At 36.6% G+C, this 144,179-nt stretch overlaps 1 protein-coding gene across 14 annotated transcripts; it reads left to right on the top strand.

Moving 5' to 3' along the window:
- The first annotated feature begins 23,394 nt into the window (after positions 1 to 23,394).
- ZNF532 (zinc finger protein 532) lies at positions 23,395 to 141,575 on the top strand. 14 transcript variants are annotated; one of them, XM_072605936.1, is made up of 11 exons: positions 29,910 to 30,268; positions 31,577 to 31,685; positions 32,177 to 32,213; positions 78,064 to 80,429; positions 91,643 to 91,824; positions 97,329 to 97,505; positions 110,300 to 110,462; positions 113,844 to 114,125; positions 132,362 to 132,474; positions 135,288 to 135,435; positions 139,575 to 141,575. In XM_072605936.1, exons 4-11 carry the CDS (start codon positions 78,084 to 78,086, stop codon positions 140,067 to 140,069), a joined length of 3,906 nt encoding a protein of 1,301 aa, XP_072462037.1. In that variant the 5' UTR covers positions 29,910 to 30,268; positions 31,577 to 31,685; positions 32,177 to 32,213; positions 78,064 to 78,083; the 3' UTR covers positions 140,070 to 141,575. The 14 variants fall into 14 exon arrangements, with proteins under 14 accessions (XP_072462039.1, XP_072462038.1, XP_072462035.1 ...); XM_072605934.1 differs by lacking the exons at positions 29,910 to 30,268; positions 32,177 to 32,213 and adding an exon at positions 29,316 to 29,713; XM_072605932.1 differs by lacking the exons at positions 29,910 to 30,268; positions 32,177 to 32,213 and adding an exon at positions 29,316 to 29,757.
- The last annotated feature ends 2,604 nt before the right edge of the window (positions 141,576 to 144,179 follow it).

Here is a 144,179-nt window from a genome sequence, read left to right as displayed (position 1 = left end):
GGAAAAAGGAGAAAGAAAGGTTGAGGGAAGAAGAATATGTGAGAAAGACAATTTTAGAAAAGAGATGAAGAGAGTAATAGAGAAAAGGAAGAAAAAAGATGTGTGTATATGTGTGTGCATGTGTGTATGTGTGCATGTATGTGTGTATGTGTGTGTGTGTATGTGGTCAAGATATTAAGAGACCCCCTGTTTTCCAGAGCTGAGACCCAGAAAACAAGCTGTGCCCTGAGTTTGGCATAACAACAGTCCTTTACATTTGCCTTCCGGAACTGATGGTCCTTTAGCTTGGGCAAGCACCAGTGGGCCCAGACATGAAGACCTGCTATGAACGGACTTTTTTTCACTGGATAACCTTGCCTTATTGATGCTGTTTTGTCTCACCATTATTGCCATAGTACAATGTTTGACTCTTTTTGTAGCCACAAACACATAAGTCAATGTTCAGTCACACTAAAACGCTCCCTTGCCATTAGGGCTGCAGTTCTGGCAGATGTATCTAATCTGCCTTCTAGCTTGTAAGTCATTTCCCTCACTTTGAAATTAAACTTCTGTTTGATTCTTGACTCTCCTGTCTAGCCTGCTCTAACCCACAGGTTAGATGCCAGTTCCATTCAGCTGACATTCAGTTGTGGGATGGTGTCAGAAGTGGGATAAGACATAGGCAATTGGACTCTCTGGTACTAGTGGGAATGGACTAGGAGCTACTAGATATTTATTTCTCCACAGTCAAACCCCACCTTGTCTGATGAGCCCTCTTCTCTTCTCCCTGCTCCAATCCTGAGCTCCCACTTTGGTTGAGCTCACCATTCTTTGTGAGGAAAACTCCAGGGTTCCTTTGTTTGTCTGGTTTGTCTCAGATTGCTCTGGTAAGAATACCCTTTCTTTAAAATGCACACTCCTGTTAATTGGCTTCTCTGCATGCCTCTGCTGTTTTGTTTTTTTTTAACTGCAAGCCTCTGTAAATTTTTAACTGTGTACCTCTTGCCCCTCTGTGTGGTTCTGTTGTTTTTGAAACTATACACCTCTGTAAAGTTGAAATTGCATGCCTCTGTAACTGTATGCCTTCGTATGGACTGTGACTGTGCACTTGGTTCTCTTTGTATCTGTCTTGTCATTTTGTCTATGTTTGTGTCTTTATAAAATGTAAAACATCTGTATCGTGTAAAATATCTCTGCAGATTCTGTTACCTTTAAAGATAAAATGCAGCCAGCCAGAAAAGCTTCTAAGGGCTGTAACCAGTGTTTAAAACACTAGAAAAGATGAATGAACTTTCATACTTGAAGCAAGTGTCCCAGGAAGTGAGACTAACTCTCACTTTAGACTTTCTGTGGGAGATTAGGTAATAAGAAAAAAAGGATATAATCAAAGTTTATAGAACTACTAAAAACAACTTAGCATATTTTGAAGGTTTGAAGATTAATCATTTTGAGATTGTAGAGGAGAACTCTTGAGATTTGGGGTAATTTCAGGAACTCATTCTCTTCTGAAATAGCTTAGTAAGTTTTGGGGTACCACTCTGTAGAATTGTTTTAAGGAAAAGTATGGATTCAATTTTAGAAAAAATTTTAAAATAAATGGCAAGATTAATAACTTCGTTGTTCTAGGGCAGAGGTTCCCAAAATTATTTGTCCTACTTCCCCCTTTTCAAAAAAAAATTACTCAGTGCTTCCTGGAAATCTACATTCTTTAACCCTTTGAAATTTGTAGCATTTCAAATATATATATATTTAATGATGCAGCTTAAATTTAATAATTTATTGTCATTTGTGGGAGGTTTTCCTGCATTAAAATTTAGTAACACAATATTGCATCATGTAACCATATAGTATCATATTGCAAACAAGTCATTACACACACACATTCCTGCCAATGCACTCTGGACTTCCCAGTGACAAGCTTGTCTGCTAACGCTTGCTAAGATCTGAAAGTGCACTTGACCACTGATCAGTTATAACTTGCATTTTGTGTGTTTATTTGGAAAGTAATATAATCACTATGATTATAACTCTGTTACACAACAGATGAAACGTGTGAATGGTTTTTCAAAATTTTCTCCTCTTCTTTCCTATGCTTTCCTAAGTTTCTATTTTTATTCAACCTCTCCCCATCACACCCAAAGCTACTACTGCCATCCTGACTCATCCCAGTGCCCCTCCAGTGGGTGGTCTCACCCATTTTGAGAACCTCTATTCTAGGGCAATGATGGAAGGCAGCTAGTTTGAAAATAATTCCAGAGTGAAGAAAGAAAAAAATAGGGAAGCAGTTTGCACCTTATAGCAACCTCTTGTTAATGCTTCCTTGAAATTTTCCCCTTCCTTGAATGATTACTTAAACCAGAAATCCCCTGTGACTCCCTCAGTTCAGAAACTCTCTCCCTGTTCCCAAATACAAGTGATTAAAAAAATGCTAGAAAAATGTAGGGAAATCTGAATTACCTTCCAGTTACAGAAATTCATTAGCTGTATAATCTTAGGCAAATTGTCTTATCTCTGTTTATCCCAGTTTCCTGATCTGTAAAGAAAAGAAATAATAAAGGTACCTACCTCTTAGTGTTATTTGTGAGATCAAAATAATATAATGATTGTAAAGTTCTTAACACAGTGACTGCCATATGTTAAGAACTACACTGTTATTTCTTTCATATAATGTAATTGTTCCATATCTGATAACTCTAAAGTGGTTTTAAAATGGCAAAAAAAGGTAATAAGACCAATGATTCTTATATATGACAATTTGGAAATGCAATTGATGTCATCTGAAGGTTTGCTTCATGTTTTAAATATGTGATACAGTTTATGTCAATTTTTGTATTTCTAAATTCTCTTATATTGTGAAATTTGAGAGGCCATTGTAACAGAAATGCTGTTAGACAAAACAACTTTTTAATTGGGGTGCCGTTACACATGAAGTGGGGTCTTAAAAGGATGTAATAAAATAGGTATTTGAAAACTTAAATACTTAGTGAGATATATTTTATTATAAAACAGATGATAACATGTAATAATTTTTTAATTTGAAAATCTTGGCTCTTATGAAAGTGTATAGGGTGGTTTAAAGATGTAGCCTCAACATATTAATGATGACTTAACTATCAGGTATTTCCTATATGTCTAAAGCCCTAGAATATGGGTAGTTTTAATTTATAAGTAAAGGATAAATGAAATGTTAACTGTTAGGGAAATCTTAGGAAAGATATTCAGGTCATAAGTTGTGCTTAGTGAAATTTTGCTATTTAAGGTAAAAATTCTTGGGCCTGTAATTTACTATTGTTTTGAGTTTTGATTACAGGGATAGTGGTCTGAAATATTATAAAGTCAATAGTAGAAAATGGCATGTGTTGCAGTCTAGGAATGGCTAAAGGTGAATGTCTATGCCTGGGAAAAGTTTTGGGGATGACTTTGGCATGACCTATATAGAATCCTCCTGACTCTATTTCCTAATTGTGCTGTTTCCTTTCTGAAAAGGAAATTTCCCCACCTGATTAATCCTGAGCCTTGCTATCCCACTATGAGTACGTGATTGGCTAGCAGATATGACTCATGCCTGGAATCAAATAGAGCTAGGGAGTTTCCCCTCAAACACCCTATCCCATTACATTGTTATAACTATGTCCCACCTTTTCCTTTTATAGCAAATTTCTATAATCAAAAAGTTTTATAGGTACGATGCTAAAACTATTAAATAATAGATTGATATTGGAACATCTCTGATTTACTATAATAGGATGAAAGTATGAACATCTTATAATTTTTAACCTTTATTTGGGGTTAAATTATAATATAAGGATGTTATCCTCCTGAGGGGGAAACAATTAGACATAGCAATAACACAGAGAGGTAATATAAAAGTTTTCTAAATAAATGGAACAGGAAAATTTGAGAAAGCAACAGGATTATATGATTAGCTTCCAAATTCATCTATCATGGAAATTCAGGTTTTGTGTATGTTTTAGTAATAGGTTCTCAAAATTGGATTAAGATTTTACACATAAATTGTATGGATAATGGTAAAGAAAGTGAAATTTTTACCCATTATTAAAGTATCTGTCTGGTAATTTTAAAAGGAAGAAGAGCTCATTTTATGGTTGGACCTTAATAAATTTTAAAAGGTTCTTATATCAGGTACAGGATTTAGGTAAGGATGGAAATAGCAAATGGTATATAAACTAAAATTCTCTGAAATTTCAAGATTGAAGAACCATATTTAAGTGATTGTACTAAATTACATTAAGTCAGATTATTTAGGAACCTCTAGATTTGGAACCAGAGAAGCAGAGCCCTCGTTAGAGTTGTCCTGAGAAAAAAACCCATTGTCCAAGAAAAGATATCTAGGGACCCAATAAATGCATGAGATATCTGGGACTCAAAATGTGCTGGTTAAATGGACATTGAGAATGGGTTACTAGGATACAGGAAGACTTGATGTTAGTTAACATGGGTGATAACTATTTTTATTGCTTTGCATGGTTTATGTTTAAATTTTCCTGGTTATCTTGGTAACATGTAAATCTCCCTTCTGAAAACTACTCTACTGTGAATCCTCTAAGTAGTTTGATCTGTAATGTGACATTAATGTGACCTGACTTAGTGTAATTATACAATGATGGGAACTGTGGTTGCATTTTTGAAATTAACCCTGCATGACTGGGAAACCAGACCATCTGTATGTTCTCTTTAGAGTCCTTTAACCAAGGATGCTGACCAGAAACTCAGATCCAAAGACTGATGCAAGTTTTCTCACAATTGTACATCTCAAGCTAAGGGGTCCTACTAGGTCCTGCTGACTACTTCCACAGCTGCCAAACTTGTGGGCACAGACTGCATCATCTGAAGGAAGGAAGGAAACCCCCACTTCTGAGTAGATGGAAGAATCCTCCAAGGACCTCAGGGTTTATCTAGTATGGACCTAGAAGCAACCAACATCCAGATGAGATAGCTGTCCCAAGAATCCAGATGAGGGCTGAGTATATGGTCCTAGTTTTTTTTTCCTCTTCCCTTTTGTTATGTGCCCAGCCACCAAGGCCCTGATTCAAGTGTCTGTTAGCATTTTATCCATCTACATACTTGGCCTCCCTCTTTTTTCTGCTTGTAAGCAAACAATGGCTGGATAAGATTTATTCAACTCAACATCTGATTCTGGCCCAACAGGCCTCAGGTGGCATCTGCCTCTCCTTTATTGGTCAGGGGGTAGGGATTCTTTTGGCCAAAAGGGGGAAATGTGAAGATGTTAGGAAATATCCTATTTTCCACAGCTAAAGGCCCAACAAGTAAGCTGTGCCCTGAGCTTGGCATAACAGCAATCCTTTACATGTCTTCTGGGTGAACTGATGGTCCCTGAGATCAGGGAAGCACCAACAGGCCCAGACATGAAGCCCTGCTATGAATGACTTTTTGTCACTAGACAACCTTGCTTCCCTGTTGCTGTTATGTCTCACCACTGTTGCTACACTACACTGTTTGACTTTTTGTCTAGCCACAAACATAAATGAAGGTTCAGACACACTAAAGTGGGTCTCCCCTTCTAGGATGGAGCTTTGACACATGTGTCTAATTTGCCTCCTTCCTTGCAAGCCATTTCCCTCACTTTGAAATTAAACTTGTGTTTGATTCCTGCCTCTCCTGCCTCTAGCCTCCTGTTTGGCTTCAGCCAGTTGACTGACTGACTCTCTCTCTCTCTCTCTCTCTCTGTCTGTCTCTGTCTCCATATGGAGGAAGAAAGGGAGGGAGGGAGAGAGAGACAGGCAGAGAAGTGGATAGGGTCATAAATTTAGTTTTGATAATGAAACTAACTTTAGGTATATCACATGTGATCATTTGCAATCATATGAATACATTTTTTACAGATTTTATTTTCTTGCTTAAAAGAGATGTAAGAAAGTACAGAGATATAAAAATATAGACACAGAAGAGAATACGTTCAACAGTTCTCAGGTTACAGTGCTCCAAAGTCTTTCTGATAGTATATTATAGTCTACTTCCAGATCCCTGTATGTAGAAGTAGAAAATATGTCTCAAATCATAATACACACACACCTCTTCCAAACTTAAAGATCAAACAAATGACCCCTTGTTTGATCAATAGCCAGAATTGTTTCCAGAAATCCTTTGATTCTCAGAGTATCTTGGAATGCCTCACCCTATCTCCCTCCCCAAGAAAAAGCACCAAATCATGGTTGCATAATGGATACAAGTAGACTTGGAGTCAAGACGATCTTGGTTAAAATTCTGGCTCTCACCTTAACTCAGTAACCATGGAAAAGTCAACTAATCTCTCAAACACCGATAACTCTCTAATTCTATCCACTAAATTATGGTGGGGAGGGGGAATAGTCTTCATCACTGATACAGAAATCAAAGGTTGCAGATGTACTGCTATACGGGTCAAGCTGGAGAGGTAGCACAGTGGAGTGGGAAAGGCTCTGACCTTGCATTTGGAGTATCTTCGAATCCTGACTTCCAGTTGTGTGAACTACACAAGTCCCTTCAAGATTCTCAGCTTTAGTTTCCTTCTTCATAAAAGAGGGAATTGGACCATGTGGTCTAGATTGCTGTTTCCTTTCCAGCAGTGTTATTCTATGATGCTAGGCTGCTCCCTGTTCCCTGAACACATCTGCTTCTTTCCCACTTCGGCATATTTGCTGATGCTATTTCCCACTCTAGCATTCCCTCCCCCACCCTTGTCTCTTCCTGTTGAAATGCCATACATTTTTCAAGTTCTGGATCAAATCCCATTTCCTTTTCTGACCACCCCAACCCAGAGTAGTGAATGTCTCCCTCCTCTGAACTTGTACACCACTGATTATCTGTTCCACTCATTTGACCTATAATTACATGCTGTTTTATGTTCTTGATTTCTTCATTTGTATCAGTCTTTTCTTCCTTCCTAGCAGTAAGGTCCTTGAAGACTGTCTTATTTCTCATACATGTAACTAATAGGCTTTTTTTAGACTATAAGAAATGGGGAGAAAGTTGATAGTGGGGAAGGGAACTACTAGCTTGAAGGGATAATAGAGTCTAGGGAAGATTTTTTGTTTTGTTTTAAGAATGGGGAGTGTGTGTGTGTGTGTGTGTGTGTGTGTGTGTGTGTGTCTAGGAGGAATACTGTGTTTTCCTGTGTCTAGGAGGAATACTGTGTTTTCCTATCTCACCCAAACTGTTACTGATTGACACACAGGTTTTTATCTGTTTTGTCTTTCTAATTTGAATGAATTTGACACTCCTTAGGCAATCTAGTGGCCCTACAGTTTTGAGAGTTCATCATATTGCTGCCAGGCTTACTGTGAACAACAGATCAGCATTAGACTTACTGCAGCTCATCACCTCCCTCATCCTATCTACCAGTTTCAGCCTATTCAGGAGAAAGGATTACTGCAGCTCAAGCTGAATACAGGAAGGGAAGGGGGGAGGGAAGGGGGAGAGAGGGAGAGATGGAAGATAAATGAAGAAGAGATCAAGACAGGTCATCAGAGACAAAGAGACAAGGATAAAGACAAAGAAAGAATGAGTAAGGGGGCTGTGGAATAAAATTGGACCAAAGACATATGAAGAGTGGGTTGTCATTGAGAAGCAGGAGAAGGGCCACCTCATTATTAGAGGCTGGAGGAAAGGAGGAGACACTAGGGGGCGGGTTATAAGCTGAAGAACAGGGTGGAAGAAGGAGCTCTCATAGAATAGTCTCTATTTTTTCAGCAAAGTAAGGGACAAAGTCCCCAGCAGATAGGGTATGCCATGATGGAAATTTTCTGTGGCAGCAATGATCAACCTTTATTACCATGAAGGTACAGAGTTGGAAATATTCCTTGAACCAGAGAGCCCACATTTCTAGTCTCTGCTCTATTTGACATTTATTTGACATAACGTAACTTTTATGGAATATACCTTGATTTTCACCAGACATTTTTTTTAAAAAAGCTTATTATAATACTATTATTATTTAAGGCATTTTGTAACCCACCCGATCATCTCAGGTTCTATTTCTGCCTGCTCTTCCCTTCTTGGTTCTGATTTTTGGGGCTTCAAAATGTTTTTAGCAGATTCTTGGGGGGAGGATATGCCAGTTTGTCTCCCCTGTCTAGTTCATGTGGCTCAAGTTTGAGGGCTCTCCATGCTTCAGGACCCTTGAGGATTCAATATGTAGAGTTTCTGTGTGTCTGGCTTTTTAAATCAAGTCCATTTTTGTAGCAGTGGTTGAGAGAAAAAAAAATGTTATTAAAACTGATTTAGTAACTTAGTAATTGCTTCAGGGTACTAAGTTGAGAATTGTTATCTTAAGTGATCCTTCCCTCCTTTGAACTCTTGGAGCACTTTGTACACTTATGCACTTTCATATTCCATTTTGTATCATATATATTTTCGGTGGGTAGGATGGGAAGGGAAAGGAAGGGAAGGCATGTGAAGGCAAGGGAAGGCAAGGCAAGGGAATAGACTTTATATAGCAATTGCTATATGTTAAGCACTGTGCTATTTATACAAATAGTATCTCATTGGATTCTCACAACACTATGAGGTATGTACTATTATTATCCTCATTTTACAGCTGAGAAAATTACAAAATTACAAAAAAAACCAGAAGTCACATGATATTCCCAGGATCACATTTATTATGTGGCTAAGGGTGAATTTAAACTCAAGTTTTCATGATTCCTGGCCCAGCATCCTAACCACTGAGCCACCAGTTGGTGGGATTGGTCTAAATATACTTTTTTGTTATTTTTAAAAATATATTTTATTTTTCCCCACTTACATATTAAAATGATTTAAAAACATTTTTTTTAAAGTTTCAAGTTCCAAATTCAATTCCTCCTTCCCTACCCCTTCCCCTCCCTCAGATGGTAAGCAATTAGATATAGATTATACATATGTAATCATGTAAAACATAGTCTAAACATTTTGGAGCACAATATAGCAGTGAACACTAGTGTTTATAAAAATGTTTAAGCCCTTTGATCCAGCAATTCCATTGAGGGTAATATTCTATAGGAATTACGAAAAGAAAACAAATTGTGATACATGAATGATGGAACATTACTATACTTTAAGAAATGTAACATAGAAAGAATTCAGAGAAGCACAGAAAGACATTTATGAACTGATTCTTAGTGAACTAAGCAGAATCAAGAAAACAATATAGTCAAGGGCTGTGACAAAATAAACTAAAAGAACAAAAAATGGAACAGAATATTGTGTAATCATAATGACCAAACTTGGCCCTAGGGAAGGACTGAGAAAATGAACTTCCTTCCTTTTATTTAGAGTTAGGGGACATGGGAGTAAAATATTCTAAATACTAACAGATATATCTGGTGTCATGGTTTTTTAATGAATTATTTTGTCCCTCTTTATTTTAAAAATTTTTTGTTACAAAGAGCGGCTCAGTGAGTGGATGGGGAGATGTAATTGAATATTCTTATGGCATAAAAGTAAAAAAAAATTAATTTAATTAATTTGTTTTAAATTTTCAACAATCACTTCCATAAGTCTTGGATTTTCTCCCCCTCCATTTCCCCTCCCTCCCCAAGAAGGCATGCAATCTTATATGGGTTCTATACATGCATTCTTATTAAATACAATTTTACATTAGTCATGTTAAAAAAAACATTTTTAAAGAAAAAATCATTTTTAAAAGGATCTACCTGCATAATAAGATTATAGCTACTTAATATTTTGGTAGAAAACTGGAAGCAACCTACATAATCAGTTCTTGGAGAATGGCTGAAAAACTATGATATATTAAAGTAGTAGACTATTATTAAGCTGGAAAATGATATTTCTGGCTTCTTTGCAGGCACAACTGAAATACCACTTTTTGCAGACAACTTTCAAGGTCCCCCCAACCACCTATGCTTTGCCCTCTTCATTTATCTCCTTTCTGCCTTGTGTATCATTTATTTATAGTGCATGGGATAGAGCTATTCTCCCAACTTCCACTGGCAGTGACAGGCTTGGAAGCCCTGAGGATGGCTCTTATATTTCTTATATTTCCTGAAAGCTCTAGGGTTAATGATGGGAGACTGGGATCGTGACTACTAATGCTATGGCTCATGAACCTCTATCAGTGTGTTTAACACTTAATAATCAATTCATATAAATCAGTCAGCAAGACAATTAGCTTTTCATAAAATGGGTATTTTCTGCATCAGTATAGTTAATACAAACTCTCATCCTTGCTCCAAAGTCTATGACACCATCCTACAAATACATACAGTTTCTGGAGAAATATGGGATCAGTCACAGGGAATACAGGCAAAAGGAATAACTCACAAATCCTAGTTGCTGAAGATCTTTGTCTATCCTTTGTAGAATTTTCATTAAGTTCCCCCTGGGTTTGGTGTAACTTTTCTACTGTGCTTCTTGTAGAGCCTTGAATCTGGTTTTCCTTTTCTCACCCAGTCTGTCTTTGCCCTATGATGCAAACAATGCTGTCAGCTGTTTGAAGGTGCCACCATGCCAAGGTCCTTCAAGATTTGAAAGTTTCTTCTCTAGTAAGGGGAGTGGAGGGCTATACTAGGCCCTGAGGTCTTCTTTTATTAAGGGATTTATTCTCAGGAGCTTGTCTAGAAGGTATCTACCACTTAAAATGCCAAATACCAACTTCCCAATTCACAACTAGCTTCTGGGTTTCATTCAGGCCCCATAGATTGTGACTATGTCTCCAAACCAATTTAACACTCTTTCTATGCAATGTCATTCCATTTCATCCAGTGGTTTTCAAGGACTTAAGGAATGTTTAGTGTAAAGTCTTTGATTGATTGATCCAATAGAACAAGGGTGGGGAACCTGTGACCTTAAGGTCACATGTGGCTCTCTAGGTCCTCAAGTATGGCCCTTTGACTGAATCCAAACTTCACAGAATAAATCCCCTTAATAAAAGTATCTATTCTATAGAACTTGCACTCAGTCAAAAAGCTGTACCAAAGGACCTAGAAGACCCCAATGCCTCAGTTTCCCCTCCCCTGCAATAGAAGTATTCCTACTTTGATAAGGTAACTCAGTATAGCATCTTCTTAGTTTCATTAAGTAGGGTGGGGTTATTTGAGTCAATTAATCTTCACTCTTGCACACATAGCTATTTATGTACCTGTCGTCTCCTCCACTGGAATGAAAACTCCTTGAAGTCAGGGACTATTTTTGTGTTTTTGCCTTTCTTAGTATAATGGAGGTGATGTGCATGCTTACGTCTTATTGGGTTGGTTGGCTAATACAACCTTTCCACATGGAGGATGGTAGGGAGTTAGCTTTTGGGAGAATTATGATGATATATAAGAGAGATTTCTTGGAGAGACCATGGCTCACATGTAGACATTCCATAACTGCTTCTAGTCAGGTAGCCAAATGATTAGGACTCTTTTTTGGGAAGCTGTGTAGTCTGAACTTTTGACATCTTCAAAAAGACCCGCTCAGCTTCAACTCTCCCTACACTTCATTAGGCGACTCAGTCACCTGGTGAGAGATCATGCTACAAGGATAGAGTAGGCTTAGGGCCCTCTGTCTTCTAAGGCCATGGGACCCTGAGATACAGACCTCAGTCTTTGACCTCTTTTGTTCTTTTCCACATCCAGGTGAAGACTGTAGATTCTCTAATCTTAAACATTTCAAAGGTTTGGAGAGCTAGCTTCAGTAATTTGTGAGTTAGAATATAGAGCAGATTTTGTATCTAGCACAGCATCGATGTCCCAAGGCACAAGAAACCATATTAGGAAATTATCTTTAAAACTTCAGCCCAGCAGAAAGATTCATCTGGCTGCTACACATGGATATGAACTTTGTGGGATCGATGCTAAGTAAGAAGAAGAAAATGTTTGAATATTTGTTCTTACTATAACTTTGAAATAAATATCTTTTTGTTAAAAACTACTGAAAGTTAAGTAGTTACATGAAACTGGGAAGTCACTGGCCCTCTAAAAAAGGCAGAGGACAAAGTCAGTGGTAATAGAAAAGAGACAGAACCCCACAGTACCCTTAGAATACTCTGGAAACCTGTGATTACTGTGTACATCTGAGAGGCTACAGCCCAGTCCTCAGAGACAGTACCCAACAACTCAAACTTGTATACCTGGGGCTTAAGGGAATGCTTGGCACACAGAAAGCACCTGATGGATGTGTGTTTTTTGACCAACTGATTGACTAAAGTGATACCAAATCAGAACAACAAAACCAGAACAGTATATACTTTGATACTTCAGTGGTTCTATGATCTCACTGGTCTGTATATGTATTCTCTCCATTAGTGAAGACTTCAACAGGTCCAGTTTTCTTATGCTTCTTAATTCTTGTCCATATTCCCACTCCCCGGATTTTCTACTACTGTGCAGAGGGCACGTCTTCTCCTACATCTTCTTACATATTGTGACTTATCAATGCAGCATGTCAGCTTTCCATTTCTTATCCCTCACTCTAGCCACATAACTGACTCCATTCTCTTTCTGATCATATACTTCCTCCTTAATAATACTCAAAACATTTTCCCCACATAGATTATGATTAGAATATACTGCGGCTGACTTATACACTCACTATGCAGTTGGATGGCTAGTCCATCGACTGTGTGAATATATCGAGGTTAGACACTGTGGATTGGCAATGAATTATTTCCAGAACTGAATAGAAAGAAGAATGTGACTTAAATTGCATATGGGAAATTATGCATTTACTATTAATGACCCCAAGATACTCCTTAGCACAAAGCCCCACCTTTGAAAAATAAATGTTCTCCCAGTGATGCTGTATTGTGTTGAATACTGAGATACCAAAATCTCTGAGGAATCAGGATTTTGGAAGGATGATGAAGAGATTACAAATATGTGTGTGCTAAAATAGGAAGAATTAAATGAAAATGCTTAGTATGTTAAAAAGTTGATGACAAATGCATTTGATAATTCTTTTGGTTCTACTTTTAAAATGCTAATCATTTTCTTTTGCTATCTTCCTTATTTGTTTATTTGATTATCTTTATCAATAGTTATTGCTCATAACAAATTTTAAAATTAAAAAGATTTTATTTTGTAGCTAGGTTGGGAGATATAATTTTCCTACTCTCCTAGACCATAAGCTCTTTGAGGGTATGAACCTTTTCTTTTTCATATTGATTCCCCTAATACCTAGCATAGTGTCTTGTTTATAGTATAATAATAGTATACAATACTATGAATATTCATTGAGTTGAATCAAATTGATCTGAAGAAACTGATGATCCTTCAGTGCAGGAAAAACTGGAGTTTCCAGCCTTTTTATACTTGATCAGAATCCATTTGCAGGGATATCATTATGATTAAATAACAGGGAATGCAGCTAGAATTCCAAATTAGATGATTTCCAATCCTACCTTCCCACCTGCCAGGAATGCCCTTAAGATTCAAGGAGGAAGGATTACCATTAGCTTCTAGCTATATCCTCTCCTCTGCACAGTAACATTTCTGGATACACATCCAAACGTGTTACAGGAAGTGAAGCAAGGAACTAGAACCTGCTGGCACAGGACTGATGAGACTGAGGTTCAAGATAAGCTAGTTGCTTGTGTTCAGTCTGTAGAAAAAGGATCCTTGAAATAAAACCTTTACCAGAAAAATGTGTGGAGTTAGAGTTATAGATATTAACAAGAGATTGTCCCTGCCCTCAGAAGGAGTGGGAGAAAGAGAAATGGAGAGAGGAAGAAAGAGAGAGAGAGACAGAGACAGAGATAGAGACAGAGACAGAGAAATCCTAGGTGGTCTCTTACCACTGTCTTTCTTTTTCTTTGTGGTACCGATTCTTGGATTGCTGGAATTTGGCAATCCATGTCCTCAAAAAACAAGATACTATAAAGTTAATTCAGTTCAGCAAACATTTAAACATGTTTAATTTTACTGATTTTTTTACATCCATCATCTTCATTTTCAAATATGTTCCTCCCACTCCCCTACCCAAAAAAGTCTTCTCTTGGAACAAATTTTAAAAAAGGAAAGGAAAAAGCAGTTCAACAAAACTAAACAATATATCAGCTAAGTCTGATAGCACATGCCCCTAGTCTTGCACTTGTACAAAAAAGAAAGAGAAGTACATTTTCTCATCTCTTTTTGGAACCATCATTGATCATTATAATTACACAGCTTTCAGTTGTGTGGTGTGCATGTTTGTGTGTGTGTTGTTTTTTCCTTTTACATTTCAGTAAATACTTGTTAAGTGATGACTGTGGGTAGAGCAAAGCCCTGTGCACTGGGGGAGATATAAAATTCAGATAAGAAATGGTCTTTGTCCTCATGGAGTTTACAGTCTTGTTTGGTGGCTATGATAGATAAACAATTATATTACATGATAACTGCATATGAGAAGTGCAAGTAAACTGCTTTGTGAGATCCCATTGTGATCCAAGGAAGATGGAAAGATGAGAGAAGCCTTTGTGAAGGGGAGGGGGCACATTTTATTTTACTTTTAAAATAAATTTTATTGATTTTTTAAATTTTTAAATCACTAGTTTTTCCCAATATCTCTCCCTCTTCTCCCTCTAAGAAAGTCATCCAATGTAACAAAAGATTTTTAAGAAGAAAAGAAGAGAAGAAAGAAGAGAGAAAACCTAGCAGAACTGATAGATCCATTAAAAAAATTTGAAAATACATGTAATGTACCTCACCTGTGAAATGCTGACTTCACCACAGGGATGGGCTGCTTGCACCTTCACATATTTCCTCTCTAGAGTCCTGTTCTTTGTAATTTTGCAAAATTTATTTTTGAATGTTTTGTGGATATAATAGTTCTCCATAAATGTGAATATAGAGGCTCCTGAAGGCTACTGAAATGAGTAACCCAAGCAGCTCTGTGCATAAGATGAGTCTGGCAATGTTGTGAAGACTAGAATGGAATGGGGAGGAAGCAAATAAAGAAAGACTTGTTAGAAGGCTATTGTGATAGTCCAAGCCAGGTGGAATATAGGTCCTATACTAAGATGACGGCAGCAGGAATAAGTAGAGTATGGATATATAGGGTGTTCTAAAAGTTTTAGTGAAGTTTAAACCTTTAATAGATTAAAACTGTTTGTTTTTGTCTAAAACTATAAAGAGTAGGACTCGATGACCTGCTAGGTATAAGAAAGAAAAAAAAGATTCAAAGATTGCACTGAGGTTTTGAACATGGAAGCTTGGCTAGATGGCAGTGGCACTGACAGAAACAGCACTCAGTATCAGATGCTTTTTTCCTGATTGTTACTTAGTGTCACAAGATTGTTACTTTGTGTCAATAAGGGGTGGTCCTTTCCCTCTTCCCCAAATACTGTCATGTAAAAACAAGTTACCTCAGCAATATGTATTTTTTCAAAGGAATAATGGAAACAGGAGTAATCTTTTTGTTGGAGAAGATAAGCTCAGTTTTTTATATATTGATTTGGAGTTGCTATTGGGACATTCAGCTCGAGATGACCTATTTGGCAACAAGCCTATTCACTGAATGGGTGTTACCTCACCCTAAGTGAGCACCTGAATAGACCTTGGCCTAGAGGGGCCAAGGTCTCCCAGTGTATCCTGGACCATCTCCACATCTGGTCCCTGGATTCAGATGGCTCTGGAGAAGAAGTGAGGCTGGTGACCTGCACAGCCCTCCCTCACTCAAAACAAAGTCAAGTGCAAGCCATGTCATCATTTCTCTGATGGCATGGTCTGATTGGAAAACTAAGGACAAACACAACAAAAACAGCCTACTTGGCAAGTGTAGATATGAGTGTACAAGTTGAGATAGAGGTCGGGGCAGAAAATAAGGAAATTATTTGCTCAGAAGTGATCATCGAAGCCTAGGAAATGAATGAGATTAGCAAGGAAGAATGTGAAATTCAAGAGCACTTACTAAGCACCTATTAGGCAATGTGCCAAGCACTGGGAATAGAAACACCAAAAAAAGTAAGGAAGGAAGGAAGGGAGGAAGAAGAAAAGAAAGAAAAGAAAAAAGAAAAGAAAGAACATGCAAAACAAAACCTTGGGGGGACCATTTACTTTTTTTAATTTTATTTTTAATTTATGAAATAAGACAAGCATTTCCATAACACAGTAGAATAAAACAAAGATGATTGTACATTTACAATAAATAAAGAAATGGGTAAAGAGTCAGCAAAAAAGGCTAAGAATTGTTAGAGTAAAGGAAAACCAGGAAAGCATGCGATTCGGTGTAACCTCTGCCTCACTATGACTGGAGATGGTGGCAGATGAACCTCAGACAGCTCTACCCAGATCCTTCACTTAAGGAAAGGGCCAGTCCAAGGTAAGATTACCCATCAAGCTACATCTTGTCCCTGAGCCAGGTAACCTTCTTCCCAATTCCCTTTAAAAGTTTCTTTTTATATGATGTCTTACCTTTTTAGATTGTGAGTTCTTTGAGGATAAAGACTTTCTCTTGCCTCCCCCCTTTTATCCCCACCCCCTCTCCAGTGTTTAGCACAATGTCTGTCATATAGCAGACACTTAATAAATGTTTTTTGACTAACTGACTTGTCCAGTCCACTCCCAGGATTCTGGGTTCACAAAAACAAGGATCCTGGCCTGCAGGATTGTCTCCCCACCTTAATTTTTTTTCCCCTCTAACTCATATTCCATTCCAGAGTTTGAGTCTCCAGAATATAGTTTAGGTGGAGCCTGTGTCTAGGTTTTGCCAAAAGTGAGTAACAAAGACCCCAACTGACACTCAATAAACAATAAACACACTGGATATTGGGCAGAATTTATTTCTCCCACCATAGAAGATGCATAAAATGCAAAGGTGTCATCAGAGCTGCCTTGAAGTCAGGAAAACGTGTTCTTGTCCACGTTTTGTCTTTTATGCAAACTAGATTTATAACCTTGGTAAAAATCACTTAATTCTAAGTGTCCCCATGAAACTCTCTAAAACTGTAAATTACAAAGCAGGTGCTTAACTAGCTTTAATAGAGGGAGTTTCTTTAACAAGAGTTCCCTCTATCAATGAAATCACTGGCTTGATCTAAAAATGAAATAAATTCTAGGTGAACACATTTAAGGGGAGAAGAAAAAGCATATTTTTAATAGTACATTAATACAAAGCTATTTTTTTCAGTGTTTTGCCTCTTGCAGACAAATGATGGACATCGAGAGTCAGAAGTGATGTAAAGATATAAAACTGAAACCAACCAACAAGGTTAAGTAACTGCTCAAAATTCAACAGCTAGTTAGTTAGTGACAGTGAGGATCAGAACCTAGGTTTCTAGGCTTCCAATCAAGGGGCTCGTTCTACACTACATTCTTCCCTTCAATAAAAACTCTTTCCAAGTACAGGTCACTATAGTAAAGAAGCAATTTTCTCTCTTTTCAGAAGAAAGAAGCCTGCTGAAAGAGGTGAGCATTTTGGGCTCCAGACTGCATTCTTTCTGGAAGCCTGCCATCTGAGAAAAGTCACTGAAAAATAGAATGCTATGGGTCACAAGAATTACTCAGCTGAGTAAATATATATGAGTGATCAAAGAGAGAATTTTTAAAAAATCCACCTTTAGGTGCTGATTCAGACCTAACCAAAATAATTTAGTCTTTAGGATAATATGACAAGATCAAAGTGAAATTAATTAAAATTAAGGCTGGCCTTTTGGGTCAAGGCTGGGAAAATGTTTTAGAGAGTACTTTCTGTGAAGGCGGAGAGGTCTTCCTATATTGATCAATCTTTAATTGATGCCTGGTTGTTTTCTAATATGCTAAGGAAGATAATCCAAGCAAGAGATTACAGATTAGTACTGCAGTAATGAGGAGAGGGGATGGGAATGGTAGCTGCATGGTGCAGGCACACTGGGAAAAAAGCAATGTGTAAGACATTGGTAAAACAAGGATTTAATCTTTTAGTGCCATTCTGGCTCCAGTCCAGTTTGGATTTTTAGGAATTGTGAACTATTTTTTCATGATAGAGGTCTGGCAGTTTACAAAATATGCTGGTGGTCTTCATCCAGTATCCAGGCCAGAAAGCAAGTATATTTTTACCAACCGAATCTCCATGACAACTGACAGTTCTTGGATGAGCTGAAGGAGAGCAAGATATGAATAGAAGTGAAACATAGATTAGCCTTCTGACACTAGAAATGAGATTGATACTGTAACATTTTGCTATTGTTGACTATTGTTATTTAGTTTGTAAATATGTTCATCCTCTGAAGTAGAGGGAGAATCATTTAGTATCTTCCTACAGTACTAGGACAGTATGCTTTATGAACAGATGATGCTAAATGGTGACAACTCTTCAGATGGTTCTATACGCTTAGTTATTCTGCACAGGGCACTTGCTTAGGGATGGCCAAGTGGTAGGAATTAGAAAAAGTCAGTGGAGCAGATGGAAAGGTGGCATGATACTAAAAATGATAATACCTGATATGATCCCTAAAGGAAGAAAAAAGGATTCTACTTATGTTATTGTGTCAAATGAGACTGTAAAGTGTTTTCCTCAGGGCTAGGCACATAACAGGTACTTAATAAGTGCTCCTTTTTCCTTTATGTAGAGTTTGATTTTTAGGTGCTAGAGGGTCCATGAGAAACAGTGTGCCATATTAGATAAAGGCTGGGCCTGATAATCAGGAAGACTACCTGGTTTCAAGTGCTGACCTCTGGTCCAAGTTGACTCCGATGATCAAATCATTTAACATCTCAATACGCCAGGTAACTCTCCACATTACAGAACAGATATGATCTGCATGGGGAAGGGACCTTCCTCCCCAGAATTTCCCACTCAAATGCTCTCTTGGACTTCATCATGGTCTGTAGATATATATCACCCTGAAAGATGACATCAATTTTGAACTCCCATCTCCTCAGTACTCCCCTCCCACCCTGGGTCACCCTGGGACCCTTCTGATTGAAGAGGATGGAGGGTAGACTTTGTAGATCTCTTCCCAAATTGTCCATTTCAGGGGAGTCCCTAGGGCATCCATCTCAGCATTTCCCCTCTGGCTCCCCTCCTTCTCTTCCCCATCACTACCAGGTCAGAATCTTTTTGTGGTTTGTCTTATCCCACTAGACTGTGAGCAGGATCTGTCTTTTGCTTTTCTGCCCAGCAGATAGCACAGTGCCTAAAACATAATAGGTACTTAATAAATGTGTATTGACTATGTGAATGAAATCAGATTTCTGTTAAAAGAAGTATGGGAGGGAGTATATCATTCCTTAGCTAATACAGCAATAAAGAAGCAGAGGTTGTTATCTGGAAATTAAATGCAGACCCTTCCCCCTTTCCCAGTATAGGCAATGCAAATACTCAAAACAAAAAAAAAAAACCAAACACCACCACACCTTGACTTCCCCCTCCCACCAATGGAAATACTGTACTTTTTTCCTACATTGTATTATCCCTCAGATTTCATCAATGAAGTCTTTGCTGGATGATTGTCTTGGACTAGAAATGTATAGAGAGTTGATATTTCTATAGCTCTATTTTCTTTTCCATTTCAAATAAATGCACTAAATTCCATAGGCTCCCAGAGATAGAACTGGGAGATATTTCCTCTTTCTCTCTATTGCATCCTACTGACCTGCTTGAGACCTTGATCTCAAATCATGAAGTCCCTTTTTCTATTTTATTGACTCCTAGTTGTTCTCTATGCTCTAATTCTTAGGTTGTATTTGCTGTAAAATGCCATGTCCTGTAAAAATGAGGTCAATTGTGGGTCTGCTCCTATATTAGGGGCAGAGGAGAGGAGACGCAAAGTATTTTGAAATACAGAATGATGGTCAGTTGGAATTGCCTTAAATATGAGGATATGTATCATAAATTCTGAAACAGAGCTACTGAAATGGGACAGCTATTCTGTTACAGAAGAAAGAGTGCTAAATAAAACTTAATTTTAATAATAGTTGTTGCCAATTTCAGCATTCCAACTCTCATTTGTTTGTATTTGCATGGGCTTGTCCTTAGTTCTTGGAATGCCTTCTATCCTTTCCTCAGGCTCTCAGATCCTTAGTCGTCCTTAGAGACTTCACTTTGCCACACCTCCAGTAAGACAGAGTTAATAGTGCTCACATTTTCTTCAAATTTTCCCCAAATTCAACAAACAGAAAGTGCCAATATGTACAAAGCACTGTGCTAGATGCTAGGCATGCAAGGACAGAATCAGAATAGATTCTACCTTCTAGGAGTTTATATTCTCCAGGGCTGCTACTGCTGGTGGTTTGTAAGCAAGTGCAAGATGATTTGAGTAGATAAAGACTGTTAGCTGTGGGAGGTCATGAAGGGGCCTGAACCCAGAAGGAAGATAAGGATTCTAAGAGGCGCAATGCATTCCTGACAAGTCAGGATATGCTCATGCTAAGACCCAGAGACTTCTCAGTGGGAATGTTAGTTTTGGGAGATAGGTTGGAATCAAAAATGCATGAAAGATGGTAATATGAAATAAATCTGGAAAGACAGAATGAATCTAGATTGTGGATAACTTTAAAATACTAGGTCTGAGGAGGTTGCATTTTATCCTAGAGACAAACAGGAAGCCACAAAAGATTTCTGATAGGAAGAATCTGAGATCCTGATGTGATTCCAGGTAGAGATGTACAGTAGGCCCTTGGTGATAGAGTTGGGGAAGAGATTAAGACTGAAATTCACTTTTCTGTTTCTATGTTCTATCTTATTTGGAAACAAGTGCCTCCTCCCTAGCCCAATATGCCATTAGCTCCTAGCCAGGCTATTTCATTTTTGTCTTTGTATTCTCACCCCTCCTCTACTTGATAAATGCTTAATAAATGTGTGTTGAATGGAATTGACTATAGTGGAGGGGGACATGTTTTGTGAAAACTGCTTTCTAATTCTTGAATTCAGAAAAAAAAGGTGGGGTCATTCTTAGAACTCTGGAAGGAGAGTCAAGATTAAGGAAAGAAGGAAAGGAAACCAAGGACTTCCAAAAATGGCTCATCTGGAGTATAGTCATGAATGGCAGGGTCTACTACTTTATCCTAAGATAGGGAAACAAGATTTGGGGCACTAGAGAATATCTAGTTTACTTAAATATAGAATCAGTTGATCAGTAAACATTTATTAAGTATCTGTTACGTGTCAGGCACTGTGCTAAAGGTTGGGGATACAAAGAGAGGCAAAACACAACCCCTGTTAGGGAAAGACAGACTCTAGGGACTTGGGACTCTTGAAGGATACAGAAGCTAGCATTCTTACAGCCTGAAAGGTGGGACACTAGCTAAATTGCTAAAGGAGGAAGGCTCCAAGTCGTCACAGTGGAAAGCTGGGTATGTAACTAGGGTCCAAACAAGAACTTTGCTACTCTCTTGAGACAGGCCCCTTCTTCCTGACTTCCAACAAAAGGACGAAGAGTGGAAAGCAGACATAGGGCCAGCTGCCAGAACAACCTGAATACTGAAGGGAAATGACAGCGGTTTGTGTTTCGAAGAGATAGTTTAATGCTTCAAACTCAGTGAATAATACTGTGTATTTTTATTATAGCCACAAGTGAGATTTTTTTTATTAATTTAACATTTTTCTAAATTCAAGCATTTCTAGTGTGGACAGAGAAATGTTCTAACTGCTGTAATTCCGTCTCTCCCCTCCCCCATTTTGATGTATAGACACTGAAAAGTTTACTCCAAGACAATTTGAGTTTACATAGCAACAGAACCCCAAAAAGATCACAATATGTTAAAATATAGTTTTGGATCCCATATTCAAGAATAATAGTGACTTAATTTACTAAAACTAACCACTCTTTTCAAAGATTCAAAGAGCTTCCTCCCATTGGAAAAGAGCACAATCTTTAAGTGGATCATAGAGTGAATTGCTTCAGGGCCTGGGGTGGCCACATCTTAATTAGAATATAAATACTTTTTGTCATCAATTTGCTTTCTACCCTTATCCATTTCCCTAAAATTTAGAGATTTTTTTTCTTCGCCATCTACATACTTTCCTAAGGGGTAAAAGTCTGAAAGTCTGGAAAGGGTTTTAGGCTAGAGAAATATTTATTTATTAATATTTTTAGTTCTATGCTTCAATAGCTTAACTATGTATAGTTTGTACCCTGAAATTTCCACACAGTATAATAAAGTTTAGTTGGCCATTTATGCTGATGACATGCACTAGATTGCCGGAGAAAAAAAGGGAGAAATGGGTATTGTCAGAGAAAGTAGTGTGAGAAAATGACATGATGTAGGTGCTCAGTTTGGGGTATATAAGAAATCTGTCCTGTCCTTTAAATCTTCAGTGATGTCAATGAATAATTAACCTAGTTTCTATCTTGTTAAATTCAATATACATTAAAAAAAAAAAACAAAACAAAGCCAACCTTCTGTTACAGAAGCTCCTGGGGTCTCTTACAATCTTCTTTTTAATTTTGTGTATATTTAAATGTGTTTGTGTTTATTGATGAATGTTAAATTCACAATATAAAAGGAAAATTTAAAAGTAACCTAGAACTATCTATTTGATGGCAGGAGTTAATATATTTTATAGAACCACAGAATTAAACAGAGTGAAAAGGGATCTCAGAGACCACATAGTTCAACCTATACTTGAACAGGAATCCCCATACCACAATATCCCGAACAAGTCTTCTAGCTTTCACTTTTGGGGTGTCCTCCAATCTACTAAGTGGGTCCATTTTATTTTTGGACAGCTATAATTTTAGGAAAGTTTTTTCCTGGCATTGAGGCAAAATCTTCTCTCAAACATTCAATTATTGCTACTAGTTCTACCCTCTGAGGCCCAGAAAAACAAGGACATGATAGCCTTTTAAATAATTTAAGATACTTATACCCTAGCTATCCTTTTCTTCTCTGAATTAAACATCATCAATTTCTGTAACCAATCACTGATTCTCCAGATCTCTCATTATGTTGGTCATGCTTGTAGGAAGTCCCTCGGATTTTTTAATGCCTTCCTAAATTGTGGTTCCAAGAACTGAACATGGTATTCCAGATGTGGTCTGCTATAGATGTGTCTGCTACAACAGGAGTATCACTTCCCTTGTTCTGGACATTGTGCCTCTGTTGATATAGACAAAGATTTTGTTAGCTTTCTCCTTCCTTCCTTCCCTCCCTCCTTCCTTCCTTCCTTCCTTCCGCACTGCCATGGCACACTGACTCATGTTGAGTTGTTGCCCAGAATTTTTTTCTCACATGAACTACTATCTAGCCATGCTTTCTCCATTTTTGTACCTGTATGATTGATTTAAAAAAAAATTAAACGTCTTTAGTTAGTTCTTTTCTTTTTTTTAAATAGACTTTTATTGATATATTTTGTGTTTATATCACTAGATCACTTTGTATCTCTTCCCTCTCTCAATGAACCATCCTTTGTCAAATATATATATGCATATATAATATACACATTTTTTTTAAATGAGAAGGAAAAAGAAAATCAGCAAAACTAATTGCTATGTTGAAAAAAATGATGTAATATACAATGTTCCACAATTATCTTCTCCTCCACCTCTGCAAAAGCAAGAGGTGGGAGAGGTATCTCTTTTCTTATTTTTTCTTTGAGACCAAGTTTCTTCTTAATCATTTGGAAACATTGATTTCCAAATGTGTTTGTTGTTTTTTGTATTAACATTGTTCATTTTGCAGCCATCTCTGAGATCTTAAGTAAAACCTTAAAATCAGGGGCTCTTTTTCTGGGGTCTCTGGATTTTTTTTTTAATGTTCTGATTACACTCTCCATATTTATACATACATACGCATACAAACGTATATATATATATTTTTTTCACACGTGAATATATATATATACATATGTACATACATTTCCTTTTGTAATCCTATTATGTACTTAAAAACTTTATTCTGAGAAGGAGCCCACAGGTTTCACCAGATTGGCAGAGGGGACCATTAAACACACAAGCGTAAGGACTCCCATAACCCCATGAGAGATAATAGGATCGAAGACCTAGGACCAGAAGGGGCCTTAGGCATAATCACCTCTACTCTCCCCCCCTCCATTTTGCAGATGAAGATACTTGCAGAAGAAGAGAGGGTGAGTTGCCAATGGTCACACAGGTAGTAAATGCTGGAGTCTGAATTTAACCCACATCTTATGATTCATCTTCCTGAGTTCAAATTTAGCCTTAGCCACTTGCTAACTGGGTGACCCTGGAAAAGTCACTTAACTCTGTTTTGGTTCCTCATCTATAAATTTACAGTTATTTCTATTGGGCTTTATTTGATTAGATCTATTCTGCTGTTCTAGACAAACTTTTTGAATCCTGGATATGTTGTCTAACCTATTTCTCCTAACTTTCTGTTAACTGCACCTTTGCTAAAAATGCCCATCAAGGGCATCATTCAAGTCATTGACAAAAATCATTTGTTGCTCCAATCCGTCAAGTTGCAATTTTTTCCTTTTAGTTTGGTGTTAGCTTAGTCTGACCAGATGGTATCCCGACCTAGAATCTCAGTGGATGTGTACTGTAGATTGTTTTTCTGAAATAATTACAGTTCATTATGCTCTAACCCAATATATGTCTTCCCCCAAAGCACCATGCTTTTCTCACAACAAAAGCCACACTGCTTATGGGGACAATAGAGGTAGGTTTCCTACACTCAGGAACTTTATCAGTGACATTTTTTTTAAAAGACATAGGTGCTTACTAAAAGTGGCACCACAATTTTATACATGTTAAATGGTTAAGAAATACATAAATACTACAATAATTAGTGGCTGTTCCTTGGTCTACCCTTGGGGTGGGAAAATTCTCAGTGGGGGAGGGTAGCCCACTCCCCCCAGCTTCTATTGTATCAGAAGATACACAATAAATATGGCACTTTTTCTTGACAAAGATCTGAAGTTTGATTGTGGAAGTGAGTGTCCAGTGGCATAAAGAGGAGTGCAGTTTATGAGTTACTGTGAAGTGGTGTAGCTTTTTGCCCTCTTGCTCATAGAAGAAATTAAGCAACAGCAAAGTCAAAATTCATGTAATGCTCAAAATGTTCCATACTATATCAATCCTGTTGGAATAAACTCTAGTTTTCAAAATAAGAGTTATAGCAGAATTGACTATTTTATTTTCAAATTAAGATTTACCTTCTCTCCCTCCTACCATTTCTCTCCATGGGAAAGAGACAACACACACACACACACACACACACACACACACACACATTGTTGCAAACAAAACAAATTTTGCAATGGCCATGTCCAAAAAAGTACTTCTTGGTTTATTTCCTAAATCCATTACCTCTTTATCAAGATGTGGGCAGCATTGTTTCAGCACTAGTACTCTGAAATTGTGATTGGTTATTATATTGATCAGTGTTTCCAAACCTTTCAAAGTTGTTACAATGTTGTTATTTCTTGATATTTTTTCTCTTGCTTCTGCTCACTTCACTCTGTATCAGTTCATAGAAATCTTCCTGAGGTTTCTCTGAAACTTTCTCTGAAACCCTTCATTTCTTATAGTCCAATAGTATTCCATTACATTTATTTATTCCTTGCACTGCAAAAAAAGGTGCTATAATTTTATACATATGGATCTTTTTGCTTCCTCTTTTTGATCTCTTTGTGATATAGATCTAGTACTACTATCACTGGGTTAAAATATATGCAATTTAATAGCCTTTGGGACATAGTTCCAAACTGCTTTCTGTCTTTCCAGGAGTGGGAATGGGTTTATACTTTGACATCTTCTCTGGTTCCTATTCCCAGCCCCCCACTCCCATGCTCAGTAAGATGGGTTTTGAGGATGGTTTTTTGAGATCATGGGTGCAGCTTGACTTTTCTCTGCTAGATTTAGTGACCTATAATGGATTAGACTCATGGATTTGGTTTCCTTGGGACACATTCTAACAGGCTAAGGAAATTATCTCATAAAAGCCCAGAGATTCATTTTTCTAATGCTTTAGCTTGAATGTCAAACTTAAAAGATTCATCCAAACTAGTTTTTCAGTTTTAGAAGAATCAAATTTTTATATCCTTCACCTATAGATATTGAGTGCCCAAGCAGTGTCTATATTACATGTGTCTCCTTGCCATGGGAGATGTTTTATTATGCAGTTTATATAGTTAATGAAAGGCAAAGGGATTTTCTTTGTTAGCTCATTTAGGATCACCAGAATTGAAATGTACATCATTACATCTATCCTCTCTATCTTTCTAGTGGACTCATCATATTTATTTAGTTATAAATCTCCTCAATTTTACATATTAGCCAAGCCAGATAATCATAGCAATTTTTTTATCATCACTAAAAACAAAATAAAATCTGGTAGGTATTTTCGATGAGCACTGGGATACAAAAATCTAAAACTGCATGATTAAAGGATAAAGTAAGCAATACTTTTTAAAAAATCAATGATAAATTTAGACTGTATCTTTTCAGAGTGCATAGATCTTTCAGTTTGAAGAGTTGCATACAGCAATTACACCTAAGAAAGTATATTTGTCACCTCTTACATACTCTGTCTATAGTATGTTTGCCTATTTCCACTGAGGATTGTGGAGGACAGAAGGATATGTGGAGGCTATCTCTATGCCTACAAATGAGGTCTAGATCTTAAAAAAACAGAGCTGGCATTTTGAGGTCCACTGATGGGTGTCTATTGAAAAATCAGATCCCTTTTGATTTATACAGCAAAACCAAAAGAAAATAAACAAACGCACGCATACACCCCAAAACAACAAAATCCCCAAGGAACCAAAATTCTTGTAGTTTCTACGTGGCATTAATATCACATGGTTTCTTTGTGTTGACCTTTATGCATGACACTGAGAAACAATAATTTATTTCAATCTTGCATAGGCAGGTGACTACCTCTGCTGTTATAGTTGTACAAAACAGTAGGATACATTGTATCCTTCCACAGGGTTTTTTTTTTTTTTTGTATTTTTTATTTTTGGTGAGCATAAAGGTTTTTTTATTTTATACTGTGGATTAAAAAAAATTCCTTCCAACACAGGAATTTTATAATTCTGTGAAATGCAGCATTTTGGATCTTATGCTTTTGGTTGTCTATTTCTTCTGTAAGTAACAAAGTTGGCAAAATGGTTCATCCAAATCCCTGTAGAAATAAACGGTTTTGATGATATGTAGGAAAACTGAATCTTCTATCACCAGTTTGATAAATTTATATGTTTTGAAGACTATCATAATGGATCTATTATCTGTGAATCCAGGCACATTTGCAAACCAATTTTCTCTATGACTCCTGCTATTATGGGAAAGTCTTGATTTGAAATGTTTTTGAAAAATGACCTGTTCAAAAACAATCTTTGCCATTTCGAGACCATCAGGAAATTCTGAAGACGAAGACACTCCATGTAAAACATTCTACTTACAATATTGGAACCCTTCGAATCCCTTTAGCTGCTCTGTCACATGAATGACAATGTAAAGAGATGAGGAAATGCCATCAAATTGGTTACAGGGTGCAATCTATTCAATGCTATAGTATTTATTAAATATCATGGCATGCTTGTCATATACTTCCATAGAATATATAACAATACCATGAGTACATACCAGTAGTCCATTGCAGATTATATATTGTAGCTTATAGGGCCATGGGCTCAATCACGATGTGGAGAAGAAAAAAATCGAAGTTCAAGTGAAATTGAAAATACAATTCATACAGGAATGGAAGTGATTATTTTCAGGTCCTTTATGATCTTCCATTTTATCATATGGTACTTGTAAATGTGAGGTATGTTGGTGAAAATTTTGCCATTTGCACAAACCTTTCTAAAACTGTAAATATAATCAAATTTATATGTAACTACAAGTAATTTGTTATTTTAGACTAAAGAATAATGACATCTCAGATTACATTTCAGTTCATTCATATGAAGTTTTTTTTTTTAGATAGAAAAACTTATGTTCATTTCTAACTGTGTAACAAGAACAATGGAAGTTAATGTAAGGTACACATCTTTCAAGTGCTTTTCATCTTTCAAATGCTCTGCAGACATTAACTAATTAATCTAATTTAAAACCAACAAAAGAAAACACCCAGAAATATTTCATGCAGTAAAGAGTCAGTTGTAAATATTCTTTGCTACAGGAGTTTAGTCAAATAGTATAGCAGGTTTTTAAAAAGGTGGAGACTAGTCTGTGCAGTATTTGCAGGGGCAGAGCCAACTGAAGCCTTAGCAGACTTGGAGAGAAAGGCATTTTTTCTTTCCTTTTTCATTACCAGATTTTCCCATTTTGATCTATTCCCAGTGGTTGCTCAATTGGCATTATGTGTTTTAAATTGGTTTTCAGTTTTGTGAGATGTTTCCTAAAAAAATGCAGATTGTGGACATTTCAAAAACCATGACACACAAATGGATAAAACAAGAGGCTCAATCTACAGTAGAAAACCATGTAATCTCACCTTTAAGCCATGAAAAGGTGAGACATTTTAATACTATACAAGTGTCTGACTATTGTATACTCTTTAAAAATACCATATATGTTCTATTTACAAAAAAACCCTCAAAAACACCTTGCTTCTAGAATTTGAAAACTTGGGCTTTTTGCATCTTGTTTTCCTTTCCCTCTGACTTTCTTAATACCATTTTCGTCACTTTTAAAAAACTACGGTAGAAACGAAAATGGCAGTTTAACCAAGTCCCAATTCCTTTTTATTCTTGGATAAGCAAAATGCGTGCCTTTTTAAACTCATTCTCCCCACTGGGGTGTCTTCACTCCTTTTGTGGCACGGTTTAAAGAGAAAAGGGCTTCAAGCTGGACCTATAAATAAAAGGCCCCTTCTTTATTCTCATGGGAGAAGCTGGAAATTAATTTCTCTTAGGATTTCCCCCTCCCCCTTTTTTATTTGCCACCATTATAAGGCTAACAGAGCCACCACTCCTCCTTCTTTTCCTTAGGATCTCCCCCCTCCACCCTCAGCCTCTCGATATTTTCCAGCCATCTTTAGCAAGGCCTTGCTCTCCAGTAGCTGCGGCTTGCGGCCGTTTAAAGGACTGAGTCAGATCCTAAAATGTCTGATTGAAATACACGTTGGACAAAAAAAAAAAACCTCCTCTCTCCATCCTTCTCACCACCACCACCATCACCAGGGCGGGAGTTAAAATCCAGCAGCCCCATATGGGTGAGACTTGGCAGGTCTGTCAGACTTATTTTAAAATTCGTAATAATCTAAGCTAGTTATAAGAATAATAGCATATTGCATGCCTTTCTCTCTAACCAACACCCCCCCCTCCCCAATCTTCCCTTCCCCCAGCCGCAGCCCCCCCTGCCCCTCCCCCTTCTCCCTTTCCTCTCTTTTGTTCGCTCGGCTCTCCGGCCGTGCCTGGGCGAGCTGGGGCCACGGCGGCACCCTCCCCTCCCTCCCTAGGCCGCAGCTTCTGCTCAGCCCCGGGCTGGCGGCGCCGCGCGCGGCCTACTCCGCCGAGCCGCCCTGGGTCGTCGCGCGCGGCTCCCCGGGAGAGAGGCACAGGGCCGCGCGCGGCGGGGACCCGAGCGCCGGCGCCCGCCTGCCCGGCCGGCCCGGGGCTGCAGCCTCTTCCAGGCCCCGGGGTCTCTTTCGGTGGGGCTGGGCCCCGGCGCCCCTGCTGCTGTGCTGGCTCCTGTTGCAGCTGCCCAGGGAGCTGAAGCTGCGGCGCAGCCAGTGGTAGTAGTAGTAGCAGCAGCAGCAGCAGCAGCCACAGCAGCAGCAGCAGCAGCCACAGCGGCGGCGGCGAGGCCGCCCCAACACACACACACACAGACCCAGGCAGCGGGAATGCAGATGACACGCCCGTAACATGGAAGCAGCCGCCGCCGCTGCCGCCGCCGCAGCAGCAGCCGCCGCCGCCGCCACGACAGCTAGAGCAGCAGCAGCCGGCGGCGCCGAGCTAAACAAAGGTCATCCGGGCTTGACCGCTGCAAAGGCCAACACCGGGAAGGGGGTGGGTGTGCGCCTCTGTGTGTGTGTGTGAGTGCGGGGTGTGGGTGGCTACAAAGGTGAGGGTCGGAGGGCAGGAAGGAGCCAGCCGAGGGGGGCCTGCAAGGCGTGGGGGGGCAGCTAGGGCGCGTGTGCATCTGCCCCTAGCAGCTGCCACCACTGCAGGGGTGGGTGGGGCGACCACGGGCGCCTCGTGGCCCCCTTGGCCTGCCAGCCCCGGCCCCTCCGACCTCTTCTCTGGGAGAGCTGCGCTTCCCTTGGCTGCCACTTTCCTGGGGGGCTGGAGAAGGGCGCCGCTGGAGCTAGGCCCCACGGCTTCTGAGAGGGGGCCACGTGAGCAGTGGGGCACTCCTTCTCCTCCTCCCCTCCCCCAGCACTGTCTCCACACTGTTTATTTTAAAGGGGCCTCTGTCCCCCCACTCCTCCCCGTCTTCCCCTTCATCCTTCCTTCTCCCCATGGACATCCCCAGCTTTCTGCCCTGGGGTGAAGGGATCTGGACTTGTTTTCTCCCCAGGTACTCGAGAGAAGAGGAGAAGGTTGGAGAAAGAGGAGGGGGTGGTGGCTGACTGGGTGGGCGGGCGGGTGTGGGGCATGTGGTGGTGATGGTGGTGGTGGTGGTGACAGTATTGGGAGAGAGGGGAGGGCAGGGAGGTGGGGTGGAGGAGAGTCGGGGTGTCCACAAGCCCGCAGCTCTGTGCTTGGGGTTGAAGGCCGTCGTGTGCAGCAAACGCATCCTGAGTGAGGACACAGCTCTAGATTTTTCTTTCTTGGGGGGCTCTTTGTTAGCTCCCAACACAGACACCCATACACACATAGAAACACACACACACACACAGATCTGAGCCAGGTTGTGGGAGGTAAGTGGGGAAAGGAAGGAGGGGGAAATGGATGTGCTGGGAGCTTCGGGTAGAAGGGAGGGGGGGAATGGGGCCCTGAGAGGCTTCAGGGGCGCTGGAGAGGTGAGCATTGCCAGGGGCTGTGCATGTGTGCTGGGGTGGGGGCATACACGAGGACTTCCCCCTCCTCACCAGGACCAAAAAGGAAAAAAGCAACCCCTAGCGAGATCCCCCCTGCGCTGTGGATTTTCAGGGACTTGTTGGCAACTCAGCGAGGGTTGCCATAGCTTTTTTATGTAGGGTGACCAGAACCGGCTGAAACTGGTTTGAGGCAGATCAGCTCCTGAACACAATGCAGTCACTGAGCTACTTACTACACTGGGATAGCTGCTTCCTCCCTTCATGGCAGCCAAAAGCAGAGGAGCTTGCAGGAAGGTATCATCCCAACACACTATGTGAATGCACACTTTAGACACCACACAGCACTGGTATGTGTCTAATGTAGTCCTGAAAGATTCTGTATAGGGCAGAGGAGGAAAAAAAATGGACAGGTTTGCAGGATCTGAGGTTACTTGGGCTTTTCCTGCCTTTTTCTTTTGCTTAAGGGATGGACAAGGAGCTGAGATTTATGACCCTTATTAAAGAAAAAACGTGCTTTGCTAGGGTGGGGACACTTGGTTTTTGCAGTCTCTTTCTCTCTCTCTTTTAACAAAACCAAACCAAAATGAAGTGATGGCTTTGTAATTGTGGTTTTATTTGTGACTTGGAGAATGCTGCTTTTTGCATGCTGTTTTCTTTTGCAGGATATGTGCTGTCTTGTGCTTTTCCTCTTAGATGCTATTAATGGGTGTGTGTGTGCGTGTGTGTGTTTATGTGTGGGGGGTACATCTGACGGTTGTGAAGGCCAAAAGGTAACAACATTGTTCTGGAAATGAGCATTTCAGTGATGCTTGTAAGGCATACATACTGTCTTTTTTTTCTTGTAGGCCTATTGACTGGGGCTGCTTTTAACCATTTCATATTTGCAGAGGTAATGCATCTGTGTGACAGTAACTGAGCATTGATCAGTCTTTCCAAAAGGTCAAGGTTCACAAGGTGAGATAACGATATTTTGAGCATGAATGTAATGATTTGAAGATACATGCATACTGACCACCAGTTGGTTCACTGGTGAAGATATTGTGGTTTGACTCCACAAGAAATACCATATTTTATCCAAGTTTGATGGGATTAGCATGACTTTATGATGACATTGTTACCAGAGCTAACTTAGGATGGCTTCATTTTAAATGGCATGTGCATAGGCATCTTGCTGGCTACTCAGTTTCAAGAAATAGGCCTTGGTAAGTGCCGAGTGCAAATGCTGGTAGGAAACCTTGGGCCTTGTAGGGAGAATACATTGTTTTGCATTGCACCACAGTCCTACCCATGTAGCATTTTCACATGTAGCATTTTCCGTATGGTTACATAAAAGGTAACAGCCTCCTGAAATGGAGGCCACCTGGTTATCATTTTAGCGTTCAAAGGCTTTGGAGTTAGACATACATTTTCTTCATTCAACTGACCAGCTTTATTTTACTTTGCAGCATTGTCTCATCCTGAAAGGGATTCATTTGGAACCAAGTGAGGAATGTTTTAATGATTTTGGTGCTGGTGGTAGTAGTGGTGATGGCTGTGTTGAGGGGGGATTGAATGTTCTAGTGGATTTTTTGTGGGATACATTTTAATGTGGAATAGTAATGAAAAATCAAAAGAACACTGGATGGGCTGGCATCTTCTGCCAAAGGATGCCTATTTCCAACATATAACGTCATGATCATGGGTAATGGAAAAGTCTCTAATGTCTTAAAAATATATTCTTAGATTAGAGTTGGCTTTAAATTTATCATGGAAAAGTAAAGGCTTTGGAGGAAGAGAAGAGAGAAGAAAGCAGTCATGATTGTAGCAAAGTGAAGAACAAAGGCTGTTAAAGCTTACCCAGGAACACTGAACATTTTTGCCTTAGGGATCCTTGTGAAAGGACTGTAGCTCCCCTAAACAGGAAATCAGCAACTCCAGAATGTTATCCAAAATGATGTTAACAGATATAACCAGTCCTGCCTGTTGGAGCTTAGTAAAGCTATAATCATAGGGTGAGCATGGAGAGAATGATTGAAAATGAATTTTTGTGACTAGGGAGAAGTGGTTATTTTGCTTTTCTGTCTGTTCAGAAGAGCAGACAATCTCAGAAGCATTGAGAATTTTAAAATTAAGTTAAGTAGTGGTAGTTCTGGGCAGGATAGCTGAATTAAAGGGTGTCAGGTATGTAAGGGTGTGGTTTTTTATTTATTTAAAATTTAGTGTTACTTCAGACCTTAAGATTTATTTCAATGAAGTAATAACAAAAGAAAAGATTGTATTGTAGGTAAAAAAGAAATACTTTGTACAGGGTTTTGTGTAGATATTCTTTTCAGATTTGTTAAACTTGTAGAAAAATGGAGCAAGATTTTTTTAAAATGCTGCTAAAATTGTTTTTTAAATTCAGTATCATTTCTGAATGCCAGAGGGTTCTGTATTTTGCTATGGAATTATGCTTGCAAAGCGGACTCGAATCCACATTTCATATTTGTTGCATTTTCTGTTCTGCCAACCAAAATTCATATGACTAAACATAATCAGTCTTAATTTTAAAACAATAAGCTGATTTAAAATTGTGGTCACCGAAATCATTCCCCTTAAAGTCAGTGTTTCTTTTTTATTTAAATTTGGAAGACAAACCTCTGACTTGTGGCAGCTTTTTGTTTTTTTGCTAAGATGTTAAAAATGCCTTTTGGGAATTGCACACATAGAATATGCTTAAAGAGCATTTTGGTTTGAAGTCCTGTTGGTGGTTTTAGCTTTATGTTTTCATAAATCTTCTGGAAAATAGCATTTGGTTTTTGTATGTAGGCCAGTATTTCCAGCTGAAAATGCTGTTTAACGTTGGAGGGCTGCTTCTCTGCATCAGTAATCATGAGCTCATCTTGGATTGAGGTTTGTCTCCAGTATTTGAATTTAGACAGAAGCACAACAATTTAGCAAGTTTTAGGTCCCATTTCAGAGGTAGCTGAAGTTGGAAATGTGAATACAAACTGGTCGATTATGCATTAGCATGTTGAGTCTTGGGAAAGGGGTGAAATGTTGACATAGACATTTCAGGGCCCTTGCTTTGATGGTAGCTGGTTGCGCACGCAGGCAGGCCCTACCCTACCTCAAATAGAAAGCTCATTGAGATTGCCTGCAGCTGTACTGAAGCATTTCTGAGCATGAATTATAATCCAGTTTGAAGAAAGAACGTGTTAGTTTTGCTACAGAAGGTAAACTGGGAAGTGTAACTGGAGTCTTAACTCCATAGTTCTGATCTTCTTTTCAGAGAATTGTTTTTTTCCCACGTACATTAAATTAATGGCATTTTAAAAAACATGAATGAAATCTGATTTGTTGAGAAAGATGGACTTTTTTCTCCTCAGATTTTTTTTCCTGTTCTACTTTTGGGGGGATATCTTTTCAGAAGGATACTAGAGGAGGAGGAGATGGTCATCAACATTTAACAGATTATTTTTTTCTTTTATTGCTAGATTAATTGAGTTGCATATGTTAAAATTTTTGAGCCTGGATTTTTTGTTGTTGTTGTTCCCTTGAAATCCTTCTTTCAGCTTTACCCTGGGGTATAGGATGTCGTTAGTTAGTTTCAAATAACCTTCCTATATCCTTGGAATGGTATTTGGTAGAACTCCATGTAGTTATTCAGAGTTTGATGGCTAGGTTGCTGAGATGTAGAATGTCCAAAAGTGGCCAATAAAAGGAAAACAGGGTATTTCAAATAATTTTGGGTTACTATTTTCTATTCCCCTTAGCTATATATAACTCCCCTAATGAATTTTCTTCTTTGTGTTAATATTTTATATAATCATGTTTCTCATGAATTAAGAAATAACAACCTTTAAGTAATAAAAGAAACATCTACCCTTATCACCAGAAAAAAGATCAACCTTATGAATTGCATTTTAGACTTCTGAAGTCTTATTACATAATAGAAGTTTTGTGAATGGATATCAGAATGTGAGATGAAGTGATAATAGAAAATTATCTAATGAGATGACATGCTTCGCAACCCAAAACTAACCTGAATTTGCTAAAACTGGAAACAAGAAAAATCTAAGTACTGAAGTATTATCCTTTACAGCTATATTTACAGAAGTTTAATTTTTATAGCTGTCTTAAGGTTCATTCAAACATTTAATAATAATAGGTTCAACTAAGAGCTAGTCCCAAGTTCTAGGTTTATATACATACCAGTTGGATTCTGAATTTAGAGAAGACACACCTCATGCACATCAGCGCATAAGGCAGCTTAACCTAGTTATAATTTATTGATCTCAAAATACTGGCCTATGACATACCCATCAGGGTCCCTCATGTCATGATTCAGGTATGTGTCATACCTCATATGTGTTCTACTCAGGAGATCTCTTCCAAGACTATAGACTGGATATGAATTAGCCCCCACATATTGAGGCTTACCCTCAGAAGTAAACAGAGAGTTGGAGCATTTTACAAAAACATCAATTGAGGGTACCCCAAGGACTTCTGACTGTATCAGACCGAATTAAGTAAGAAAAAGATGTCTGTAGACTTTGCTACAATTCCTTTGGTGCTTAGGGGTTACACCTATGGATTAGTCAGTTGTTCTATTTTTCTGTCAACCCATCGTCACCCCACCCTTCCTCTTGGGGAAGGAGCCAAGTCTGACCAGATTTTCTCATGACACAGAGAGACAGAGGGTGAGAAGAATAGACATAAGTAGAAAGAACAAGTTGTTGGGCCTGGCCTGTAGACTGTAGCTAGTGGCTTGTAATTGGCAACTGAAATGAGAAAAATACATTATTATTAACATTAATAATAATGATCATAATACCTGATGTGTCTCTATGTAGTACTTGAAGAGGTACAAATCGGGATATCCATTAACAATGTAGATGCCTAAGGTGACCATGACAGATATGGAATCTGTTTCATCTAGTAAGACACATACAATTTTGTTTAGTTGAGTAAAATTGACTATTTTAGTACCAAATATTCCTGGCATCCTTAGAGGTTTATTTGATTGAGAGTACAAAAATTTTAATAGTATTTTTCAAAATCAAGCCTTAATAGAGATTGTAACAAAGGTATTAGGTAAAGCATCATATATTCTCCATGAAATATATTTACATACTACATTCTAGGAATTCCTACTATCTTTTCAAGAAAGACAAGCCAATTGGTCTAGTGACAAATGTGGCTAATGACTGTCTTCAAGTTTCTGTGTAGCACTGGAGCAGTTTAAGAGTGTGAACAAAAATCTATATTCTAGAAGTGTTGATTGGACACATTTTTATGTGTGTTCATTTGAAACCTACCTCTCATCATTGATTTCATTGTAATATAATTAAAACCCACATTCCTTATACTCTTGTTCACTTTTATATTCCTTAATGAACTATGCATTAGAATAACTGAAAAATCAAAATAAAACATCATGTGTTTTACACATCTATACACATCCTTTCTGCTGTTCAGCAAATATAAAGATTTTATATACTGAAGAATGAAATGTGTGGTTATGTCTAGTTTTAAGAATTAGCTCTCTGGTACTATAGTTATATATGGATAGTTGAGATACTGAGAAGAGGATTCAATATTCATCTCTTTTCAGTTTGCCTTTAAATAGAGTAGTTTATTATTAACCTTTTCTCTAGAACATCCAGAATTTGATTCATAAATCCTTCCACTTCCTTTGTACTTTTGAAAGTGCCGAACTATGCTTGTCACTTCATAGAGACAAGAGGTATTAAATAAATCTTCATTTACTGTAGTCCCCGTGAAAGATGGTAATCACTCACTGCTCAAACTTTTAAGAGTAGAATTGCTTCCCTGCTTTTCATAGATTGTGGAGGGATCTACCTTTCCTTCCCTGTTTTCAAGACTTTTTTAGAGGGGAAGGGGAGATATGTAGGCATGAACTCATAATGTGTCTTACTAGTATTAACTGAATACTAAGTATTTTATCTTTGGAGGGCTTTAGTTACAGTGACTCTGTATATGCCCCAAAGTGAGTGAAACTTGGGATTAGAGAGGGTATATTTATTTCTTTTTTGGCCTTACCTTGCAGACAGAGAGTTAAGACTATTTGGTTACTTGAACTTGGATTCAAGAAAAATTTAAACCTGCTGGTGATTCATGTTGTCTGACTGATCATCCTTGGTATAATTTGTATTGACTTAAGGCATTAAAGAAGAGTTTTTTTGCCTCAACTGATCTACCAGAAATATTACATTTCTAGATATAAGCCAATAAGAGGGAGTGTGTGGATAGAAACCCTGCCTTGGAATCAGGAAGACCTGGGTTCAAGTTCCATCTGTCACACATGTTGGCTGTTCAATTAGGAGACTATTCTGGGGAACTCTCAAAGGTTATTAAGTTGCAAATAGTTGCTGAACTGCATTGGTAGAGGAAATTTCACCACTGGCGCACCTTAAATTGATAAAATCATGGGTCTTGAAAAAAGGGGTAGGGGTCTGTGTACAAATAAACATGTTTCTAATTTTCTTCTCTTCATGTTTTGGATGTTACAATTCTTACTGGTTTGGGGAGATAAAATATTGGAGGATAGGAGATTGTTTTCTATATAATTGCCAAGCCTTTTCTCACCCGTTTTCCACAGAATATGGACTCAGAGTACCAGGGAATGACCAGAGATGATTTTTCTTCCCAAAGCAGGATGCATTGGGATTGAAATTCCACACAGAATTCCTCTACTTTTCTATCTTCCTGATGGGGTGGGAGAAGGAAGGTTTTTTCTCCTCTTTCTTCCTCTACTTCCTCCTCTATTGTTTTCTTCTTCTTTTACAGAAGGTAGAGGAAGGTGAACAGCAACCAGCCAATAAGACCAGATTGGGGGGTTTAGATGGGGATGACTCTCTAAAAGAGATTATACTAAATTGTACTGTTTCAGTGAAGATGTGCCATGTGAGACCAGAGAATGGGACATGGGGGGCTAGTCCTCATCGGAGAAGCTCATCCAGGGATTTAACACAGGTTCGTAGAATTAAATCTGTAAGGGACTTTAGAGGTCATTGAGTCTAACCGAATTTTACGGATGAGGAAACAGGTCTAGAAAGATTAAGTGGCTTGCTCAAAATCACACAGCTAGTAACTGTCTGAGATGGAGTTTGAACCTGGGTCTCTCTGACTTTCTAACTCCAGCATGTTCTTCAGTACACCACGCTGCCTGTCAGCTGGCAACAGGAAACAGTGTGGCCTCATAGAATGATGACAAAAATCCCATGGGATTTGGTAATCTTATTTTACTGGATTATTCTGTTCTGTTGGGCAATACCACTGGGGACTGCTGATCCAGTCAGTTTTGGAAAAATGCATAGCTGTGAAAATGTCTCACATGTACCAGTATCTGCTGCTTCTTCCAACCCATGTACTAAGTATTTCATATGAATTATTTCCTGCTAAAGGATCTAAAGTTGGTCCCTGACACACTCCAGATCGAAACTGGAATCTTACCTAGTATGAGATAAAACTGCTATTGTTTATTCTCTAGATTCCTAGATTGGGCTCTCACTCCTTTCCTTCATGCTCCTTCTGATTCCAGTCTTCTAAGCCCCGGTTGTCTAGTTTCCTTTCCTGGGATCTTAGACTAGATTCTCTTCCTGGATTCCAGACCTGTTGCCTCTTCTGACCTATTACAACCTGCCAAATTAAAATTAAGATTTGTTAAGCAATTACTGCTTGTAGTGTAATACACTGGGTACCTGGGGAACATATAAAAGGTGGCATAAGTTGTAGTTCTGCCATGAGGAACTTAAAAATGTAGCAGTGGGGTAAGACAATTATTGATAAGAGTAATACACGGTAATACCTGATAACCACCTTAAAGGGGGATAAAATACATCCATCATGTGAAGTCTTTTAAGCCTTTCTGAATGTCTTCCTCCACTCTACCCACTGATCTCTCTAGCTTTCTTTAAGTCCAAACTAAAATCCCTTCATTTACTGGAAGACTTCCCCAACCTCTCTTAATTCTAGTATCTTTCCTTGGCTGATTACTTACTACTTATCTTGTTTGTAGCGTGCTCTGTAGAAATTTGTTTGCGTATTGGCTCCTCAATTAGATTGTAAACTCCTTGAGAGCAGGTAGTCTTTTGCCTCTTTTTGTACCCCCAGAGTTTGGCATAATACCTGGCACATAGTAGGTGCTTGATAAATGTTTATTGATTGATTGATCAGCTGCCTTGCTCTGAGCTTTGGTGCTGACACATCTTCTCAACCTGATTTTAGAGGCCTATTTCTGGCTTGACTGCTTTTGTGGCCATTCTCTAGGTCATCTCTGCTTCCTGTACCCCTATCCTTATCCTGGCTCTCCAAGTCCTGACTCTTTGCCCTGAATCTTCAACCAATTGCTACCTGAAATCCTGGTGTTGACAGGATAAAAAGGTAAATTCAACACAGAGATTAGATCTGAGGATGTTTGGGCTGGAGCCACCTGTTGTAATTTTAGTGGTTGTCATAGGGACTGTCATGTCTTGAGTCAACATGCAAAGGGCTGTTTTTACTTGACTAGTGCTCAGAATGAACCACCCCATCATCAGATGCCAGGTAGGTCCATTCTTAACTATGGCATAGTTTAATAAAATCAGCAGTAAATTAGGGAGTGAGTCCAGATTTATTGGATTATAGGATCCTAGACTTTGAGCTAGAAGAGACATTTGAATCAATCTAAGTTCAAATACCCTATATTATTGAGGAGAAAACTGAAGTCCAGAGTTTTATGTAATTTGCTTGGATCCTATAGCCATTAAGTGTCAGAGAAACTGAGATTGGGAGAGTTGTTTTTATGGTGGGTAGATCTGGACCTAGGACAGGTGGTCCAGGAAGAAGTATAGATTAGGGACAGATTCAGGAAACAATAGCAGAACAAGACTGTGGGGCAGAACTGGGTGGCAAATTAAAGTCAGGATGTCCATAAATAACTGGGAATAGATTTAGAAACTAGAGAGATCAAGGGGACACAGAAGGACAAAATAAAGTTGTGCAACTCAAAAGGATATAGTAAAAGACTAAGACAGACGTGAATATTAAAGGTCAAAGCAATATGGAAATCCCAAAGCATAGGAAGCAAGAGATTTGTAGGAGCTGAAAGGTCAGAGCAGGTCAATGGGAAACAAATTCAAACCTGTAGCAAAAACAAGAGCTCTAGCCACAGACTGCTTTGGACCCACAGCTTTTATATGACTCAAACTCAGGAAGGAAGTAGTCCCAGCCCAGCTCCTCATTGTGGGGACAAGGCATTGGGAGTACCTGTCTAAGGTGAAAAAAGTGTAGGCTGGGGGAAGTAGCAACGTCTTGCAGGTAAAAGGGAAAGACATTTATTAAAACACAGACATACAACAAAATTCCAGTAGACATGAGTGAGACCCTATGCTCAAGGAGATTACATCTAGTAAGGGAAATAGTATCACTACAATAAGGACTGTACAAGTACATGGCAGATACAAAAGAGCGCAGGCTGACTAATTTCATTGGCTGAGCAGGATAATTGCCTGCTTTGACATTTCTAGGGATTGCTTTGTAAAGGTCTGTGGTGGCAGTCCTTAATATGTGATTTTTGTTGAGACACCGGTAGAATTCCTCAAATGAATGGGTCAAGGAAGAAAGTGAGGTATTGGCCTTTATTTTATGGCAGCATTGAAGGACCCAGTTGTTAAAAAAAGACATGAAAACTAAGGATTGCTTATTAAGATGGCATATAAATAATAGTTTATTTTTAAAGCACAATTTACAACTAAAGTGATTTCACATCTGTTACCTCATTTAATCCCAGTTTACAGATAGGGCAACAGGTTTTGAGAGTTTAACTAATTTGCATAAATGAGATGACTAGTCAATGGAAGGTCCAGGATATAAACACATGATACTGTTGATCAGCTATCACTTTTTCCAGTAATAACTCTGGGCCTAAAGCTGGGAACTACATCCTTTACTGCAATTTTTTTTGGGGGGGGCAGGGGAGGGGAATGGTGGGGAATTTTGGTGCTAATAGGTTAAAGACATGTTTTTCATTGAATCACATCCCTTCATCAGTTTGTTTCATCATCAAGGACATCTATTTTGTAGTGATTATCTTGATGCATTGGATAGATTTTTGGAATCAGGAAGACCCAAGTTCAAATTTTGCCTCAGATACTCAGATATCTATCTGTGTGATACTGAGCCAACCACTTAACCTCATTTTAGTCATTTAACCTCAGTTTCCTTATCTATAAAACAATGTCACCCTTGTCACAGGGACAGGGCTATTGTGAGACTCAAAAGAGAACTTATATGAAGTGGTTTACAACCTTAAATTGCTAAATAAATATTAGCTATCATTATCTTCCTAAATTAGTTAAAGGTACAGTCTAGTAGCAAGGTATCAATCTTTCCTTGATGGTATGGAGATTAAATTGGTTTCCTTAATCTCTTTGTCACCATTTTCAGACCAGATAAGCTAAATTCTGCTTTAGTGGACTTGGTATCAGGAAATTTAGATTTATAAATTTTGGCAATTAGCAACTTTATAACCTTGGTCAAGTCATTTAACTCCTCTGATACTCAGTTTCCTTATCCATAAAATGGGGATAAAAAATCTGTTACCTACTTCACCAGGGATATTGGAAATAAGCAGTTTGTGAAGCTTTAAGACCTTTACACAAACATTAGCTTCCATGTACATGTATGTTTGCATTACTGGCTAACATCCAGATAGCAGTTAATGTATACTTGGGTCTGATTGATGTTAACTTGTGAAAAGTAGAGCTTAGAGCAGTATTAACTAAATATTTGAAGGGTCAGTGATTTTCTTTGTGATGTTACCTTGTGGATAATTTAATAAAATATTATAACATAGTTGGGGTTAATACAGTTTGGATTTTAGCTTTTTTTAAACTTTAGTCAAAAAGCCATTCATTCTATAGCTGAAGACAGTAAAAACTTGTTGCTTCTGATACTGTTAATTGATTTTCACAAGATCTTAAGCTAGGCTACTTTGATAAAAACATAATGAAAAGAAAGGTGGATTTAGAGTCAGAGAATCTGGGTTTAAAGCTGACTCTCCCACTGAATATTTGTGTGACCTTGGTTAAGTCACTTAACTTTTCTAGGTCTCAGTTTGCTCAATAGGAAAATGAAGGGTAGGAGTAGATGAGCTGCCTCTGTGATCATTTTCAAGGGGCAAGATTTATTGTCCTTTAATTTCATAAGATAACCTGCTAATAAGATAACCGATAACCTGTTCATGACTTTGCTGCTTCTGCCCCTTGCTTGTTTCTCTTTCAGTAGAGCATTTTTCATGTTTGTAGCTTCATTGCTTTAAAATCATGGAATCTCTGAGTTACCTTAGGATTACGTTACTGTCTTATTTGCTTGTTAAATGTTGCATGTAAGTGTTGATTCTGCAATAGATCCTGAAAGGCTATGTGTTAAGTATCTCATAGAATCATAGACTTAGACTTTGCAGAGAGCTGATAATCCAGCAACCTAAGTAAAGGACTACTGTAATCATCCATCATCTGTTACTTCTGTTGCAGCCGATTTCCCATGCAGGAATCTTATCTACACCATAGCCAACACATGGTTGTTCATCCAGCCTCTGCTTGAAGACCTCATTCTTATCATTCGGTTGTTTTTTCAGTTGTGTCCAACTCTTTGTAACCTCATTTGGGGTTTTCTTGGCAAAGATGCTGGAGTGGTTTGCCATTTCCTCTTCCAGCTCATTTTACAGATGAGGAAACAGGCGAACAGGGTTAGCTGACTTGCCCAGGGTCACATAACTAGTGGGAGTTTGAGGCCAAATTTGAACTCATGAAGATTAATCTTTTTGTTTCCAAGCCCAATGCTCTATCCACTTGGAGACATAGCTTCCCCTTGAAGGCCTCTACTGATGATAAATTTGTGACTGTCTAATGTATCCCATTCAATTTTCAGGAAGCTTTCAAAGTTAAGGTTTTGCTTAAAGTGAAAACAAAATCTTTGTTGCTATGATTTTCATTCATTGGTCTGAGTTCCCCCCCATTTGACAGAATAATTATAATCTCTTTCCCATGAACCTGTTCAGTTTCAATGTTATATTGCCAATAAGTGAGCGGTGATTTCTTCAAGATTCATGACATGCTTAGATACTGGTTTTTCACCCATGATGTCAAACCCAAATAGAAATGGAACCCTGTGGGCTACATATTGACTTAGAAATATACAAGTGAACATTATGTTGTATTTTATTTTTTTTTATTTTGATAAAAATTTCCCAATTATATTTCAGTCTGGTTCAGGCAGTTGAAGTAGAGAGTTTTACACCATTCTCTACTGTTAAGAGCCTGGCTTTTGAAAATAGCTCATTGATAGCATTAAATGAAACTGATCATCTCCTTCACCTCCATTCTCTACATACCCTTAGACTTCTTGGTGTATCCATCTCACAAAACAAGAAATTGTTTTTAACCTAAGTATGTTAAAATCAGTGATTACTCTTACTCCAGACTCAGTGCTCCTAGAATTTATATTCCCAAGGACTTTACTGTCCTCTTTGTGTATATATACTTTGTATAAAGGCCAATTCACTCTTTTCTCTTGCCCCTTCTGCTGTGAAGTCCCATTTGGAAAGTTGTAAAGAATGTTTAGAGGCCCAACCAAAAGTTACCAGGGAAACAATATTTTCTGGTTAGAAAAATAGTAAGAGATCACCACCTCCCTCACGTTATGTGTCTTAACAGCACTGTATAAATGCTATTATATTGTTATTAGTATTCAAAATGCCAGTCTAGGTCGTCAGGTACATGTAGTTTTGGATTCCCTTTGGGCTATAGAAAGCACCCTTGATATTTGAAAAAAATGTGGAGGAGAGGTATCTAAGGAGAGGGGACAAGAAAATGCCCCAATTTTTAAAAAGTAAAATTAGTGATCTGATGATTGACTTCCAAAATTCCTGATGATATTCTGGATTTTTATATTATAAATTGGATGCAGAAAATAAAGTAGTGAACACTGAGTCATATAACTTTATGGAGACTAGGTCATGCCAGATGAATTTCGTTTCTTTTTGACTGGATTACCAATCAGTGAATTAAGGGAATGCCCGTCAAATATTGACAGAATCTCTTGTGATCTTCTTGTAGACGAGGTGAGGAGATACAGGCTAGATAATGGCACCATCAGGTGGATTTGGAATTGGTTCAGTAGCCCAAAGAGTGATTAACAAATCAGCATAAGCCAGGAGCAAAGTTTCTAGTGAAGTAGCTTGTGCTGTTTAACGTTTTTATGAATAACTTGGATGAAAGCATAGATAGCATGTTTGTTGAATTTGTAGATGAAGAAAAATGGAAAATTATAACATTAGTTAAGAGTAGCAATACAAAAATTTTATCAGTCAAAAATGATAGTCTGAATCTGTTAAGATAAAGTTTATTAAGAATAAATATAAAGTTTTAATTTGGGTTACAAATATTTACAAATACAGAATGGGTGAGATATGGCTAGGTAACAGCAACTGTGGAAAAGTTCTGGAATTTTTTAGTTGGATCAGTATAACTGCAGCGTAACAGAAAAGCTAATACAATCTTAGGCTACATTAACCAGGTATTAACAATTCTCTCCCAGTATGAGGGGGATGATGTACTTCCAGTATACTCTGCTAGAGCAGAGTACTTCTGGAGTATTGTGTTGTTCCAGCAACCACATTTTAGGACTAACACTGAGGAGTATAGAAATGGTTTGGAATGGCCCTTGTGGGTAATATGATAGGGAATGCACTGAAGATCAGGAGGACTGCTGAGCAGTTTGAGGATCTAGCTGAAGTTAGCTAACCTGACTTTGTAATGCAGAAGACAATGCTGGTCAGCAAGGCAAGGAAAGTGGAAGAAGTAGATGGTTTAGCTAGTTTGGAATTAGGCATGGCATATAGAGGGTTATGTAAACCCAATTCTTCTGTCTCCATTGGTTTATCCTACTTTTAAATTAACTCTTCCTTATAGCAAGGGACCATAATAGTTTAGTAAACCAAGAGCTTTTGGTTCTACTTTTAATCAGATGTGGTGATGATCCCACAACCTGTGCCACACTGGTTTAGTGTTTGTTGAAGGGGGAGGTTTTGTGAAAGCTTTCTGTCTCCTGTAGCTTTGTGGCATCAGGAGTTTCAAAGTTCTTTGTATGATAGATCCAAAAGAAAGACTCCATTAATGTAAATAAGGAAGCACTGTCCTTCTGTATTTTTTTAACAAAGCCCCACAAAATTTAAAATACAAATGACAAAAGGCATCAATAAAAAATGTTTTAAAAATGCTGATAAAAATAGTCAGTGATAGTATGCAAATCCACCAGAATTCACTTCTGTAGTTTTCAAGTTAGTATTCTTATATATAGATGTCTCAAAACAGTTTTTGGTTTGCTTTTTAAAAAAGTACAAAATCAGTATCTATGAAAGTGAAAGATAATAAATAAAGCCACTAGACTGAATGGAGTACTTCAAGGACCAAAGCTTTAGAAACAGTCCTGTGGAACTGTATCATTGCCATACTTGCAAAGAAACACCCTTCCAAGTTCAGTTTGAAGGTAGACTACAGACTTTCCAAATTAGGGAGTGACATTATATGCAAATAAAAAGATCATCCAATTCTGTTTTCTCTGTCAGCAGAATCAGTTCATTAAATTATAGCTTGCAAATGAGTTCTAAAGACTGTATAAAATTTTCATTGTACCATGAAACTTTGAATTGTATTTGTAAATGGAAAATCACTGATTAGCCAAGCAATGTCTCATTTATACTGTACTTTAAGGTTTGCAATGATATGCATTATCTCAGTATATCTACATTTACATATGTTAAACAATACAGGAATAAGTAAGTAACTGCTTAGTTTTGAGTTCATATATGTGTCAGGGTGCAAAAAAAATTTTGACAGGATGGAGGATTAAGATAAGTCTAATGAAAGTAAGAAATATAATAGAAGTAAATGCAGTCTTAACATTGAGTTGAAAGAAATCAGCCTAATACATTAGAGATGGTAGGAAAATGGTTGGACAGCAGTTTTCTGAAAAAGATTTTGGGGCTTTTAGTGGATTATAATGCAGCAAAAGTCAGCAGTGTCATGTGATACCCCTCCCACCCTCATCCCACAAAGAAACAAACAAAAACGAATGCAGGCTTGCTTTGCAGAAACAGAGGTTTAGCTTCTGGGTATATAAGGAACTGATAGTTCTACTGTACTCTGGTCATTTAACAACTGAAGTATTATGTTCAGTTCTGGATACCACAGTTTAGGAAGGGAATTGATAAACTACAGTGTGAGGAGGAAGGACAGTGAAAAGCCTTGAGTACATGTCATGAGGATTGGTTAGAAATGGAATGTTTAGCCTCAAGAAAAGTCTCTGGGAGGAGCCTAATACTCAGTATGTGGAGGGCTTTCAAAGAGAAAAAGGATTAAATTTGTATTGTTTAGACCCAGAAGAAAGAACAAGAAGTAATGGGTAGAAATTGCCAAGAGGGAAATTTATGATTGGTGTCACAATAAAGCACAACCCGTCCTCACAATTAGAGCTATCCAGTAGTGGAATGGGGTAACGGGTTCTTTCTCAGAAATCTTCAGGCAGACACTTGATGAGAACTGAGCAGTTCTTTCAAGGGGAGATTCTTTTTGGGCGGGGGTATAGTTTGGCCATTCCCAATGGTCACTGAGGGACCTTCCAACTCTAAAATTTCAGGATTCTAATTTCTTTGAAAACAATAAGAAAAAAATTGTTCAATCCCTAACAGTCCAGGAATTTAAGGATTTCTTCCAATCTCCCTTGGAAAGAGTTTGAGTGATCAAATCACTGAAAGCAGAATCTGGAATGGTGAGCTTTCAGAGAGATAGACTTGCTTTACAGAAACTTTGAATGCTTCTGGACATTCATCCATCCTTTTTTGAATAAAACCAGTGAGTAAACTGCCAGCACAAGTCTTTGTATCTAAATCAGAAGACCTGCATAGAAAAAAAAAATTCATTCAATTAAATAATCATATATCATGTTTTAATACTATAATAAGAAATTGTGTTAATCACTGCAAGAGGTCTTAAAAGATCATCTAGTTCAGGGTTTTTATTTAGCAAATGGGGAAACTCATGCCTAAAATTATCATGTGACTTGTTTAAGGTCACACAGCTAGAGGCAGAGCTAGGTTCCACTACTCTTTCCATTTCAAACTTCCCTGATAATAGATATCCTGTGGAGGTCCTTTAACTGTATGCTACAGTTAATTTTATATGTGTGTGTGTATGCTTTCTATAGGGACTCTACAGATACAAATATTAAAATTTGTGAGTAGATGATAGGGTATAGATAATTTGACCAATAAGCATATATTAATCAATGACTTTGCCCCATGCCAGCTCTGTGCTACATCCTTAATGCACAAAAACATAAAACAGACAGTTTCAGCCCTCATGGACTTTCATATTAACCATGTGCTTAGATAAGAACCCTCTCAGGACCTAGAGCCCCTGGGTTCAAATTTCAGACTCTGACACTGCTGTGTGACCTTGGGCAGGGGACTTGACCTCCCTGGGCTTGAGTTTCCTCATCTATAAAATTAGGGGTTTGGACTAGCTAGCTTCTAGGGTGCCTTCTGGCTTTATATCCTATAATTCCTCAAAATAAAAACAACAAGGGTGGGAAAGGGGAAGGAGGTACTTGGTAGGTGGGGAAGATCAAGAAAGATGCATAGAAGATGACAAGCAAAGTTTAAGGAAACAAGGGTGTCAGAGAGGAAGAGGTGAGGTAGAAGGGAATTCTGGACATGACAGAGGGAAATAAAGTCATAGAAATGGAATGTAATACATTGATTCCTGGGAAAGGAAGGACCATGTAGAAGGTTTTGTTCCTTCTTCTGGTTTTTAAATTTGATTTTGAACAGCTTCTTTGGAACAGTCCTGCTGTTGGATTGGAATTGGCTATGCTTGTATTCTCCAGAATTGAAGATTTTGATTATTATGCAGAGGCAGTATTCAGTAGTAGAAGATTTGAGATGTGGAGTCCAAAGAACTCAGAACTCCAAATTTGTTCATATCCTAACTCAGACACTTAATGGATGTGTGGAATCACTCAACCTTTCTTATCTGTGAAATGAGAAAAAATAAAACTTCTGCTAACCACCCACCCCACAGGATGGTTGTGAAGAAGAGCCTTTGTAATCCTTTAAATGCTGTATATAATTGTGAATTATGTACCTAATAATGACATCTGGGCAAGCTAAGTCTTGCACAACAGACTGGGCTGTGGACTCCCTTTCCTAGGTGGCACTTTGGAGAGGAGTTTTCACCTAGGTAACCTAGGTAAATTAATCTTGTTCCTGGAAATAGCCATGGGGATGGAATTGAGAACACCCCTAAGGAGGAACACAGCCAAATGAATGAGCTAAGGTTTCTGGGTGGGAGGACTGTCTACAGCAGCATTCACCACTTGCCAGTTGTCAGGGCCTCCAAGGGCAGTTCTGCTTGGAGAGCGTTTTCATGTCAGCAAACATAAAAACTTTTTCTTTTGTATCTGAATTTTGGCAATAAAATTAAAAAAAATTTTTAATGAGGTCAGTTTTGTCTTTTAAATTTTCATTTGGTGGTACAAAGAAAAGCAGTAGACGGTAAGTATTTTTGGAAGCTTGATATATTCAGTAAATTGATACACCAGCATTAAAATACCTTTAGGGCAACAGCTAAGTAAACAGATGGCTATTTTTGTCTCTTTAATAAGAAGAATAAAAGACCCCTTAGATCAGCTTGTATTGCATTATTTGCTTTCTGTTTGATGCAAATTTAATTACACAGTGAGAAATCAGTTTTCTATCAAAAATATTGAGAAGGGGAACCTTCCTCAGTGGTGGAGTTGACATTAAAGTAGAAGAATGAGCAAGTAACCTACTTGCAGTTTAGCAGCTATATATGTTTGTGAGGAATGTTGTTTTGTTTTTTTTTAAATTTTCCACCTGGGTTTGAGAAAAAAAATTGAACTGTGAACTAAAAGGAGCTTCTGTGTCATGCAGGAATAACCAGTATTGCTAGTTGTGGTTATCGTGGCCTCTTCCAAATCATAGTACCTTACTGAATGTTTGAAACCACATTGAGTCACAGTTCAGGCTGTGGTTGGAATCACTTCCTGACAAAGCTTCTATTGGAAACGAAAGTAGTGATGCTTTTTGAAGACTCATTTATTGAACAGATTCTACTCTGATGATGAGTGTGATACGAGGATTGATTTTTCTATCTAGCAGAGAGTGTAGAAGGTAAAGGAGCCATCTAAAAGAATAGGCGCTAATCCGTTGAGCATTTTGATACAACTGCTTTTTCTGAAATGGCTGCTTCCCATCCCATTTATGGTTGTGATCATCCTGTGTTTTGAGGTAAGGCAGGGACTTTAAAACTAAGTGGAAGACTTGCAGAATTTCTAGAAAGGATTGTTCAGGGTATTGTTCTAATAGGAATTAAAGGAATCTGAAAAGGGATATTGGAAAGAAATCTATTCTTTTCTAATACAATATTCTTACAGATTCATTGTTTTTAATGTAGGCAGAATCAGCCTATGGGAAAATGCCTAAATCTTCACTTAATAGAGGAAAATTGAAAATTTTAAATGTCAAATGAAAGAATTCTGAAACATACATACCTTAGTGTAGTCTTTTTTCACAAACCAATACCATTGGCCTTTTACATTCAAAAAATGTCAAAATATTGTTTGCTTTTGTATTTTTTTCCCAGAAATAGTGCTAACATAGTGAGGTGAACTGTGTTTTTTTCTGTTCTCTTGTGGAACATTGTATGTATGCAGACATTATTTTAGACATCAATGTTACGTATAGTTAATTATTTGTAGAAATAATAGGTAGTAGTTTTAGAGAAAATCTCATATGGTCATGGGAAATTTATGCCATTAAAGTAGGTTAAAGGAAATAAGACACAGTCCTCTGGAGGTTAATGAACTCTTCTTTGGTACTGTGCCTATATTTTAGCTGACACTAGCTGAATGGCAGCGGCTATTAGCACATAGGCCCAGTTGGTAGAATTTTTCAGATTCAGATAGTTGAGAAAAGCATATAATGCACTATACAAGCATGTAATGAATTATACAAAAAAACCCCAAAATTTAAGAAAGTGGGACATATACTTTTGAATGACATATGCAGAGTTCTAAGTACAAATTAAGTATTTTTATTATTACTTAGCTCATATAAACGTTATTTATTTAAATACTGATTTTCATTGATACTTAGAAGAAGGCTCCACACCTGTCTTTTCCTTGCTTTTATTTATAGAACAGCTGTTAATTATCTTAACACCTCTCTGTTACTTTAGGAGTGCTAACTGAACTCCTTTTCTCTTCCTGTGTTGAATTATGCATCTCAGAAAAGCTGCCTTCTACAAAATGGCTCTTTCTCTGGCTCAGGCCTTTTTAGTTTTGGACTTTCTTTAACCATTGAACTAAGCAAAACATATTTTAAAGAAAGATAGGCAAAATTCTTAATAGACTAAAAAGCAGGCACTATGGTTTTATAGTTTTTATATCCAGATGTTTCTAATAGTTAGAGTTTTAACTTAAACTATTAAAGTCTTATTGAACCTCTGACTCAGGAGGTGGAAAAGTATAGGGTCCTTCTGACTCTTGCTTAGAACCATTTATTTAATTCAGTGAAGTCCATCACACTTAATGCCTACCACGTGGTGGACTGAGCAGGGTACTGTAGAGACAAGGACAGAAATGAAACAGCCCCTTCAATTAAAGATCTTAAGTTATATTGGAGGGTACAAAATGTACATAGAACATGAATAAACAAATGATAAATAAGCAAACTATTTAGGAACTAAACAGGCAAAGGGAGAGATCAGACAAAGCATTTGCCACAAATTTGTGGAAGGAAAAAGCACTAAGAACTACGGCACTCAGGAAAGGCTTCCCATAGTGTATTCTACCTCAGATGGATTTTCAAGGAAGATCAAAGTTTTGAGAGGCATAAATGAGGAAGGAGAGTCATTGCAAGTATGGACACGAAGACAAATATGTTGAGTTTGAAAAACCTCTAGTAGTCCAGTTTGGTTGGAATGTCATGATTGTGAGGGGGAGTAATTGGAAGTCTACAAAAGTAGTGTCAGGTAATTTAAATGCCAGTCTGAGGACTTTCTGTTTTATTCCTGAGGGAATAGGGAACCACTGAAAGCTTTTAAGTGGGTGAATGAAGTGAGTGATGAATTAATTTTGCTACAGCAGTCTAGAAGAGAAGTGTTGAGTACTTGTACTAGAGTGGTCACTGTGTAGGTGGAGAAATGGGATGCATGTGAGAGAGGTTTTGGAAGTAAAAATGGATAGGACATGGCAAATGATTAGATAAGATAGATGAGAGAGAAGGAGAAGAGTCAAGCATGACTTTGAGATTTTGTTGGTGTCCTCAATAGAAATAAGGAAGTATGGGGGAAAGGTGAGCTTAGAGGGGATTTGAGTTCAATGTTGGACACGTTGAAATTGAGATCCAGGTAGAGATGCCCAACAGAGAATTGGCAGTGGGCAGTGGGTATTTAGGTCTATATTTCAGATGAAAAGTGTTTGAGGTTATGATCATTGGACAAGCTCCCAGAGGAGATTGGAGAGGATATATCAAGGGCTCAAGTAGAAGGGTTAGCCTTGGCAAAGAGAAGGATTACTTCATCCTTTGAGACTGAAGTAAAGAAGATAATAGGTGACGCTGTAGAGAGTCCTGAGATAAGAAGTACAGAAGTTATGGAAACTGATGGTAGATGGTCTTTAATTGAAGTGGGAGACAAGGTCATTTGGAGAGAGTACACTAAAAAGGTGGCATTGAGGACATAGGAAAAAAGAGGAGTAGATTTGTAGTAGCCATTATGGGGAATATGATGGAGAGAGTCAGTGAGGAAAGAATAAAGGGTTTTCTGTGAAGCTGAGATGGTTCAGTTGGGAGTTGGAAGGTAACAAAATCTAAGTGGACCTGTTTGGCATGATTTCCTCCAGCAGAATTTAGAAACTTATGTATAGGATCAGAAAATGCTGCTGGTAAGATCATAGATCACTTTTCATATACAGAGATTGAATTTGGAAGGGTATGTTCTTGATAGCAAAATTCCTGAGGACATTAGGGAAAGAGTTTGTTCCCAAACTTGATGTGAATCATAGCAATCCACAGGAGGGTTTATAGTAGCAAGGAAGGGAATGCTGAATAAATTCTCTTGAATTTTAGGGAACACATTAATCAACATCTTGTGGAGAATTAGTCAGATTATTTAGAATAGAATATTGGCAATTACAAAATTTCAATTCTTTTAATGCAAATAACCATTAAAAATTCAGTGGAGCTATGAGCATTTTTCTCAAGAAAACAACTTAAATGCATAGTTCTTTTAATGCATTAAATAGCTTAGAAGTTAACCAAGTATAGTTTCTAGACCCTGATCTGTATATAGGGGGCCTCTGATCTATCTGCAATAGTTTCAGAACATAGAATACATTCAGTAAATATTTAACTGATGGCCAAGGGCAGCTAGGTGGTGCAATGGATAGAGTGCCAGACCTGGAATTAGGAACTCCTGAGTTCAAAGAACAGGCTTCAGATACTTACTAGCTGCATGACCCTGAGCGTCATCTAATGCTGTTTGCCTCACTTTTCCCATGTGCAAAATTAGCTGAAAAAGGAAGTGGCAAACCACTCCAGCATCTTTGCCAAGAAAACGCCAAATGGGGTCACAAAGCATTGGACACAACTGAAAAATGACTGAACAACAGCAGCCACCTGATGGCCAGTCACCTCTACCCATGGTAACAAGTCAAATAACATGTTTTTGAAACACTTTGTGGAACAGAAGCAAGATGGTAGAATGGAAAGAAAGCCCTATTTGGAGTCAGAGCATGAAGTTTCAAACCTTGGCTTAGCCCAAGGTCATTTACTATGTGACCTTGGGCTAGTCGCCCCAACTCACTAGTCATCCTTTTCTTCATCTCTAAAATTAGGGGACTGGACTAGGTAATCCCTGAAGATCCTTCCAACTCTTAACTCTATGATTCTATGAGGTCTGTGTAACCATTCCTTTAGGCATCTGCACTCTTATTTTATATAATGGAGCCAGACTAGTAATGGAGTAGCTCCTTGCTAGGAATAAATTAGACAAATTTAGAAAGGATCTCTCTCAAGACAATTGAATGAATGCCTACTTAGTACAGAGATGTAATGGTATTGTTCTGTCTCTCCAGCTTCTTGTTGAACCTGTTAATTTGTGACTTGACTCTGATTATCTTTAAAATGTTAGGTTTACAATTCTCTGAAGTATCAAGCTCAGTAATGGTTGGTATATCCGCACTTGGGTGAGATACACAATCTGTGATAGTTGTTCCCTTTGATTAGCTTGGGGTCTTTTAATTTGATTCATTATGTCAGGGGTTTTTAACTAACGATAGCTATATTTCATTATAATTTGTTTTCTTTCTAATCCTTTGTATTTTATTTTACGTATTTAGAAATAATTTGAGAAGGGGTCTCTCGGCTTTCCCACACTTCAAAAGGAGTACCATGATATTGAAAAAATGGTTTGCTGCCTTGTAACCTCTTCCTTATCCTGTGTTCATTATTATTGCTGCCTTTGATTTTAAGATAAGAGCCAATACCTCTCCTATCCTTGACTAGAACTGTTTAAGGGGGCGAAAGAGAAACATTTGTCCTGGCAGTGCCTTTGGAGAAATCTTTTGGCTTTTAACTGTTCAGTAGGATACAGGAAATCATTCTAGCTTGATTCATCTGAAAACTACTTGGAATAATTTTGCAAATAAGTATAAATATTAGACAATTTTTAATAAGTCTGTCCTTTCCCAGGATGAATAAAAGTGTTAAAATCAATGAAAAAAGACATTTTTTACTCTTTTATTTTTATTTATGCTTTTATTTTACAATATGACATAACTTGTCATGGATGAGTTTTGGTTTGTTAAACTTTTGCGGTACTGGTAGGCTTATTCTTCTCAAAGAGAGTATGTCATCTGTCTTTATTTTTCTATAATTTTGGTCTTCCCTTTTTCTTCCCAGGTGCCAGTCTATTAAACTTGAGGTCATTTTGGACTTTTAAGAATTTTCTTGGCACCTCATAACTATAACTACACTTAAATTTTTCTGGGAATTTGGGAAATTTCTTTTAGGTTAACATTATTGTAGAATCAATGTACATAGTTTGGGTTCTGTAAATTGATCCTAAATGGATTGTGATATTTGTAGTTGGAAAGGAACTCTTTGAGAAAAACCTCTTTCCTGTGGGGAAAGGAAAAAAACAACAACCTGTATTTAGAATCATAGTCCCCTTAATTAGTCCCTTATGAACTCTGCCTTCCCTTTTCCCCTTCCATCTTTGGGTATAAACATCTATTAGGTAGAAACTCTTAAGGAATTTTCTCACATGGCTATACTTTGTTTGAATAAGGATCAACATCCTTTTGCCTGTTCTGGGGTGGTATATAAATTTGATAGTTTTTAAGGCAATTAAGTTTCAGGATGTGCATCAATGTCCCATTATTTATTTGGTGATATTGGATATAAGCTATATGATTGCTTTCTACAAGTTTGAATATGCAAGACTTGATTTATTTAGATAACCTGACATTGTTGGATTTGGAAATAGAGACCTTGGAGTCATACTTCTGTCACTTACTGGACTAGTATGACCTTGGGCAAAACACTTTACTTCTCTGGACCTCAACACTTTATTTCTCTGGACCTCAGTTTCCTCCTCTATAAACTGAAGAAGTTGGATTAGATCTCTAAAAGTCTTTCTAGCTCTAAATTTGTGTTACTCTGATTATTTTGCCTCCTTATATTTTGATTTCTTAAAATGCCTCATGACAGATGCTTTGAATGAAGGGCAGTTTTGTTGTAGTTAGGCCTTTGCTTTTAAGTTTATGAAATATGGGTATAGGGTCATTTTAGGGACTTTATATATGTTTACTGTCAAGGTAGGAAAGGTATTTTCAGGTAGTGACTATCATAACTTTCAGTATGATAGGTAAAATGCTAAAGTAAAAGTCATGCAGGCTCGGTCAAGCTGGAAAGACCTTGAATAGAGGTCCCGTGATGGACTGTGTATCTGTTTTTTGAGGACTATTAAAGTTCAGAGAATGTGATCATTAGGTTGCCTGCAGGGTGATGAATTCTTCAGCTAGAGGAACTCTGAAAGGTCATCTACTGCTATCCAGAGGGTTTGTGATCTTCAGGAAGTACACACACCAAGAAAATCTCAGACCCTTGAAGCATTGAAATGCCATGTAAATGGCCCCACTAAATAGTACTCTTTGTACAAGGGACTTTGAGGATATACACAGGAAGTTATGATTTAATCCCTGCCCTGAAGGAGTTTGTGGTCCACTTGAGAAACATGTAAAAAAGTTATAAGAATACAATTCAAAGAAAGACAAACAAATGCAAAGCAATATAATTCAAATGCTGTGATAGAAATAGAGTTATGGGGACCTCTTTAAATTAAAAAAACTAATTTATAGATCTTCCTTGTTTTCACTTCACTTTTATTTCTTTCATGCTCAGAGAGACAACCCTTGTGACAAGAAAAAAACAGTTTAGCAAAGCTAATCAGCACATCAATCTAATTTGACAATATATATGATTACTATACTGACAGTCCCCGCTGGTGCATGTGCGTGATTGGAACTTGATGGGAATCATAATTTCCTAAGTGTAGATTCATGAGGGAAGACAGAAGTCTTTCTAGGTAGAGGGAATGGTATAAATACAGGGAAGCAGAAAAGTAATGGAAGAGACATGATCTTTTTCAATGGGAAGATGAGAGAAAATATAGATTTTTGTAAGTAGAAAAAAAATAAGATAAAGATATAATCCCACCCTCCTAGGAGCTTATAACCTAAAATAGATGCAGTGAAACATAAAAAGACCCTACAGCTACTCATTCAATAAAGAGCGATCCTTCCTTTAAAGCTAACTACCCATGTGGTTTTGGGCAAGTCCCTTAAATTTCCTGGTCCTCTGTTTTTTCATATGTAAAATGAAAGGATTAGATTAAATGGTTTCTGAGGTCCCTTCTGACTCCAGATCTCTGATCTTATCATCATAAAAATACTTGTTAGAAGTTTTTTCTTGGATATTGAAGTAACACATCCATTGTGTAAAAATTTCCTCTTGGTCTAAGGATAAATTGTCATCTGTACTACTACTTTACTCTGTATTTGCTAGCATTTCTTAAGTTTGAATAAAACTGGAACTGATTTTGCACAAAATATGGATTAGCAAATAATTTTATTTTGCTTTTTTTCTCCTGGCATTTAAATAATTGAAAATGGTAACATGTATTCCTTCCATATGTTTAATTCTCACAGAATTAAGGGTTTCCTAAGTAAATTTGGGCTGAGGAGAGAATGAACTAAAAAGGAATTCCACACAATTAAACTCTTATTTGAATATTCATAGGATACAGTTTCTCTAACTAAGGTTACTATTTCAGGAACTGTGATATTTGCAGTTACATAACATTGTCTGACAAAGAATGGAATTTACTGTGTTTCACTATCAACAGTTTTGTTAGTAATTTAAACAGTAACAACGTAAGCTTATAATTTTAAATGTGAGCATCAGGGTGTACATTTTTTCTTACTGTAATTTATAAAGCTGTACTTAATACATTAAAAGAAATATGCATTTGATTAAGTTGTTTTCTTGAGAAAAATGCACATAACCCCAGTGGATTTTAATGATTATTTGCATTGAAGAAGGAATTAAAATTTGCATTTGGTTATATTCTAAATAATTCTAAATAATCTGACCAGTTTTCCACAAGATGTTGATTAACTGTTCCCAGAAGTTCAAGAGAATAACTTAGTGTTCCCTTCCTTTCCTCTCTCTCTATCTCTCTCTATCTGTGTGTGTGAAGTCAGGTTTTTTGGTTTGCTTGTTTTCTTTTATTCTTACACAGAAATGCTGAAACCCAGACTAGGAACCTACATACTGTTCTTGGTTTCAACTTTTCATGCCATATCTTTTATCCTAGGGCAAAGGAGTCCAAGTGGGTTATCACTTTATTACTTAGGGGAGTACCCTTGCTAGGAATTTGTCCCTTATGTACTCAGAGTAATAATGCCTTAAGAAATCTATTTTCTATAGAGACATTGTCTATAGAGACCATAAACATCAAAAAAGTTAAATAATGTTACAAACCCTTTTTTCCCACTCAGGTTAAAGAATAGTAGGAGGAATAATCCAAAAAGGTGTCAAAAGTCCAAGGGAAGTCAGCAAGCATTTATTAAAACTATATCCCCATATTGTGATAAGAGCTAGGGATACAAGGAAAACAGTCCCTGTTCCCCCAAAACTCATATTCTGTTGAGGGAGACACGTACTACACAGGATATAATCAGGATAAATTGAAGGTAATCTAAGAAGGAAGGCACTAGCATTAAGAGATATTGAGAAAGGTGTTATTAAGGGGTGATGGGGAAAGTGGTCTTTTAGGAAGTCAGGGATGCCAAGAAGCATAAATGAGGAGGGAGAACATTCCAGGCCTGACTGATAGCCAGGGAAATAGAATGTCTTGTGCAAGGAACAGCAAAGAGGCCAGAATCACTGGATAGTGATGGAGGGGAGTAAGGCCTGAGAGGCAGCTGGGTGGTGCAGTAGATAGAAATTTGGGCTTGAAGTCAGGAAGACTAGAGTTTAAATCCGGTTTTAGATACGCACTAGCTGTGTGACTCTGAGCAGGATACTTATCCTCTGTTTGCCTAATTCATTGGAGGATGAAATGGCAAACCACTCCAGCGTCTGCCAAGAAAACCACAAAATGGGGTCACCAAGAGTTGGACGTGACTGAACAATAACAAAGATCTAGGAAGACTGGCATGGTAGGAAGGGTTCAGGTTATAAAGGGCTTTAAAAACCCAAAAGTACAAAGGAAGTAGAAAGATTACAGCGCTTGGAAACGCTCAACTTACAAATGCAACTGTCCGCTAACTGGAGATTCCTCTTCCCTTTTTACTTATATCAATTTAAACTCTTATTCTCTTTAGCTTTCACCTGCTTCTTTGACTGTTGGGAGGCATCGGCTTAGTTAGAGCTTTCCCCTTTTCTCTGGCCTGAAGTCCTCAGTGACTTTTTTCCAGGTGCAAGGCTTCTGTGATCCTCTTATCCTCTTCATCACCATGGTGCTAAGACTCCTGTTTTGACTGCTTAACTATTTTTTCTCATCCTGAAATACAGAGCTTTGTTATTAAGGTGTTGATATCAGGTATTCTTCTCTTTGTTTTCCAGCTCCTCTGTTTTGTTTTCTTCCCCTTTAGAGTAACCTCCTTGGGGTAAGTCTCTCTCTCTTCTCTCTGTCTCTGTCTCTCTTTCTCTTTCTCTCTCTCTCTCTGTCTCTCTCTCTTTCTGTCTCTCTCTGTCTGTCTCTCTGTGTCTCTCTTTCTTTCTGTCTCTCTCTCTCCTCCTCACCCACCACCCCCACCCCCACACATCTATCCATCTATCTCTCTATCTTTATCTCCTCCATTCCAGGGGTCCAGTAGAGTATGACTTTTGTATTTATGAGTTTAGACAATAGACCTGCTGCCTTCTGGGCTCCACAACACTAATTAGGGCTTAGGGCCAGGCTGGCCTTCCAGGGGGCAGTTTGGGTTTCAAGCCTGTTTATCAATCAAAGTTATAACCTCTAACCTTTGAGTGGGAAACCCAGAAATCTATCATAGCTCTGTCTGCTAAGGGAAAACCAGAGGTGCTTTGGGGAGGGCTTGGGATCAGAGCTTACAGCCTTGACTTCAGTTAGTTAGCACCTGATTATTTTTTTTTTAATTTTTTTTTTTTAATGTTTAACAATCACTGCCATACAATTGAGATTTTATCTCCCCCCCCCCCCCCCCCCCCCCGCACCTACCCCCCACTACCCCCCTCCCTCCCCACGACTGCATACAATTCTGTATAGGTTCTACATATACTTTCCTATTGAATACATTTTCACTATAGTCATGCTATGTAGTCAGACTAAAATAAATGGAAGAAATCATATAACAAATCAAAACATGATTCACAAAAACATACACATACACAAACATGATCTGCTACATTCTGCGAATGACTTCTGTATTTCTTTCTCTGAGTGTGGAAGGCATTTTGCCTTAGAGAACCACCATTGGGATTTTTTTTTTTTTAATTTTTAAGAAGTTCTTGCGTTATTAAAAATTCCAAGTCTACCAGAAAAAACTCTCGCACACTGTGGTCGTTGCTGTGCACAAAGTTCTCCTGGTTCTGCTCCTTTCACTCAGCATCAGGTCATATAAGTCTTTCCAGGCCTCTCTGAAGTCTTCTTGTTCATCATTTCTTATGGCACAATAGTACTCCATTCCATTCATATACCATAATTGATTCAGCCATTCCCCAATTGATGGACATCCCCTTGACTTCCAGTTTTTGGCAACTACAAAGAGTGCTGCTATAAATATTTTTGTACATGTGGGACCCTTTCCCATTTTTATGATCTCTTGGGGATACAGTCCTAGTAGTGATATTGCTGGGTCAAAGGGTATGCACATTTTTGTAGCCCTTTGGGCATAGTTCCAAATTGCTCTCCAGAATGGTTGGATGCGCTCACAGCTCCACCAACAATGAATTAGTGTTCCAACTCTCCCACATCCTCTCCAGCATTGATCATTTTCTTGTTCTGTCATGTTTGCCAATCTTATAGGTGTGATGTGGTACCTCAGAGTTGTTTTGATTTGCATCTCTCTAATCAATAGTGATTTAGAGCATTTTTTCATATGATTATAGATATCTTTAATTTCTTCTTCTGAAAATTGCCTGTTCATATCCTTTGACCATTTATCAATTGGGGAATGACTTGTATGATTATACATTTGAGTCAGTTCTCTATATATTCTAGAAATGAGGCCTTTATCCCCGAGCTTAGCTGTAAAAATTCTTTCCCAGTTTACTACATCCCTCCGGATTTTGGTTGCATTGGATTTGGTTGTGCAAAAACTTCTCAGTTTAATGTAATCAAAATTATCCATTTTGCATTTCACAATGCTTTCTATCTCTTCTTTAGTAAAAAATTCTTCCCTTCTCCATAAATCTGATAAATACACTATTCCTTGCTTCTCCAGTTTATTCATGGTATCAATCTTTATACCTAAATCATGTACCCATTTGGACTTTATTCTTGTGTACGGTGTCAGGTATGGGTCTATGCCTAATTTTCGCCACACTGTTATCCAGTTTTCCCAGCAATTTTTGTCGAACAGTGAATTCTTATCCCAGAAGCTGGGGTCCTTGGGTTTATCAAACAGAAGGTTAGCACCTGATTATTGTCTAGAAACATAAAGGCTGTGAGTCATTAAGCACTCCTATGTGGCTGGCACTGTGCTAGGTACACAAAGACAAAATAGAAACAGTCTGCCTTTTAGGACCTATATTCTGTGGAGGAAAGCCACATACATACATATACATACATGCAAATATGTGCAAAATTCATCTAAAGTAAGTACAGTGTAATTTTGGCATTAGATGAATTAAAATTTATAAAGCAATTGTGGGACCATAGATTTAGAGCTTAAAAGGTCCAAATATCGTCTAGTCAGACTTCTTCATTTTAGAGATAAGGAAAATAAAGCCCATGGAGATTAAATTACTTGTCCAGGGATCATACAGGTACTCAATGATAGAGGCAGGATTTTAAGCAAGATCTTTTGACTCCCAAGCCACTTTGGGGATCTGCAGAATGATATTGCCTTCTGAAAGCAGCCAGGTGGTGCAGTAGGTAGAGTGCTGGATCTGGAGTCAGGAAAACTTGACTGTAGGCATGATAGCCCCTACCTTGTAGGGCTGTTGTAAGGATCAAATAATAGAATATTTATAAAGCACTTTGTAAACCTTAAAGGGCTTTACAGATACTAGACCTTATTACTTAGATCTGGAAGAACCTTTGGAGATAATTCAGTTCAGCTTCTTTTCTCAGATGAGAAAATTGAGAGGTGAAGAGACTTTTCCATTGTCACTTTGCTAGCAAGTATGTGACAATTCTAGCTAGCAAGAATTTGAATTTAAACCTAGGTCCTCTAAGATCCCCTCCCCACTTTCAGATCTGTGGTCCTTTCTTTGATTCTCTCTCCTCATCCCTAATTCAGCCTTGGTCTTCAGTCACTTGAGAGGATAGCATTTAAAGATACAGAGAAATATGAGGAGTTAGATTTGGGGAGATGAATTTTGGTTTAGACATAATGATTTTTAAGTAATGTTGTATTATCCAGGAAATAACTCCCTGAGAGTTGGGGTTTAGAACTCAGGAGCAAAATTAGAGCAGCTACAGATTTAGAATTGGGAGTGCAGGGTAAATCTGGGAGTGAATCTCCAAAGGAAAGTATCAGGAGTCAATGGACACATTTATTAATGGCTTACTATATGCCAGGCATTGTGCTAAGCACTGACAAAAACCAGAGAGGCCTGGATTGAGTGTTGAAGATATCCACATTTAGGGATATTCTAGGTTTTCCTGAAGCTTGTCCCTGACCTGTGTGCTTAGATATTTTGGATTTCTTTCAGCAGTTGCTAAACATTTTATAATTTAGTCTTGGCATTGTTTTCCTATAAAACATACCTTATTTAATGGTCACAGCAATTATTCATTCAAGCATTGTTATTCATTGATAAGGAAAAATTTTGGTGATGAGACAAGTTATGAATTTGGAGGCAGAGGACCTTGGTTCAAGTGTGCTACTTGTTACCCATGTGACTTTGGGCAAGGTACTCAATTTCTGTGAGCCTCAGTTTCCTCATCTGTAACATGTGGGGTTGGACTAGATGGCCTATAAGGTAAAATGTATGATCCATTGATCTCTGATTAGAAGATTCCTGTGTTGGTGAGACATGTATGTATATGTAGGGTATGAGTAAGAGAGCAGGCAATACAGGCTTTTAATATTAGCAGTAATCAGAGCATGCTAGAGAATACTGGAACTCAGTCTGGTCTATGGGTATTCTTTCCTCATTGGTGGGTACTGGCTAATGTAATAGGATCTAGCAATAATCTGTATCTGGAAGTCAGAGAAAAGGCATGAATTTGAATATATTAGATGGAAAAAATCATATTTGAACTCATAAAAAAATAGTCCTCATTTTCTTGAATATTTCCCTTTGAGACTTATTCATAAGACTGGCATGGGTGAAATAAGAAGTATGTTGATAACAGATAAGAAACTGAAGAACTCTTGCCCGCCTTCTACATTTATTTGACATTTTAGGGGTCTTTTTTCCATTGTCATCACCATTAGTTCACCCAAATTATGGTATGTTCTTTGAATACCATAGAAGCACTATATTACATGCCTTTCACTTCAGCTGCTCTCTCCCAACTTCATGTCGATCTGCTCTTCCTACATCCCTTTTCTCTTTCTCACTAACTCATGAATAGTCCCACACATATCTTCACTTGTCATCTCTAACCATTTATTCTCTTTCCCACCGTCACTTTTTCAGAAGATGGCTTATGAGTCCTCGACTTGGATTTTTGTAGTAGTAATGTCTTCAGAAAAAGACTAATACTAGGTAAATACAAAAGTATCTTCTTGGTTTAGGGATTGAGCAGTACAGGGGGACCTATACTATGGGTGTCACTTGAATCTTATTCACCATGTTGCACAAAGGGGTATGGGTATAAGCTCTGGGTTTCAGTTTGGTGTTATTTTTGGTGTGTTACCTATGTTTCTTGAAGTATGTTTTCCATTGTACTTTAATATGCTTTTAAATAGGTGAAAGCTTACGTTAAAGTTAATTAGCATTTTTTGTTATTTTATTTATTAGTATTTGGTTTAAAAAAACTCACTATTTTAAAGTGAAATACAGTTGATCTGTGCTGGAGATTTGGATTTAAAGTTTCAATCTTAAGGTATAGTTAGGCCTTCTTCAGGGAGTGAAAATGTTATATTTAATTAAAAGTGTTGGCAACCAGAACAATACATATTTAAAGTGAAAAATGAAAGTATTTCATCTCTCCATTTGCTTTTTGTAGAAAACCTTTTAGGGACCAGTTGTAATAGCACCTACCTCCCAGTCTTACATGAGGATCTAATGAGATAATAATTGTGAAGGGCTTAGTGAGCACAGTGTCTAGCATATAGTAAACACTAATATGAATGTTAGCTGCTGGTGACTTTTTTTTAGTTACTTCTTGTCTCTGAAAGAAAAGAGAATATTAATTTTCATTCATTTGCATTCACCCCCCCCCCCCCCACTCAGTTTCCTAAAGTACTGTTGCTTTTTGGAATTAAGAATCTAGTTCTAGAGCAATATGAGTCTGTTGGGAAGATTTATGACAAAATCACAAACTGTTCTTTTGGAGGAGAATAATTCACCCATCATCAAACTGCAAAACCGAAATGTTACGTAGATCTTAAGGCGAAATAGGGTCTACAGTCTGTAACAGATGATGTTTGTAGCAACCAAGAGATTGGAAAGCCTCCATGAAAATTGGTGCCCAGCACTAATGGCTTTGTAGTAGTTTACTGAACCAGGCAGAATTTTGTCTAAAATACTTTGTGATTTTTCAGGGATTTTCAATTTTTTAAAAATTACTCACAATTTTTCTCTGGTCAGATCAATGTAGTTATCCTCATTTTACAGATTTTTTTAAAAAAAAAGATGATAAAAGAAAATTAATATGAAAACCAGAGTGAGGGACTGTCAAAACTAGGTAGCTTTATGGCAGGAAGGGGAAGGGAATAAGCATTTGTATAGTACGTACTATATATATTAGGCACTATGCTAAACTTTTTACAAACATTACTACATTTTATCCTCAAAACAGTTCTATAAGATGGACAATATTAATATCCCCATTTTAAAGGTGAGGAAACTGAGTCAAGCAGAGGTTAGCAGAGGTTAAGTGACTTTCCCAGGTTTGCACAGCAAGTAAGTGTCAGAGATTTGAACTCAGGTCTTATTGACTCCAGGCCTAGGGTTCTATCCACTGCCACAAATTTCTCTTACTTCGTTTTTATTAGGATAATGACATTCATTTTCTGGGCAATTGTTATTATTTTTTTTTTAAAAAAAAGCCTGTTATTTGATAGTACATAGAAATTGTTACCACAGAAGATTGTATGTATCCCTTCATTCTTGTTTCTGCCTACCTTGGAAATACTAGACAAGTGGTCAAACTGTACAGACAGTTCTCACTTTACATAAGTGAACTATTCTACAGACCTCTAAGTAAAGCAGTTTTTATTTAACATAGACATGGAGGATGAAGGGAAGGACACAGAAGGGAGTCACATACCCTTGGAGGAAGGGAGCCTACACATGGTTTAAGTCAGGGTGGGGAATCTGCAGCCTCCAGGTCACATGTGGCCCTCTACCTCCTCAAGTGTGGCCCTTTGACTGAATCTAAACTTCACAGAACAAATCCCCTTAATAAAAGGATTCCTTCTCTAAAACTTGAACTCAGTCAAAAGGCTGCACCTTAAAGTCTCAGGACACCTGGTGGGGCTGAGACGTGAAAACAGGAGGAGGAGCACATGAGCTGAGACCAGCCATGTGTGGGCCTGTCTGGAACCGAGAAGAAGAATATGTGGGATGGAGAGGTAGACATATGGGGGCTGGATGTAAACACAGACAGGAGGGGATGAACAGCATGCATGGGCCTGGCACAGGAAAGATACAGGTGGGTGGGTGGAGCAGGGCATAGCTCTCCTTTCTCCCTGCGCAGCCAGGTACCCAACCCACTGCACTTGGGTGGTCTCTTCTAGAGTTTATTCTTCTGCTTTTATTTGGAGTTCACTTTTTTTAGGGTTATTTTTTTTTTTTTGGTTGGAGTGGGATAAGAAGCCAAGAAGCACTAAGTCAAGGGGCAGGAGTAGAGAAGGAAAGAGCACAATGCTATGTAGTAAAGTTGATTTAGGTGTTGTTTTGGAATGCAGATTTCTTTATTAATTCAATCTGTGTAATGCAAATTTCCATAAAGCAAGAGCTTTTCAAAGCAGATTCATAGGAAAGAACAGTTGACACATTTGTTAATCGAATGTTGTTTATACTTTTTCTTGAAACCCACGTTTCAAGGAAGTGACTTTGCCTTGATAAGGGGCCAATGATATTATGGTTTTAATTTCTAGAAATATATTTCAGGTGTACAAGTTTCATATTGGGAAGCCAGATATACTGGGAATAGGCCTTACTTAGACAAATAAACAAAAATCACTTGGAGAATAGAGAGATAAGCAGAAAATCGATCCATAAATGTATTAAATATCCCTTGAAAAGGAATTAAACAGAAATCTAGCCCTCTAGCCATTTATAAATGGAATCAGGATTCTGTTATTTAGTCTTTTTAGACTCTTTGTGACTTCATTTGAGGTTTTCTTGGCAAAGATACTGGGATGATTGGCCATTTCCTTCTCCAGCTCATTTTTACAGATGAGGAAACTGAGGCAAACAGGGCTAAGTGAGTTTCCCAGGGTCTAGCTGGGAGTGTCTGCAGCCAGATTTGAACTTGGGTCATTCTGGGTCCAGACTCAGCTTTCTAGTCATTGAGCCACCCTTAGACCTTATTTTATTATTTTTCTAGAACTTACTTGAAACAGCAAAGGGCAATGGATAGACTGTCATGAAGACCTATGAGAAATTGTCTTTCCTGTTCCTGTGGGAAACTTTGCTGACTCTAGGTATAATAATGGAAAGTACCTGCTCAACCTTCTGGAAACATCCTATTATTTCATTCCCTGTTCTTGGAATGTTCTAACCTCACCCAACTTGTTATTGCTCTCATTTGTTTTTTCAGACCAGAATGAAAGACTAAAATTGAGCAAGTCACTTTTACTCAGAGCAGGGAAGGACTGGCTATAGTTCCCATTAGCATTTCTGTAGTCTGGTCCTGCCTTGGCAGCTGCAAGACTAAGAATGTCTTGATTAAATGTGAAGAACATAGGGTAATCAATCAATTCTTCAACATATATTTATTCTTCAATATTTGAGACGATCTTTAACCATATCATCATGGGATTTCTGCAAGATATAATCCCATCGTACTTTCTTGTCCTATATGATTCTTGTTTATATGGTTACAGAAATCCTCCATTGAGGATTTATTCATTGTACTGGAAGCTTCCTTCCAGGCTTTTAAAATTTTGCATAGATGAAAAATAGTCATTTTTTAAAAAATTAAAAAAATTTCTTAGATGTCATTGCCCCACTTTGCATCATTGACATCATACCCCACCTTACCTTCTCCTTTTCCAATCGTAAATATTCTTGAAGATATAGTATATTCTACTTCTCAAATGCAAACATCATTGGTAACATGGCAACTTGCATGTTCCCAACATTTACCTTCCATTATCGTTTGGCTCACCTACAATTTTAATTTTTTTCTGAGATGATGATGTGGAGACATATAAAGCATTCTCTTTTCCCTTAAAATATTAAGAAATAAATGCTTTTCCAGTCTGAAGTTCTTTCCTGACTTGTCTCAATGAAGAACTTGTTCAGTTGTATTAGTCATGTCCCACTTTTTGTGACCCCATTTGGGGTTTTCTTGGCAAAGACACTAGAGTAGTTTGTCATTTTCTTCTCCTGTTCATTTTACGGAGGAGGAAAAGGAGGCCAGTAGGGTTAAATGACTTACACAAGGTCAGATTTGAACTCAGGTCTTCCTGACTCCAGGACTGCTAGCTGACTGGAGAATTTATCAGTGCCTAATGAACTTTTTAGGTCAGTAAAATTTTTAAGTACCTACTATGTGCCAGGTACTGTGTTTAAGCACAGAAATACAAACCAACATAAAAGAAGGCCCTACTTTCAAGGAGGTCATTATCTATTGGAGGAAACCATATGCAATCCCCTGGGCTAAGCTGTTTTTTTTTTAATGCCAAAGACGTTTGTCTGAAGAAATTGGGCAAAGGTTCAGGAAAGAATTCTGATCTCCCTGAGTATAGAGTTGGGGTGATGATAGGACAAGGGAAGCCCTTGATTGATTCACTTAAGAGAAATATCTTTTTTCCCCTGCCTTAACCTGATTAGGGTATTGAAGAAAGAAGACTTTGATTACTTCAGTTAATGGAAGTATCTGAAGTTCACCTTTGATAGAAAGGAGAATCCTGAGAGGGAGTGATAGAAGGAAGATTGAATAGTTTTAGAAAAATGATTTTCCACAGCGCATCAGCATTCCAAATGATTTTTGTTCTGTTTGATGATATTAACCCTGTATGATGAATGAACCTATGCTTTGTAAATATGTTTTATCTTGTGAAGTTTGTCTTTGATTCAGAAAACTATAAATTGTCACTCCAGAATGACTTATATCAGAGAGATTTCCAAAGACATGGAGAAACTACCTGTTTGGACATTTTTCTTATAGAATAGTTTAATTATAAATGTTCAGTGGTAACCCTAAAGTTGAGCAAAGACCTTTTACCATCAACAGTGGTGTTCTGGTACTACATGGTCTGCAATATAGTGTCATTGGGAAAAGACTGGTGAAAAACAAAACAAAAATGATGTTGGTAGTGGTACTTGTTTATACACTAGGCCACTCTTTATATGTCCACTTGTGGATACTTAGTGAGTCATCTTCTTTATGTTTCCATTAGATTGTAAGCTCCATGAGATCTTCTAAGTCTCTGTCTTTCTCAGAGCTCTGAGGCACAGTGCTTTGCCTGTGGTAACAGCTTTATAAGTAAATTTTTGTTCAGTTGAACTACATGTCACATAGATCAGTATTGTAGGTAGTTAAGCAAGATTAGGTTACTGGGCTCTTTGTGTACCTGTCTGCTCCAGCAAGGGTTGAAATATGAGAGAGGGAAGAAGAGGTATGTGGCTGAAGGTATGTAGTCCTGTGGGATACCAGCTGCTTTCATGTCACTAGGAAATGAGTGGTTGGCCATAGGCAAGCAGAAAAGAGGGAAGCCAGTTTCTTTTTTAGCACTCACTGACTGTGGAACAGAAAGCCCAGATGTCATTGCATTTGTGATTAGAGACAACATAAACAGTATTTTTTCCCCTGGTTTCTGTGAGGTCCTCAGGTGATCTGTAAATGTTTCTTTAAAAAAAACTTCACAGTCCTTATTCATTTTTTGGGATCTTCTAGGTGGCAGAGTGGATAGAGTGCTCAGCATGGAGTCAGGAAGACTCCTCTTCCTAAGTTCTAGTCTGGTCTGAGACAGTTACTAGCTGTGTGACCCTAAGTAAGTCATTTATCCCTGTTTGCTGTAGTTCCTCATCTGTAAAATGAGCTGGAGAGGGAAAGGGCAAATTATTCGGTATCTTTGCCAAGAAAACTCCAAATGGTGTCATGAAGAGTCAGATGTAACTGAACAGTGATAATTCACTTTGGGGGGATGGTGTCAAAGAGCTCACAAAAAATGTTTACGGTGTCTGTGTGTATTTATGTATATGTGTACACACACAAATCTATATAATAATAATAATAATAAAGTACCTATGTTCCAGTAACTAGGCTAAACACTTTACATATATACATATGCACACACATACACATATTCACACACACACACATACACACACACACACACACACGAGGAATGGCAGCTTTGAGTGGAATTATTTCAGGGCCACCCATAACCGTTTTTCCGTAGAGCACTGCAGCCATAGGTCACTACAGCTGCTCCAGGGATGAAGCCGGTCAGTTATTTTTCATTTGGCAACAGAACTGACATCTGTTCCCAGCTGGGCTAGGAAAAGCTGAGAGAAGGAAGCAGAGCCACTGCACAAGTAGCTTTCCTGACTTAGTGCTTCAGATGGACTTGCAGTGAGTAGATCTTTCCCCTAAGTTAGCAATCCAGTCTGGTCGAGGTGGGTTAGGGGCAGATGGGAATAAGAGATGGGGTTGAAATGATTTTTCCTCTTCATTTGAGTTAGAAAAAAAAAGCGGGAGTGAGAGCTCTGAAAATGGAAGACAGCAAAAAGGAGATGGGGATGGAGGATGAAGAACTAAGGTTTTATGTAGAAAAGGACACTTGTTAAAATCCAGAAGACAAGAAAGCATCATTTCTTGTCCCTTACCCATGTGTCTTTTAAAAATAATCACTGGGCACGATTCTGTTCATCTTGTCCACTTCTTTCACTCTTTGAAGAAAATTAAAAATATGAAATGCTCTGAATGTATGATTTAAAATGGAAGTTTTCATATGGATATGTGAAATAAACATAGCTAAAGCTGCTATTAGAAAAAAATAAGGAAAATCCAAATAGTGAAATCTGTTAAAACTAGCTGTTGAGGGAATGATTTTTTTTTCCTAAATGGTCCAGTGGAAAAAAGTAGACACTGATAAACTCAGCCAGCCAGATGTTTCTAGAAATAAAATAGTGACAAGCAAAGCATTCCCCCCCCCCCCCAAGAGGACTATGGGCCCTGTTTTAAGACTATCATTATGTTATTGAGTTTTCCTTATTTTATTTATTTGCATTGCCAGCATATTATTTGATTAGTGAAAAGAATGGATTAGGATGATTTACATTTTCCTAATTTTTATCTCAATATTAAATTCAGTTAAAGATGATAATGATTTTCTGCCACTTGTCTGGATAACCTTTATGGATTCATATATTGGCTACTATCTTAGTTCCAGCACCTTGCTGACTGTGTTTCACGTTTTGTAATCTTTTCTCTTTGAGGGCAGTTTCTAGCCCAGATTCTCCTTTCATGCCTGAACCTTTTACTTTAGCTTTTTTTCAGTTGGAAATTCAGAATGGATTCTGTGAGGGATGGTTCTCTCCTAGAGAGGAGTGTAAAAGAGGGTTAATTCTGGGATTGGCAGCTTTGTCCTTAGAGTCAGTATTTACATGTATGTGTGTGTGTGTGCGTGAGAGACAGAGACAGAGAGAGGTTGTATTTTTGATGGTTATGACAGGTGATAGAAAGGATTATAGAGGTTTTCATTTTATTACCTTCTACGGCAGATAGAATTACCATGTGACATTAGACAAATGACGTAAGCGTCTTCCTTTACTGTAAGTTGTGCCAGTCTAAATTTATATACGTATGTGTGCATGCAGAGCTATTAAAAGCTGTTGGATAAAATGATATAATCAAATACAGATCTTATTTGTGAAATGGTAGGTTATTTTTATAGGGTTTATATCTAAATGAAAAGATCATTTGATGCTTTGGGGGAAGATATGTTTTACTAGATACAGATGGATTAGAAGACTAATTATGTTTTAGTAAGTCAAACATTTTTTCTAGAAAGGAAATTGCTAAGAGGCTTAGGAATCTAACTCAGGATTTTTTCTTTCTTAAGAAAAATCCAAGATTTATTTTTGTAATGATTTAGAAAGAAAACAATTAGAACAGTAGCATGTAAGGAAATCTATAAGTATCAGCATTTCCCTTCATATTAGACATAGCTTTTCAGAGGTTAAATGAGAGCATTAAACTTTTTTCCGCAATAGGAAAATTTGATTTTGTCTTCCAGAATGTGGAAAGGTAAAGGGTAATGGACATTGTGATTGTGGGTTTGAAGAACATTTCTATAAACCAGAAAAGAAGTGTGAGGTTACAGATGGTAGTATTTATTACATATTATACAAACCCAGAGATATGAACCAACCTTCAGAAAAGCAATCTTCTAATGTTTCACACAGTGTGATACCTTCTGAATTGGCCAGTGTACTCAGACCATTATGCCAGTTATGCATTTTTTGTTTATAGCTGAAACTTTGATCAGTGAAGGAGGCCAACTCATTTCTCAAAACCACTGAAAATCCATTTGTAGACCTTCTATCTTTCCAAGATGTTTCATTACTTTTCTTCCCCAGTTTGGTTCACTAATGCCCACCTTCTTTTCCTACCCCCTTTCCTCCAAGAGATGGGCTTAAGCCATTTGTAAAAAAGTAGCTTGTGAAATACATTGCAGCCAGACAGAAATGGCTTTGATCTGTGTTCAAGGAAGGACTTTGTAACTCTTGACAATGGTATATAGGAGTGGGTTGTCTTCAGCCCCATCTTTGACACAGGCTTGAGTTCAGTAGAGTATTTCTCCTTGTTGCCAGACCCTAAGTTCCTCTTATTTCAAGGAATTTCTGTGCAATGTGATACCAAAACCAGTATTTTTCTAGCATGGATCTGTGAACTTAACCTTGAGTTTGGCAGCCAGTTCTCTTAACATGATTGGACCCTTTTGCAGACCTCTCCTTCCCCTCATGGGGCTTTGCAAGGCCCTGCCCCTTCCTCAGCTCAGCTGCCAGCAGAACCTGGGGCCCCTATTGTTGCTAAGGACCCTACCAGGGGCCTGAGCTGGAGGCAGGGAGAAAGTTGAATTGAATTTACGTTAAGCGACAACTATCTCCAATAGTTTCAGCAGTGGTTTCAGATTCTGTTTAAAGGAAAGAGAGTAAAGTGACTTTGAAGAAGCCCAGTGCAAAAGAGCTGAGCAGAATGATATTCTAGCACTGAACCTGGGAATGGGGAGACCTGGATTAGGGTTTTCTGAGTCTGTCAGATGGGAATGGGGATGCTTGACTTTGCAGCCCTCAGAGTTACTGTGAGAAGAGAGCTTTAAGGAACACCAAATGGAAGGTGTTTTTATTATTAGGAATCACAAACTGAAGATTAATAAATGCTGCAGCAGTCTTCTTTCTTTTTCCTTCTTCCCTTCTTTTTCCTCCTGTTCCTTTTCCCTGCCCAACTTTTTCTTTCTCCTTCTTCCTTCTCTCCTTCCGTAATAACCATCCAGCATATCAATGAAATGTACAAGTAGCTGTTGACATCATAAAAATCCAAAGTAGTGTCCTTTGTATCCACACATTGTCTGAAGCCTTTTCAAGGTGACTTGGTTACATGTAAAAACAACCAGTACTTAGCTCAACGTGGCTTATTGCTCACTAAAGTTTTTCTCCCTATGTATTACTTAATATCCTTTTTCCCATTACCATCAGAAAACATTTTATTAAGTATCAACCTCATGGGATATTCTGGTTACTATACCTATGGAATATTCAGCTTATCTCTGATTTCTATATAGTAGCAGTCTGTGAATTGTTTGAAACTCTGTAATGTTTATTATTTAGTTTTCATAAACTATTAAGTTTATAAAAGGGGAGTTAATTTCATAAATTGAGTGTAATTGGAAAGTGAGGAAGAATGGGCCAGAATCTTTTATCTTCAAAATGGGGAAAACATGGTTAGCTAATATAGATCAGAGAATGATTTCCTAATGATAGCTGTATTGTTTATGTGGTTTTAAGTGGAAGATAGAGGGATTGACTTTTAACAACATAGGTTGACATAAAGATTTCTCACTCATAAATATTCAAAACCATTAATTAAACCCTGCAGTGTGCTCTGTTAGATACTAAGAAGGAAGATAACATAAAATAGTCACTAATCTTAAGGATTGTTTAATAAATTTCATGAAGATAATAGGAAATGTATGTAAGTTAATATGGCCCAAAGCAGAATATAAAACTACATATAATGTAGCAAGAATGTATTTTTCAGTTCGTTTGAGGAAAAGATCACTTCTGACTGAGTGATAAAGAGCAGAGTTAGGGAGAAGATGATATTTGGTCTAGACCTGGAAGGCTAATAGGATAGCTGGCAAAGATGTTAAAAACAAAACAACCTTTTGAGTTGAGATAGAGATGTGGGCAAGTATGGAATGTGTCTCAAGGATAAAAAGTTCACTTTTAGGGGTAGCTAGGTGGCACAGTGGATAGAGCAGTGGTCCTGGAGTTAGGCAGATTTGAGTTCAAACCTGGCCCCCGAAACTAGCTATGTGACTCTGGGCAAGTCACTCAACCTTGTTTGCCTCCAAAAGCAAAAAAAAGAAGTTCAGTTTTAGAGATTATGGTACAAAACTTCAAAGTTGGAAGAGACCTCAGATCTCATTTAATCTATAGCTGAGTAATGACTTCTTCTGTAACATCTATGACTAGTGGTCATCTAGCCTTTGCTTGAAAATTCCTTGTGAGAGGGAACCTACTTTCTCCTCCTTCAGTCAGTTACCTTTTTGATGGCTCTGAGTATTTGTAAATTTATCCTTCCATTAAGCCTGTAATTATTGTTCTGTACCTTGAATCTATTTTCCTAGTTTTTTTTCTCTTAGGGACCAAGTAGAATAAATCTCTCTTCCACATGGTAGCTCTTCAGATATTTAAACATGGCTGTCTCAAGTCTTGTCTGGACTGAACATCTCCATTCCCCTCAGTGAATCTTCATATAGTTTAATTTTGAGGACTTTCTTCCTCCAGGGTCATTCTTCTTTGAATGTGCTCCTCCCACTAATCAGTACTCTTAAAATGTGCCAAGACCTGAATGTAGTACTCCAGATATGATATTTCCAGAGCAGAATACAGTGAAACCATCACCTCTTTAGTCTTAAATAGTGTTCATTGAATTTTTAGAGTCATCAGTCTTATTGCAGCAGCCAGGTGGTATACCATATAAAACTTTTGAACTTGGAGACAGGATGATCTGAATCTAAATACTATCTTAAACTCTTTCTAGCCATGTGGCCATGGGCACAATCTCTCTCAACTTCTGTTTTCTCATCTGTAAAATGAGGACAATAATAGTCTTTACCTCCTACAGTTAAGGTAAGTCTCAAATGAGATGACGTGTAAAACGCTTTGCATCCTTTAAGATGCTATATACGTTAGCCTAGTATGATTTACGTCACTTTAGGCATACATGTTCAAATTTTTTTACATGCATATCTGTGTGTATACATATATGCACCTATCAGATCAAAGGTGTTTATGATCTTACATGTTAAACAAAAATTAGTCAGAAAAGGATTTTTGGGGAGGTTTGGCTTCAACTATAGTATAGGCTGGCAGTATTATATATGCCTGTAGTGCAGTTTTAGAATAATATTGAGAGAAGGACAATATCCACAGCTTGGAAGATAAAAGTCTCAGTATTCTGTATTGCTCAAAGAGTATGTCTAGGGTATTGTATTTAATGGTCTGCAACAGTGGTAACTAATAATAATTCGCATTTACGTAGCACTCTTTAAGATTTGAAATATGCTTTATATCCATCATCTCATTTGTGCTTCATCACACCCAGCTCTGATCCCAGGCATCAGCATAGTTTCTGGCTTGTAGTAGGTGCTTTAAAATACTTGTTGAATAAGCAAATATTTTCAGGTGTAATTCATTCACTAAACTTTAATGCTATCCCACATATATGTAGAATATGTATGTATAAATATATGTTTCATGGGGAAATATAGAAGACAACATATCAGTTTTAATGCAGAATGAATTATAGGATACTAAGTGATTATTGAGAAGGGAATGATCTAAAGTCAGATCACACTCTACCCCCAGCCCAGAACATTCCTGAGTGCAGTCAGAACCAGATTAAAATGTAACTGAGAAATATTTAACAAAATAAATAAAAATACAGTAAAGCATAGATAATGAATTCTATTCTATTCTCCTGCTTCTGACTTCAGTATTTTAATGACTTCAGTCCTTTGGTTTCACTGATGAAAGTACTCCCTCCCCTATTGCAGACTTTAACTCATCTATGCCTTCAAATCCTGGTTGATTTTTTAAAAATGTCTTTGAATAAATTCTCCATAGAGGGCTGACTAAAGTCTCCTGTAAATATTTTAACAGGGGAGCTAGATGACACAGTGGATAGAATACCAGGCCTGGAATCAAGAAGACTTATTTTCCTGAGTTAAAAATCTGTCCTGAGACACTAACTGTGTAACCCTGAGCAAGTCACTTAACCCTGTTGACCTCAGTTTCCCTGGAGTGAGTTGGATAAGGAAATGGCAAACCTCTCTAGTATTTTTGTCAAGAAAACCCAATTGAGATCACATAGAGTTGGAAACAACTGAAAGAACAACAGAATATTTTAACATTTTGTGGGTATCTGTGCAGCACCTGTACTGACTGTCTGTGCACTTGTCTTTCTGACTCATGCTACATAATTGACACACTTCCTTCTCCAATCATAATTTTCCTTAGTCATGTTTTTTGTGCCATCTATCACTGAGTAGATACTACAACCTACTCCTCCCCTTCCCCTGTCCCACATTTCAGTCTTGCCCTTTGAGTTAGCTGCAGTTTTCATTCTTTGAAAACCATAGATTTTCACCCTTTGAAAACCATAGATTTTCATGATTAACAGTTATCGCAAGGATGTAATTAGTGTTAAAAAGATTAGTTCTGTTTTGTTTTGATATAAGGTAATAATTTGGAATCATTTAAAGGCCAGCAGAGTCCAGATTAATTCTCTTTCCTTCCTGCTTAATTCTGCATCCTTGCCCACCATTGATATCACCTGTCTAAAACATAGGCATTGAGGATGGACTGCCTCAGTGAGGTGCCAACACTGTAACATAGTACAATCTAGACATTCTTTGTCTAGATTGGTTTTTCCTTCAGAATACTACACTGATCTTTCATTTTCTGTGGAGCTTATTTAGGAAGTAGCCGTGTAATATTTGGAGTTTTATTCAGTCAATAAAATGTCAACTGTGAACAGAAACACCTGGAAAAGTTCACCTTCCACAAGAGATCTCTCTTCCTTTTGGAGTCTATGTAGAACACTTCTAGTCATGTTTGTCTTGCATAGGTTTTATGTCATTGGATATTTATATTTAGAATACTTGAAAAGTGATACATTTGTGCTTTAATGTGCTTATTTTTTTCTGCCCCTTGTGCATTTGATACTATGGTAGCATTTCTAGTAAGTGTTAGAGATAGGATTTGAATCCAGTTCTCTCAAAGTATGGTGCCCTTTTTATTTTTTGAAAAGTTTTAAAATAATGAATTTAACAAATTACGTCAGACTTCGAACATTTCGGTATACAAAGCATAGCAAAAAAGTGGATTATAAATGACTGTATGATTCACAGCTTGTTCTGTAAATACACATACTAATTTTTATATGACAGTGCCAGTATTGTACCAACAATACCTGTGTCCTGTTCTTGACTCCCTTTTTACTTTTGTTTGTGATTTTTTTCATGCTTCATTGATAGTTTTTCTCCCAATATTGTGAGTAGGGAAAATGATTGAATTTTAGCTCTGGAATAAACAATGTTTAACTAATTTAGGATCCTCGACCAACAGATCAAAATCTCCAGTTTTTACCTAAGTGTTCCTAGTCCTGTGGTTGCTGCATTCTCCATGATTTTTTTTTTTTAGGACTACAAGGTTGGGGGGAAGCGAAGGGTTACTCAGAAACTAGGCCTTCTCCTTTCCCTCATTCAGGGATTTAGTTGGTCAACACTCACTCTGGCTCCTGTTAAACATTTCACTTTTCCAACACTTTGCTTTGAAAAATCCCTTTCCTTCCCCACCTCCGTGATCTCACAGTTTCAGGAAATGGAAAATAACTCTTCACAAGAAGTTGGCAGCTTCTAATCTGTCTTCTCCTCTTAGCCAAGAAGTGAACAGTGATAGCCCTTCTTGCATGCCCATTTTCACATGCTGAAAATCAATTATGGAAGGGGTTTTTCTCAGCTTCCATTTGGTCAGAAGTTCATTTCTGTCAGCTGAGTGATAATTTGAGGGCAGGTGGAAAGTCAGCTTGTTACTTGTACTTCATAGGAAAGTGGAAGGGGTGGAGGGAAGACTTTTTTTCTTCTGCCTAGGAGCGAGCATGACTTGTTCTGATGATATTTAAAGGGCAAAAGGAAAACTCAAGGGTAAAGATACGAAAAAAAAAAAAAAGGCCTAAATTTCCCCCCTACATCCCACCTCCCCCCGTAATGGATAGGAACAACAGCCACGATTAACAGCAATTTTGTCACCTTGGACTTTACCCAAGGTGACCAAACTTGTAAATTTGAGAGCCAGGATTTGAATCTCAGGGTTCATGACTACAAGTGCAGTACTCTAATTTAATGTGTGCTAATTTATATAGGTGCTAGGTGGTGTAGTGGATAGAGCACTGAGCTTGAAATCAGGAAGAAGCACCTTCATGAGTTCAGATATGACTTCAGCCACTTACTAGCCATGTGATCCTGGATACATCAGTTAACCCTGTTTGCCTCAGTTCCTCATATATAAAATAAAAAAAGTATAAAACCATTCCTCTGTCTTTTCCAAGAAGATCCCATAATGAGGTCATAAAGAGTTGGACACGATTGTACAATATATAGTGTTAATCTAAATAAATGTATATGGTGCTTTAAGGTTTGCAAAGTACTTTCCAATATCTCATTTTGTTCTCAATACAACTCTGGGAGGTAGATGCTACGGTTATCCCCATTTTACAGATGAAGAAACTGAGGCAGATAGAGGTTAAGTGACTTGCCTAGGCTTACATAGTTAGTAGACACTTGAGATGAGTCGTTGTGAGTCCAGGGTCAGTGCTCTATCCACATTCCACCTAGCTACCAAATAGTGTTTAGTGAATTCTATTAAAAGATATCCTTTGGGTCCATTTAATTGACTTCTTTCTGTCTTTCATGAATGAGGATGGAAATCTTTAATTGGTTGTTTTATTGTTATGTATTTTTTAACTCAACGGCCCAAAATATATTTTAATAATGATCATTTTGTCAGATGAATTAATAGCAATTGAAATGAAATGTTCCTGTAGCATTTCTGGAAGGAAATGCTTATGAAAGCAGTCTGTCCAGTGTCACTGACAGATTTTACATTTTACAATTATTCTACCAAATCCTTCTGTGGTGGTTTTTTCTAGGACCTAGACATCCAACAAGTTGGTAGATCATATTCATCTTGCCTAAGTGTTTTAACAGAAAACTTTTTTTTTCCTAATTAGGTCCCACTGGTGAAGTAGTGGAACAGTAGGACCTAAACACCTGCCCACTAACATAGTTGTGTAACTGAACTGCTACCAGGTGTTATGGTAGCAGATTTGGAACAGTTAGTAATAATAATTAAAGTTGAATGTAAAGGGTAATGGAAAAATGCTGTATTTAGAGTCAAGGTTCAAATCCTGGCTCTTCATCAGGAAAGTCATTTTACCTCTGTGGGCCTCAGTTTATAAAATGCAGAATGAAGGAATTGCACTAAAGGATTCTTAAGCTCCTATCCAGGATGTGCTACTATGAACCATGAAATTAAAACCCCTCTCCCCCATATACGCACCTGGGGTTTTTTTATCATATGTATCACTGATAAAAATCTGCATATTCTTCCTGTTCTAGGCAAGTTAGCCATTTAGTCCAGCTCTTTCATTTAACAAGTGAAGAAATTGAGTCCCAGACAGGTGACTTTGTCCAAGGTCACCAGACTGGTAAATTTCAGAGGGAGGATTTGAACCTAGGAGTTTGAGACTGCAAGTTTAGTCCCTGCAAGCTCATACTAATTTCTAACCTCTGTGTTTAATAGTTATCAATTTGCTGGTAAAATTTTTTAAAGATATATACTTCATTCAGGTGCTAATGAAATTATTTTCTTTTATTTTCACAGAACCTCTTCTAAACAAATTCATGACCATGGGGGATATGAAGACCCCAGACTTTGATGATCTTCTTGCAGCCTTTGACATCCCAGATATGGTCGATCCTAAAGCAGCTATTGAGTCTGGCCATGATGACCATGAAAGTCACATAAAACAGAATGCACATGTTGATGAGGATTCACATGCCCCATCCTCCTCAGATGTTGGTGTCAGTGTTATTGTTAAAAATGTCCGGAACATTGATTCATCAGAAGGAGTTGATAAAGATGGCCACCACTCTACAGGCAATGGTTTACATAATGGGTTCTTGACAGCATCCACACTGGAAAGTTATAATAAAGATGGAGCAAAGTCTCTGAAAGATGATGGACCAGCCTCTGAGGTAAAACTTAAAGAGACAACTTTCAATCAGTTTAGTCCTATCTCAAGTGCAGAAGAGTTTGATGAAGATGAGAAAATAGAGGTGGATGACCCACCTGATAAGGAGGAAATTCGTTCAAACTTCAGAGCAAATGTGTTGACAGGATCGATTTCCCAACAGGACTATGAAAAACTGAAAGCACTTGGAGGGGAAACTTTAATCAAGCCAGGAATTCCTGCTGCTACCACCTTAGACAAAAATAAAGTTATTAAAAGAGAAACAGAAATAAATTCTGTAACCCTGGGTGTGTATGAGCCCTTCAAAGTGAGAAAAGTGGAAGATAAATTGAAAGAAAACTCTGAAAAGTTGCTTGAAAACAGGGTACTTGATGGAAAGCTAAGCTCTGAGAAGAACGAAGCCAGTATCGCCAGTGCTGCCCAGTCAAAGGCAAAATCATCAGCTAAGCTATCTTCATGCATTGCTGCGATTGCAGCTCTTAGTGCTAAAAAAGCTGCCACAGACACTTGTAAGGAACCAGTGGCCAATTCAAGAGAATCTTCTCCATTACCAAAAGAAATGAATGACAGTCCTCGGGCTGTTGAAAAGTCCCCTGAGTCTCAGAGTCTTATTGATGGTGCAAAAAAAACATCTATAAAGCCACCTGATAGCCCCAGGAGCGTCTCCAGTGAAAACAGCAGTAAGGGATCTCCATCTTCTCCTGCAGGGTCAACACCAGCAATCCCTAAAGTCCGCATAAAAACCATCAAGACATCTTCTGGAGAAATTAAGAGAACAGTAACAAGGGTTTTGCCTGAAGTTGACCCGGACGCTGGAAAAAAGCCTTCAGAGCAGACGCCTTCCATGGTGGCTTCGGTGACATCACTTTTGTCCTCTCCAACTTCTGCCACTGTCCTTGCTTCTCCTCCAAGAGCACCCCTCCAGTCTGCTGTGGTTACAAATACGGTTTCCTCTGCAGAACTGGCTCCCAAACAAGTCACTATCAAGCCTGTGGCTACTGCCTTCCTTCCCGTGTCAGCAGTGAAAACGGCAGGGTCCCAAGTGATTAATTTGAAACTTGCTAACAATACTACAGTGAAAGCCACCGTCATCTCTGCTGCTTCTGTCCAGAGTGCCAGCAGTGCCATCATAAAAGCTGCCAATGCTATTCAGCAGCAAACGGTGGTGGTGCCTGCATCGAGCCTTGCTAACGCTAAACTTGTGCCAAAGACTGTGCACCTTGCCAACCTTAATCTTCTGCCTCAAGGTGCCCAGGCCACCTCTGAACTCCGCCAAGTGCTCACTAAACCTCAGCAGCAAATAAAGCAGGCAATAATTTCTGCAGCAGCCTCACAGCCACCGAAAAAGGTGTCCAGAGTCCAGGTGGTATCTTCTTTGCAAAGTTCTGTCGTAGAAGCTTTCAACAAGGTGCTGAGTAGCGTCAACCCAGTCCCCGTTTACATCCCAAACCTTAGTCCTCCAGCTAACGCAGGCATCACGTTACCAACCCGGGGTTACAAGTGTTTGGAGTGTGGTGACTCGTTTGCTCTGGAGAAGAGTCTGACTCAGCATTATGACAGGAGGAGTGTGCGCATTGAAGTAACATGTAACCATTGTACAAAGAACTTAGTTTTTTACAACAAATGCAGTCTGCTTTCCCACGCTCGTGGACATAAGGAAAAAGGAGTTGTGATGCAGTGCTCCCATTTAATTTTAAAACCAGTCCCAGCAGATCAAATGATAACTTCTCCTTCAAGCAATACTTCCACAGCATCCTCTACTCTGCAGAGCTCTGCAGGAGGTGGCACACATAATGTAACAAAAATCCAGTCTGGCATAACTGGGACAGTAATCTCAGCTCCCTCAAGTACACCCATCATTCCGGCTATGCCTCTAGATGAAGACCCATCCAAACTCTGTAGACATAGTTTAAAATGTTTGGAGTGTAATGAAGTTTTCCAAGATGAGACGTCTCTGGCTACACATTTCCAGCAAGCTGCAGACACAAGTGGACAAGTAGAGTATCTAATATTTAAATTTCCATGTTTTAGCCACAAATTTCAGTATGTGTATAATAGAAATAATATGGATTTATGATTTTTGATAAATAGAGGCTGGGGAAAGGGAGTATAAGATGCATACTTTTATAGAAAAGATGGAAAGTATCTAGTTATGAGCCACATTGAACAAATAACTTCTTTTTCCTACTGTTTGGAAGTTGATTTTTTTTTTTGAAACAAATGTTTTCGTATACCAAATAAATAAATAAACAGTAGATGGTACCATAAGTTTAGAATAAGTGAAACAAATCTTTTCACAGGAACAGGGTTAGGTTTTGACTTGAGATTTTAGATAGTTTAGCTCTTCATATTGTACTATATAGTTAAGGGCCCAGATTCATTGTCAAAGGTTCTTAGCATAGGTGACAAATTTTGGATATTTTTATTGTGTTCATTCAGCTGTATTTGTTGGAGTTTCTATGTACAGTCGCATACACTTAATTGGTGCCCTGCTTAATGGTGTGTCTGGGATGATAGCCAGGAAATAAATTCAGAGTAATATATTTCACTTCAGCGAATCTCAGCTAGAAATAAATGGCACACCTCCTTCCATTTAAATGGAATGCCTGCTGGGGGTTTGCAAGCCTTTTTTGGGGGGCAGGGGTTGTAGTTTAACAAGTATAAATTGATATTTAGAGAAATAAATTTCCCAGTAGGCAGCTCTTTATTCATTTCATGCTGCTTCTCTTTATGAGTACATGATCAGTGAGATTAGCCTTTAAAGGTATTTAAGTAATCATGTATTATTTTTTAAGTTACTTGACAAAATGTAAGCTCAAGATAGCTCCCCTCACAGCAAAAAAAGAAATTCTGCTTTTTTAGTACATTAAGCTTATATTGAAGTTTTTTCACCCTCCTTTCCTAAAGTGAGTTAATTAGGAAGGGGTTCCGCTGTATTTCAGAGGTGTTGAGTATATGATGTTAATTCAGCCTTTAAATTTTGACGGCATTCTTGCTGTTTTTTTATGTTCTGTTGTAAGTAATATTGAGCCCTTAAAGAAGAGTAGGGCAGTTTGGTAGGTCAAAAGGAAAAGAATAATATAGTGATATCAGGATATTCTAGTGATAATGCTTGGTGTTCTTTAAATCAGGTAAACTTCTTATACCATTACCTCTTCGTCAAAAGGGCAGAATTTCTTTTCATCTTAAAAGGACACTTCTAGATGTATTAACTGCTCTTGTATTCTCTTTGGTTTTTAATTGGTGTATTTTCTCCATTTCTTTGTAAAGACAAATTTGATATCTTAGGGAAGGGACTTGGGAAAACACAAAAATTTTTTTCTCTTAATTTTAACCCTCGTTTACACTGACAAATATAAGATTTTCCCAATTAAACCACTTTTAAAAAGTCAAATTCACATTAATTAAGCACCTACTTTGGGGTTAGGCACCAGAAACAGAAAAATAAAAGATAATCCTTTCCTTTAAGGAGCTTATTCTACTGGGAAAAGATATTGACATAGGTAAGGAAATATAAGTAAATTTTAGGAGGGCAAGTTCATTAGGAACTGAAAGGGGAGTGAGATAAAGTAAAGTAACTGACCAGTGAGCACTTTGTCAGAAGGTACTATCTTGAAAGAAGATCAGGGTTCTAGGAGATAATGATGAGGTGGATGTATGCTACAGGTTTGTACAAACTAGATAAAATGTTAAAGTTGAGAAGAAAAGGCCATTTCAAAATTGCTTATTTTTGCAATGTTCTGTTATATAGATCATTTCACTCTTCATCAGTTCACAGGAGTCTTCCCAGGTTTCTTGAAACTATTTCTCTTATGTCTCTTACCATACAGTAGTATTACATTATATTTCGATACCATAATTTGTTGTCATTCCTCAGTTGATGGGTAACCCTTACTTTTCCAATTTTTTAACACTATACAAAGAACTTGTGTGATTTATTTTTGTACATATATTTACTTTTATTTTTCCTTTGCCCCTTTTGGGGGTTTAGGAGTAGATTGTATTTGTAGACAGTGAGTTAGGAAAAAGTGAATAGGAAGAGATTTATGATGAGGAGTCAGGAGAATGAGCAATAAATACCAGGAGTAGTTGTGAAGAAAAGGGATTGAGGACGTAAGTAGGAGAGTTAACCTTGGTGAAGGGAAATATTTTATTGAGTATTACTTTCTAGGTCTGCTTTTCAGGGAATGGATGGAGAAGTTTATATGGATTTGATTGGTTTCTGATTTTCCATTCCATTTTCAGAAGTTAATGCCAGGTTAGTGTTGTTAAATGGTCATGGTATTTGTGAATAACGTAACCAGTATAACTGTTTTAACAGTTTAATAGGCATGTTTTAACTTCAGACTATCTCTGATTATACTTAGACAAAAAGACACTTTCTAGTTGTCAAAAATTTCCATTGTTTTATTTTCATAATTATAAAAATTTGACCCAAAATGTGGAATCATTTCTAGAAATCTTTAAAGCTGATGCTTACTGAAGTAGTTTCCAAGTCTTAGGTTTGGTTATTAGTACTGTATTATTAACATATTTTAGTATAGTCAATGAATGAAAATGTTAGTGTACACATTATGGAACAGCTGACAAAGTACATGTGTGTGCTGGGGCTAATCTTTTGTTTGAGGCTTGTGGTTTGTTTGATCAGAAGATTATAACATGAAAATATTTGTTGAGCTTGGTTTTCTGATATAAAAAGGTTTTTATTACTGTTTTTGGAGAGGGTGTCCAATCCTGTGATTTCATTGTTTCTGTGAATCCCTGGTGAAAAAATTTCTTCTACCAATGCAGATCGGTAACTGTTCTGCAATGTTTATAGTCTTAGAGAGTTGCTTGGGACTCTGAGCAGTTGGCTGGCTTGCCCAGGTCACACAGCCAGTCAGTATGTGTTAGAGGTAGATAGATCCTGAACCCAGATCTTCTTGATCATAAGACAGGCTCTTCCAGTAAATCATGATCTCTCTCATGGCTCTAATTTCATAATACATACTCATACACATAGGCACATACTCCTATACTTTGAAAGATGAATATTTTCATTGGTGAAGTTTCTGTTGACACAGATTTCTCCCCAACTCTCCAGGCTTTATTTAGTAGATGGTCTTCACAAGTTTCTGTGGCCAAAAACAGTAATAATAAAAATGATTGTGGGATAGTCAGTCTTCTCATGATGTACTTCTCCAATTTTAGCTAGGCAAGTGCTCAGAGAACAACAGTGTGTTGCTTCTGAGCCCATATTCAAAGTCAACATTGTAGGAAATTGTTCTTTGCTATCATAGGAGTTGAGGGCCAAGGATAAATATAACCCACTCATATAGGATTTTACTGTGTGTACTATCTATGTTTCTCTGTGTTTTGTATGTAGATTCTCATTTAGACTATACGTGCTTAATATTCATTGTCAAATTACAAATATGTTTTAAGCTTTTACTATGTGGGAGGTGCTGTTCTAGACGCCATAGACTTCAGCATTAACAATAAGAACTTGAAATCAACTTGGAAAAATAAGGCACTTAAAGTAAAACACAAGACATAATGTGCAGTAAGAGAGCCATGGAATGCTCTAGTAGTTCAGAGGAAAGCTAAAAGAGTCCTCTCAGAGTACATACAATTTGGTTTTGAAAGGAGGCTAAAAAATGGAATAGAACATTTCAAATTCTCATGACTTTTTGAATAATAAAACTTGGACCTAAGGCTGAAATGTTGGCATTGATGCCAATGTTATACTCAGTGGACCGGTCTACCCAGTTCCACACCAGTATCTTGGCAGCAGATAAACTAAGGCATGTGGATGCAACCTTTTGTTCACGTTTATTTCAAAGCATTTTTTGCCACAGTGGAGAGGGAGAATTTTTTTTGAGACAGCATTCATGATTTGACTCTCTGTGAGTTGGTTCTCAAGTGGTTTTATCTTTGACACAGATAGCAAACAAAACCCAAATATTTTTGAATCAGACAGCATGGATGGTTTTCTCATACTTTCCTTATAATAGATACTCAACTAAACTGTGCACATTAATTATGAATAATGTTGACTCTATCTGGGCTGAAATCCAGTTGTTCTCTTAATACAGAGAAGGGTTTACTTAAGTTGCTTTGACTTCATTGGAGAATTCTTCAATTTTTTATGGGAGAACTCAATTTTCTGAAAGTTTTTTTTTTCTAATTTTTGCCATGCTTTTTAAAAATTGTGAGGTTTCTTTTTTAAAGCATAAATTAGTAGAAGTAGTCTTTAGATTTGGGTATGTTCAGTATATAGAAATGAGGCATTTTCATAAATATATTCTGTTGTTTTTCTTAAATTGCAAAGCAGTACTAGCAAGTTGAGGTCAGCTTTAATAATTAATGTTCATGTGCATTGGCTTAGATTATTTAATTTCTTTAATAAAAATGTAGATATAGATTAATGCAAACTAAGATTCATTCTCTTAACTGCTGCTGTTAATTCCATTTTCTAATTATATGTTCTGAATCTTCAAAATATTGTGTTTAAGGTTTGTAGGCTCACACTCTGGCTCACAGCCAGAATAGTGTATTTAGCCACAACAGAAGAAGAAATATTTATCTTAACACTGAAATTAAGGAATTTTAAGAGTTTAAGGGAGATCTAGAGGCTTTGACATACTCAAGGTCACAAAATCGATTAGTTTCAGACCTGGAACTAGAATCCAGAGCTCCTAACTTACAATTCAGTACTCTGTTAGATCACATAGCAGTTCACCAATCTAAGAATTAGTAGATTGTTCATATATGTAATTTCTGTCCTAAATCTCCAATTTACTAAACTGGTGGCTACTGTCCTTAATCATGGTTTTTGACATATGAAGTTTACCGAAACTCAACATGTGATACTTTATAATTGTGAATTATAATTCTAGCCTGATTGCTTTTATTTTAAAAATTCTTTTGATTAAAAGCTCATGAGGACAGCAACTTACACTTAAATAAATAAATAATAAACTTTAGAATAGAAGGGACAACAAAATCACAGTCTGTGAAGTTTCTGATACTTAATGGAAATTAGCTGATATTTAAGAATGTGTCTTTAGACTTGTGACTAACTCAAGCATGAGTATAAGTTTTCCATTGAACCCAACTGATTGACATGTTTGCATAGTGAATTGCTAGTCTCTTCTAGGTCTAAAATTTTATGATTTTGAAATTTAAAGAAACTAGCATAGTATAGACGGAAGAGTTGGTAATGAGGACCTGTGACCTTGGACAAGTCACATTGTCCATTTTAGAGTTTAGTTTCTTCAACTGTAAAAATGAGAAAGCTATAGTAGATGATGATGCCTTTGGGTCTTTTTTAGGTTTGATATTCAGTGGTTTCTGAGTTGAACACTTAGATGAACTTTAGTAACAAAAGTACAGGCTGATATACATGGAAAAGAAAAGAAATCTGTCCAACATTCTTTGTGCTCTGGAACTATGGGAGGATGTGATGACTAACCAGGTTTATAAAGCAGCGGTGGGTTATCTGGTTCGGCCTTTGCACCAAACCCCTCATTATGACTCTCAAGTCTTAGAACAGGAGAAGGTAGGAGTAAGCAGTCAGGTTGCGGTGAAAGTGTCAAGTGAGGGAGACCTACTTCACAAGGACAGCCCTGTTGGGAAAGCTCCAAGTGTTGAGAATTATCAAAGATGGTAAATCTGGAAAGGGCATAGTAGTACTTGGAACTGAGGGAAATTGCGGGTTTGTTTTCATCACTTTCTGATGATGACCTGCCTTCTTGAGAATGAAAGTAAAAATGTGTTTTTGTCAAAGTAGAGACCTTGAACCTTTTTATCTCCAAACATTTTTTTCCATTTCTGTCCTTTATTTGGTGTTTCTTTCATCAAATAAATAAATTTTATTTTTTCTTCTTAAAGCCCCAGGATGTATAGGCCTATTGAAATGTCCTTTATTAAAAATGTTTATAAGATATAATTGTAACATGACTGAAATGGGTAACATGTAGAATAGGAAAGCTAACAACAGAAGCTTCCTTTCTCTACTTCATCAGGATAGGTTAACTAAAAAAGGTAAGTCTTACTCTTTACCTTGTTGCTTAAAACACAGGGAATCTCTCAGACTAGGCAAGGAATTCTGGAGATGAGGAGCACTTGCAAAAAACACTGTTTATTTTCCAAAGTGTGCATATCCAGATGAATTTTAAAGTGTAGTTACCCCTGGAGTTGAACATGGTAGACTTAATGTGTAATTTTCATTTGGACTTTAGGTCATATGAGTTACAACCACAATAGACCAAAAAAAAGTCATTTCATTTTCTGTCTCCATCTTTTCTGCCTTCTAACTTTTACTCCTTTGGAGTCCCATAATAACAGTATATAGTTGTCATCAAACTGAAATGGTGAAATTAGGGTGGTTTGGGGATAAGAAAGGCATTGTCAGTCCTTAGTCTTTGAAAAATAGTTACAAACTAGGCAGCAACTGAGTTTTCAAAGTTTTTTTTCCAAAAGCTAGTAGAGTTTCACTTCTGCCTCTTTTATGGGTAGCCAAATTATGGCCCACACTAAGAGTGGAGGTTGGGATTTATAAATGTGGGGTTATTAGTACTGTAAACTATTTTACTTAATCATTGAAAGATAATTCATATGGTTGGTCTATGGCTTTTTCTGTGGCATAACATTTAGATTTTCTTTTGTAGTGCTGCAAAGAAAGATGCTTTGGAAGGAATATGAAAAAAATCCATATGTTTCTATTATTGGAATAAGAAGTTTTATTTTTGCCGTTTTCTTATGTTATCAAAGAATACTCCAGATTCTCCACTTTTATATTGCTACTTATTAATGCATAGATGGCAAAAGATAAATTGTGGCATTGGTTCTGAAGCTCCCTAAATGTGGTAAGATAATTTTCAACAGAGTTCTGCTTAGGCTTTTGCTCTTAATTGAGCTTGTGACAAAATAAGTCAAAATCTAAAAGCATTTCTTTTAGTCATAGAATTTTCTTTTAAAAAATTACAATTGCCCTTGAAATTATATATGGATATTTTAAATTTTAACATTTAATACACATCAGGAGAATGAAATGAAATGCTTTGTGTTTTTATTTTGAAGTTAGGAAAAAAAAAAGTCAGGACACAAAATAGTGCACAAATCTGTTAAAAATCAGACATAATGTGGTAGATTGCCTGACCACTTAGGAAACAGAACCAATTTACTAAAAGTATGGAACATCATATTAAACTATCAGAGTCTATGTGACCTTTAGATCCCTAATTAAAATACTGGTTCAAGCTAATATAGTCTACTTTGAGCATATGCTGTTCGGAAGGTCAGTTTTGGAATTCTCAACAGAAAGAAACATGTGCCACATTTACTTGCATATTTCTCTTCCACCATAACAGGAAAGTATTTTGTTGCTAAAGTGTGACTAAGGAAAAGAAGTCAGAGGTATGAAATTATTGTCATGTCCCTCTCACAGTGAAACCTAGCGGTCATAGTATTTCATGGCCCCTTGATTAACTTTGTAGCTGTAGAGGCCACAAGTTCCCTGTACAGCCAAGGCTATGAAGGTTTGAGAAGTATAGTAACAATGTTGCTGCTACTAACAACAGTAATAATTAGCATTGATAGAGTGTTTTTCATATGTTCATTCGTTTATTTCATCTTCATAATAACCCTGTTATGTAGGTGCTATTTCCATTTTACAGAAAAAACTGAGACACAGAGAGGTTAAAGGCTTTAGTCCTGTTGGCTAAGTAAGTGATTGAGGCAGGATCTGAACTCTGGTCTTTGTGATTTCACATCCTGCTTTCTCTCCTCTGTGCCACCTAATTTGCCCCTAATAAATAGTAATTACAGTGATTTTTCCTAATTTTATTTTTTGTTCACGGTAATATACTTACTAATACCCATTTAGTCCAAAAGATATTGAACCATTTACATAGATAATCAAAATTATGAAAGTAATATGCTTATTCCAAAGTGATTTCAAGGAGAATCATGGGTGAGTTAGTAGAGTTAATCAGAACTTCATAGGGCTCTGAAAAACAGGTAAACTTTGGAGACCTCTGCCAAAACACATGTGCCACACAGTGCTAAGAGTTCAAACTTACCCGGAAAGTCAGCAGAACAGGTACCCGCAGTGTTCTTGGGAAAACACATCACCATTTTCTGTGACTGTTTTGTCAGTAAGAGGTTTATTTCCCCCACAAAACAAGAATGACAGTTCATATTAAGCCATGAGATCAGCAGTTTTTAATAGTTTTTGTATCATGGATGCTTTTCAGTCTGGTGAAGCCTATGGACCCCTTCTCAAAATAATGTTTTTTAATGCATGAAATGTAGTTTACAAAGGAAACCAAATACATTGAAATACAGTGATCAATTAAAAAAAAAAATTCATAGGTCACATGGTTAAGAACTCCTGATCTAGATCATAACTCTCTAGTTAGTGTAAGAATTCGTTCTCTGTGCTGAAAGTGAGGAGTTAAGTTAAAAATTTTTAGTTTTATTCAGGCCTTTAGGGATTTAGGACCACTGTTCTGCTAAAGACAGCTTTGGAGATGCAAAGATGTGGTGTAGGGAATAAAGGAGAAAACTTAAATCATTTTCCTCAGAATGGTGGTGGGGGAAAAAAAGGAAAATACTTGAAGAGGAGAAATATGTGAATAAATGTGGTCTATGTATATAGAAACAAATATTTTAAATATCCCACAAGATGCCCTAGATTTAAGGATGATCGTGTTCACTTATTTTCATTTAGGGGATTAATCTATATTATTGTCCTGCAACTGTCATACTCCTGCTGAGGAAGGAAGGGGTATAAATCCATTAGAAAAATAAAAAGGAGAAAATAGAGTTGAAAGTATCATATGAGACTTTGGTGAGGAGAAATATAAGAGCAAATCTTTCTTCTTCAAGTCAGCTTTTTAAGTTACTTTTGCCCCTATATCCAGTACATTATAAGGAGACCATGATTCTGGTGAAAAAACTCTCTTCCTATCCTTTTCTTTCTGCCCTGTAGGCTTGTTGGCATCTGAATGACTTTAATGAACACAAAATGCACATGCAGACTGTAAAAACATTTTCCAAATTGTTTTCTTAGTTGAAAACCCTTTGTGTAAAGATTCGTAATATTTCAGAAAGAAAAGTGCATTTTTTGATTTGCCTGACATCAAAAGAAGAATTTTAGCACTAGTTAATAACTTTCATTATTGAAAACAACAAAACCTTATCGACCAACAAGCTCACAATTATATTTGTGTTACTGAGGGTTGCAAGAGGGGAAATGACCAAATTTGATTTATGATTCTATTTGGCAAAGCATAGCACCTTTGTTAGCTTAAATAAGACCTGTGATTTGCTTCTAGAGCTTAACGTGAAAATATTGACAGTCTCAACCTATGACAATTAAAGAAACTCCTAATATATTGTGTAAATTCAGTCGTTGTCATTCTGTACCAGGCATTGGACAGTCTACAGTGAAGGCAGAAGATTTTATTTCTAAGAAACAAATGGTTATTTTAAAAGTAAAATTATAGACAGGGTCCTGATGCATGAATTTGCTTGTATGTTTATTTGTGTTTACATAGATAGGAGACTGCTATCTTTTTAATGGGACTGTATCTCATGAAAACTATCTGGAACATCTTTGCTTTGTGGTAGGAAGGAGAGTGTAATGAGAATTGCAAGTCCTGGGTTATAATTGTTTATTTGTCACTGCATGACTGAGCAAATCACTCATCTTCAAAGGGAGAGGATTGAATTAAATGGATTTCTAAGATCCTCACAAACTCTTTCTTTGATGATAATTATTATTTAATAATTTTAAAGTATGGCTTTAAAAATATTAAGGCCAAAAGAAAACGGACTGGACCTTTAATTTTATTAGTATAGTAAACTCCCTCTAGCAGTGCAGGTGTTCAACACAAATAATAGTCTTAGAGAGTTTCCTAGAATGTTGAGAAATTAAATGACTTGCCCAGAGTATACAGATAATATGTATTTAAGGGTTGGAACTTGAATTTATATCTTTTAACTTTGAGAACAGCTCTCTAGCCCACAAACTGTGCTGCCTTCTTTTCTGGAGAAATCAATATAAAATTCATTTGATAGTATTTTTAGTCTACAAAAAAATGGAAAAAGTCCACAGTTAAGGCCTTAGACTAAAGGGAACGCATTTGTTAAAATGTGTTGGGTTTTCTAAAAAGCCTCAACTTTGTATATAGGAGGCAATATGGTACAGTGGTTAGAGTGCTGGACTTAGTATCAGGAAAACCTAGGTTCAGTTCTTGTCTCACAATTGATAGTTACAACCAAGTCAGCTAAAGCAAATCATTTAACTTCTCTGAGCCTTACTTTCCTCATCTGTCAGATGAGGGGAGGGTGTGTACCACATGACCTCTGAGGTCCTTTCCAGCTCTAAATCCATGATCTATGTACAAAATATATTTCATATTTTTGGATAAGAGTGCTGGATTCATGTGCTTTAAATTCAGATAGGTTTTAATATAAAAGCGTCATACTGACTCATTTTCATTTTATGTGTAAACAATCTTGTAATTTAAAGCTCTTGTATAGACTTTAATCTTTGACCTTGATATCAGCAATCTTAATCACTTATAAGGGAAAAGAAAATGGTCTCTTTATCAGTTTAAAGACCAATTAAGGTATAGAAAAAAAGAACAGCTAATTAGTGTGGATGTTCCTTTGCACTCTTGTATTTCGAATTTCATGTTACTGAAATGACAGAAATCAGAGAATGGATTAGCCTAAAATTTATTAGTATTTTGAAGAAAAAAGTTGGTTGGGGTTGTGACTACTGCCAAGGTACAAGTCTGCATGAAAAAGTTAAGCATGATTTTTTAACTGTATGTTAGTAAAATTTAATCTTTAATTGTAGGTAAAATGCTTTTTCCTTGTTACAAGACAAAATTAAGTACAGACTGTTGTATTTAGGTAGCATTAAGGAAATACCACAAACTAACAAAATTAGAAAATCTATGTGAAACTAGTAGTATTTTTTAGTTCTCACTTTTGGGTTGGCTTTAATACATTTTATGTTTTTGCATTCACAAGTTAGGGAGTGACATGTTTAATTTTTATTCTTTAGTTTGCATTTTTCCTTGGGCTTAGCCTCAGTAATAATAATATTTAAAATGATAGATGGATTTTTTTTTTTGAGGTTTAACAAGTTCTTTGCAGATTAGAAAATACCTAGTGGGACCAAACTTTTTTTTCCCCTTTTGGTTTATTTAGAAGACATGCAATATCTGCCAGATGCTGCTTCCTAACCAGTGCAGTTTTGCATCACACCAGAGAATCCATCAGCACAAATCTCCATATACGTGCCCTGAGTGTGGGGCAATCTGCAGATCGGTCCACTTCCAGACCCATGTCACCAAGAACTGTCTGCACTATACTCGGAGAGTTGGTTTTCGGTCAGTATGTCATTTGCTTGTGTGCAAGTAATATTTATTTGTTTGTTATTAGATCTCATTTTGAGTGGTCCATGCACACAGTGCCTTGCACATAGTAGGTGCTTTATAAAGGTTGGTTAAATTGAATTAAGTTGAATTATCACAGTTTTCATTGGTATACAGTGATACCTCAATTAACGAATCTTCCAGGAACAAAGTTTCTTTGTTTTATGCTTTCTATAATTTAATAATGATGAACGAAAATATCACATGTATACTGAGCAGCCCTGGTGTGCACCTTGAGTCTCAGTGGCATTGTTTTGCTAAGCAACACATTATGTAGAGCTGTGCAAAAACAGACTAAACTAAACTAAACTTCAGCATACAGCTTCTGCTTGGAGCACAGCCAGAGACAAACAGAGCTGATGCTAGGCAATATCACTACGTTGGTGAAACTTTTCTTAGATGTCCTTCCTTTACTCTTCTTTTTTCATGTTGAATTATACTATATCTTCTTTCACTGTAAGAAAAGATCTGCTGTTTGTATTCTCACCATCAGTCTCTTCTTAAAGACTGGAGCCTTAGCGTCCATCGTACTGGAGAGATCCTTTCTGGATCTCTTGCTGTCCTCTCATCTTTTGAATAGAGTGCAGTTTACTTCCCCAAACTCCAAACTTTAACTCTTTTCTGTGTTCCACAGTACCCGGATGTACAGTTTGTTTTCTGACACGTTCAATTAGCATTTGATTTTACAAACTAATTCCTTTATTTTTTGATGTATGCTGCTTAGAATCTGCCTCTGGCAATGACATTTCTGAGAACACAGCTTATTATAGAATACAGTCTCCTTGTTAATAGAGGTATTACTGTATTTTACATCAGGCATAAAATAAATATTATGTATGTGTAGTACTCTTGGATTCAAAGTGTTATACTAGAAGATGGTTTTATTATTATGTTTTGTTACTTAAATGCTCTAAAATTAAGTTCTCCCAACAATGGGATACTTTTGTGGGAGCTCAGTTTTGCCCATGGTTGAATTCTTAATCTAGAGTAGCCTTTTCCCTTCCCTAATTTATGAAACTAGGAGGTTTGCCCCACCTTTTATACTGTAGTCCTTATTTTACTACAGCCTTAACTTCTTCTACAAAAGTCTAATATGTTGTTTTATTTCATTCAGTATCTTGTGGAAAGAGCCCTGGGCTCTTAATAGGGGTGGTGATATCATAAGTTCGTAACAGTATTTCTAGGACAAAAATGAAATAATTGCTATGAAAACCATTGGGTTGTTTTAAAGAAAGGTATAAATCTGAGATAGTTTAATTATTATGTTAAACGTATTAACAAAAAATTCAAATAAAAATAGAATGCTTCCTTTGACAGTTGTCGTAGATTTTTAATGATTACTATGATATTTAATATTTCCTAGTAGCTTTAAACATTTTTCCCATAGATTTTAATAGCTTCTACAATTTGCCATTGGTATATATTGTGTAAATATTTACTGAAACATTACTATGTCTAGAGCATGTTGGAAGTAGAAAATGTTGAAATGAATTCAGAGGGAAAAGTAGAATTAGCTGATTTTAACTACACTTGTTCTGTTTTCAAATTCTGCAAATTATTGCTGTGAGTATATTGAAAGAAATAAATTAGCTGTCTTTGACTCTTTCACAAAATTGTAACCCCATTTACTTTTTTCAAGTTATTTGAAAAGATCATCATTTTGCATTATAATTTTTTAGTAGAAATCTTTTTAAACTGTAAATTTTTGTCTTGTCCTGAGGCTGTGAACCCATAGGGATATGCATGTCTTCTCTACAATATAGTTTGTAGATAGAGTATGCTGGTAAGTGTTAAAAATTGGCTCTTAGAAAAATAAGCATGACACACTTTTGAGTTTAATGTGCATTACTAACATTTTCTTCATCACTCTCTTAAGTCTAGACAATAAAACATAACAATAAGTCAACCCCTTATTTGTAGTTTGCTGATTTTCAAGTTGTAAGCTGACTTTGAAAATTTAATAGTTGGCTCTGATGAGTTGTCATCAGAGCCAACCCAGGCACTCCACTATTTCTACATTGTGCCTTTTATAAAGGAAAAAATACTCCTCTTCAGTCACAGAATTTTCAGGTTGTGGTCTTCTGTGCCCAAATCTCTTACCTAAATATTTATGGAATTACCTTTCTCTTACTAAGGCCTAGATACACTCTCTCCTATGACCACACTTCCAACCTCCACCCCAAGCAATGAAATTAATAATTTTCAACTTTGCTTGCATTATGGTGGTTAATAGCGACTAAATACTTTGATTTCATAATAAAGACTCTTTCCTCTCAGTTCTCCCATTCCATAGTGTGATTGCTAATGTAAAGTGACCTCTGGATCACTTGCTTTGGTCAGCTAGGTACCTGAAGTTCCCACCCACTTGTTACACTGGATCTGCTTCTGGTGGTTTTTCTTTACACAGAAACTTTCTTCAGTGGAATGACTGTATCTTTGTACCCTTTAAACATATGCCCTCTTTTTACCCTGATGGTACCTGACATAATACAACTTGAGATTCATGAAGTGATTCATAGATAGAAGAATTTGGTGAGCAACTGGATCTTTCTCTGGCTGAGGTCTGTGTCCTGTTTTTCTCTCTTAATTCAGATTATCCCCTTGCCTCTGTAGCCTCAGAAACCCAAAGTTTCCTTTTCTTTCATCTGTACCCACAGATTTTACCATGGTCATCTCACTTACAATACCACAGCACTTTCACCTAAGTCCTTATTTATGACTTTACTTTCTTGTGCAACCACTGTTGCGATTCTATTTCCCATGTGCTCCATGTAATTTAGATTCCAAGGACCCTAAACTATTAGGTATTAAATTTTGGTATTAAAGATACTTTGACTCCCAGATCTCCTTTTTTTGAGGACTAACCCCCTCTTTCTTTCTCATGTCAGAGAATCATTCTTTCCCCACAGACTCCTGTTTGTACAACACTGGACTCCCCTTTGTTTTCTAAAGGTCACTTTTCAAATTGTGGATGGGAGTTTCTTTTCTTTATAGTAGAGCAGAAGATTATTCTGTCTCATTAGAGAGCTCCCTTTATTTTTGTATTTTACCTAACTTCACTTTACTTTTATTTACCTCCTCTGTGTTATTTGTATCTTGTCTCCTGGCATGGCCACCAAGCATGTCTAAAAATGAATAACAAGTCACATTCACGTAGCTCCTTCAGGTTTTAGAAGTGCATTAGTTATTGCAGTCTCACATTACAGGATATAGAAGTATTATTACTCTCAGTTTACAAATGAAGAACCAGATTCTGAATAAACATCTTGCTCATGGTCCCATAGTTTAATAGAGTTCTGAGAGCAAATTTGAACCTAGCTGGCTCCCCTGATTCCAAGTCCAGTACTCTTTCCATTAGGTCACATTGACTTTACCATATAGACCTACCTTGAATTTTGCAAGTTTTAACCTAGTTACCTACTTCCTTGTTTTAAATCACTGCCTTTTCCACAGTTTAATGTATTGATTGGATGGTGATTTCCCACAAGAGCAGTTATTTAAATAGACTTCTGTCAAGATTCAGAAAGACATGGAGAACTTATTCTTATACTTCTGTGTTTCTTGAAGAGAGAAATGCTAAAAAGCCTTTAGTTTATGCCTTCAGTGCGCTCCAGAGTGCGCATGCCTTTAACCAAGATCTCTTTTCTAGTGATTCTTGACATTTTTCCCCTGAGAATGTCATGTACAATAAGCATACGTTCAGGAAAAGAGCTTGGATCCACAACAAAGTATTTCATTACACAGTGAATCAAATCATTGTATTACTTAAAACCCATGAATAATAGTGTGCTTGGCTTAACGTTAGAGTCATTGAATTTACAACATTTATAAAATCTCAGAGTTGGGAGGAATCTTAAAGATTGTCTGGTCCAGCTAGAAAAGAGAGGAAACTGAGGCACAGTGAGGGCTAGTGAATCACTCAAGGTCATTAGGATGAATTGATGGCAGACTTGGAAGATCCCAGGTCTCCTTACCATATCTATCCTCTTTGTCCTCTTTGCATTGTACTGTAATGCTTCTCTCTTTAATTTAGTACTAGTCCTTTACAATCCAGATGGCTTTTAGTTATTTACATCGCTTTTCTGCCTTAAGGACTAGTGCAGGTGGATAAAGCTTTAATATTAATCATGGATATGATGATAATAACAAGATGTATGCTTAACCAATAATGTTCGTCATGTAATTCTACTCCTGTAGTATAAGAATAATAAATTGAGTTGGAGAAACTTTACGTGACGTGTTAATAGAATGAAAATTACTTCGCAAAATGCCTGATGTGTGCTACCTTGAAGGGTTAGAAAAGAAAGACTTCAAGTCAGATAAAGGCCATAATGATAATAATAAAAATGGAATTACCTTGAATGAAGGTAAAAGCAAAGGGGAGTTGAGGTAGACAAAATTTGTAGGATATAATTGTGATTCGAATAAATTTTAGCAGTTAGAGAAATGATCCTGAAGGAAAAAAAGACAGATGGCCAAGTATAAAAGAGATGATGCATGAAGAATAATGTCATGGAGGTGGAGAAGCAATTTTTTCCCTAAGAATGTGGATTTTTTTTCAGGTTTATAGTTAATGCTGTCATTTAAAATGTTTGCCATTAAATTGGACCAGTACAATGAAAAATATTTCTCTGTAGATAAAAGCCAGATGGTAATGCAGTGAAAAGTTAACTTTGCTTAACATCTTTCTGTATCTGTGCAACAAATAATTTTAAAATTTTATTTTAAATTTAAAATTTAAAATATTAACAGCCATCATATGTCTGGAAAGCAAATAGAGAAAGTCCCCATCAGCCATGTTATTGGTGTCAGTTGACCTTGGCTGGTGGGGACTCTTAGGCCACCTTGTCGTAGAATGTGGGTTACCCCCATTCCCCATTTGAAGATGTGATTTGGCTGTAGGGATAGAAAAGAAACCCAAGACCATAGAACTGACTAACATAGTAAGAATCACCTTGAGCACAGAAATTGCTCTTATAATCATAGAATTTGTTACCTTAGAGACTATATATTACAGCCTACTCATTTTACAAGTGAGGGGACTGAGGCCTAGAGTGATGAGGTGACTTAACCTAATTTCACAGTTAGAAATTCACAAGGCCAGGATTCAAATCCATTTCCTATGAGGGGTTCTGTTCAGTACATCAGCCTGCCTCTGTGTCTCAAACTAATAGATCTGTCACATAGTATCACCTTAGTCAGGTTCTTTGCCCCTGCAAAGTTTAGAGTTGTGTGAGAAATGAACCGTTTAAATATTATTACTGGTTCCTTTGGCATTCCTCAATCTTAAAAAAAGAGTTGTACTGCAAAGAAAAAAAAACGAAATGAACTCATAGTCTCTAGAAATCTAAAAAGATAAAATATATCATTTGATTTTTAAAAAAATGATTTAATGACTTCATTTTTATTTGGAATTAATTTAACAGTCTTCTCTTAATGCTTCTTTTTTTTTTAAACAGATGTGTACATTGCAATGTTGTATACTCTGATGTGGCAGCTCTGAAGTCTCACATTCAAGGTTCTCATTGTGAAGTTTTCTACAAGTGTCCTATCTGTCCGATGGCATTTAAATCTGCTCCAAGTACCCATTCACATGCCTACACACAACATCCTGGCATTAAGATAGGAGAACCAAAGTAAGTTATATTAATTTGTGATTCTTCTTCACAACATTTTAATTATAGAAAGAGGTTCTAAATGCTATGTTTATTTAAGGATATTTGAAGATATGTTGATGCAGCATGAAATCTAGCACATTAGGATTATTTTGCTGCATGCCAATTGAAAGTTAGTATTTTCTAGAATGATGAGCATAAATTATGTGATATACATATACTTTTCCCCATAAATGTATAACAAATAAGCAGTTTTTTAAAAAATTATTCCCACTCTTCTTTCCTTTTAAAAACAATTTCCTTCAATAAATAACATTTGTAGGACAGGGAATATTTTAACTATATCTTTTGTTTTTGGTATGATGAATTTCTAATCAGGTATCTTTTCATTGTTTCTTAATGTTCATTCTCCTTAATGAGAAAGAATGGAAGAGAGTGATGGAAAATGTTGTTTACTAAATTTATTTCATAATCTGTACAACTTTGATGAGGTTCTCATTTTATCTTTATCTTACCTATTCATATGTCACAATTGTCTAGTTTCTTATATTGTTAATCCGAATTCAAACTAAAATTTTCATATATAAAAGAATTGTGGAAAGTTCTTGCTACAAGTATGTTATGGTAGTTTGTTATGGTAGGTTCTTTTAACTATGTTAACAGGAGGGTTTTTTTACCTAGGGTTTGTATACTTGATTTTATAAAAAAAAAATTTTTTTTGATAAGTATGTTTCAGTACAACTGATTCCTTTTTATAACCCTAGTTATTTTATTTTAAGCATTTAAAAATATTATTCTGAGAAAAGATTCATAGGCATCACCAGACTGATAAAGTGAAGAATGACTCAAAACATGCTAAGAACCCTTAATATCAATCAAAATACTTTGCACATCATATCAGTCATCCTGAGAGTTATCTGGAGAAAATAAAATGGAGCTCCTTTGTAACGTGAGTGTTGAGTATAGGACTGATACCTTGTAGACTAATTATGGACACTGGGCTTTTTCTGTAGGTGTTTGGGGGATTTGAGGGACGTAATTTGACCAGTAATATTCTGATTCTATCTAGACTGATCTGTATTGTGAGAAAATTTTTTCCGGTTAATTCCAGAGTACATAACCAGGAGGAGTTGCAAAGAGGCATATTTTGGCTTGACATAAAGGAAAAATTTCTGAATAATTAGAACTGTCCAAAAATTATTTGAGTTGCTTTGATACATCATGGACTTCCCTCCTTGACAGTCTTCAAATGGAGATTAGATGATCGACCATCAAGTCATTACCTGATAACCAGGGAATCAGGGATTATTTTCTGTGTGTGGATTGGACTAGATGGTAACTGACATCCATTCCAATTCTCAAATTATGTGATTTTGTAATACTGTTCCCTTAATCCCTCAGCTTTGATCTTTGTAGATAAGAGATGGAGAGGCAAAGAAAGGCTACTCCAAAAGGAGTACAAAGTGGGCAAAAGAATAGTTAGTAGAAATTGACCTCCTGTCTCTCAAAATGTTGGTAAAATCACCACCATGTTTCGCTTGTCATCTGCATGTCCATGAGGCTCTTAGGCATCCTTGCAATCTTATTGTTCTATTAAAGGGATGCAGTGTATGCAACAACTTGATGTTTTTAAGTGTCTAAAAATGCCACCCACCCATCTGTTGATGGAAAATCCAGTCATGTATTTCTTTGGGAGACTGGCTCCATGAGGATTATTGGGGCAAATATCAGTTTTCATGAAGAAAGGCAGAGATTTAGCTCCTTCTAACCCACTTGATAAGCAGACTCAAAATGTTTATGTATTTTTGTGTGTGTGCAGTATTTTTTTAAGGAAGAAGGGAGAGTAAAATTCCACATTTTATTATCTTTGTAACCAGAAAAAGTAGACAATTGCCAAATAATTTTAGAGTAGCTTCTCATTTATCCACGAACACGGGAAATTATGTATTTCCACATAAGTTTGTTTTCTAAATAATTGAAACTTAAACACAGTAAGTTTTTTACTTTCATTGTTTGGGATAGACTCATTCTTAAGTTTTATTTTGCTTTTACCTTTTGGTTCAGATCTGTGATTTCACTGATGTAGATAGAAACTTCAGGTGAAATTATTTTCTCTTCCAATATAGTCTTAGGGAGTTGTTTAGATCAACTGACATTCCCAGGCTCACACAGTTAGTCTATGTGAGTGGCAGGCCCTAATCTCAGGTCATCCTAACTCTGAGGTCTGTTGCATCATGCTCCCTTTCTAAATAAATATTCTTGACGTTTCGGGATTATCACTATAGATCTTTGCTTTGGGGCTGTGTAGTAATACGTGTCTGCTTTTCAGGGATTTCCTCTAGCAACAATTCTTTGACACTTTCTGGTTTGTTATTCTGTTTTCTGCTGTTAAGTGGGGAAACCACATGATCAGGTTTATTAAAATTATATGTTAAGTAGGGGATAGGAAAATTTTGAATGAGAACTTAAGGAATTAATTTTATACCTGGTTTGGGGGCTTTGTAAGAATCATGAGTCCTTCTTCATTTACTTCCAGTTTGGGGCTGTGTTTTGGAGTGTTGAGTTTTCCAGAATCTGATTTCTAGATTAATAAGAACATTACTATTTTTCCCCAAATATAAGATGTAACCAATACAAATATGCAAACACAAATACACATATGACCATATAAAAATTTAGGGATCAGTATTTCATGGGGTAAATGTTGTAGTTATTTGTTCCTTATTATTAATATTATGCATTTGATTATAAATTCAAGATATTTGTATTATGTGCGTTGGAGGGGAAGGAGGGTCTAGACCTGTGACTTCATCGGTTAGGACACGTAAAAGTATGGAAATTTCCTTCACTGATTCATATCAGAAACTCTCCAACTTACGGTCTTAGAGAATGTCCCAAGACACTGAAAGGTTAACCATTTTGTCCATGGATCTGCAGCTACTATATTAGAGGCAAGATTTGATCCCTGATCTTCTTGGCTGTTAATACCTCTAATCCACCATGTCATTGTTGTAATGTAATATAAACTGTTGTGTGACTCTCCAAAGGACAATATGCCTTATTTGCTTTATTGATATTATAAAGAATTGTCAAGAACTGCTAAATACTCACTGTGCTAAATTGTCTATATAAATGACTATCCTTAAAAAAAAAAAAGACCTGATGTTTTAAAAAAATGTTATAGTCATTTTCTTATGCCTGTAAGTGGAACATTAAAGTATTTGGCTTGGGTGTACATTGCGAGTGATTTCTTTTTGTAACTGTTATCCTGCTAATTATGTTTTTCTTCAGGTATAATTAAATTACTCTGAATTCCCCTTGCATGTACTAACTGAAGGCAATGAAAAAAATAATCTGAAAGTCTTCTGGGTGTTAGGAACAAAGCCAGATGATCCTGAGTCATCCATTAAATGTATAAGTTACATTTATGCAACTACATATTGTATTCAGGTTAATTACTGTAAAGAAGAATAAGTATCTATTTTTCCTTTATTGATGACAAGATAGAAAGAAATGGATCTAAGTTTCAAATAAAGTGATTTGGGTTAGGAAGGAGAGAGAACATTATGCTTTTAAAGTTGGTTTCTGAGGGAAGCTGTGGAGGTAGAGCTCTGGAAGATTACAGTCTCTATGGGGTATTTTAAATATTGTTCTGCCTGAAGATGAATGATAGAATATATGACCTCTAAAGGGCCCTTTGAATCTTGTGGTTCTATCATAAAATAAATTGGTCTTTTATTTAAAGCCTTGTGCTATTTGTATCACTAGAGGAAGGCTGGAGGCAAATCCTAAAGGGATTTGTATAGTTCATTCTCCAGATTCTGCTCTTAGCTATCAGTGCAAACACCCTGTAATTTGTATACCTTTTTGGGGAGTACTAAAACAGGACTACCAAATTAGACAGGGAAAATGAGAGTGGAAAACTAAATATATAAAATAAGTATTATCATTATTGCTGCTATTCATCTTATGCTCTCCATAGCTCCTGGCATTGCTATAATCACTTAATTCAGTAAATATTTGTTAGATTAATTTTTAACGGAGAGATTTAATAGCAAATGGAATAAATAAAAAGACATTTCTATAACCAATATCAAAACCCAAGTCACCTCAGGTCCCTCAGTATATCAATAAATGATTCTTTTTCACTTGTCCATGTACTCAGTCTCAACTTATTCAGCTCATTTCAGTTAATAAAGTCTTTTAAATATCTTAATATTTCCATCTTTTTAGTACTAACAGGAAAGTCAGCTTCTCTTAAGCTTGTCATTGAATACTCTTTATAAACTTCTTTATAGGATTTCCTCAAAAAACAACACAAAATAGTTCTTTTTAAAAATCAGTTTTTATTGATCTTTAGGTTTTTTCTTTAAAATTAAAAAAATTTCAATTTAATTTTATTTTGTTTAAAATTCTTTTCCTCGTCTTCCCCTTCCCTGTCCATTGATAAAGAATGAAAACTAAAACCCATTATACATATACGTAGTCATGCAAAACAGATTCTCACATTTACCATGTCCAAATAACAAAGAGAAAATAAAATATATTTCAATTTTTACTCTGAATCCATCAGTTCTCTATCTGGAGGTGAATAGCATATTTCACCATGAATCCTTTCGCATTGTGGTTGGTCATTGTGTTGATCTGAGTTAAGATCTTTCAGAGTTGATTATTTTTACAATATTATTATTATTGCATAAATTGTTCTCATGGTTCTTTTCATTTCACTTTGCATCAGTTCATGTAAGTCTTCCCAGTGTTTTTTGGAATCCGTCCTTGCCCTCATTTCTTACAGCAGAACAGTATTCAGTGATAATCATATACCATAACTTTTTCAACTGTTGTCCAATTGGTGGGCATCCCCTCAGTTTCTTCTTCTTTGCCATTAAATAAAGCGCTTCTGTAAATATTTTTGTGCATATAGATCCTTTTCTTCATTCTTTGATTTCTTTTGGGCTTGGACTTAGTAGTGGTATCGCACAGTTTAATAGTTTTCTGGGTACAGTTCCAAAATGCTTTCCAAAATAGTTGGTCTTGTCACAGCTTCATTCCAAACTCTAAAGTCCAACTTCCATTCCAAAGTCCAATGCTCCCTGTTTTCCTGTAGTCTCTTTAGCATCTATCATTTTCCTTTTTTGTCATCTTTGCCATTCCAACAAGTGTGAGATGGTATACTGCAGATTTGTTTTAATTTGTAGTTCTCTAATTATTAGTGATTTGGAGCATTTTTTAAAAGGATGACTCTTGATAGCTTGGATTTCTTTCTCCAAAACCTTCTTACTGATATCCTTTGACCATTTTCCAATTGAAGAATGGCTCTTTTTACAAGTTAGTTATCATCTTCCTTTTTTTAACTCACCTGCCCTTTGCACAGTTTTAATTTGCATGATTCTGAGGGGGAAAAAAGCTTTTTTCTTTTTCTGTAACCTAAATTTTCACTTTAGTTTCAAGCCCTGACTTACGAAGATACAAATATACTTTAAAAGACACAAACACATAGTCATGTACTTGATTCAGATTTCCTTCAGATTCCTCACTGGTACTTCCCAAAGTGATGCACTTAGCTTCATTTAGTTCTTTATTGTTGTTCATTCATGTTTACTTTATTTTTTATCTTTCCCTTCCCTTCTGTGTTTGAACATTAAAGTTATTCTGTCACTCTAATCTTTTTGGTCACATGATGCCCCAAATCCTCTTATTTCATTTTTCTATATGTATTGTTAAGCCAAATTCTTTTCTGTGATTATGGATTCTGTTTAGGAGACTTTGTGATATTTCTGTTGCTGCTGCAATCAACATAGTATCAACCACAAACTGGAATGTCTTAAAGACCTTACCTGTGGACTCACTCATCCACCTAAGGTCCATGATGGTGGGAAACATTTTTGGCAAGCATATGTGTTATGCTTTGCTTACTATTAATAGTTAAGGGCTAGTTAAACAAAAATTATCCCTGGTATTGAATCTATCAAGGAATATTTAATGATCCTAACTTATGTACTGGGAACATCTTGTTGGGAAGGAGACTGTAAAAGTTGAATTTCTCTCTGCTGAGTCAAAACTTTTTTTTATAGTTAATGGACACAATGGCATATTGTGTTCTCTATAACTTTCAATTTCTGTGACCGTAAAGATGTTATCTACTATAGTGTCTTTTGTGAAAGAATGTTTTTTCTTTCTCATCATCATCAGAGATGTATGTGTAGATAATTCTCAAAGCTCTGCCGTGATGAGAATGTAAGTACATGGATCGATAGTTTAGGTATCTTCTTGATTGGCTTTTTTTTTGATATAGTAATAATATCCTTGAATATTTCCAGTCATATGATATAGTCTCCTCTTTCAGGGATATCTTGACATTCTGTTCTTTATTGCCCTACAAAGTATACAGTCTCTAACATGAACCACATCTGTGTATACTGTACTGTATTTGGTCTAGTCCAGTTTTCTTCCTAACTTTTTCTTTAGTGTCATTGTTGATCATTTTACTTGTCTGAAAATAGAGTAAATTATTTTTATCCTATCTCCAACTCTAGGATTGTAAGGAAAGTACTTTGCATAATTATGCATTGCTATACTTATTGCTCTTTTTATCATTAACATTAATAGTTGTATTGATTAATAATTATTCAGTTCAGTTCAACCAACATTTATTCAGTGTTTGTATTAAATTGAATTTCACCTGCTGCTTAAAACTGTGTGACTCTGTTTTCTTCCCTTAGGGACAAAAACACCTCTGACTAAAAAATTGATTTTGTGGAAGGTATATTTTTAAAATATGACAAAATGAACTACAGCAAAGGACTCATTTTTTCATATAACTCCTTCATTAAAAATTTAAAAAAAGGAATCCAGTCTTTAATTCTAAAACTAATTTCCAATTTCATATCACATGAGATAACTAACCAATAGCATTTCCTGAGTTTAAATACAGAACTTTTTTTTTTTAATCAAATACTTGACTTCTCAAAGCAGGACACATAGATGGTTTCTTCTGGAGGAAAATGTCTTCATAAACCTGTAAAGTGATGGGCACTGTGGAAAAGAGGGAAGCAGAGTATGAGTCTATGTGTTTATACTTTTACAGTATACTTGTATCTATATAAGTCAAGGGTTGAAACTAAAGTGAAAATTTGTGCTACAGTTAAAATGACATGTTTTTTGTTTTTTTTTTCCTCTCAGAAATAAGGCAAATTAAAACTTTAGCAAAGGTGAGTGAATTTAAAAAAGGGAGCTGGAGCCAAATGTAGCTCTATTATAGGAAGGAAGAGTTAAAGCTGGAATAAAAGAATAGTAATTGCTATTGCTATAGTTGTGTGCTGCTGTATACAGTGTTTGAAAATATTAGCAGTGTTATTGCCACACTATATAAACAATTGTCATTAGGTTTACCATCTGATTTTTAACATTTTCTGGTGCTTCTTTGGTATGTGGAAGGTTTTGTATGTGTGTGGGTGTGGGTGTGGGTGTGGGTATATGCAGATATATATGCAAAAGAGATTGGAAGGTTACATGGAATAAATCATTTGTTTTCTTTAGGATTTTGTTAAAAATTTCTGTTCGCTCCAAAAAGTAGAATCATTCAGATTACAGGGTTTCATTTAGTTTCTAGGCTGTTCTTTGTTCATTTGTTTGTGTCCAGTAGACTATAAACCCTGTAAGAGCAAGAGTTCTTTCATTTCATTCTTTATATACCTAGCCCTCAGCATAGGGTATGTAATAAATGCTTATTGAAGTAAATTGAACTTCTGAGTCTTTTAATTTGGCATTTTTGTATTAAATTTAGTACTATTAGTTTAGAGACATTGTACTATAGTGGAAAAAGTGTTACTCAGATTGAAGACATCCACATTGAAATTCTGCCTCAGATAGATCTCAAACCTTCTGTCTCCTCAGCTGCAAAATGAGGAGACACATTTTCACTACCGATCTCCCAACATTACTGATTGGAATATACTTTACAAGCCTTAGAGAGTTCTATAAACATATTGCTATTTATTGAAAATTATTTGTAAAAGGTAACTAAAAGGGGCATCAAACATTTGGGAGATGTAGTATCAAGGTTTTGTATCCCTAACCTGGTGATTACATATGTATGTACATACATACATACATATATATACACACACATACATGCACACACACACAGACATACACACATGAATTTTAAAGGACAGTTTACTTAGACCAAACAAAGTTTCTGTTCTTCAGAAGCATTCTCTGGGTTCATTGGGTGACCAAGTTTATTAAATTAAGCAAGTTTGGGGAATTAGTGATAACAGGCATAACTGCCCTGATAAAGGGTAATTATGACAAAAAATGACAAAAATTATAAAGTTTTGGACATTTGAAGAAAATGTCAACAATCAAGGCTTAAAAGAAAATCTCTAGATCTACTAATGCATAGTGTTACCTGGAAGGCAGATAGAGGATTCCATAGTATGTGTGGGTGGGTGGGTGGGGGAGCAGGTTTGCAGTAGTTACTTCAGTGGCAATGATGTAATCTATAATAGTAACTCATGTTGATACAATGTTTCAGGTTTAGGAAACACTCTCCCCACAATAACCGGTACAACACTATTACAGTGCTCCAGTTTTCAAATGAGGACTCTGAGACTCACAAAGGTCACATAATTTGTCTTCTGCAGGATTTTTTAACACAGATTTCCCAAGTCCAAATCCAGTATCCAAGTCTGGTAATAGAGGGAATGTGCTAGAACATGCTGGTTTGCCTTAAAAAAAAAAAAAAACTAGTTATTTTTGATAGGAAAAAATTTGATTCACTATTTTAAAATTTTAGGAACTATATTTCAGCAGCTCCTACTTCCCAAGCCCAATACATAAACAGATCCAATGCAGACAGAATAACTAGTAATAATAACTTTTCTACCATAAATATCAGAGCCTGGCACAAAATTAAATTTATTTTAACACAGCAGGTATGTTTCATGTATATGATCATAAACTCTAAAATTTTACTTCATAAGTGATTACAAAATCATAAAAGATGTACTAAAAATAAAAAGTATTGTGCTGAGAGGCTTCTAACAAGGTAGCTTTTTCAGTGTTCATTTCATTTACTAAAAAGGATGATAGAAATAGCTTTTCATTATGCCTGAATTCAGCCTTTGTGACTGTAGCCATGTAGAAGTGTAAAATTTACGTTATAGATTTGTTTAGTGTAATATGCAAAAATCATGACAAAATTGCTTGAGTTTAAAAAGTCTCATCTGTGGTTTCTTTTGAATTTAATAACTTTTAAAAATAAGCATAGGTAGCTTGTCTTTTCTCAAATCTTTTGAGTTATAAAGTTATTCAAAAGTAAACAGATTGTCCCTACTAGGGTAATAATATCCTCCTCAACTAGCTTCTCCTCTGTTTTAGTTTCACAGATGTATAAGTGATAGGACAATATGAAATACAAAATCATGATTATCTTATGTTTTATAGTCTGTCTGTCTTTGTAAGTCCCTTGAACAAGGGCTATCTCAGCAAGTTACGATGAGGTCATATGACATTTAATTTTAGTGTGCATGTAAAAACTCATCTTAGTTGATTAATTCTTTGGACCTCTTACAACAACACAATTTTTTCCCACATATAGCTAACCATTAGGATTCCAGAAAGGTGGAAGACATATAAAATGCACACTGAAATAAAGAATTTTTCAACTAGTCATTGATCCCAAATAGAGCTGTTTATCTTTCACCATGCCTCAGAATGTGATGTGCTCATCATCTTGGATCCTTTTTTTTGAGGGAAAACAGAAGGGGTGAAGGTTGACAGTTATATGAACTCATATTTGGAAGCACTAAATCTCTTTGTTCTGAGACTTTGTTATAATGCTTGCTTGTTGAGGGAGGAGATGAGGAGGATGAGGATTCATAACCATATTAAACTTATTAAGTTTAGGCAGAACTTGAATCATTTAGTACAGTGAATTAAATTGTCTTCCATTAATTGAAACCATAGTGAATCATTAAGTCATATTTTAGGGTAAGCACACTACAGTCCTTTATTCCATAGTGATAGTTTAAATTAGTGTTTTGCTATCTTTGCTAATCTTGTTTTCCATGATAAATATAAGAATTTATTTTAGAAAAAGTATGTGGTTTTAAGGAATTTATTATATATAAACTAGAATAAGGGAAAATATATTCAGAAATATTATCGCAAAGTTTATATTATATTATATGAATTGGTTTATTAATTCAACACCATTTTTATTTTTCTAAAATGATTTTTTTCTTATTTCTAGTAATGAATGAGTAAAGCCATAGTTTCATTAACCTCTCTACCTCACTTGAATAAATGTTAATTGTGTTTTTAAAATATATTCTACTTATACCACTATAATTTAAACAAATAAAAATTAAGAAACATGATTTATTATATGAAAACATTTAAAAATAGGAGATAATTGATGAAGTTAAGCAAATTCTCAAAATTTATTCTAGGTTTGTGATGCCAAATTTTTGCAATATAGTTAATAACATTTGCATGTTATTTTGAGATTTTTAATGGTGGCATGGAGAAATTTTATTTTGATAAGGCCAATTTTATTCATAAAATTTAAATATTGACTCATTACTTTTTAAAAGATTACATATGGAAAAACAGAGAAATAGGCACTTGCATGGTTTAACTAATTATATTACATTCTAGTGGTAAAAAGGGATGGTATCAGTAATATGTATATAGTAGACACCAAACAAAAGTGTGAATTTTGAGGAAAGTTTTGAGTGCATTAGATCATCCCTAGGATTAATTAAAGACTATGTTGTTTGCCTGTTGAAGTAAATTAATAGGCCAAGGATATATAATTTTATCATTGTGGAGTACTCTCATTTGAGATTACAACCAGCCCATGATTTCGTTGATAAGTCTTGGGCAATTGCTTGGTCCCATAGGATTTAAGTGACTTGCTTAGGGTCACAGAACAAGCAGGTGCCAGAAATGAGATTTGAACCAGTTTTTCTGTCTTCCAGCCTGGCACTTTACTATGTCTCCTACTAGTTTAATTTGCCTTGTGATTTTTATTTTTTCTAATGGGATATTTATAAAGTAGACAATTAATAAAGACAGTTGGAAGGGATGGATTTTCTTATCACCCCTATGCCTTATCCAGGATTAGATACAGGGGTGGGGAACCTGTGGCTTTTAGGTCAAGTGCAGCCCTTTGACCGAATCTCAGGACCTAGAGGGCTACATGTGGTCTGGAGGCCACAGGTTCCCCACCCTTGGAATATTCCCTGAGAGGCAAAGAGGTATAATTTTATCTACTTAACTAGAATTTTTATGATGCTTTGAAGGAGGAGGAAAAAGTACCAGAAAATACCCAACTAAGTAAGTCCTGTGATCTTTCTCTGCCTTCAAAATTCTACCTCCCCCCAAAAAGAATCAAATAGCCTATTGTTCTTTCTGTAAGTACAACACTTTTGAATATAATTGCACCATTTTCAGTGTAATGTAAATGTTAGACTAGATCCTAAAAATTTTTATAAATAGCTAACAAATACTTTTTTACATGAGACATCTGATTTGATAAATGTAAAATTTTAAGAAAATACTACCAAATTAGAATTATAAATTAATCACATCAGAAGATAAAAGTTCTAGCAACAGCAAAATTCCTATAAAAGACTATTTCAAGACAGAGAAATTGTCCATTAAGGGTTTCAAGCACAGGCAAGAATCGCCTTGTGGAACACTAGAATTTGTATTTTTGTGTGCCTATTCCCTTAGCTTTCTCTGTAGATGAACCAAGGGGGGCTCCTACCCTTCCCCCTACTTCTTTCATTCCGTGACCTTCACATTCCTGCTTTCTCAATCAGCTTCCCTCAGTGCCCCATAGAATTCTTTGTGCCTGTTCCCACAGCCCTTCAAAGAAAGTTCAGGTTCTCATGGGGCCTCCCATGAGGACCAACATGAACTAGAACAATGGCTGACAGAAGGGTCCCCTACTGTGGGTAGAACCATTGACAAGTGACTGATAAAATCCCTTTCAAGAGAAAGGTTGGTGGTAGGAAGAACTGGAGGTCAGAACTCCTCTAGACAATTCTTGTCTGGGGCATCGCTGGTAAATGATGATGGGTGGCAGAGGTGATGATCACTGAGATTCAGAATATATTAAAAATTGCCTAGTAGTCCTCTTAAATGAGATAGATGGTTTTTAATAGGGATTAGTATAACTGTTCAAAATAAAATAATCTTTTGGTTCTTGAAAACCTCTTAATGACATTTATATATTGTCTGCTTTCTTCGTAAAAGAATGGTTATTCACTACAGTGAGGCTAGACACAAGTTTTGGGTTTTTTTTTTAGTTTAAAAAAAATTCCATTTTATGAACTCAGGCAGATAGAGGATAGCAGTTCACTTAGACCATTTAGCAAATTTTATTAATCAAGACCAGGATACCAACACTCAGAGATAATGTAGTCATGGAACTATCCTTTATGCTCAAAAGTAACTTTAAAGGATCACGGGTGTGCCTGTTTGTTGAACTCTTAGTAGTCCAAAACCTCAGGCCAGTGCTTCTTTATAAATCTGTAAGAGGGGAAAAGGTCGTTATTTTTGACTTCTAAGATCAGGTAGTTTTACTCTTTCCTTGAATGACAAAGTTGATCAGATGTTGACTGATAACAATTTCCTTTAAAGTTTTTGTTCCTTAGCCAAGCTGTGTTGTTAATTTTATCATGTTTGTTTGTTCTCACTGTGCCTCTGCTTCCTGAAAGCAAAATTGTAAAGTCTCAGTTCCTTTGATTTGAGCAATCAGGCTGACTGACATTATTTTACCACACTTCTTCTATTTTTAGAATAATATATAAATGTTCCATGTGTGACACTGTGTTTACTCTGCAAACCTTGCTGTATCGCCACTTTGACCAACATATTGAAAACCAGAAGGTGTCTGTTTTCAAGTGTCCAGACTGTTCTCTTTTATATGCACAGAAGCAACTTATGATGGACCATATCAAGGTGTGTGGGCATCTATCAACTCCTATCCTTTAAATTAATTGGCAGATACGTTCATTGGTTATAGATTGAGGCTGTAAATTGTTTAAAAGTACGCACTACCAAGGATAGGTATGGATGCAAGGTATTAATTATTCAGGAGTAACCTGCAGACTTTTGTAATCAATTGAAATATGAAATGTTTTTTAAAAAAATTTGAGTAGTCAGCAGATGACTTGAATTGAGTTGTCAGTAGATAACCCAAATTTCAGCAAAAATGAACATTAAATTGTAATTCTGTAAAATGACTTTTTAAAAACACAGCATTCATTTTAGTGGAAATTCTAGTTCTGAATATTATTATTGAATATTTACTGAGGAGTGGCAGTGTGCTATTTCCACATACATCATAGAAGCATGCACTATACATGCCTAATGAATTTGTAGAGAACACTTTGACGTAGATGTGAGTATGTATATATGTAGAAAAGTGAAAATTTTTCTTGATTATTACCTAAGTTGTTAAATTCTCATTTTAGTATTATTCATCCCTTGATCTTTTTAGGTTCTTTCTTTGAAGTCTGCAAATAAACTGGCCAATAAATGACCTATTTGGACTTTTCAGAAAAGGTACAGGCATCTAAGTGCACTTGGAGTTACTTAGACTTCTCCCAAAAGGCCAGTGTTTTAGTCTCAGAATTTTCCAGTGATAAGTCTGACTGGTTAAGCAATCTTGTTTGGTATGTGATTAGGGGATGATACCCTTTATTGGGTACTCAGACATACTAAAAGCATATTTTTTTCAGAAGGAAAATAAGTAGTCCTGAATTTCCATAGATTGAAGGTCTTATTTCTTAAAAAAAAAAATATAGAATTTTTTTTTTTTTTAAATTCCAGCATGATGCTTCAGTTGGAAACTGGGTAAAATTTCATAACTTCAGACAGGCCACTTTTAAAAGCACATGAGGTCCCTGATTTATTCTAGGCTTTTGTCACTCGATGAATAGATATTTAGCCTTTGAAGGCCCCTGTTTGGAAGGTGACCGAACAGTGCACATTGGAGGTAGGCAGTTATTTCACAAAACCTAGTCATGCCCTTCTGAGATTGCAGTATGTCTTTGGCTAGGGACTGGTTGTGGCAAGACAAAATGTAAATTAAGTGAACTAAAGATTAATTCCACATCTTCACTTTTCATTCACTAAAAAGTCATTTTTCAAGGGACCATCTGCTTATGAAAAATTCTTTCACAGAAGTCTTAAAGAGGGAAATAAAAACTTAATTGCTACTGCATATTTGAATATAAAATTAATGAGGGGAAATTACAGGCAGATATTTTAAAGAGGGTTTTAAATGTATTTTCTTTCTAGAACACATCTTTAAATCTATACATAGGGTCATCATTGGGTTGTTGTGGTTAAGTCTGTTATATTCATTGTGAATCTGGAGGAATGAATATGAGTATCTAGGAAATGGAGATGGAAAAGGAGTGGTAAAATCTAATGGGCACAAGGAGGAAGTATATTTTAATTTGTCTGAGTTTTCACAGACAGAGCTGCAGGATACAGAAACAGTAAGAATATTCTCTTGCTATTCTCATTTCATGTATATTCTATACTACTAAATTTATTTGGGGGAGATGATAGGAAAAGACATAATATTTCAAGAAGTACATTGCTGCCCCTTCCAGCCATTAAAAAATACATATTAGCATCACATGCCATCTCACTGAATTGCCACCAAAAATTTCTTTACCTGTGTAGATCCTTATACAAAAGGAATTAATCATTATGCAAAAGGAATTAATCAAGAATAGGAGAGAGAAAGCATTTCTTTTTCTCTTCATTTATTTACTCCAAGGTGGATCTTTGCTAGTTCAATTTAATTCAAAATTCCATAAATTTTCAACCCTTGCATCCCTATTTTGTCACATATACTTTAAACTAAGATCACATTAATAGAATTATTACTTTTGTAGCATCTAGGGAAAAGTAACTTTTAAATGTATTTTGTTGAAATTCTATATAAAAGCAAATGTTACTAAATGAATAATATTTTTGTTAAATGTACAAAATTGTCAAATGTTGGAAAGTATAATCATTTTTTCCTTCATACATTGTCCCCCTCTTTTCCCTGTCAGAATTTCTCATTTATTTTCTTTCGATATTATGGTTACCAAGTTATAGTTTAATCTAAGAGAATTAGTTCTTTATTCACTATTCATATTTTGAAGTTAGAGTATATTATAGATTTTTAGGAGCATTTTTTTTTTGGTTTTCCTTTGTATTTTAAGTGATTTAAAAGAAATCTTGGACTTTGAAGAAAGTTTACATTAACTTTTGAGTATGAAAATGTATGGCTTATATTCGGCCATTCAGACACAAAAGGAATAGGTCTTTCAGTTGAAAAAGAACCTAGTACATAGCCTTTGGATGTCTCTTAGCTATTTGAGATCATGTGCGGCAAGGCTAGATGGAAATTTACCTTTGTACTTTCTATGAAGAAAAGGTTTACTAAAAGTGAATTCATCAGTCTGTTTAGAAACCTTTTTGTATGCTTGTTATCTGCAGGGCACATTGTTAGGAATTGTAATTTAGCTTGCACAGAGGCAAGTAGGTATAGTACACTACTGAGTGAATTGGAATCAAAATGATTTTCATTCAAGCCCTATCTCAGACTCATACTAGCTTTGTGACCCTCACCAAGTCATTTAATCTGTTAGTGCTCTCTGCATTTCTTTAAGATTATAAGTTACTTATGTTTAACCTATCTGCATCAGTGAAAGGGAGTTTACATACCAGGAGTGTACCACACCAATGAAATCACAAGTCCACACTGAAAAAGCCTTAGTACGAATTATAACAAAGCAAAATCAGGGAGAAAATGGTTAAAAATTCCAGGAGGAGAAGCCATTTTACACAGTTGGAAGAATTTTAGAAGTATCAAAATAGATTTGGAGAAGATTCTTTTATGCCACAAATTGAAATTAATAAAACTAGTCTTTTCCCCAATCACATCCCTGCTAACTAACTTGAATCATTTAGGTTTATCATAGCTTAATAATCTCCCCTCTCCTTTTTTTCAAAGAGAACTGCCACACATCAGTGGAAAAATAGAGTACCAAGATTAGGTTTGGACCAGGTTTCTTTTAATTGCAAAACTATTTTTGATTATATGGAATTAAAATAGGTAATTTGTAGTAGCCTCTGAAGTATTCCTTTGTACCCCCTTTTTTGTTGCAAATTTTTTTTTAAAATTAAGTTTACATATCTTAATTTCTCATAATTTAAAGGAGTATGTTTAGGAAAAGTGTTTTACAAACTAACAATAAACTGATAACTATGCATTCTTTTAAATAAATTTTTATATTTTTAGTGATGTGATTTCTACATTTTTTCCCAACGTAGTCTATGCATGGAACATTGAAAAGTATTGAAGGGCCTCCAAACTTGGGAATAAACTTGCCCTTTAGTGTTAAGCCTACAACTCAAAATTCAGCCAGCCATAATAAAGAAGACCCAAAATCCATCAATGGGAAAGAGAAGCTTGAAAAGAAATTGCCATCTCCTGTGAAAAAAGTAGCTGAAGCCAAGAAAGTAGCCAACCCAGGATGGACTTGCTGGGAGTGTGACCGCCTGTTCACTCAGAGAGATGTTTACATAACCCACATGAGGAAAGAACATGGGAAAGTAAGTAAAATGATAAAATTTCTTCTACTTTTAAATACCTTTTACCTTTAAAAATGGAAAGAATGCTGGAGCAGAAATCAGGACACCAGAATTTGTACTGCAGCTTGCTCTTAGCTATGTGATCTTAGACAAGGCACTGAAGGAGTTGAACTAGATGCATTTCATTTATGGCATTTTGTGAGTCCATAGGTCTTATTTATATTTATTTTTTAGCATTGATATCTGAACTGTATTCTTCTGCCAACCTAATTTTTTTTGAACTGAGGAGTTTGAAAATACGGAGAAATATTCTGAGACATAGTCACAGGAAAAAATGAGAAATCATAATTTAGTTCTGAATCTTGAGATTTGTCTCTCCTTCTATACCAGGGATCAAAGAAGAAAATTAATTGATGGTCATACACAAGGGAAATACACATATTTTTGTTGTGTGGGTTTATGAGTGGGGTTTTTTAATCTTCAAGTCACATAATTTTTAAATGAGATCAGGTATTGATGTTAACACAGAACATAAATAAATGTGTGCCCTTTAAATAAAAGTATCAAATTTTAAAATGTTTCTATACTATAATCTATTTAGAGGAAATAGCATTCAAGATGGGGAAAGGAAGAAAGGAAGGGAGAGTGGGAACAAGAAAGAAAGGGAAAGAAGAAGAGGTCTGTGGGAGACAGTGCAGGAGGGGAAGAGACTGTGAGAGAGGACACTACTTTATATTTCATTTCTCCAGGGGATCTTACTGAAGTTGATATTCCTTCCAGTGATACAGATTACAGTGCTTCCACTCTTGCTTTCCATAGTTAATCTATGGAGGCTTGTCCAACATTCCAATATTCTTCCTCTCTAGGTCTTTTAATATCACCAGGGTACCAGAGTCATCCTATTACCCCTTGCTCTTGATTCATGACCGACCCACCTCCTTTTCTAATCATATAGTCCCTGGATATCTTTAATGTCATTTATTGTGTGGAAGTCATCATTTGCAATATAATGCAGCCTAATCATACCCACCAGATATTTCTCCATTGCTCTTTGTATCACATGAAATTTTGGTTCTTTGAAGATTGTGTTCCAAGATTTATTGCTCAATAGCAATTGAAGAATATTGGTATTAAAAATATGAGTTTCCATGTTTTGACCATTGAGAGCACAACACAGTTTCAAAAATTCAATCTAGTTCCACTCTCTTTTTTTTTTTTTTCCAATTCAATACTAGGCAGAACTTGGTGTCCATGTTATGTGGACTTAACTCAGTAGTCTATCCAAAAAATTGTATGGTATATCCTACAAAAGACATTCTTGATTCATATTTTTTTTCCTCTGTAGATTGTTAGGCTGATATTTTTGTTTTTGAGTGGTTCTGAAACTCATTGAGAAGGCTCTGTAGAGTTGTAAGCTTTGGTACAGTCAGTATAATATGATGTGCAGACAGTAACATTGGAAGCTCCTCAACATCTATACCAAAGCATTCTTCCATTTGGATTTTGTAAAAGATATTCTTTAAGGCACTGATAAAATACTTTCATGGTGCATTGGTATCCTGTTTTATGCCTTGCTTGATATGGATACTCATAGGGTCGTTGAGGAAAACTGTTTTAGTTTACTTCTAAGGTACTAGAAGTACCAAATAACCTTTCAGCTCTAGATAAAGAAATACATTATGAAATCAAATGTCTTTTATGTTAATATATACAAGCTGAATCTTATATTCTCTACAACTTCCATTAATTATGGATATAAAAGTATTATCTGATATAGAAAACCATATATGAAAGCCCTTTTATTTCCTTCATTTATTCTCATAAAGGAAACTCTTGATATGTATGTGCATATTGTTCTTACTAAGATTTTATAGAGATGAGATTGTGATGTGTTATAATGCTTACTAATGTCATCTCGATCACTTTTTTTTATGATCCAGTGCCTTATATTCCTCCCCCTCATCATTTGACATTTTTGCATCTTCAAATTTTTCAGATGTTTTTAAAATGAATGCTTCAGTGCTTTCAAAATTATGTTTGCCTGTCACATATATATCCTGTATGCACTTGATCAGATCCACTCTTTCGTCCATCTTTTAAGTGTTACTTCTGTTTCATTCATTCACTTATACGCATATATGCACATTTATACACACAAACTCCAAATGTGGCTCCCTTGTCACCAAAATGATGAAAACATTTTGTTTTCACTAGAGAAAGACTCAAGTCTTTTGCATTTTGTGATTGTGTTGCTTGCCTGACACTTTCTTCATGTGCTCTTACAGTGATTGGACTTAGTTGCATTTTACACCGTTTTCTGCAAACTTGTTTTTCACTTCATTGGTCTTTATTGTTTTGTGAGATGATATCACGTGTGCTCTTCCAGTGTCCTCTTCACATTTTGCAAACATGTTTGTAATTTGAACTAATATTGCCCTTGGCATCTATGTCTCTCTGCTTAGCAAGGATATCAGATGTTTCTAGATGGAGGTGTTTTCTAAATTCTTCTAATCTTCTTGACGTAGAATGTGTTTTATCTGGTTAAACTTCTAAAAAAAAATGGTGATAATCATTTAGCATCAGTGTAGTTTCTATATTCCCTTTTTTCCATCAATACCTTATTTGAATAAAATAATTACGATTGTATACAAAATTTCCCCCATCTTTATATCTTTTTTCTGATATGATATTGATTTTAACATTTGCTTTAGCTAATTGAAGGTCTCCTTGCACACAGACAGCTGGTTCTAAAATCATTCTCACATTAGAGTCTAATCACTTCCACTCTGTTAAGATAGTTAGGTTTTATTTTTTGTCATGTTTTTTTGAGTCCATATCCAGCACCTTCCAATTGTTCTTGGAGAAAGTATTCAACATATACCCTTGTGAGATGTTTGCATACTCTTTGATGTTTTTCATTTCTTGATCCTGTCCATATTTTTCAGTATACTTTTTGCCCTCATGTCCTGTGTTCACCTTTCTCTTGTAATTCTCAAGTATCAATACATATACTGACTTGGTTTGGAAGCTCTTGTCAAGTTGTGGGTTTTTATTGTTGTTATGGTGGTGGTTTTGTTTATTTGTTTTAGTAGGCGAGGGTTAGAATTTCATCCCAGTTCTGATTGAATACAGTATAAAAAGAGAAAACAGAATCAAAGGACCTGGCTTCAGATATATTCTTTGTTTCTTAGTAGTTGTTGAGAAAATCCCTTAGTAATTTTCTCTTGGTAATCTCTCAGTAATTCAAGTCAATAGACGTTAACTTTTTTCTGTCAGCATAACTCTGTGCTATGCCTGAGATAGATTTAAAAAAAATTAAAGTCTTGCTTACTTTCTTTGTGGAATTTAGAATCCAGTGACACGTACAGAAAAACTATAATGAAGTAATAATATGAGGTTGCTATAGAAGGGGATGTACAAGCAGAGTTGTGCTGTAGGAGAGCTGAGATAGGAAAAGTGAGGGAAGAATTCCTGAAAGGAGAAGCATTTGAAGTGAACTTTAAAGGTAGGTAGAACTTCACCAGTAGAAGAGTTTGAGAGAATCTAGGTGTAGGGAACAGCACAGAGTCATGGAGGAAGGAGAGGCCAGGAGTAAATATGGAAAGTGATAAATTTCCTGATTTGCCTGGAGTAAAGATTTTATGGAGAAAATTTATATGGGATGAGGCTGAAAAGGAATGTTTTGCCAGATTATGGAGGTCCTTGAAATCCAGGCAATGTAATATAACTAATAGATATTGGGGGGGAAAGACAAAGATAAAAAAGATATGACTTACAGTATTCCAGGAGCTTATTGGTAGTAATATATCAAAGATGTAAAATTATACTTCTTCAAAAAAATGAAAACAAATGGTCTTTTTAAGCAGGTTGTAAAACAAAATAGATATTTCAGTGAAACAAGCAGAAATTATATAAAAATATTTTTCAACATTGAAAACTAATTTGGATCAATAAACATTGTAGATATAAACAATTGATGTTGAAAGAATAACTTGAACAAAATGTTCCTAGAATGGAATTTAATTCTTAGGTAGTTTTTTTCCTTTAATCTTTACCATTGATAACATTATGTGTATGTTTGTACCTACATGTATTAATTAGTATGTGTGAAAGTATGAACAAATGAAATAAAAGGGAGAAAAATGTGTGATATTACAGAATTTGGAAATCAAAATTGAAAGGTGAGGCCATGCCTTCTAGAATAGTGATTTATTCTTACTGATAATGATTTGGATCACAAGTTAAACTATATGTGTATTCTGATCTAAGAAAGAGGTTTAAAAAAACCAAACAAACCCAGCAACACAAAATGTCATTGTTAGCTTAGCCAATTTTATCCTGCCATGTAAGTCCCATTGAATGATTTCATTTACCTCACCACCATCTCCTTCCTTTCCCCCACTGATCTGAAATTATATGACTGCAGTCTTTTTTGCGAAGGTCTGATTTGACTCTGATTAAATTAAGTACTATAGATATGTTAGAACAAGTTCAGAGAAACTTTTAACCTATGTGCCATAAATGTATAAATGGCTTCAATAGTGCAATTGTGTGTGTGTGTGTGTAAGTGTGTGTAAGTAATGGTGAATAATTTGGTCCCATTCAGCCAACAGAAGAGCTTGCAATTCTTTAAATCATGTAATACGTGATGACCTCAAAGAGCTGTGAGATTAAGCTTTTCAAGTCAATCTTTGCATTCATCCTCTACCCACTGATAATAGATGCCTCCTTGCTCAGCATTATTATTAAACCTGTACAGGTATAATACAGTACATTTTCTTTCTTGTTTTATTCCCATACCAAGGTTATTAGTTTAGAAGTTATGTTTTACAATAATTTCACTTCTAAAAATCTACTGTTCTTTTTTTAAGTTCAGGTATTTACATTGAACTTAATATAAATAATTTTACATGTTGCATAACTAAACTACTCTGTGTATACATTTTTGATTTCCAAACTTTTTCACTGATCCTACACCGAAATCCATTTCAGATGTTTTACTTACATACTTTCTCCTGTAAATACTAATGGACATTTGCATTGAATCAAATATTTTTCTTTTTTGACAGATTTGCCATTAATGTTTTTAAAGATTGAATCTGTTCAAAAACACTTTAGGAGTATAAATTACTGGCTTAGAATTGTTACTCTTTTCAGAACACATTTTTAAGTGTACAGCATAAAAAATGAGTCATTAAAATAGCAGTGATTTTCTAAATACTGGCTTTTATTTCCCCTGTACTCAGTGGTTTACAAAATGACTAATAGTAATTTTAGATACGCATTTCCATGGATAGAAGCTGGTGTGGCCATTTTTACTGAAAGTCTGTCTGGTTTGTGGAATGCAGTACAAGGAGAAAATAAACTGGTTTATACTGAATGATTTTCTTTTTTCTTTTCTGGTCAAAGCCTTTATTTTAATGGTAGTTTGCTTTCTAAGGTGTACATTTCACTAATATGAAAATTGTCACCTGTAGAATACCAGTTGAAGTAATGAACAACACATTTAAGGGGGAGTTGGTATTTTCAGAACAAGGCAACTTTTGAGAGATTTTTAGGTTACTGAAAAGGTAAGAGAAAGAATTTTTTTTTTTTTGCATAGAACACTGGTAAAAATCAATTTGAAATGAAACACAACCTTTCAGATAAAAATGATTGAGGAGAGTCACAGACTTTTGAGAACTTGAGAGAAAACTTCCTCTGACGATGAATGTATTGAGAGGGCCTATTTGAAAACCATCCGCTTTTGATGGTTTCAGAAACACTTGGGAAGACTTGTACAAATGGATACAAAGTGAAATGAGCCGAACAAGGAGAATAGTTTATACAATGATGATGATAATATAATGACAAACAACTTTGAAAGATTTAAGAATTATGATCAATGCAGTGACCAGCCACAATTCTAGAGGACTCATGATGAAGCATGCTATCCACTCCCATATGTAGAGCTTATGGAATTGGACTGAGATTGAAAAATCGTTCCTTTTCCTTCTTTTTTCTTTTTGACATGGCTAATGTGAGAATTTATTTTGCATGATTATATTTGTAATGAGTTATTTTTCTTGCTTTCTCAATGAGTAGGGGGAGAGCAGGGAGAGAATTTGGAACTGAAAAAAATATAATTCAGTTTTTAAAATCTCATTCCCTTCATCATTTCTTATAGCACAATAATATTCTATCACATTCCTGTCCCATAACTTGTTTAGCCATCCCTCGGTTGATGGATGTTCCCTCTGTTTCCAATTCTTTACCAGTGCAAACAGAGCTCCTTTAAATATTTTTGCACATTTGGAACTTTTTCTTTCTTTTCTCTCTTGTAATAGAGACCTAGCAACATCCTTAGACTGATATTTCTGGGTCAAAGACTGTGCATAGTTTAAAAATCTTTGGGGCATAGTTCCAAATTTTTTTCCCAAGGTGGCAGAACCAGTTCACAGTTCAAAGTTCAACTATATGTGTGCAAGTTCTTTTAGAAATTTGGTTGTAGACTTAGGGTATAGACTTATTAATGAGTTCACAGGCTCAAAGGTTATAGTCAGTTTTGTAGTTCTTTATGAAGCATTGCTAAGATTGCTCTCTAAAAAGTCCCACCAAATTATAATTCCAACAGTTGTAATAGAGTGCCTATTTCCCCACACTCCTGACATCATTGAAATTTTTCATTTTCATTTTTTTTGCAACATATTGGATAATGACATGGTGACCTTAAAAGTTATTTTAAACTTAGTTTTTCGTATTGTTTGACTTATGTTTCCACTTTTGTAAATTATTTCTGTTCTTTGCTATCTATTGAGGATTGGGCATTAACTCTTACGCATTTGTATGAATTCCTCAAAGAATCTGGATTTCGGGTTTTTGCCAAATGTATTTCCTGCCAAGAATTTTAAACTTTCACTTTTTAAAATTTATTTTTGTTGTGCAGAATTTTAAAAACATTTACATAGTGGAAACCATCTATTTTTCTTCCAATAATGTTTCCATTTGAAAATAAATTAGAAAATGTACCTCTTCTTCAAGTGTGATAAATATTATCCTTTTTAATTCTTTTTTTAGGAGTCAAATCCAATTTTTTAAAATTTATTTATTTAACTGTTAACATTCATTTTCACAAAATTTTGGGTTCCAAATTTTCTCCCCATTTGTCCCCTCCCCCCTCCCCAAAACGCCGAGCATTCTAATTGCCCCAATCACCGATCTACCCTCTCTTCTAACGTCCCTCCCTTCGCTTGTCCCCATCTTCTCTTTTGTCCTGTAGGGCCAGATAACTTTCTATACCCCATTACCTGTATTTCTTATTTCCTAGTAGTAAGAACAATACTCAACAGTTGTTCCTAAAACTTTGACTTCTAACTTCTCTTCATCCCTCCCTCCCCACCCATTCCCTTTGGGAAGCAAGCAATTCAATATAGGCCATATCTCTGAAGTTTTGCAAATGACTTCCATAGTAGTCATGGTGTGTAAGACTAACTATATTTCCCTCCATCCTGTCCTGCCCGCCATTGCTTCTGTTCTCTCTTTGGATCCTGTCCCTCCCCAAGAGTGTTGACCTCAAATTGCTTCCTCCTCCCACTGCCCTCCCTTCTATCATCCCCCCACCTTGCTTATCCCCTTCTCCCCCACTTTCCTGTATTGTAAGATAGGTTTTCATACCAAAATGATTGTGCATTTTATTCCTTCCTTTAGTCGAATGTGATGAGAGTAAGCTTCATGTTTTTCTCTCACCTCCCCTCTTTTTCCCTCCACTGGAAAGTCTTTTGCTTGCCTCTTTTGAGAGATAATTTGCCCCACTCCATTTCTCCCTTTCTTCTCCCAATATATTTCTCTCTCACTGCTTAATTTCATTTTTTTAAGATATGATCCCATCCTATTCAACTCACTCTGTGCTGTGTGTGTGTGTGTGTGTGTCTGTGTGTGTGTGTGTGTGTGTGTGTGTGTGTACTCCCACCAACTACCCAGATACTGAGAAGTTTCAAGAGTTGCAAATATTGTCTTTCCCATGTAGGAATGTAAACAGTTCAACTTTAGTAAGTCCTTTATGACTTCTCTTTGCTGTTTACCTTTTAATGCTTCTCTTCATTCTTGTGTTTGAAGGTCAGATTTTCTTTTCAGCTCTGGTCTTTTCATCAAGAATGCTTGAAAGTCCTCGATTTCATTGAAATACCATTTTTTTCCTCTGAAGTATTGTACTCAGTTTTGCTGGGTAGGTGATTCTTGGTTTTAGTCCTAGTTCCTTTGACTTCTGGAATATCATATTCCACGCCCTTTAATTTTTTTCTAATTTAAAAATGTTTATATGATTCATGCAGATGAGCTTTATTATTGTATATAATATGATATCTGGCCCTATTTTAATTTTTAATCACATTATTTCAAATTTTAAAATAATTTTATTGAATAATCATTTCTTATTATTGTATTTTATAATCTTGTGGATATTTGGTTCATTTTTCTTTATTTTCCATTCTGTACCATTGATCTACTTTTCTCTTTTGTTAATCTAGTAATAGTTTTCATAAATATCACTATATAGTATGTTTTGAAACTTGGAAGGTTGAGTCCTCTTCAGCTTACAAAAATAGTGTCCCATTTATGTTCTTGCCCTTTAGCTTTAAAATTTTTTTAATTTTTTTCTTCTAATCTCTTGTATTCACTGAAAAAAAGAAATTATACATCTTTGACAGAAAGAGCAGCTATTTATAATTTTGTACATATGGGATCTTTTCCTCCTTTTTTGCTCTCTTTGGAAAAGAGGCCAAGTAGTGGGGCTGGGGGAGGAGTGGTCGACAGACATTACATACTGTTTAAGAACTTATTGGACATAATTTCAAATTAGTTTCCAAAATGAATGGATTGTTGAGGTTCTGGATGCTGGTGACTTCGAATTACCAATGTGCCAGGTCCTACTCAAATGAATTCGACACAAGCCTTCTTAAAGCCAAAGAAAAACAAAGTTTATTAAGAATTCACCCTATTGGGTTGACTCTTAAGGAGCCTAAGCGTTTGTAAGACCTGTATTAACAAGTGGGCCAGATACAGTCTCAGCTACACAGAGTCAGATACAATCTCAGCTAGACAGTCAGAGCTGGATTGTATCTGAGTGGCTTTATGGAGGCAAGATGGAACTTACATACAGAAAAATGACTGTAGGAGGGATCTGGGGGTGGTCTGGTAGGCTAGGGTAATGGGAGGAGGGGTTTAGGGAAGGTCTTGAGAAGAAGTCCAAGGAGGACCTCAGTGGGACTGGGGTGACTGGTGAAGGGTTGGAAACAACTGGAGGCAGACAATGGAGGGCTTGAGTGGGAAGCAGGTGGGGCAATCCAGAGGTAACAGACAGTGGAAGGCCAGGCTAGGCCAAGGGCAAAAGATTTGAGTATGAAGGGCCAGGTTAAGTGGCAAGATTCAAGGGGAGTTCAAGGAGGTTCCCAGACCATCAGGACCAGTTCACAACTCTACCAATACTGCATCAGTGTGCTTGTTTTCCTAAAGTATCTAGAGCATTTATCATTTTTCTTTTTTGTAAGTTTCGTTAGTCTGATGGGTGTGAAGTACAACCTCAGAATTACTTAATTTACATTTTTCCATTAGAGAATTGGAGAATGTTTTCTTGTAGCTCTAGAGAGCTTAGATTTCTTCTTTTAAGAACTGTCTATAGTTAATAAAAATTTGATCCTTTTATCTAATAATGTAAAATAGCTCATTAATATTTTTCTTTCTAAAAATGTCTTATTGGTTAAGGTCAGATATGCAGGATAGATTACCCTGGGCTACATCACGACCTCTATTGCTTTTTGGAACTCATCATCCCTTTCCCACCTCCCTTTTCTAAGGAGTGCAAAATAGTCTTGCCTTATTTGAATGTCCTTTCCTTTGTATTTGAAGGTCATTCTCCTGATAGTTTGTAGAATTTATTGTTCCTGATATGAGTTGTTAAATTTCAGTACCATGTGTCTTGGAGTTTGCAGCCTTGGGTTTTTTTGGTTTTGTTTTGTTTTCTGGAGGTGAACTGTTTATTCTTTCAATTGGAATTTTGTTTCCTATGCTTCAACTTCCTGGGAAGTTCTCTTCTCTTATTTCCTTCATTATAGTGTCCAGGTTTTTGTCCTGTTATGCTCTTCTGGGAGACCTAGGATCCTTAGAGCTTGTCTCTGGGTATCTTGTCTGTGAGTTCACTGTGTGTTACTTGCAGAGTGAACAAATTTTCTTCTAACATTCTTGGTTTTTGCTTCCCTTCTTCTAGATTGTCCTTGTTCTCCCTTTTGTTTTCTTTGGTGCGGCTTGCCATTGCAGATTTGAGTTTTTCTATTTTTTTTTATTATTTTTACTGTGCAAGACATAAATTCTGCTCTCATAATTCTCATTTTTCTTTTAAACCACTTAGGACTAATGAGTTTCATGTTCTCTAATTTCACAGGGTCTTCTGTCTCCTCAAATGTTGTTTGATCATTTTCCTTTATATTGCAGTGTTTCTTCATAGATGACTGAACTTGTTTACTAGATTCAGAGAACATACTTCCTTCTGTTGTTGCTATTTTCCCCGTTAATTTATCTGTTTATCTTTAAAGTCTTAAGAGTTTTCTTCCTGAAATCTTTGGTACTTTCAGTTCCCTCTCTTCTTCCCTTCATTTTATTTTCCTTTTCATTTACATCCTGACTCTCTCCCCTGTGATTATGATTTCCTTGAGAGCTTGATCTCAAAGTATCTCTGATTTCTCCAGCACTGGGCAATTCATAGTTGACCAGCCTGGTCTCTCCCCTATTGACTTTAGTGTGTTCAGAATTGGCCCCCGCTGGCTGTTATGCTGTTTCCCTCAGGCTTGGTGGAATGCTACACACTCCCAATGTGCACAGTGCCCTGTTCTGGTGACCTGTCCCACTCCGGCTGTTTTTCAGTTCTCTGGCATAGCATTGGCAATTCAGAGCCTGTTTTTTCTGGCACTGATAGTTTAGAGGTTTACAGCAATGGTGCTTCTGAGTTATAACGTCTAGAAGGCTTTTGCTCCCCAAGGACTGTGACCAAGTTGGCTGTTGTGGCCTAAAAAAACTTCTGCAACCTGGAGCAGGCATTGGAAAGAGGGAGGGAGGACTGGGGCAAAGTGGTGGTTTTTGATATAAGTCTATATTGTGTCCATGAGTCTGTTAGTGCAACCTTGCTGTTGGTAGAGTGGGAACTAGGAGGAGCTCAGAGTCATGGACATTATTTCCAGGGTTTGGGGAGATTTTAAAAATCTTCTTTTGGTCTCTGGGTATCCTAGACCATAAAGAAGTTGCTGTATCTTTGGTTCATGATTTCTGTTTTGGAGAGCAGAGGGGTTATAGATATCAGAGAAAATGTTTATTCTACTATCTTTCATTCATGTGACCCACAAGTCAGTATTTTCATTAATATTATATGAGATTTATAAATTAATACGTGAAGTACTGACACCTTTATTATAATAACATATCTTAAGAATGTATAGAGGACCAGTTGTTTGGCTCTTTCTTTATGTTAAAAGAGAAAAAACTTAAAAGTTATTATATGTGTGTCTTCATAGATTAATGCCAACATACATTTAAGTTTTGTTTTTTTTTCTGGTCATTTTTATAACTGTTCTCTGTGATAAAGTTCAACCCAATGTATTATTTTGGCATGAATATGATTCTAGATTGTTAGAGGCCAGACAGATAGCACACAAGTTTGGCCAGCTTTCCAAGGTTCTACCAGACTTGGAAGACTTTAAGTATTCACCCACTGATGGACTATATTTCTGTCACTTGAAAAATATCCTGACTAAATTTGGAAAGGCTTACCATCAATTTGGTATTGTAGTACTTTTTTTAGTCAAGTCTCTTTTTTAGAACCATCTACTGATTTGTGGTTGGGGTTATAATCTCCATTGCTGGAAGCAGTGTTGACACTAATTATAAATTAGAGATCCTTATAGTGTTAAAGGTTTTGGGAATATTGCCTATTTTTCTTTCTCTTAATTTTTAGTGATATGTAAAAACAGATGATTTTCATGAATTTATCTTGTAAAATTCCCTTGCTAAAGTCATTTATTGTCTCACTTTCTTGTTGTTAACCTGGCAGAACACCCTCCAAAAAAAGAGAAAGAGAGGAAAATAGTTCTGCTGTAAATTGAACCGTTTTTATAGCATTGTTTTGGGAAGGGTCTCTAAGCTAAGAGAGCCGGGAAGAGTCAAAGATGGTAAGAGGATTAGAGAATGTGTCATGAGAATCAGATGAAAGATCTAGGGACACTTCTCTTGGAGAAGATAAGATTCGGATAGACATGGATGGGTAAAGAGTTTCTATCCATGCTTCTGTGAATGTGCAGACTGGCCTATGAGTGCTGATACTCTGAAAAGTTCTTTCATATTAAAATATTATGTGTATTTTTCCATTTTATAGGTTCTAATTACAAACCCTGAAAAGTTTAGCTACTTAATGTCTTTTATATTTATTTATTCTTTTTTTACAGCATCACACTTAACAATATATATTCATGTATCTATCTGTACAGTTACATTCATATTTTTATCAACATCTGTTAATGGGGTGGGGGGGGAGTTAAAGATCTTCCCAACCCATTAATGGGCCTCATTACCTTTTGTTAATTTCTATTGAGGCACTGGGTCAGAGCTCTGATGTGAGGTTTTACTTTGGGGCTTACTCATTGGAAGTGTTTGTTTGATCACAGGAGACTCTGGGTAGACGTTAAGGAGCCCCCAGGCTTTTAAAAACGAGATGTTGGTGTATCTCTCTGGTAACAATATGTGTATGTAATGGTCAGATAGTTGGATCTGTCTGGTGATCTTTGGTATATGTATTGCTTATGGTCAGACAGTTGAAACCCCTGTCTGTTGGTCTTTATTTCTTTGTTTGTATTTTCTCTGAAGTTCATGGTGCTGACTTTTCCCCCTGAACTAAGTGAATGACATATGTGCTTTATTAAAGTGATTGTTGACCTCTTGAAAGTTGTTTTCCTTTTAGAAAAGCAGATCTAAGAATCTGTACAGAAGGCCCTCCTGTGTAGGCTGGCATCCTTGCTGTTACACCTGCAACACTATAAATTTTAAGGACTTATTTTAGTAACAAATAATATTAATAACAAATAAATAATAGCTACCATGTATATAGCACTCTAAAGATTTGGAAAGCACTGTACGTATACTTCCTTCGATCTTCACACCAAACCTGGGAGGTAGGTGCTGTCATTATCCTCATTTTACAGATGAGGAAACTGAGGTAGAAAGATTAAGTGACTTGTTAGTCACATGGCTATAAGTATCTTAGGCAGGATTTGAATTCTGGTCTTCCTAGCGCCAGGTCTAGCACTCTTATCTACAGCACTACCTAGCTGCCCCAAGCTAGTATAGTGTTTGTGTCCAATGTAGTAAATGAGTTGGACTTAAATCCTCCACACTCTGAGGCCAGCCCCTGTGTACACACTGTGATGTCCTAGGGAAGAGAGGGGAGTCAAGGGGCTTGCATACTTGGCCCCAAAGACCAGATCTTAATTCACTTAGATTTTAGGCAAGTATTGCTGCATTTTAAATTTCATTAGAAAGCTAAATATAAAAACAAACAAAAGCCATGCATGAGAAGCAAAATACTGTACCTTCCAACAAGTAAAGAATGTGAGAAATTCTTTAAATTCAGATTTTTTTAACGAGCAGCAAGAACTTTATGAATTGATACAGATGAAATTACATTATAATCTTGGTGGCAAGTAGTGATACAAAAATATCTTTGAAGGCTTAGCTTTTATTTAGTGAGGAAAATGAGTACTACCTTAAGATTTTTCAGATGAAAACTTCATATCTATGTTTCTTGATTTGTTAAGTTTTTAGTTACTAATAGATATATTTAAATTTTTTTCATAGTATAGTGCTACTTTATTTGAAAGTTTTACCTGATTATATTATAGGAAAGCAAATATGATAGTGATGGGGGAGGAATAGGTAAGTAGGAGGTTTGTAGAATGAAAGAAGGCAAATGGGAAGAAAAGGATTTGTGTGAGTGTGAGAGATAACATGGAATATTAAAGTTGAGGGTTTGTCACTCAAAATAAGAAACTAAGATAAAGGCAAGGCCTAAGTTAGATATATTTCTTTCAATTTCTAACCTATTGTTGAATTACTTGGGTGATGCTATATTTCTTTTCTTGTCTTTTGTTTTGTTTGGATATAAGCCTATTGTGAGTACAATGTGTGTTTTTGAAATTATTTGTGCAGCACATTCATTCACTCATTCATACCTTGGAAATGTTTAACTTATGATCATCTTAATCTTATTATAGATGGCTCATTCATTCAACAAATATTCATAAAGCATGTGCTCTGTGTTTAGCATTGTAACAAGTATTATAGGAATATAATGCACAATTTCTGCCCCCAAGGAAAAAATCAGGGACTGTAGCTTGGTAGAGATGTTGGCAGGCATAGTTGGACAGAGAGAAATAGTTGGGAAATGACTGTGATCATGAAGGGAGAGGGTATATATAATAAGAAAAGAACAGCAAAGAATGGAAAACTTTCAGAAATTACCAGCATAAGGTAAGGAGCAAGAAAGAGGACTCAGGCAAAGATTTTTAAAAAGAGTTATCAGAGGCAGAAAACCCAGATAATGCAATGAAATAAAAACCAAGGAAAGATGCTCTGGTAGCTAGTGTCATGTGCTGCAGAGACATTAAAGGGGGTTCAAAGACTGAGGAAAATCCATTGGACTTGGTCATTAGTAAATATTAGTGACCTTCTCAAGACATTTCAGGTTTCCCCTTAGAGTATGGAGCTGAACCATCTGAGGAGGAAATGGCCTTTGTGTCTTCTAATGATTGTGAGGCTACATAGATACTTCTATTACTGGTCACAAGAAAAGGTATTTGGTGACTGCCATGAAGCAGTGAGCTTTCATGACCAGCCTATCTGGTGCACAATGGAAAACACCGAAAGACATGAATAGGGTAGAATGTTTATCTGAGGATTATCAATCTCATTAAAGAGATTTTATACTGCAGATAGAGGAGAGAGAGAAAATTTGCCCCCATAAAAGACTAAGCCAAAGAAAGTGGCAGGTATGGCATAATCATTAATTCACAAAAAAAATATTGAAGAAAGACATTATTAATGCCCTAACATATCTCTACCCAAATGGACTGAGGATAGGTACATTAGAAAAAAGCAAAGCTAGAAATCTTAATGCAGAGGGGTAAATACAAACGTATTGGCATCCTTGAGATTTGATGAGATTTGACTGGAATAAGTCAATGGAAAGCTATCCAATAGAAAAAAAGTGGGGGGGATTTTACTGAAATAGCATTGTATATCAAGAAGATAGAGGTAGGAAATCTGAAGGGAAGAAGTACGATGGTCATTTGGAGCAAGAGAAAAGGAGGCAAAAGGAGAGATATTATGGTGCCAGCATATTACCAGCTGTTCATCTAGATGGAGCAAATGGCAGCTTACAAAGTTGGCACAGAGGAAAGATAGGCTAGACATTGAGGATGTCACCGTCCAGCTTTCTTCCAGAAGTTTCTGATAAATGTAAAGAAAACTAAAAAAATTATTTACTTGCTTATGAACAGTCTCATCATTTAGAAGATAGGAGGGTCAATTAAATTCAGTTCAGCAAGCATTTATTAAATGTTTATTATTGTGCAAAGCACTATGTAGGCTCTGGGATGCATTCTGTTTGGGCATACACAGACTATACTGTATACCAAGTCATTTCACTGCAGGGTAGGATGAGATGGGGATACCGTTAAAGGCTGGGTGCATCAAGAATTGGTTCCTGTAGTTGCTGGCACTTCAGCTGAGCTTTGAATGGACGAACAGCTCTACCACATAAACTGGTGATTAATGGAACGATGCTAGGCTGGAAGGAACTCTCTTATGTAGTCACAGAACTCTGTACTAGACACTGTTCAACCCAGCATTTTGATATTATCAGTGACTTGGATGAACATTTTAGGGCACACTTATCAAATTTCTAGATGACATGAAGCTTGGGAAAGATAACTATTACATTGAATGATTTCTTAATTTCAGTAGTATAAAATACTGGTTTACTGGGTGTATAAACCAGATTGCAGTTTGTATCTCCAGTTTTCTTAATAGGCTGAAACAATGGGATGTATCTAAGATTAAATTAAAGACAGTAAGGTGAAAAATCCTGTATTTGGATTCCAGTAATAAACTGCACAAATACAATAAGACCATGAAAAATGGTGAGAAAACAGTTTTGTGAAAATATGTTGTCTGGGAGGGTGACTTTAAGGGCTTTAGTGAGATGTAGGAGTTGAGAGTTTGCACAGGAAAAGTTAGCAGGACTTGTATAACACCTATTTATCATGGTTTCCACATAGCAATTGTTATTTACCAAATTCCTATAGGTGTCACTCATCATTAGCACCTTTTTACTTGATCAGTGATCACTGTCATAGTAATATGGTCATATTAAAGTGTCATATTAATATGCTTTATTAAAGCAGTGGCCATATTAATAATTCATTGTTATGAATATCTTTGGATAAAAATCATTTCAAAGCTAGAATACCTAAAATCCTTTGGAATTGTCTTAAGATTTTTAGAAATATAGACCAGTAGAAACTACCTGTTTTGTTTGTTAAGACAAAATAAATAAATTTGTACTGTGCTCTAAGATCCGTAGAGTCATAAGCTTTAAGACAAAATTTTAAGAGTTGAAAATTCCTGAGATTCCGTAATGTCCTTATTGAACATCATAAGACTTTTAAGACTGTACTTTGTGACAGTCATTTTGTATTCCTTATGTTACAGCATTTGTTTATATTTTAACAAAGAGGAAGAAAAGAAACACAGGTGTCTGAAAATAACAAAATTTTAGAGTTAGGAAAGACCTTAGAAATAATTGAGGTCACCTTCCTCATTTTACAGTAGGAAATTGAGGCTCAAGGAAGGAAAGTAATTAGAAAAGCCAGATTAGAACCCAGATCTTCCACCTCTGGCCAAATTTAATGCTTTTTTTCTAGTGTACCATTATTGCCTTTCATATAGCTTCATCATCATTTTTGGGAAGTGGTGTGGACTATTATATCATTGGTCATTGAACCCCCAATTAGGAAACTTCCTGTACCATTGCAGAGCAGCAACTACTTTACAATTTATACTTGTAGAGATTAAATTATTTTAAGTTGAGTTTTCAGAGGTATGAAGTCATTCTTGGGTTAAAATATGTTTCAAGGGATAAACTATCATTCTTTTCAGGGATAGAATGGAAATTAAACTTGACTACATTTATATCATGGTTATTTGTTTCTTAAAATTATTCCTTTGGAGAAGTTTCAGGTATTAATATTCATGGGAAATCCAGTGATTGTGTTTAAATAACACACACACACACACAAGCCCTTGGCAAACCATTGGCATTATCTCCTGTACGGTCAGGAAGACCTAGGTTCAAGTCCCATTTTCGAAAGATACTAATCATATAAACCTGGGCAAGTCACTTTAATATCTTAATGCCCCAGAACACTGAGCCCATAAAAGTTGTTAATCTTCATTGTTAAAGGGTATTCATCACTATACACTAGTGAAATCTCAGTTCCATTCTGTCCCTGCTCCATCAATCTATTATTGGGTGAGGGGAAATGGAATTTTAAAATTAGTCAGATAGACTTTCTCCTTAAGGAACTTAATTTAAAATGATTGACAGCATGAAACAGTAGGGGTTCTACATACGTACCAAACTTACTGGGCATGTGTTGAAGGGACACTATTGTGTTTACTGCCTGCTTTTGTGGTGAAGTTAAAAGGATAATTTTTTTTCTCTTATTACAGAGAGGTATAACTTAGAGAAAAACCATGCCTTTTTGTTTTGAAAGGGACATTTGACTTAAAACTCTTCATAGAAAGGCAGTGGTGTAGTAGATAAGAGTACCAACCCTGGAGTCAGGAGAGTCTGAGTTCAAATTCTGCCTCAGAGACTTATTATTAGCTCTGTGACCCTGGACAGGTCACAACTCCCATTCCTCCCCTGACCTTCCCCCCCCACAAAAAGTCTTCCTAGAATCCCAAATTTTCCACTCTCATGCTAAAGTGTCCCTTAGTTGCCTGAGACCAGACTTTTCTTTCTTTTTTCCCCCCCTTTTTCATCTAGGTAAATTCAGTGAAGAGCTATCAGGTCCTACCAGGCACCCGTTAAACTCAACCTATAATACAGGGTTTTTCATTTTAACTGTGTTGTTGTTTCAAAGACCTGCCACTGACATTTTCCTTTCTTCTCTTTAATAAAGCAAATGAAGAAGCATCCTTGCCGCCAGTGTGACAAATCATTCAGCTCATCGCACAGCCTCTGTCGCCATAATCGAATCAAACACAAAGGAATTAGGAAAGTTTACACCTGCTCGTAAGTGATAGTTTTTAATATAAAGGTGATGAGAGGATTAAAAGAGGACCTTTTTGTTTGTTTGACTTTATAGTGATTATTTTTAAAATTGATTTTTATCAATATCTTTTGTTTTTACATCATCTACATTGCCCCCGGAAGGAATCTCTGAGGCCATTTCATCTGACCCCTTCATTTTACAGATCATAGAATCATAGATTTAGAAAGGGTAGAAACCTTAGAGGCCATCTAGTTCAATTCACTCTCCTCACTTTACAAATGAAGAAACTGAGAACTCAGGGGTTAAGTGATTTGCTCAAGATTACACAGGTAGTAAGCCTTGGAGAGGGGACGCTCTTTGACACTATAGTCAAGACTTTTTTCATTACATCACTGTTTTCCTTTAGAATTCAACTCATTTGATTTTTGCATAATTTTGTCACCTGATTCTTTGATAAGAGATGTGACATTAGCAGAATTTTTTTAAAGTAAAACAGTTGTTATAACCTTGATTATCCTGTGATTAAAAAGTGTAGCATCATATGGTGATAGATTGTATTACTGAGAATGTTTCTTCAGAATAAATGATTGGCTTTCCAGTCACTGCCAAACTGTCACCTGCAAAATCTTATCATCAGTATTGCCCAGTTGTTTAAAGCTTTATTCCAATAAGACTAAGGTCGTGGGTTCATTCGTCATCTGGAACATATTTCCATGCCCTGAGATATCTAGCTCTAATCCATGCAAATTGTCTTGCCAGTTCATGACATTGGTCACAAAGGGGTTCAGTAAAAATTGACCCAAATTGATCATCAGTCTATCGTCATTAATGTCATCTTGGTAATTAAGGTCAAAGTATCATTGCATTATTATCTACTAAAAAGTGTGTTTGAAGTAGTTAACCTTCTTGTGTTGGTGTGTTAATTTTTGCCCAAAGTGAGTTGAGAAAATGTGGTAAGATGCTTAGAGAACTGGATAAACATTGGACAGATACATACATACATATATGTGTGTGTGTATATATATGTATATGTATATGTCTTAAATACAGAAGTTTTAAGTTAACACTATAGGAAGAGAAGTAAGTATATATTTTGAAGTGGTCATGGGAATTTCATGTTTAAAAACAGGATTTGGCAAAGTAGAATTCCTGCATCTCTTGAGGTTAGTTAGGGAAACTTCACAGAGGACATGGAAGCTATTTGAATAAAAGGATAAAAGAGTGAGAGTTTATTGAGGTGACTGCATTCTTTGAACAGAGTATGGTTAGGAATTAGGCTCAGGCCTGGAAGTCTCTTGCCCAGAAGGGGATAAGTAGAGAGATTTGCTTGAAGGGTAGAAGAAAGTATGTAATTGAAGGTGATTCAGTGTGGCCCTAGTGAAACTAGCTTTGAAACACAATGTTAGTATTTTTGACGTAGAAGCATAAAATCACTGATATTTAATGCACTGGGTAGCCATTGTTGGTTTACAAAACCATCCAGCAAACTCATTAGTGGTAGCAAAATTGCCATCATTAAAAATGATTGAAGAGAAAAATGCTGTCACCCTATGTACCACTGCTGGTTTCATTTGTTGCTTGGGCAGAAGGATTTAGAAAATGCTTCAGTTATTTTGTAGTGCCCATATGGATTTCTTCTGAGTCTTCTGGAAAGTAGCAAATCTAGTTCTGAAAAAGCCTATCGAGTTTTTAATCACCTATTTGTCTCTTCACTGAAACACTGTTCTTGGTGTCTACTTTAGAATGTGCAAATCTGAAGTAGCTATTGAGTTAATAAACTCTAGGATTTCCCAAGCAGTTATCCAAAAAATGATGACTTCTTGTCTCCAAGAAAAGGAAACAAAATAATAAGTCTATATGGATATCTCCCTTGCTACTACAGAATTGTTTTTAGAGAGGAGGGGTAGTAAAATGGAAAAAGTACTGGACTGGAGTCCCAAGACTTTAGGTTCATTTCCTAACTGTGTGACCACGAACAAGTCACTTCTTGTCAGTAAGCTTCTACTTTGTAAAGTAGAATATTAAATTGGAGCTTGTTGTACTCCTCTTTTTATCTGTGATACTCTCAATATAGACCATTGTTTTTAGATACCTGAGTCTTAACCCATTGGCTGGGCACTGAAAAACAATTTATCCATAAAGTTAAAGTTTTAAATATATTTTATTAGATTGCTGTTTCTATGAAGATTGCCCATGCTGCATACTTTAGAAGATAAAGAGCAGGTTTCTCTGTGTTACATAGCTGGCATCACTAATCAGTAGTTGGTAGAAGACCATCTTCTTCCTTGTTTCTTTCATATTAAAGCACCTCTGCTGGGATACTCTTAGAGTCATCTTAAAGGAAAAAAAATTAAATTGAGAGCTTTTCCTTTTAAAGAGAGTGCTAATACTGTGCTAACCAGGGATATTCTATAAGGCACTTGAACCAAAATGATCTGAGTCTACCAAAAGAAAGGTGACACCAACAATTTAAAATACTTAATAAAATGGGATTCAAGACCAGCAGGGACCGTGGATCTAGAACTTCTAAGGGACCTCAGAGCCTATCGAGTCTACTTCCCTCATTTTAGAGATGAGTGAACCGAAGCCTAGGGAGGATAAATGTACTTCTCAAAGTGACCCAGGTAGTGTCATAAGTGGGATTTGAACTCAGGTCCTTCCTCCAGAGCCAGTGCACTTAGGCTGTTGATGCTCTCCTATGGCTTTGATACTGGTAAGTATGAGATTGGCTTGTGAAGATCTTGAAGACCAGTAAACATCTTTGCGGGCCTTAGAGTTCTTTTGAAAATCCCTATAAGCAAAATGTATACATGACTTTTATTGTTTTATGTAGGCACTGCCCAGAATCAAGGCGCACATTTACAAAACGGTTAATGCTAGAGAAACACATTCAGCTGATGCATGGGATTAAGGACCCTGATTTAAAAGAAATGACAGAATCTGCCAGTGTGGAGGAAACAGAGATAAAAGAAGAGACCAAGGTAACACACAAGAATTGCTCTCTTTGCAGTGAATAGTAGTATAGGAGGCTAGGTAGAGATATCTCTGAATGCTCATTCTAATACAGTGCAAGATAATCGTAGCATGTCCAAGCTGGAGGCACCCTAGAAGTCATCTGATCTCAACCCTTCATTTGATAAGCGTCCTGAGAAAAGCTATTAGGGAATTTGAAACCAGGTCTTTGGACTCTTTAAGTCCAGTGCTTTTTCCACTACACAACACTGCAACATATTACTTATTTTTTTAAATTTTATTTTTTTTATTCTGAACTCCACAAATAACAAAAGAGGGGACCTTTCCATTTCTATCCAGAAAGGTTGTATGTGAAACTGCGATTTTCTATTATGTACAAGCTTGTTTTTTACACCAAGAATATAATAAAGGTCAACATGTTACTTTCACATCTGTCCTGCTTGTCTGTGTTTCTTTCTGAACTTCCTCCTGTTCTCTTCTGCACATTTTCTAAAATTCTTCAATGATCCTCTTTGATGTAATGATTATTACAAATTGCTTAGCTGTAACAACAAAATATAGATCAGGACATGGAAATTTATTGGTGTCAGGACTAAGACACAATATTCTGATATTTTCACATTATTTTTCTGTCTTTTGGGCTTAGATCACATTTACAGTTTAAAGCAGTATACGGATATTTATCGAATGCCTTCTCTGTGCAAAGGACTGTTATAAGTGTTGTGGGGAATATAGAGACATGTATAAGATGTGGTCTTTGTACTTAGGGAGTGTAGCCAGAGTAAGAGAAGTTTTTCTCTCAGTACCCACAACTGAATAAAGTTTTCTTATAAGACAAAAATTGGGCTAGACCCATAATTGCATAGAAAGCAAACTGACGAGCTTTAGAATTGAGTCATAAGATGGAGTCAGTGTGGTTCACACAGTTACCACCACCACTTGCTGTTCTAATCCCACTAGGGGATGGGGATTTAGTTGAGGAGCAAAGATAAGTTCTTAAAAAATTCAACCTTAGTCTCTTCCGTAAGCTCTTCCTAACTTCTCTGTATCTTTGGATGGCACTATCACCCGCCTGATTCACACAAAACTTGAAATCTCAGACATTTAAAATTTTTTCTTCCTCTTTAACTCTACCCCACCTCCATCTAAGAATTCTGCCTCCACAATACTTCTTAATACTCATCCCCTCTGCTCCAGTTATCTAATTTCATTCTAATATCTAATCATACCCCTCTAGTTCAGTCCTTTAACATAAACCTGGACAATTTAATATTATGACATTTTTGTTGTTCAGTCATTTCAGTCATGTCCAACTCTTCATGGCCCTCTTTGGGGTTTTCTTGGCAGAGATACTGGAGTGGTTTACCATTTCCTTCTCTAGCTTGTTTTACAGATAAGTGACTAGCTCAGGGTCACACAGATAGTAAGTGTCCAAAGCCAGATTTTAACCCAGGAAGATGAGTACTCTTGACTTCAGGCTCGGCGCTCTCTCCATTGCTGCCTTAATGTCATGTAACTATGATATGATATGATAGAGGATACATGTTATGATACAATATAGATAGTCCCTTTGCCTCATTTTAGAGACGAGGAAACTGAAGCCCATGGAGGATCAGTGAATTTCTTCTCGAGGTCACCCAGGTCTTATCATAAATGGGATACTTTGAGTCCGTACTAAGAGCCCGAAGTACCTAGGTACTTTGAGCCAGGTATTAAGAGCCATGCTTTTAGTGGTCCAATAGCAATAGACAAATATCATATCATACACCACAACACATAATATGTTATTATAGCCTCCTAACTCATCTCTACCTTTAGGATCTTGACCTTCTTTAATCCAAAATATTACTGTTAAAAAAGTCTGATTCTATGCTCAAACTGCTCATACAGTCTGGATTCTTCCTATTGCTGTGAGCAGCAGTTTTCTTTTTCATCTTAGAACCCCTTTGTACTCTTAAAAATTACTGAAGATCTCACAAAGAGCTTTTGTTTATGTGGGTCACATCTGTCAATACTTATCAGACTAGGAATTAAAACATTTTAGTATTATGAAAATAATCTTGACCTCAGGAACCTTTTAAAGGGTCTCAGCCCACCCCCATAGGATCCCTGGGCCACCTTTTGTGAATTTTTGTCTTAGAGCAGCACTTCTTAAACTGTGGGTCACCACTCCATGTGGGGTCGAGAAATAATTGGCAACAACACATAATGACCAAAAATTAATTAAAAATCAAACTTGTAATGAATCCAAGGTGTTATCATGCAACTTTACTGCAGGCTTGGTGCCTAACCTGTGAAAAAGGGTCACGAAGGGAAAAAATTTAAGAAGCCCTGGCCTCAAGGATAAAATAAAACTATTAACCTGTCAGTTAAAGCCCCAACATGAAACTTTTTCATATTACTCTCCTTTATACATTCCATGGTCCAGCCACATTGGATTGCTATCTTTTCCCCAACTTCACCCTGCGCTTTTATGTAGATCTTCACCTGTACTTGAAACGTACTTTCTGTTCATCTCCACCATTTGAAATCCTTCTCTTTCTTTGAAGTTCAACTCATGTGCTGCAGTGAAGATTTTTCTTTCCCTCTCAAGGGAAAGTACGCTCTCTCTTTTCTAAAATTTGTCTTGATCTTTGCCTGGTCACATTTTATTTTGTCTCATCTTTATGTCAAAGTGCATTGTCCCTATTCAGTTTGCTTTTGTTTTGTAATCTCTTAAGTATTTCCCATAGTACCTGGCATATGTTGTTGAGTTGTTTTTATACTTTTTGTGACCCCATTTGGGATTTTCTTGGCAAAGGTACTGGAATAGTTTGCCATTTTCTTCTCCAGCTCATTTTACAGATGAGGAAATTGAGGGAAATAGGGTTAAGTGACTGGGTTAAACAGCTAGTTAGCGTCGGAAGCCAGATTTGAGCTCAGGAAAATGAGCCTTCCTGACTCCAGGCCTGAGAATCTATTCACTGTGCCACTTAGATGGCATATAGAAGATGCTTAATAAGTATTTGTGGAATTGAATTGAAGATGATGAAGATATACCTGTAGAGAGAGAACTAATGTTACAAAGCAATAAATGATTAACTTCCAAATGAATGGTACAGTCAGGGAGGGGTAGAAGAATGCAGCAAGAGAGATCACTGTGAGCTGGAACTATCTAGGAAAGTAGAGCCACTGCTGGGCCTTGAAGGATGAATAAGACTTAAATAAAGAGGAGAAAAGGAGACTAGCATGAATCAGTGTGAGGTGGGACAGTGGGTGGAGCCTGGAGTTGGTGTGAGGGAGCACTGGGAGATGAGACATGGAAGATTTAAGAAAATGTTTTTATTGCAACTGAGGTCCCTGATTTCAGCAGGCTTGGAGCACCAGCTTATCTTCTTGGGTATCGATTAACTACTTCCTGTATTTGGCAGTAGTTCTTCCCTTTAAAACACAAGACTATTGCCTAGAATAAGCATTGTAGCTGAAAGAAGTAGAATGAGTTTGGCATTTTCTTTGTATCACCTTTCATTGGGGAGTTTGTGGGTAAACTGAGCACAGGCTTAGACATGAAGTAGTCCAGCCTTCTTATTTTACACATAAGGAAACAGATTCAGAGAAAGTTAGGTGACAAAAATAGTAAGGTCATTCATAGATAATTAAGTGTCATAGCTAGGGGTACACACTTTGTAGTACTCTGTTCAGGAGAGATTTTTGTTGTTGAGTCATTTCAGTTGTGTCTGACCCTTTGTGACCCCATTTGGGATTTTCTTGGCAAAGATACTGGAGTGGTTAGCTATTTTCTTCTCCAGCTCATTTTATAGATGAGGAAACTGAGGCAAACAGGGGCAAGTGACTTGCGCAGTTACACAGCTGGTGTCTGAGGTCAGATTTGAACTGAGGTCTTTCTGACTCTATCCATCGCACTGCCTAGCCATCCTCAGTCAGAGATGGATATCCATATATTGAACAATGACTGGGAATAAAGATTAATATTGGGAACAGGGTAAAACATTTGTAGAAGCATGTCTTTTTTTATTCCATTGATGCCATAGTGTGATCATACCTTTTTACTGACTTCTAGCTCAATCAGAGATGATGATCATTCTTCAGGAAAATAGCAGGACTATTTTAATTTGATCAGTGTTTTTTGTTTGTTTTCTCTTATCAGGCCCCCAGTCCAAAGCGGAAATTAGAAGAACCCGTTTTAGAATTCAGACCTCCACGAGGAGCGATTACTCAGCCACTGAAGAAACTAAAGATAAATGTTTTTAAAGTTCACAAGTGTGCCGTGTGTGGCTTTACAACAGAAAATCTCCTACAGTTTCATGAACACATCCCTCAGCATAAGTCTGATGGCTCTTCTTACCAGTGTCGAGAATGCGGCCTTTGCTACACCTCCCATGTGTCTCTTTCCCGGCATCTCTTCATAGTCCACAAACTAAAGGAACCTCAGCCAGTGTCTAAGCAGAATGGTTCTGGGGAAGATAATCAGCAGGAAAACAAACCCAGTCATGAAGATGAATCATCTGATAGCCTGATGTCAGACAGAAAATGCAAAGTCTGTGCAAAGACATTTGAAACTGAAGCTGCCTTAAACACTCACATGAGAACACATGGCATGGCCTTCATTAAGTCTAAAAGAATGAGTTCAGCTGAAAAATGAGTATTCCAAAAGAAAAATCTCCACATTGGAATGGAAAAGACTTTTTTTTTTTTTGTTACAGAAAGTTTGCAGTATAATAGAGTTGACAGTACTGTTTAGGCTGTTGCAATATATTCTCCTTCAATGTATTCTCCTCACCTCATCCTATATACCCTCAATAAGTATTAAAACAGTATTTGAGTTTAAAAAGAGTTTGTATATATTTAAACTAATAACTTTTATACTCTTTGTTACGTGTTTGTATCAGTATTTAGTGGATAATGTTTTGAGTTGGGTTTTTTTTGTTTGTTTAGGATTTTTCTTTTTTGTACTAAGTTTCTTTAAAACAGAGTTCTTAGCACTGGGGGCAGTTCCTTGGATTCAGATAAACTGTTTTGTACTCCATGAGTTTGAATGGTTTAGCTAATTAAATTACAGGCTAACACAATGCCTTTTTTTAGTATTTTTTATTTTTTAGAATTCACTACATAAACTGTAGCTGGTTTTAGGTGTCAAGAACACTAGGCTCTTCAAGTGTCTTAGCACTAGTACTCAGTGTATCTACTTTGGGAGAAGTATGTGTGCGCCTTGAAACTCGTCATTGCATATCTGTGCATCTCTAGGTATTCTTAGGGCCATGAGAGAATGTTTTTAAAGCAGCCTTGCAAATAACCCACTGGTGGATAAGAACTTAAATCAGTCAGGTAGAAGGGAATGGTGTTTTCCTTAATGGGTTCTGTGAAAAGAAAAGCAAGGAGTCTGTTGTAAGATTAGATCAGAAAAAAATTGTGGGCTGGCAAATTTTTTTCATATTTATTTGCAAGACTGTTTTAAGATCACAGGGATGTAAGCTTGATGAAAGGGCTGGACTGCTGTAGAAGAAACAAATATGTAACTAGATCAATAGATTTTTATACAGTCTGGTTTTTGTCTTGTAATTTATTAAACATAGAGACATAAAAAAAAAATCAAGTATTTCTTTGGCTTGTAAAGGAAGAAAATAGTTCATTTAACCCTGTGCTGTCTCAAGAATTGACTTTTCCTATTCTGGGTGCTAATGCCAAATGTTCTGGTACTTAGAGTTAGGATGCACAACTGAAGCTGCTACCTATCACGTGTTAATACAGCAGCCTATAAAATCACAATTGGCCATTTCAGATGAGCACACAGCTGCCAGGTTTTTGTTCCGTCATTTCAATGAGTATATCTAATATTGGTAGTTATGCTTTAACGAAGCACAGCAAAGGTACCGTTCTGTCCCTTCCATATATAGTTCTCTGTGAGAGTTATATTTTTTGTGTTTTTTTTGTTTTGCATTTTATATCTTGTATTTATCCCTAAACAAGTTTTGTACTTTTTTTTAAAAAAAATACTTTTGTGTATATATAGATACTTGCATGATATACTGTAGTTACCGTTCCGTTCCTTAAAGGGTCTTGCTGCTGTCAGATGTTATACACTACGTTCATTATAACTGTATTAAACACATTTCATATGTAAATAAATGTGGCACATTTTGCCCTTGTGCTTCTGTGAGTCACTTTTGTTTATAATTCAATTCTGACAACTTTATGAACTTTGGAAAGCTATTAGTTCCTGAAAAATGGACTGTAGGAAGAAGATTTTAAGAATCCTCATTCTAGAAATGTAGAAGTGCTCATTCCTATTACCAGCTGGTTGTTTGAAGACCTCCGTTGTTCATCCAACAAATATTCATTGAGCCCCTCTGCTAGGTAAAAGGCAATATATTAGGCTTTCTCAGGGTATATAGTTGAATTGGGGTAGGGGATGGGGGAAAGGAATATAAGCAAGTGCTTATTATGTACCAGGTACTAATACTAAGTGCTTTACAGATACCTTATGTCAGTCTCACAACAGCCCTCTTAGATAGGTGCTGTTAGCCTCATTTTTACAGTTGAGAATACTGAAGCAAACAGGCTAAATGACTTGTCCAGGAGAACACAGTGAATATCTGAGGTTGAATTGAAACACCCGGTGTTCCTGACTCCAGGTGAAGGGCTATATTTACTGTAGCAGCAGGGTGAGCTGTTAGGAAGGTTACAATTTGGTGGGAAGATGAAATATGTACAAACAGCTATGTTACAATGTAGAGTAATAATGGCCTTAGGAGAGATATGATAAACGATAACTAATTAGTATTCGTCTAGTACTCTAAGGTTTGCAAAGCACGTTACAGATAACACATTTTATCTGTAGGCAACCATGGCAGATAAGTACATACTGTTATCTCCATTTTACTGATGAGGAAACTGAGCTAGATTGAGTTTTAGTGACTTATTCAGGCTAGTAAGTGAGGCTGGATTATTAACTTAGGTCTCCTTGGCTCCAGATCCAGCTGCATTCATTGTACCACTTGGCCACCTAAAAATAATGTGGGAGTTACTGCGGAGGAGAGAGGATTTCTGAATGGGAAGGAAAATGAAAGAAAACTTCCTGTGCGATGTGATTAAAATGGGTTGGATTTGAAGGAAAAGTATGGGTTTTTTTTTTGTAAATAAGACAAAGCTGGGAAGATAGTTCTCTGGATAGAGTGCTGGGCCTAGAGTCAGACAAATCTGAGTTCAAATACAGCTTCAGATACTTTGTAGCTGTGTGACCCCAGGCAGGTCAGGTAACTTAATGTTAGGAAGGTAGTTGGCTCTGAATCCCAGCTTAGGAATTTTAACTTTGGTAGTGAATGGGGAGCTAATGAGGATTTTGAAATGGGAAATGATGAGGACAGACCTCTGACGTCAAGTAAACTAGAGGGAGAATGGAATGACGGTGGGGGGGGGGGGACTAGTTAACAGATGTACAGTAGTATAGCTGAGAGGTAACAGACCAATGTATGTAGTGTGACTGAAGTTGTGGAGAGAAAGTGGTTCAGGGGAGATATTTTAGAGCTAAAATCAACAGAACTTGGCAGTTAATTAGATTTATTGGGTGAGGGTAACAGTGAAAATTATTTTGAAATTTTGACTGGGCAAAAAAAATTTTGGCAAGAAAGTTGGGGAAGATGGTGGGTTTGAAAAGCACCTTACACTAACCAATGAAAAATAGTCCAATTCCCTCATATATGGTGAGAAAGAAAGATCTTTTGAGTTCTACTTTAGAGTGGTTCATTAAAGATTATTTATGAGAAGTTTCAAAGCAAAGCCAGAGAGCTTATGTTTTAGGGTGCTTAAACAAATTTGAGTTAACCAGTAAAAATAACGTAGCTAGGAGTTTAAAATTGTGTAAGGTTATTTCTGGTTAATATAGTCACCTTATGAGCCTTGAACTATCCTATTTCTGTATAGCTAGAGTTATTGAAAGGAAAAATCGAAAAGGAAAGTAAGAAATTGAAGTTTTTCACGAAGACTGTAAGTAAAAGGAATGAGTAATGACTTCCCACTTTGTCTTTCTTACAAGTGCTTATAGGATCCATCCCAACAAGAAAAGAGAAAATCTGCTATGTATAAAATTCAATTGAAATTTTAAAAAAAATCTTAAATGTGGCCTCAGACACTTACTAGCTGTGTGACCCTGAGCAAGTTATGTAATCTTTAATAATAATTTATAATAATTTTATATTTATTTTATTGCATTATATAATATGAATAAATTAAAATGTATAATTTATAATGTAAATAATTTAGTAATAAACTTTAATCTGTAAAATTAGGATAATAATTGCACCTTCTTCATGGAGTCATGAGGATCAAATGAGATACATTTGGAAAGCACTTAGCACAGTGGTTAGTATATAGTAGGTGCTTAATAAATGGTTATTTCATTCCTTTTCTTCTTACCTTCCATGGTACATCTGCAATATGGGATTGTGAGCCAATAAAAGGTTGGAAGTTATTTTTTTCATCCCAGGAAAAAAAAACCCAACAAACCATAATCAAACTTTAGGCCAAGGCTAGCTGACTTAGACTGATAGACAAGGGAGGATAACATTTTAGAATGAGAAATTTGCTGCTTCAAATTACAAATTAGTTTTCCTCTGTGTGTATACTTAATTTTAGTCAAAATCCTGAGAACTGATTCTATGTATAATTTGTCTTCCCTTCTCTCCCATCTGTATTTACTATCTTTCCATGAATTGGGAGTACACATTTTTTTTAGAGTGCTTTATAGCTTACAGAA

This window comes from Notamacropus eugenii, chromosome 4 (assembly GCF_028372415.1).
Source record: "Notamacropus eugenii isolate mMacEug1 chromosome 4, mMacEug1.pri_v2, whole genome shotgun sequence".
Lineage (NCBI taxonomy): Eukaryota > Metazoa > Chordata > Mammalia > Diprotodontia > Macropodidae > Notamacropus > Notamacropus eugenii.
The sequence above is the reverse complement of the archived record's forward strand: the minus strand, read 5'-3'. Positions and strand labels throughout refer to the sequence as shown.

Bases quoted from the DNA above. Each gene is read 5' to 3' on its own strand.
- ZNF532 (XM_072605938.1), top strand. From the start codon at position 78,084: ATGACCATGGGGGATATGAAGACCCCAGACTTTGATGATCTTCTTGCA. The intron at 80,430-91,642 runs GTAGAGTATCTA...TGGTTTATTTAG, and splicing joins CTGCAGACACAAGTGGACAA to AAGACATGCAATATCTGCCA. The intron at 110,463-113,843 runs GTGTGTGGGCAT...TTCCCAACGTAG, and splicing joins TTATGATGGACCATATCAAG to TCTATGCATGGAACATTGAA.